The 142,143-nt window shown below is 49.6% G+C and overlaps 5 protein-coding genes, 1 non-coding gene and 2 pseudogenes across 6 annotated transcripts; 4 read left to right on the top strand and 4 right to left on the bottom strand.

Moving 5' to 3' along the window:
• The first annotated feature begins 1,885 nt into the window (after positions 1-1,885).
• On the top strand, positions 1,886-2,827 carry LOC133061210 (olfactory receptor 1I1-like). The gene is given in 1 exon segment (XM_061149196.1): positions 1,886-2,827. A coding segment is annotated over 1 exon segment (942 nt).
• Positions 2,828-9,746: 6,919 nt separating this feature from the next.
• On the top strand, positions 9,747-10,688 carry LOC133061209 (olfactory receptor 1I1-like; annotated as a pseudogene).
• A 13,418-nt stretch (positions 10,689-24,106) lies between these two features.
• SYDE1 (synapse defective Rho GTPase homolog 1) lies at positions 24,107-30,925 on the top strand. The gene is made up of 8 exons (XM_061150020.1): positions 24,107-24,245; positions 25,839-26,174; positions 26,279-26,923; positions 27,090-27,304; positions 27,955-28,081; positions 28,281-28,441; positions 29,006-29,231; positions 29,529-30,925. The coding sequence occupies exons 1-8, from the start codon at positions 24,158-24,160 to the stop codon at positions 29,930-29,932; spliced, it is 2,202 nt and encodes a 733-aa protein (XP_061006003.1). The 5' UTR covers positions 24,107-24,157; the 3' UTR covers positions 29,933-30,925.
• Positions 30,926-30,932: 7 nt separating this feature from the next.
• On the bottom strand, positions 30,933-43,584 carry ILVBL (ilvB acetolactate synthase like). Its single transcript, XM_061150021.1, has 16 exons — positions 43,273-43,584; positions 42,863-43,007; positions 40,916-41,117; positions 40,648-40,775; positions 40,408-40,546; positions 40,212-40,323; positions 36,022-36,121; positions 35,769-35,866; positions 35,517-35,653; positions 34,391-34,525; positions 32,628-32,742; positions 32,369-32,538; positions 32,225-32,295; positions 32,070-32,141; positions 31,783-31,888; positions 30,933-31,651 (listed from the first exon to the last, which is right to left on the bottom strand). Exons 2-16 carry the CDS (start codon positions 42,995-42,997, stop codon positions 31,473-31,475), a joined length of 1,899 nt encoding a protein of 632 aa, XP_061006004.1. The 5' UTR covers positions 42,998-43,007; positions 43,273-43,584; the 3' UTR covers positions 30,933-31,472.
• Positions 43,585-66,616: 23,032 nt separating this feature from the next.
• Positions 66,617-66,691, top strand: TRNAG-CCC (transfer RNA glycine (anticodon CCC)). The gene has a single exon. It is a non-coding gene; the product is annotated as a tRNA-Gly (tRNA).
• A 3,824-nt stretch (positions 66,692-70,515) lies between these two features.
• LOC133061573 (olfactory receptor 10T2-like) lies at positions 70,516-82,284 on the bottom strand. Its single transcript, XM_061149549.1, has 2 exons — positions 82,276-82,284; positions 70,516-71,469 (listed from the first exon to the last, which is right to left on the bottom strand). Exons 1-2 carry the CDS (start codon positions 82,282-82,284, stop codon positions 70,516-70,518), a joined length of 963 nt encoding a protein of 320 aa, XP_061005532.1.
• Positions 82,285-93,055: 10,771 nt separating this feature from the next.
• Positions 93,056-93,860, bottom strand: LOC133061207 (MKI67 FHA domain-interacting nucleolar phosphoprotein-like; annotated as a pseudogene).
• Positions 93,861-96,139: 2,279 nt separating this feature from the next.
• On the bottom strand, positions 96,140-135,482 carry NOTCH3 (notch receptor 3). The gene is made up of 33 exons (XM_061150018.1): positions 135,362-135,482; positions 132,742-132,820; positions 129,182-129,324; positions 128,762-129,100; positions 128,553-128,675; positions 128,241-128,474; positions 127,192-127,347; positions 126,920-127,105; positions 126,211-126,324; positions 125,873-125,986; positions 124,855-125,088; positions 124,627-124,737; positions 123,952-124,144; positions 123,724-123,875; positions 123,386-123,499; positions 122,284-122,439; positions 120,692-120,917; positions 120,105-120,306; positions 119,690-119,843; positions 119,130-119,314; positions 118,443-118,575; positions 118,102-118,359; positions 117,900-118,018; positions 116,865-117,451; positions 114,914-115,246; positions 111,278-111,432; positions 110,979-111,201; positions 109,462-109,546; positions 106,188-106,350; positions 103,892-104,196; positions 103,479-103,626; positions 99,070-99,167; positions 96,140-98,252 (listed from the first exon to the last, which is right to left on the bottom strand). Exons 1-33 carry the CDS (start codon positions 135,480-135,482, stop codon positions 97,197-97,199), a joined length of 6,999 nt encoding a protein of 2,332 aa, XP_061006001.1. The 3' UTR covers positions 96,140-97,196.
• Positions 135,483-142,143: the final 6,661 nt, after the last annotated feature.

Below are 142,143 nucleotides of genomic sequence, written 5' to 3'. Positions count from 1 at the left end.
ATATTTTCATATCAGTTCATGTCAGAGTGTTATTTTACAAACTCACTCTTCTGTCATCATATTAACTCCAGGAACATGCATGTAGGACATTCTGCTTTTTGTCAACTGACACTTGATCATACCTTTCTTGTTGTCATGGAAATGGCTTATCTTTGAATAGCCCAGGCTGCATCTGGGAGTTTTTATTTTGAATAAACTTTCTGAGCGTCTGTTTGACATGATACAACAGTGTATATTTTACTGAGGGTACAAAACTGTTTCAAGGAGCAGTGATGGTTGGTCTAGATCATACGAAAATACAGAATTTCTTGTCCTGCGAAGGTACTGCTGAGACCAAAGGTACTTCCAAAATGCTACTAGCTTTTTGTTTTTAAATATATATTCTGTTTATTTGGCTGTGCCGGGTCTTAGTTGTGTCACACGGGCATGTGAACTCAACTCTTAAGTTGAGGCCTGCAGACCCCTAAGTTGCAGCATGTGGGATCTAGTTCCCTGGTCAGTGATCGAATTGGGCCCCCTGCACTGGGAGCATGATGTCTTAGCCACTGGACTTCCAGGGAAGTCCCCAAAATGCCATTAGCTTTAAAGCTCCAGGTATTCTTTTGTTAGTGTGAAAGCTCTCTATAAAACTTCCACTTTACCAGCATTCTTGGGTTCATTCAAAGTCACTGTTTCCCCTGAAAACATGTGACTACTGTCCCAGTGCACCGAATGCTTGAGGCCAGGGGCCTACTCACTAGCTTGCTGAAACATTTCTGCTCAGTTGAGTCATTTTAAATAATGCCAAACCTGATCATGCTGATTGCAGTTGCTGCTACAAACATATTGTTTAAATAATACTGTAAAAATTAACAAACTATAAGAGAAAGGAGGAAGGAAGGATGGAATAGAAGGAGAGAGGGAAGGAAGGGGAAGGGAGAGAAGGAATAGGAAATGTGGTTTCATGAAATCCAAATTGTATGCTTTGTAAAGACTTAATAACAAAAAGGAATCATTTTAAAAACCTGTCAAAATAGATGTGAGCAAGGTAATGGAAGGCAATTTGGATGTAGAAGTGTAAAAATCTGAAAGGATTCTGTACCCAGATTGTTTTGCAAGGATCGTTAATTCCTTGTTCCACATTCATGAAAAAAAAACAGAACACAGATTTCAGCCTATGTATATGGCTAAGGCAAGGCAGCTGATACAGACCACCACCAATTTCCTCATACTAGAAAAGATCTTGGTCTTCATCAAAAAGTCCAATGAATAAATTTACATACTGGACTCAAGTTAAAATGTAAAAGGTATGTTTGTCCACTTTATGTTTCCACTCTTTTGCTGGAGTTTCCAACACTGGTCCTCATCACAACAAATGAGAAGGGGTCTACCTAGTCATCACCTGGGAGCAGATCATAAAGTGTCCCTAATGAAATTAGAGTTCATTGGATGCTTCAGAAAAGTGCTATTCATCCTTATATCGCTAGTCATGAACCTAAAAGAGATGCTAAAATTATGTCGTATTGATGGAGGAGGAAAGGGAGGAAAGGAAAGAAAGAAAGAAGAAGGGAAAAGAAGAGAAAGAAGATGATCAGGTTTGGATTTGATTTCTCTCAATTTGATCTTCTATGAAGCTTGGCTCCACTGAAGAGAAATGAAGGTGTTAATGAATAATACCTAAATTGTCCCAAAACAACTAAGTCAGACATTTGAGACTATCCATTCTCAGACAAGGATGCTTTTCCTTGGGGAAACAGAAATCCATGGGAGGGAGCTATAAGAATCCTATGGATTTTCACAAAACACACAGGTTTGCAGGGAGCTGAGATGGAACTCCATCTCTGACTCCAAGCTTCATGTCTCTCATCTTCCTCCTTTTCTCCTTTGTGGTAGACAAAAGCTGTCCATGGAACCAGAAAACCGAACAGCAGTCTCAGAATTCCTCCTCCTGGGACTCTCAGAATAGCCAGAGCATCAGATCTTCCTCTTTGGGCTGTTCCTGCCCATGTACCTGGTCATCATCTTTGGAAACCTGCTCATCATCCTGGCCATCATCACATACTCACACCTCCACACACCCATGTATTTCTTCCTCTGTAACCTGTCCCTCATTGACATCTTCTTCTCTTCCACCACCATCCCCAAGATGCTGGTGAACCTCTGGACTCAGAGAAAAGCCATCCCCTTCGCAGCCTGTCTTGCCCAGATGTATGCCTTCCACCTGTTTGGAACCATGGACAGCTTCCTCCTGGCCATGATGGCCATTGATCGGTTCATGGCCATTGTCCACCCTCTGCGCTACTTGGCCATCATGAGTCCCCGTGTGTGTGGGCTGCTGGTGGTGGGGTCATGGCTGATCACCAACCTCCAGTCCATTGTCCACACCAGCCTCATGGCTCAGTTGACCTTCTGCGCTGGCTCTGAAATCCCCCACTTCTTCTGTGACCTCATGCCCCTGCTGAAGCTCTCCTGCTCAGACACACACACCAATGAGCTGGTGATCTTTGCTTTCGGCATCATCATGGGCATCAGCCCTCTCACATGCATCCTCCTCTCTTATATCTGCATTTTCTGGGCGGTCTTCAAGATCCCTTCTGCTCTGGGCAAATGGAAAGCCTTCTCCACTTGTGGCTCACACCTCACTGTGGTGACTCTATTCTATGGCACCATCTTCGCCGTGTACCTGCAGCCAGCATCTCCCACCTCCTCGCAGAAGGACAAGGCAGCTGCCTTGATGTGTGGGGTGGTCATCCCCATGTTGAACCCCTTTATCTACAGCCTAAGGAACAAGAACATGAAGACAGCTCTGAGGAAACTATTCGGCAAAGCAGCTACCTCTCAGTCCTAGTACAGAAAAGTTGTTCAGCGCCTACCATGTTCCAGGACCACTGTTCAGTTCCTGGGACACAAGGATACACCCTGTTTCTGCCCTCAAAACATTCAGTCTGAAGGCTGATAGAGACATGTCAATAAATCATCACAGAGCAACATGGTGATTGTGTCAACAGAGATGAATGAAGTGCTGCAGGAAGGGAAAGATATGTATTTTCCCCATGATCTCTTTCCCCTTAAGATCAAAACAGAGGAGACTTTGAAGTAGCCTTAAACTCTCTGAGGTGTTGAGCTCATAGGATTGCTCCTTGTTGAAGGAAAGATTAGTTGTGCTCAATTTTAATACTGATAAAGACAATGTGTATTAGCCAAGTGTATTACATCACCATGCTTTCTATGACTTGGGGAAGGACTTTGAGAGCATCTGTTGAGATAGCTGACTCGCTATTGGATTCAGCAGCCACTATTCTCAGTCTTACATGGAGTCTAGTGGTTTGACTTTGCAGGAGGACCACTGTCATCAACAGGCCTCCCATGTCCCCCAGATTGGGACTTAGGAGATGATGGCATTTGGATCATGGTGATTGTGATTCAGCAGGCTGACTGGACCCTGGTGCTACAGGTGTTATCAACAACAAGCAGATGGGCAGCCTGGGTTACACAGAGACTTAGAATTAGGGGTTGAATTGTGTACAACAAAAAACATAAGTCAAAATCCTATGGGTACTTCGTACCCAGTACCTCTTTCTCGTTGGTGGTGTTCAGTCACTATTTCATGTCTGACTCTTTGTGACCCCAGGGACTGCAGCACACCAGGCTTGCCTGTCCTTCTCTATCTCCCAGAGATGTCCATTGAGTTGGTGATGCCATCCATCCAACCATCTCATCCTCTGTCGTCCCCTTCTCCCCCTGCCTTCAGTCTTTCCCAGCATCAGGGTCTGTTCCAATGAGTTGGATCTTCATATCAGGTGGCCAAAGTATTGGAGTTTCAGCTTCAGCATCAGCCCTTCCAATGAATATTCCTTCCAAAGGCTTGATCTCCTTTAGGATTGACTGGTTTGATCTCCTTGCGTCCAAGGGATTCTTAAGAGTCTTCTGCTGCACCACAATTTGACAGCATCAATTCTTTAGCACTCAGCCTTATTTACAGTCCAACTGTCACATCCATATATCACTCCTGGGAAAACCATAGCCTTGACTATACAGACATTTGTTGGCAAAGTGATGTCTCTGCTTTTTAATATGCTGCCTAGGTTTGTCACAACTTTTCTTCCAAGGAGCCGTCTTTTAATTTTGTGGCTGCAGTCACCATCCACAGTGATTATGGAGCCCAAGAAAATAAAATCTGCCACTGGTCAGGTCATTAAGTTAAAATGAGGTCATTGGGGGAGGGGGTACTAATGACCTCATGACTGACTATCTTATAAAAAGGTAGAATATGGACACAGTCCCCCAAGGGAGAAGGCCACATGAAGATGAAGGTGGAGATCAAGGTGATGCTTCCACAAGCCAAGGAATGCCAGAGGTTTCCAGCAAACAACCAGAAGCTAAGAGAGAGGCATGGACAGATTCTCCCTCATACTCCCAGAAGGAAGTGTGTGTGTGTGAGTGTGTGTGTGTGTGTGTGTGTGTGTGTGTGTGTAGAGATAGAGATCCTGGGAAGTTACACAGACGTCATTTAGAGGGGTTATCCATTAAGGGGACATGTTAAGAACTGGATAAATGGGGACCTGAATTAATGGACATCATTTCATTTTGTCCTTGCATGGCTACTTTCTTAACCAAGAGTTAGTATTAACACATTTTAAAAGTTAACATTTTTAAGAACTCAAAAAGCCAGTTGGGGAAAAGGTAAAACTAGAGGGATTCCAGGAAATAGAGAGACTACCTAGTGGAACAGAAGTGGGAGTCGTGACCTGGACACCCCAACACCAAAGATTCAAGTCCACCAACAATTTTTTTGATATGGGCAATTTTTAAAATCTTTACTGAATTTGCTACAATATTGCTTCTGTTTCATGTTTTGGTTTTTTGGGCAAAGGCATGTGGGATTGTAGCTCCCTAAACAAGGATTGAACCCTCACCCTCTTCATTACAAGGCGAAATCTTAACCAGTGGACCCCGTGACAGTCCCCAGACAACATTTTGATTCAAGAGTAGAAGGGAGGACTTCCCTGGTGGTCCAGAGGTTGAGACTCCCATCTCCCAGTGCACAGGGCATGGGTCCATCTTGGTCAGAGAACCAAGATCCTGCATGCTGCATGGTGTGGCAAAAAAAAAAAGAGTAGAAGAGAGATTCCCTAATCCTACTCAAGATGTGCTTTGTAGGGACAGTGTGTGCTATATTTAGTGGCTCAGTCGTACCCGACTCTTTGCGACCCCCTGGACTGACCCCCACCAGGCTCCTCTGTTCTTGGGGATTCTCCAGGCAAGAATACTGGAGTGGGTTTCCATGCCCTCCTCCAGGCAATCTTCCCAACCTAGGGATTGAACCCAGGTCTCCCACCTTGCAGGTGGATTCTTTAGTATCTTAGCCGCCAGTGAAGCCCAAGAGTAATGGAGTGGACAGCCTATCCCTTCTCCAGGGGATCTTCCCAAACCAGGAATCGAACCGGGGTCTCCTGCATTGCAGGCAGATTCTTCACCAGCTGAGCTACCAGGGAAGCCCTTGGTAGGGACTACACCAGGTTAACGAAGACTGATCACTTCTCATGACCGACAAGAAGACATTTTAATAAGGACTGAAGCCCCTGTGCCAAGCACAGCACCTGACTTACAGTCAAGATGTGTTTGATACCTTTATTTATCCAACATACAGTTAACTGATTATTTATTAATTTCTAAGAGCTTTCATTGGTGAACTTAACAATACAAATTCCCTGTCTTTGTGGACTTTTCATTAAGGTCAGATGAGTGAAAAGACATGGACTCAAGCATCTGAGCACCCTGGGGAGGGGTATGAACCTCCAGACCACCCTGCATGGGAACTGTCATAGGGCCACAACTACTGAGCCTACACGCTCTGGCGTCCACGTGCTCTGGAAACCACTCATCACAGCTAGAGAAACTCCCGTGCTGCAACAAAGATCTAGCGTGGCTAAAAAAAATACTGTCTAGCAATGAGAGGAGTTTCCTTTCATTAAAGTTTCCTTTTGTTAAAGTTTCATTTCTTACCTAGATAGGCCCCCAGTTCTCAAAACCTGGGAACACATTATTGACAGGAACAGAACTGAGGCCTTTAAAAACAATATCTGTAAAGCGTTGAGCCTTCTCAGGTACCACAGTTTCTTTATGTGTGGGTTTTGCCATAACTCAGAGAGATAGAGATGGAGCTGGTGAGGGGCACCAAGCCTGGAAGTGTTTGGTCTCTCATTGAGCTGAGACTTCTTTCCACTCTCTCACACTCCATTGCTTCTGAGAATGGCCATTCACACACTATGAGTAGTGGTGTTTCAAAGCTAAACTCTGTGCTGTCAACAAGTACTAGGTTAAATTCTTTAATTATGAGTATTTTAGATTCGTATCTTTCTGCTTTCCAAGACAATTTGTCTTTGGAAACGTTTTCAGGGTTACTGACGTGTATGGGTAATCATAGGGCTTCCCTGGTGGCTCAGTGGTAAAGAATTTGCCTGACAATGCAGGAGATGTGGGTTTGATCCCTGGGTCAGGAAGATGCCCTGGAGAAGGAAATGACAACCCACTCCTGTAACTCTTGCCTGGGATATCCCATGGACAGAGGAGCCTGGTGGGCTACAGTCCATGGGGTCGCAAAAGAGTCAGATACAACTTAGCGTCTAAACACCACCACAATGGGTAAACCTAGTATATAGATAAGTCTGTATAAGGAAGGTGGTATGTGACCCCAAGGTGTTTCAAGAACAAAGAAAATATGCTAATACCTGCTGTTAAGAACAGGATCACTGGAGGTGAAGAGGTGGTAAAAGAGGGCTTTAGGAAGGTTAGCACCACAGGGTCTTCCTTGTTAAACTGGACAGGTGTCCAACAGAGACGCAGTTACTTTACAAGGGTTTGAGTTTTTGTAGGGTGATGCTCAGGTCTGTCTAGGGCTTCCCAGGTGGCACTAGTGGTAAAGAACCCGCCTGCCAATGCACAAGACTAAGAGACACGAGTTTGATCCCTGGGTTGGGAAGATCCCCTGGAAGAGGGCATGGCAACCCACTCCAGTATTCTTGCCTGGAGAATCCCAAGGACAGAGGAGCCTGGAGGGCTATGGGCTGGTGGAGTTGCAAAGAGACGGAAGAGACTGAAACAACTCAGTATGCAGTTTTCCCTCAGTTGCATATAATACTGTGAGTCCCTACCTGGCCACACCCTTGCAACTGTGCTTGTTGACAGGAAGTTGCTCTAGGGCAGTGGTTCTCAGCCTGGACTGTACATCACTGCCACCTAGGGGACTGGTGGCTCAGTCTGGGCTGGGAGGGGACACTCTGGAGTGGGGTCTTAGTTCTCTGACCAGCCATGTAACCCATTTCCTCTGCACCGAAAGATGGATTCTTAACCACCAGAGATGTCTCTCAAAAAGAAAATATTAACATTTTACAAGGACCTGGTGAATCATGTCATGTTGAATTTTTTCTATATTGTCTATGTATCATAAGAAGCAAGCATAGTGCCTAGACCCTAACACGTTCTCGATAAATCTTCATTAGCTTAAAGGAAGGATAAACACTACCCACCAGGAAATGGAGACTTGGAGAGGCAAATGCAACCAGCCTTTGGTGGTCTTGTATGAATGCAGTAAAGATCTGCTTTCTCTGGACTTTCAATATGAACCTGCTAATAATAACGGGGACTTTCTAAACAGATGGGGAAGCAAAACTAGGATCAAGCTCATTCTCAACTTAAAATGTGTGAATGGGAACAGTATCAAGCATGCCTACATGTTTGCATTTCTTTAAACCTTGCTCTCTCCTGTTCATTCCTTTCATCCATATTTTCCTATCAGTTCATTTCAGAGTGTTATTTTACTAACTCACTTTTCTTGTCATCATATTAAAATCGGGAATAAGCATGTCGCACATTCTGCTTTCTGTCAGTTAGACATCTAATCACACTTTTCTCATTATCATGGAAACAACTTACCTTTGAATAGTCCAGGCTGGGAGTTTTTATTTTGAATAAACTTTTTGAACAGCTGATTGATAAGATACAACAGTACATATTTTAATGCAAAACTGTTTTTAATGGGCAGTGACAGTTGCTCTAGAATATAAAAAAATATAAAATTTCTTGTCCTGCAAAGCAACTGCTGAGAGCAAATATACTTCCAAAATACCATTAGTTTTAAGGCTCCAGATAGTCTTTTGTAACTATGAAAGCTCCCTTTAAAACTTCCACTTCACCAACTTTCTGGGTTCACCCAAAGTCTCTTTTTCTGCTGAAAATATATTGACTGTTGCCACCGTATGCTGAATGCTTGAGGCCTGGAGACTAATCACTAGCTTGCTGAAACATTTCTGCTCAGATGAATTGAGTCATTTTAAATAATCCTAAACCTGATTATGCTGATTATAGTGGCTGCTGCAAATGTATTGTGTAAATAATATGATGTTATTCCACAAACTACAAGAGAAAAGAGGAAGGAACGAAGGGAAGGAGGCAAGGAGGGAGGGAGGAAATGGGAAATGTGGTCTATGAAAATCAAATTGAATGCTTTGTAGAGTCTTAATAATAAAAAGTAATCACTAAAATATATTGCTGTCAAATTAGTTGTGAGCAAGGTAATTGAGAGCAATTTCCATATAACATTGTAAGACATACTGAGATCTGAAAGGATTCTGCACCTAGATTGGTTAGCAAGGATCATTTCTTGTTCAATGTTCATGAAACCAACTGGAGCATAGACTTCAGCCTACAAGACTGCTAATATGATCCACCATCGATGTAATCATAATTAGAGAAAAGTTCTTGGTCCTCGTCAGGAAGCCCAGTGAATAAATTTACCTGCTGGATTCAAATTAAAATGTGAAAAGTGTGTTTATGCACATTTATGTTCCCACCATTTTGCAAGAGTTTTCAACACTGATCCTCATGGCAAAAAAAAAAAAAAAACAAGAAAGAAAGAAAGAGGGAGTCTGCCTAGTGATCATATTGTTGTTTAGTCGCTCAGTCAAACTCTTTGTGACCCCATGGACTGCAGCGTGCCAGGCTTCCTTGTCCTTCACCATTTCCTGGAGCTTGCTCAAATTCATGTCCATCAAGTCAGTGATGCCATCTGACCATCTCATCCTCTGTCATATGCTTCTCCTCCTATCTTCACTCTTTCCCAGTACCAGGGTCTCTTTCAATGAGTCGGCTCTCCGCATCAGGTGGCCAAAGTATGGCAGCTTCAGCTTCAGCTTCAGTCCTTCCAATGAATATTCAGGGTTGATTTCTTTTAAGATTTAAAATGCCCCTGACAAACTTGAGTTTCATTGGAAGAGCAGAAGAGTATTATTCATCCCATACCAAAAGTCATGAACCCCAAATTGATGCTAAGATTATGTCTCACTGATGGAAGAATGAAAGGGAGGGTGGAAAGGAAAGAAAGATGAGGGGAAAGGAAGAGAAAGAAGAACAGAAGATAATCATATTTGGATTTGATTTCTCCCAATTTTGTTTTCTATGAAACTGCTTCACTGAAGAGAAACAATGGTGTTTATGAACAATATACCCTTGGGACAATTGTCTCAAAACAATATACCTTGAGATAACATGGGTTGTCTCAAAACAACTTAGATCTTTGAGACTGTCTCAAACATGGGTGGCTTTGTCTGGGGAAACAAAATTCCATGGAAGGGAGCTATAGGAATTCCATGAATTTTCACAGAATGTACAGTTCTGTAGGGAGCTGAGACTAGAATTCCACCTCTGACTCCCAACTTTACATCACTTTCCTCTGCCCTTGTTTCTTTCCTAGCAGACACTGGCTATCCATGGAGCTAGAAAACTGAACAGCAGTCTCAGAATTCCTCCTCCTGGGACTCTCAGAATAGCCAGAGCATCAGATCTTCCTCTTTGGGCTGTTCCTGCCCATGTACCTGGTCATCATCTTTGGAAACCCGCTTATCATCCTGGTCATCATCACAGACTCACACCTCCACACATCCATGTATTTCTTCCTCTGTAACCTGTCCCTCATTGACATCTTCTTCTCTTCCACCACCATCCCCAAGATGCTGGTGAACCTCTGGACTCAGAGAAAAGCCATCCCCTTTGCAGCCTGTCTTGCCCAGATGTATGCCTTCCACCTGTTTGGAACCATGGACAGCTTCCTCCTGGCCATGATGGCCATTGATCGGTTCATGGCCATTGTCCACCCTCTGCGCTACTTGGCCATCATGAGTCCCCGTGTGTGTGGGCTGCTGGTGGTGGGGTCATGGCTGATCACCAACCTTCAGTCCATTGTCCACACCTGCCTCATGGCTCAGTTGACCTTCTGTGCTGGCTCTGAAATCCCCCACTTCTTCTGTGACCTCATGCCCCTGCTGAAGCTCTCCTGCTCAGACACACACACCAATGAGCTGGTGATCTTTGCTTTCGGCATCATCATGGGCATCAGCCCTCTCACATGCATCCTCCTCTCTTATATCTGCATTTTCTGGGCGGTCTTCAAGATCCCTTCTGCTCTGGGCAAATGGAAAGCCTTCTCCACTTGCGGCTCACACCTCACTGTGGTGACTCTATTCTATGGCACCACCTTCACTGTGTACCTGCAGCCAGCATCTCCAGCCTCCTCCCAGAAGGACAAGGTGACTGCCTTGATGTGTGGGGTGGTCATCACCATGCCGAACCCCTTTATCTACAGCCAAGGGAATAAGGACATGAAGACAGCTCTGAGGAAACTGGTCAGCAAAGTAGTCCCATCTCAGTCTTAGGGCAGAATAGTTTTTTAGCATCTACCATGTTCCTTGGGCTTCTCTGGTGGCTCAGAAGGTCTGCCTGCAATGCAGGAGACCCAGGTTTGATCTCTGAATCTGAAAGATTCCCTGGAGAAAGGAGTGGGTACCCACTCTAGTATTCTTGCCTGGAGAATCCCATGGACAGAGGAGCCTTGTGGGCTACAGTCCATGGGGTGGCAAAGAATCTGACACAACCAAGCCACTAACACTTTCACTTTCACTATATTCCAGAACCACTGATTAGTGCCTGAGATACAGGAATACATCCCATCTCTGCTCTCAAGGCATTCAGAATCTGGCGGGTGGTGGAGACGTGTCAGTAAACTGTCACAGAGCAACATGGTGATTGTGTCACAAGAGATGAAGAAATGAGTGATACAGAACAGGAAAGACATGGGTTTTTCTCCATGATTTATGTTACCCCTCAAGGGCAGCATAGAGGAGACTTTGAAGTAGACTTAAACTCTCTGAGGTTTTGAGCTTATAGGATTCCTACATGGATAATCCTTATTGAAGGAAAGATTAGCTACGTTCAATTTTAATACTGATAAAGACAATGTACATTAGACAGATATATGGCCATGTTTCCTAATGACTTGGGGGAGGAATCTGAGAGCATCTGTTGGGATTAGCTCACTAGGTGTTCATTCAGAAGTGACCAGTCTCTGTCCCAGAGGGGGCCTAGTGGTCCATAAAGTAGCCCCCTCAGTCCAAGGGCAGAATAGCTGTTCAGCGCCTCCCAATGTTCTGTGACCATTTCTCAGTGCATGGGACACAGGAATATATCCATTGCTGCTCTCAAAACATTCAGAATCTGGAGGGAATAAAGTTATGCAATAAATCATCACAGGCCAACTTGATAATGCATCATAAGAGAGAAATAAAGTGCCATGGGAAGGGAAAGTGAAAGAAAGTAAAGTAAAAGTGTTAGTCGCTCAGTCATGTCTGACTCTTTGCGACCCCACGGACTGTAGCTGGTCAGGCTCCTCAGTCCATGGGATTCTCCAGGCAAGAATACTGGAATGGGTTGCCATCCCCTTCTCCAGGGGATCTTCCCAACCCCAGGATTGAACTCAGGTCTCATGCAATGCAGGCAGATTCTTCACCATCCTATTTTTGCCATGGTTTATATTCTTCCATGAAGACCAGAGTAGCATAGAAGACTCTGAAGTAGGCTGAAATTCTCTGAGGTTTATAGGATTGCTGTGTGGATAATCCTAGTGGGATGAAAGACCAGCTCCTCTCAGTTTAATATTGATAGAACAGTGTGTATTAGCCACGTGTATCATATCACTGTGCTTCGTAAGTGACTTGGGGGAGGACTCTGAGAGCATCTGTTGAGATGAGCTGACTTGCTATCCAACTCAGCAACCACCACTCTCAGACTCACGGGGAACCTAGTGGCTTGACTTTGCACGAGGATCACAGTCTTAAACAGGCCTCTCGTGTCCCCCAGATTGGGACATAGGAGATGCTGGCCTTTGGACCCTAGGGATTGTGATTCAGCAACCTGATACCAGATCCTGGAATCTGGGTTCTTAACAGGCTGCCCAGGTGGTCCTGAAGCAGGCAGTGCGCAGACCACAGTGGGAGCACACTGGCCCTGGACGAGCTTCAGAGTCCACATGTTTCCTGTGATTCCATCACCTGACTCCAAACCGTATATGATTCTATAGGTGCTGCCAGCAACAAGTGGATGCAGCGAGCTAGGATGTACAGAGAGGTCAAGTTAGGGGTTGCGGTGTGTCCTCCAAAGAGATATGTCGCAGTCTAATGCCTCAGTCTAACCCCCAGCACCTCAGAAGGTGACCTGTCCTGAAAATAGGGTCTTTTCCCAGGTAACCAGTTCTAATGAGGTCATCAGGGTCCTAATCCACTGTGACCAGCACCCCTATAAAAAGAGAGAAATTGGACACAGACATGTACCAGGGAGAAGGCCATGTGAAGATGGAGATGATGCTTCTACCAGCCAAGGAATGCCAGAGATTTCAGGAAACCACCGGAAGCTAAGAGAAAGGCATGGAACGGACTTTCCATCACCACCTCCAGAAGAAATAAACCCTGCTGACAACCTTGATGTTGGACTTCTGGCCTTCAGAACTGCTAGAGGATACCCTTCAGTTGTTTAAGCCACACAGTATGTGATACTTTGCTATGAAGCCCCAGCAAACTAGTACAGTTAGTTTAGGAAGAGCTGGCATCGTGCAAAGACCACGCCCAGATATATCCTCTCAAGCGTTGACTACCCTGAGTTCTGGTTAAGGGAGTCTGTGCTACAATTGGAGAAAACCTGTAGGATTCAGATTGCATGAATTCAACTTCTTGGTCTCACTGTGATGACAATGAGGATACCAATAGCTGAGATTTACTGTGCCCTGCACGGGGATCATCCCTTTAAATACACTATCACATTAAATTTTAAACAAAAAGCCTACAAGAGCGATCCCCAACATTTTTGGCACCAGGGACCAGTTTCGTGGAAGACAATTTTTCTATGGACCAGGGTGTTGGCAGGATGGTTTCAGGATGATTCAAGTCCATTACATTCATTGTGCACTTTACTTCTATTATTGTTACATCAGCTCCACCTCAGATCATCAGGCATTAGATCCTGGAGGTTGGGGACCCCTACCTTTATTACAAGGTAGGAAATGTAACTCCTTATTTTACAGATAAGGAAACTAGGCTTGAAAAGTGCAGCTTTCTAATAAGCAGTAGTGAATGTTCAAACAGGGGACCCATTCTACAGCCCCCGGTCTCAACAACACACAATATTGCCTAGAAGTCGATGCCTAAAGCATGGATTTACCAACTGCAGTCCGTGAGCCAAATTCAGCCAACAGCCTGTTTTTGTGTACCCTGCAAGCTAAGAATGGTTTTTACATTTTTAAATGGTTGAAAATTTTTTAAAAGAAGACTACTTCATGACACATTAAAATTATGTAAAATCCTAATTTTAGAGCCCATAAATAAAGTTTTATGGGAACAGAATTGGACCATAAAGAAGGTTGAGGGCCAAAGAATTGATGCTTTTGAACTGTGGTGTTGGAGAAGACTCTTGAGAGCCCCTTGGACTGCAAGATCAAACCAGTCAATTTTAAAGGAAATCAACACTGAATATTCATCGGAAGGACTGATGCTGAAGTTGAAGCTCCAATACTTTGGCCACCTGATGCGAAGAGCCAACTCATCAGAAGAGACCATGATGCTGGGAAAAATTGAGGGCAGAAGGAGAAGGGGGCGACCGAGGATGAGATATTTGGATGGCATCACCGACTCAATGGGCATGAGTTTGAGCAAACTCCAGGAGATAATGAAGGACAGGGAAGCCTGGCATGCTGCAGTCCATGGTGTGACAGAGGGTTGGACATGTCTTGGTGACTGAACAATAACAACAACAAGCAACACTCATTAATTCATCATCTATGACTGTTTTGGGGCCTCCCAGGTGTCACAGCGGTAAAGAATCTGCCTGCTAATGTAGGTCAGGAAGGCCCCCTGGAAAAGGAAATGGCAATCCACTTCAGTATTCTTGCCTGGAAAATTCCATGGCCAGAGGAGGCTGGTGGGCTACAATTTATAGGGTCGCAAAGAGTCTGATGTGACTGAGCACACACACACACAACTCTTTTCAAGCTACAATGAATCCTGTGCAAAATCTAAAATATTTACTATCTGGCCCTTTACAGGGGGATTTTCTGACTTCTTTTTAAATTAATTTTTATCAGAGTAGAGTTGCTTTACAATGTTTCATTAGTTTCTGCTGTATAGCAAAGTGAATCAGCTGTACATACACATTTATCCCCTCTGTTTCAGATTTCCTTCCCATTTAACTGACCTCTTTTCTATAGAAAAAGGAAAGCCTGATTCTCAGTGGTCCATGAATCACAGTCATCATTACTATGGGAAGCTTGACAGAAATGAAGACTCAGACACCATATCAGACCACTTTAGTCATATTTTAACCAACCCAGGGGAGTTATATGAGCCTTAAAATTTGAGGATCACTGGAATAGTTGGGGGTAGAGGATGGCTGTGGAGATCTGGGCCCTAAATATGTCTTCAGGGACATGAGAGATCCAAATCTGGGGAATTTTTTCCACAGGCATTTTCCATTTTCCCCTGCCCTGGACAAGGTCGTGGAGAGGTTCTACCCAAAAGCTTTAAAAGCACTGCAGCTACAGTTTGAGGAAGTGGCCAGCAGGTGGCAATAGTGGAATGTCACAAAATGGATTAAAAACTGCTTTTGGGAAACACAGATCCTGGCTCCTCTAGGAGGGAACAGCATGTGCAACCTTCCTGTGGTGGGACAGAGCCTGGGTTGTTCAGAGATATCATGGAGACTGGTGTGTCCTTAGACCACAGTGAGGACAGAGGAAGTGGGCGGGGGGCTGTGGTCAGACCCCACCAGGGGGAATTGGACTCAGGATGAGGGGACCATCACGGGGTTAAGCAGGAATGCAGGAGGACAGGTGCTTCAGAACAGACCTGTTGCTGAGTCCTACCATGCATTAGTGACGAGCAAGCTTTTTCTGTAAAGGGCCAAAGGGTAAATGAATATCAGCTTTATGGACCACAAGGCCTCTGTCACAATGACTCAGCTCTGATGCTACAACGAGGAAAGCAATATCTCGACAAAAGGGCGGGGCCGAGCACCCATGAAACTTTATTTATAGACACTGAAATTTTAATTTCTATCATTTTACATGTCACAAAATATAGTACTTTTTAAAGGTGTGGTACATATATGAAAGTATGAAAGTCAAAGTTGCTCAGTCTTGTCTGACTCTGCAACCCCATGGACAGTAGCCTTCCAGGCTCTTCTGTCCATGGAATTCTCCAGACAAGAATGCTCGAGTGGTTTGCCATGCCCTTCTCCAGGGAATGATCCTCCTGACCCAGGGATTGAACCCATGTCTCTCACATTGCAGGCAGATTCTTTACCATCCGAGGCACCAGGGAAGCCCAAGAACAATGTAATATGACTCAGCCATTAAGAAGGGTGAAATCATATGGCAGAAACCAACACAACATTGTAAAGCAATTTCCCTCCAACTGAAAACTAAATTTGAAATAAAGAATATAATAATGGCACTTGCAGCAACGTGGATGGACCCAGAGATTGAGTGAATAAGTCAGACAAAGAAGGAGAAATATTGTGTGACATCCCTTATAAGTGGAATCTTAAAAGAAATGATAGAAATGAACTTACAAACCAGAAAGGGACTCAGAGAACGAACTTATGTTTGCCAGTGGGGGCAGGATGGGGGTAAAGAATAGTTAGGGAGTTTGGGATGGACAAGTACACACTGCTATATTTTAAACGGGTAACCAATAAGGACCTACTATACAGTACATGGAACACTGCTCAGCATTATGTGGCACCCTGGCTGGGAGGGGAGTTTGGAAGAGAATGGATACACGCATATGCATGGTTGAGTCCCTTCCTTGTTCACCTGAAACTATTACAACATTGTTTGTTCATCAGCTATCGCCCAATACAAAATAAAACATTTAAAAAATAAGTAAATAAAATGGATAACTAATAAGGACCTACTCTAACTCTGCTCAGTGTTATGTGGCAGCCTGGATGAGAGGGGAATTTGGGGGAGAATGGATACATGCATATGTATGTATGAGTCATTTTGGCTGAGTCATTTTGCTGTCCATCTTAATCACAACATTGTTAATCAGCTATACTCCAACACAAAATAAATAGTTTTATTTAAAATAGTACTTTTTTCCTATTGCATTGAAAAATGTATTGAACTCATCAAATTAATGCAGAAAGATTCTCAACTAATATTTACCTTCTGTGTATTCTGCTCCCCCAAATTATAGTGATAAAATGTAGCATGGAGTGGAGCTTTTGTTTGCTTGTGTTAAAGAAAGTAAAAAAATATTGCAGAAATGCATCTGCTGTTTGGGTTCTAGCAGCTGGCACTCCTCCTCAACCCTGCCCCTCCAACATAGCTGCCTCTCTTAATACGGCTGGCTACCTTGCCACCGTGTAGGTTCTTAACCACTAGGGCCACCTGGGAAGCTCTACCTGCAACAGGTGTTCCCAAATACAGTAACTACCAAAATATCTCGACTACATCTCAAAAGGGGAGGAGAAGGGGAGGACAGAGGATTAGATGGTTGTATGGCATCACTGACTCAATGGACATGAGCTGAGTAAGCACCAGGAGTTGGTGATGGACAGGGAAGCCTGGCATGCTGCAGCCCATGGGGTCGCAAAGAGTCAGACACGACTGAGCGACTGAACTGACATCTCGAAAAGAGGAAGTCAGGAAGAAGTTTCCACCTTCTGTATCAACTGTCTAATCCCTAACTGATTTGCAACCCAGAAAATCCTGCCTAAAATCTGCCATCTAGTGTAGGCTTCCTAAAATTACAAATCACTGGACATGTTAATCCTATGGTCACATCACTAAGTCTTCCCTCACAAACACTAGGCTTGAAAGTCTTAATTACCAAACAAAATTATCAACAGTAGCATGAAATTTGGTCCATGAACTGTAGCCTTTTATTTTCAATCATGGGGCTCAGCAGCTGCTCAAAATTTACTTGTTAACTAAGGAATGAATGTACTGATGGATGGATGAGAGGACTGATGGATGGATGACGCTGGCCAGTTGCTGTTCAATCGCTAAGTCATATCCAACTCTTTGGGACCCAATGGATATAGCAGGGGGCGCCTCTGTCCTTCACTATCTCCCAGAGTTTGCTCAGATTCCTGTCCATTGAGTCGGCCATGCCATCTAACCATCTCATCCTCTGCTGTCCCCTTCTCCTTTTGCCTTCAATCTTTCCCTGCACCAGGGAAAGATTCCTTGGCCAGTATAATAGTACAGTAACATTTCTTTCTCTCCATATGGGATTTTATTGGGTATTTGGATCAGTTTGAGAGATTCAGACACTGTGGATCACAGAGGGGAACTGACTGTCCCAAGGTCACATGCTGAATCGGGTGGGGTGGGGAGGAATTCCAATCCAACCTGTGTGACCCTAAAACCTGATCCCTCTCGCATCATGCTGTTGGACGGCCTCCCAGGCGGATGACTTGGAACAGCTCAAGTCCTGCCCCAAGTGTGGTTCTCAGAGGGCAAAAGTCCTCACCAGATCTGCTGCTGGGAGTGGCTAGAAAGCCACTCCAACAAGACACAAGAACGGACTCAGTAAGACGAGCCCAAGGTCCTGGAAAGGAAGTTCCTACTTCCAAATGTACATTTATCAGGGATCTGTGGAATCATTTCCCTCTCTGTGAATCTGTGTAGTGGGAGGTCTCCCCAAGACCACCCTCAGGTTCAGTAATTCACTAGAAGGACTCACAGAACTCAGCAAAGTTGCTGTATTCATGGTTTATTGCAAAGGATACAAATTAAAATCATCAGGTGGGATGATCTGGGAGATTGGGATTGACACATAAACATTGTTGATACTATATATAAAACATATAACTAATGAGAACCTACTATATAGCCCAGGGAACCCCACTCAGTCCTCTGCGGTGACCTAAGTGGGAAGGAAATCCAAAAAAGAGGGTATATATATATATATGTGTGTGTGTGTGTATATATATATATACACACATATATATATGATTCACTTTGCCATTCAGTAGAAATTAACACAACATTGCAAAGCAACTATACTCCAATAAAAATTAATTTTAAAAAATTAAATGAAAATAATATCAGCAAAGGTAGAAGGCACATGGGGCAGTGTCCAAAAGAGACCAGGCTCTAGCTTCTAGTTGTCCACTCCCTGTGGTGTCATGTAGACAGTGCCTAATTCTCCTAGCTAACATGGGTGAACAACACACGTGGTGTACTGCCAACCAGGGTAGCTCCTTCTGAGTGGCCGTGCCCAGGTTTTCATAGGAGACCAGTGTATTCCTCTGTTCAGGTTGCCCCCTCTACCTCTGGGACAACTAGCACCTATGAAGCCCTGGTGGCCACACCAGCACCCCCAGGCCCTAAAAGCTGGGCACCAGGGCAGCTCTTGGTTTGACTTCAGGTGGCCAATTGTCAAATATGTCCTGGGGCCTGTGCAGACACCTGGTCATCAAGAGAGCCAGCAGACCTGCAGCTAATAATAAAAACAAGGTAGGCTGAGTGCCGAAGGATTGATGCTTTGAACTGTGGTACTGGAGAAGACTCTTGAGCATCCCTTGGATTGCAAGGAGATCAAACCAGTCAATCCTAAAGGAAATCAGTCCTGAATATTCATTGGAAGGACGGATGCTGAAGCTGAAGCTCCAATACTTTGGCCACCTAATGCAAAGAGCTGACTCATGAGAAAAGACCCTTATGCTGGGAAAGATTGAAGGCAGGAGGAGAAGGGGTGACAGAGGACAAGACAGTTAAATGGCATCACCAACTCAATGGACATGAGTTTGAGCAAGCTCCAGGAGGTGGTGAAGGACTGGGAAGCCTGGCGTGCTGCAGTCCATGGGGTGGGGGGGCGGGGTGGGGGGGGCAGGCGGGGGGGCGGCAGTCACAAAGAGTCAGACAGGACTGAGTGACTGAACAAGAACAACCACATAGGCAGGGCTTCCTTGGTGACTCAGTGGTAAAGATCGAACCTGCCAATGCAGGAGACATGGGTTCAGACCTGGAGTTAGAAAGATTCCCTGAAGAGGAAATAGCAACCCATTCCTATAATATTCTTGCCTGGAAAATCCCACGGACAGAGGAGCCTGGCAGGCTACAGTCTATGGGGTTGCAAAGAGTCAGACACAAGAGTCACACACAGCTTAGCAACTAAACAAAAACAACTTCACGGGCAACAGGGGCCCCCCTCTGTCCCTCAGCTTCAGCTCTACAGCTGTCCAGCAGGGCTTTTTCATGGGTCATCGGGAGGCTCTGGCCAACATATGCTGCTCCGTCTGATTGCCTTCCAGGCAATACCACATCCTGCCTCAGGAAGCTACCTCGTGGGAGCTCAACTACCCTCTGCCCCCTCTAGATCCTCAATGCTGCCCCAGTGGACATCTCTGGGCAGCCACTTCTTCCTTGGTACCTCTGAGGACTAACTCCCAGCCAGAGAGACCTGTGCAGGCTGTAGAACTTGCCTTGTCATCCTGGAAGATGAGAGATGCCAGTGAGTCTCCAGTGTGGGAACAACTGCAATGACAACAGGAGGTGGTAGAAACTCCCTGTAATCAGCTCCATCTTTTATTTCCCAGGAAGTGAGGACCCCCAGAGAGGTAGCACACAGGGGACTTAACCCACAGACACATGCCTTGTCCCCAGCACCTCCTACTCCCATAACAGGGGGAGTTATTCTTCCCTTTGGATGGATGAGGAAATTGAGGCCTATAGAGAATGTCTTCATTTGGCATCTCTCTGGAGCTGATCCTGTGATAAGGATTCAAGGACAAGGAGTTTATTTGGAAAGAGATCTAGAAGGACTTCCCTGATGGTACAGTGTGGTTAAGAATCTGCCTGCCAATGCAGGGGACACAGGTTCAATCCCTGGTCCTGGGAGATTTCACAAGAAGCAGGACAAGTAAGCCCACCAGCCACAACGACTGAAGCCCCCATGTCCTAGAGTATGTACTCCACAAGAAGAGAAGCCATGCAATAAGCAGCCCGCACACCACAACTAGAGAGTAACCCCTGCTCGTTGCAACTGGAGAAAGCCTGTGCACAGTAATGAAGACCTAGCACCACCATAGATAAATAAATAGTTTTTTTAATCAAATGCTCAAGGGTTTCCCAGGCAGTGCTAGTGGTAAAGAACCCACCTGCCAGTGCAGGAGACACAAGAGATACAGGTTCGATCCCTGAGTCAGGAAGATCCCCTGGAGGAAGAAATGGCAACCCACTCCAGTATTCTTGCCTGGAGAATCCCATAGACTGAGGAGCCTGGTGGGCTACAGTCCACAGGCTCACAAAGAGTTGGACACAACTGAAGTGACCACACACACACACACACACACACACACACACACAGAAAATGCTGAAAGGGAGGTGGAGAAGCGAGACAGGGAAGGGAAGGGAATCAGTAAAGAGTGCACTGATCTGCAAGTTTCCACTGTGGGTTGCTGGGACTCAATCCCACAAGGACCTCTGAGAGTCAGTGCAGAACACACACTTTAGTCAATCCACCTGAAGAGTGAGGAAGGTAGACTACATATTCATCAGCTTCCACTGTCTGCCACAGAGATGTAGAGCTCCACTCAAACCTGACCTGCCCCCTCTGCCTACATTTCAACAAATCCCTGTATCTGCTGAGGGCTGATTTATTCATCAGGTATCATAAGCATAGTATATCAGCCAATGGTGTGAATATCTGGAGGAAAGAAAATATACAAACATGCACACACAACAAAATCTGAACAGCAACTAGCAAAATTCAGATGAATTATTGTACAAACTTCACGTGTGAAGCTTAGCACTCATAATCATTTCATAATGTACAGTTTGTAGATCATTTGTTTTCACTTATCAACAATTTCTGAGCACTGAGAAAGAATCATAGCCAACTGTGAATTAAATGAGTTACAGGTAACCAAATAAGTGCAACTGGAAACATATAGAAGCTCTGTCATTTACCAAATAATAACAATATTGATGTGACCTGTGAGTGTCCTTTGATCATTTGATGTGATATAGGTGGTAAGAGACACAGGTTTGATCCCTGAGTCAGGAAGATCCCCTGAAGAAGGACCTGGAAACCCACTCCAGTATTCTTGCCTGGAGAACCCCATAGACAGAGAAGCTGGGTGGGCTACACTCCATAGGGTCACACACAGCCAGAAATGACTGAAGCAGCCTATTACACACACACAGTGGAGCCAAGGGCTGCTCTCACTCCTACATCAGGCTCCAGCTCTTCTGAGTTACAGTACCCCAAAGGACCGTAGTCCTGCAGTCCCTTCCTTCAGCTTGTGAAGAGGTATTGTCTTGACTCCCGACCCCTCTCCACTGTCAGCAGTTGCCTCAAATCTGATGATGTGGACCCCACCCCTCTCAACCTCACTTCTCCCAAATACATACAACCAAGAAAACTAACAGAGCCTAAGAGACCTGTGGGACACCATCAAGTATATCAATATATGCCTAACAGGAATCCCAGAAGGAGAGAGGCGACAGGGGCAGAAAGAATAGTTGAAGAAATAATGTCCCCAAAACTTCCCAACATTGAGGAAAGACATGAATATACACATCCAAGAATCTCAATGAACTCCAAGTAGGATAAACACAGAGATCTATATCAAGATATATTATCACCAAACACACACAACGTCCTCTGTCCAAGCCTCTACCACCTGCCATCTGATCTCCCACCTGCACATTCAGCAGTAAATAAGACAGACAAGTATTACCTCGTGCAGCCCCAGTCTGAACAAGGAGACACAAACTAGAACAAGTCACTAGAACTATAGAGTTCAAGCCATGGCAAGTGTTACAAGAAACAAAGGAATTCCTTGGTGGTTAAGACTCTGTGTTTACAATGCAGGAGGCATGGGTTTGATTCCTGGTTGGGGAACTAAGATCCCACATGCCATGTAGTGCAGTCAAAAAAGAAGAAATGAATCACAGTGATGCAATAATGGCTGGACAATGGTAGGTGGTCAGGGAGGTGAGAGCCTCCTCAGGAAATGCCATTGGACCTAAAGGATGAGAAAGAGGCAGCTTCAGAAGAACCAGGGCTTCCTAGCCAGAGGGAAATGCATGTGCAAAGGGCTTGGGGCAGGAACAGTTTGATGTGAAGAAGAGCCGGACAGGAGGTCACAGTGGGTGATGAAGACAACCAAGGATATGAAGTCAGAAGTCTTGCTGGGACTGGATTTTATTTGTGGGAATCTGGATTTTATTTTCGGTGGAGTGAGCAGTTATGGGAAGACTGTTCAGCAGTGGCATGCCATGATCTGATTTTGGGTTTTTAAGTCCACTCTGGGCACTGCATGGAGAATGGAATATAGGAGTAAGATGGTTAAATTTTCCAAAACAGCCACAAAAACATCTCCCATTCCACATTCTCTTGCACAAAGACTGTTACAAGGTCACCGTGACACACCACCCATTGAGGGAGGTAGAGTCTGTGTCCCTTCCTCTTGAATCTGGTGCCAGAGGTAAAACAGTGTGATACTCCAAACTGGATCAGGAAACGTAATATAGCTTTTGCTTTGTTTATTTTTGAAGCCGTGGGTGGCTCTGTAAGAAACCCAACTACCCTGACTACTGACCTGCTAGGAGGAACTCAGTTCACACCAAGAGGCTGGTTGTTCAGTCACTAAGTCATGTCCAACTCTTTCTGACCCATGAACTGCAGCACACCAGGTTCCCCTGTCCTTCACTATCTCCAGGAGTTTGCTCAAATTCATGTCCATAGAGTCAGTGATGTTATCTAACCATCTCATCCTCTGCCACCCTCTTCTCCTTTTGCTTCAGTCTATCTCAGCAACAGGGTCTTTTCCAATGAGTCAGCTCTTTCCATCATGTGGCCAAAGTATTGGAGCTTCAACAGTACTTTCAGTGAATATTCAGGCCTGATTTCCTTTAGGATTGACTGGTTTGGTCTCCTTGATGTCCAAAGGACTCTCAAGAGTCTTCTCTAGCACAATTTGAAAGCCTCATTTCTTCTGTACTCAGCCCTCTTTACGATCCAACTCTCACATCCATACACGACTACTAGAAAAACCATAGGTTTGACTGCACAGACCTTTGTTGGCAAGAGCCTTGTGGAGGTGCCCTAGTCCACAGCTCCTGCGACAGTCCCAGTGCACACCTGGCATCAACTACAAGACCTGTAAGTGAACACGCCTCCAGATGATCCTGGCCTTTCGTTTGTTGAGTCACCCCTAAACCTCGAAATCTTTTCAACAAAAGAGTAGAGACAACCAATGTCAGCTCTGCCCTGCCCCAATCCTTGGCCCACAGCATCTGTGAGCAGCATAACACGGCTGATTTACAACCATTAAGCTTTGGGGTGGTTTGTTAAAAAGCAGCAGTAACTGGAACTGGGGAGAGAGGGGAGCAGAGAACTGGATGAAGGAAGAAGGCAAGACAGTGGCATCCGGGGAAACTAAGGGAAGAGCGGATGTCGTCAAAATAAGCGATGCCAGGGCTTGCATCAGGCTGGAGCAGTGGATGGGAGGAAACAGAAGAGATCAGTGGATTTGTGCAGGATGCCTTTTGGAAGTAAACTCAAGAGAACCTGCTGTATGCGATCACTAATGGAGGAAAGACAAGACAAGGAGACAAGAGCCGGTGACAGGTCCCCGGCCCGGCCCTGGCGATTGACTACAACTCCCAGCATCGCCCGCTCAGGCCGCGGGAAGGGCAAAAAAAAAAAAAAGTTTGGGCCAAGCATTCCCGGAATGCGCTTCCTGCTGGCGCGGGGCGAGGGGCGGGCGGGGAGACCGGGCGGGGCGGGGGGCGGCGCGGCCGGAGCCCGGGGCGCGCACTCAGCCCGGCCCGGGCCCCAGCATGGCCGAGCCGCTGCTCAGGAAGACCTTCTCCCGCCTTCGGGGCCGGGAGAAACTTCCCCGGAAAAAGTCGGACGCGAAGGAGCGCGGTGAGAGAGAGAGAGGGAGGTGGGGAAGAAGGGGCCGCGAACTCCGCCCGGCTCGGAAGAGGGTCCCGGGGCCCCAAGGAGGGACCGCTGAGGGGACAGGGGAAGCCCCGTGGAGCCCCCCTGCGGGTCGGGGTTGGAGGCCGGGGCAGGCAGGGGTCGTGGAAGTAACGGGCCGGGGGGGGAAGGGGGTGCGGACCGTTATGTGCGCTTGACCAGGGATGCCAGCGCTGCGGGCTCCTCGGGAGGCCCGGGAGGGGGCCTCACCCTGACAGGAAATGGGGCCGAGGCTGAGCGCCTGGAGAGTGGAGGGGAGGAGGAGCTGGGAGGCTGAGAAACTGGGGCTTAGTCAGGCCAGGCTGGCGACACCCTGAGCCCTAGAGACCAGGGATGGGAGATGGGGGCGTACACCCTGCCGAGGAGGGAGAGAGGCGGTGCGTCGATCGTGGGGGCCACCTCCCAACCCCCCCTTACCTATTAGCCGTAACTGCAGCTGCACCCACCTTAGGCAGCTGCAGGAAACTGCCGCCTTACATAGATGGGGAAAATGAGGCACGGAGCAGTTTGGGTAATTTATCCAGTGCCAGTGAAGCGACTTAACAACTCTGTGGACCACGCTACTAAATGAGAGCCCAGAGAGACTCGGGGAGTGGAAGTATGAGATGACCAGAGGAGGGAGTCGGCATGGAAGACCTTAAAGAAATGGGAGCTGCGTGGGACGGGAAGTCCCCGAAAGGAAGGGGTTAAAGGAGGGAAGGCAGAGGACTTCGAAGATCTGACCTTCCCCCAGCCGTCTTCCCAGAGATTCGCAGGGTTCCCAGGGCAGAGAAGAGACAGGGGTGCCCACGCACAAACACACACAGGAAACAGCCCGGGATGTCGGGATGTCGGAGAGAGGAGGGTGGGGCAGCGGCCGGGGGGCAGTCTGAAAGCAAAAGCTGTTGGGGTCTGTCCGGCCTAAAACACAGGGTCAACTCCAGGATGGGGGCAAACTTGGAAAGAAAGGCAGCAGGGTGGGGGGTGACATGCTGCGGGTAAAGGAGAACCTGGCAGCCACACACTCGCTGTCATGCCTGCTCTGGTCTTATAAGCAAGCTAGCCGGCATCCACTGTGGGCTGTGTGTGTGCCCGAGATACGAGTGCCTACGAAGTGCTCTCGTGCTGAGATCCCTTGAAGTCTTCCTGAAGAAGGGCCTCAAATCCACGCCCCCCACCCCTCCATATCACAGGACAGTGAGGCTCAGATGACAAGTGGTTTCCCCGAAGCCACCGAGAAGGCACAAGCTCCCCGCCAGCATTAAAGGGAGGCATGGGGACGTCGAGTGGGGAATGCAGGGCCCAGGCCCACAGAAACCCCTCTGGACCTCTGAGGCTGGAGGGCAGACCGACAGAGTCCTATTTGGGACACTAGGGCGTGGAGTTGAGGGCGGGCCGCTGGTAGCGGATGTGATTGCCAGCCTGCAGCCATCCATTCCAAATGAATGTGGGGAGTGTCCAGGCTGAGTGCACCCCATCTCCCATAGGGGAAGAGCCCTGGGCTGGGGCTGCTCTGGGGGCAGTGGGAGGCTGCTCCTCACTCCCCTTGCTCTCTGCCAGGCCGACCAACCCAGCACCCGGAGCCCAATCCTCCAGAGCCCCAGGCCCCGGAAGGACCCCAGGCTGGAGCGGAGGGGCCCCCCAGCCCTGAGGCCTCTCGGAGCCCGGCTCACGGTGCCTACCTGCAGAGCCTGGAGCCCAGCAGCCGCCGCTGGGTGCTGGGCGGGGCGAAGCCACCAGAGGAGGCCACTCTGGGGCCGGGGATGCCTGGCAGTGGGGAGCCGGCCGGTGAGATCTGGTACAACCCCATCCCAGAGGAGGACCCCAGACTCCCAGCACCAGAGCTCCCAGGCCCACAGCCAGACTCAGCTGAGGGAGACAGCCCGGCCTCTCCAGGTGAGCACAAGCCTCCCACCCTGGGGCCTGCAAGGTGACTGCAAGCATAATCACCCCCATCCCAAGCCCAGATTTCTGGACCCTGAGGTCTGCTGTCCCCACAGGCGCAGCCCCTGCCAGCCCCCCGACCAAAGCCTCCCGCACCAAGTCCCCAGGCCCGGCCAGGCGCCTCTCAATGAAGATGAAGAAGCTGCCTGAGCTGCGGCGCCGACTGAGCCTGCGGAGCACCCGGACGAGCCGAGAGCGCGAGCGGGCCGCCCCAGAGGGCTCGGTCATCAGTCGTTACCACCTGGACAGCAGCGTGGGGACCCCCGGGCGGACAGCAGTGGCTGAGGGCGCACGCGGCCCGCGGGCGGGTTACCTCAGTGACGGCGACTCTCCCGAGCGCCCCATGGGGCCTCCATCGCCCACTGCCTTCCGCCCCTATGAGGTGGGCCCCTCCGCCCGGCCGCCCCCGGCTGCGCTCTGGGGGCGCCTCAGCCTGCACCTGTACGGGCTGGGGGGGCTGCGACCAGCGCCAGGGGCCACTCCGCGAGACCTCTGCTGCCTGCTGCAGGTGGATGGGGTGGCCCGGGCCCGAACCGGGCCGCTGCGTGGGGGGCCAGACTTCCTGCGGCTGGACCACACCTTTCACCTGGAACTCGAGGCAGCCCGGCTACTGCGGGCCCTGGTGCTGGCCTGGGATCCCGGTGTCCGGCGGCACCGGCCCTGCGCCCAGGGCACTGTGCTGCTGCCCACGGTTTTCCGAGGTAGGGTGCATGGTCTCAGAGGGGGGTGGGGAGGGCACAGGACTCAGTTCCCAGCTCCCTCCTTCCTCTAGAGTGCCCAGGGTGGGGACGTAGCTTGGCCTGGGGGACAGGGCACAGGAGGCGATGGGGGCAGACCCCACTCAGGAAGTTCCCCTTGTGTCTTTAGGGTGCCAGGCCCAGCAGCTGGCTGTGCGCCTCGAACCCCAAGGGCTGCTGTATGCCAAGCTGACCCTGTCGGAACAACAAGAATCACCCGGCACAACTGAGCCCCGCGTCTTCGGGCTGCCCTTGCCCCTGCTGGTGGAGCGCGAGCAGTCCCCCGGCCAGGTGCCTCTCATTATTCAGAAGTGTGTTGGGCAGATCGAACGCCGAGGGCTGCGGGTAAGTCCCTCACCCCACCCTAGCTTGCCCCCAGACCTCAGAACCACTCTCCAGAACACCCAGGGTATGGCGGCCAGGCCTCCCCCGCTACCCAACCTGGGGAACTCTTAGCTCCAATCCCAGCCTAGACAAGGGCAGGTGCTCCCTACACACCCCCAGATCCTAGCATCTAGCCCAGAATTCATGGGTCCTCTGTACATTTGATAACATAGGATCCCAGCCCTTTTGCAGCTCAGAGTCTGATAGGGGGAAAGACCTGACTAATAAATCACATATATGAAACTGACTGGGATAAGAGTGAAGAAGCTGGGATGGCTTAAAGCAGGACCTGACCTGCTGGCTGGGGTAGTCAGGGAAGGCTTTTCAGAGGAGGTGACAAGTAAGCTGAAAAGGAGTCAAGGTTTCCTGAGTCAAAGGAGGTGGGTGCCAGGACAAGTAATTTGGAGGGTTTACAGGGCTGGGTTGTCCAAGCAGCCAGATGGGGTCCCCCATGACAGGTGTCAGAAGAACAGAAAGGCAGCCAGTAAAGTTTCAGCCAGCTCCCAACCTCTCAGCCCACTGCCACCTGGAGGGCCTCTGGCCCTCACCCCATAGGGCCCACATCAGTCTGTACTCTGACAAAAAAGACACCTCTCTGCTCCTACCCCCAGGTAGTGGGGCTATACCGTCTGTGCGGCTCAGCAGCCGTGAAGAAAGAGCTTCGTGATGCCTTTGAGCGAGACAGTGCAGCTGTCTGCCTCTCCGAGGACCTGTACCCTGATATCAATGTCATCACCGGTCAGCTTGCCCCTTTGCTCTCCTGCCTGCTCCCCAGTCAACCCTCACCTCAAGTCCCTCTGGGACTTTATCCCTCTGTTGGCCTTGTTCTCACCTTCCTGAACCTGTCCTCCTCCTCTTTCCCCGCTCCCAGCCCCCATTGAAGTTCCAGATTCAGAACCCAGGGCTGCCCTAACCAGTGTGGGCCCTATATCCACAGGCATCCTCAAGGATTATCTTCGGGAGCTGCCTACCCCACTCATCACCCAGCCCCTCTATCAGGTGGTGCTGGAGGCCATGGCCCGAGGGCCCCCAAGCAGGGCTCCGTCCAACACTGAGGGCACCCGTGAGCTCCTCAGCTGCCTGCCAGATGTGGAGAGGGTGAGTTGGGCCTCGGGGGTGGGGAGAGTGGGCGGGACAGGGAGTGAACTGACATCAGCAGAATGTTTCTCCCATGCCTGGGCTGGTGATGGCCATGAGTGTGTGGCACCATCACAACCCTAGTGCTGTTAGTATCCCCACTTTACAGATAATGGAAGCCAAGGCCCAGGGCAGTTGAGTGAGTTACCTCAGGTTTCACAGGCAGGATGTATTGAAATTAACAGACTCTGAACAGAGGTCTGTCAACCTACCATAAGGGAGGTTCCTGGCCGTGGGATCCTGCCTCTGTGCCTCAATATCCTCATCTGTAAAATGGGATTACTACCAGCCCTGCCTAACACACAGAGGAGAAGGTTCAAGCCCAAGTTCTGTCATTTCAAAATTGTTACCTTTGGCCTCAGTCTTCCCTCCAGCAAATTAGGATCCTGCTAAGTTCTAGCAGGATCATCTCCCAGCTATGAGACTCTGAATCTCAGTTTCCCTATTCTGAACCGCCTTAGTCTCCCTCGAGTGCGACAGGGAACCGACTTTGCCCACCGCGTACTCTCCCAACCCTCTTCTCAGGCTACATTGACGCTTCTCCTGGACCACCTGCGCCTTGTCTCCTCCTTCCACGCCCACAACCGCATGACTCCGCAGAACCTGGCCGTTTGCTTCGGTCCGGTGCTGCTGCCGGCGCGCCAGGCACCCGCCAGGCCCCGCATCCGCAGCTCTGGCCCGGGTCTCTCGAACGCGGTGGACTTCAAGCGCCATATCGAGGTGCTGCACTACCTGCTGCAAGCCTGGCCAGGTGAGCTGGCCCCCGCCCCCGCGCCGCCGGAGCGAGCCTGGTATCCCAGACGATGCCTTCTCTGGCGGCCAGTTAGAGTCTCGGGCTTCAGGCGAGACACGCCCCCTCGTCAGAGTAATAGCCAGTACCTAGTTGCCTGAGCAACCAGTTCTGGCTCAGCCAGTGAAATCCCGATCCGGTCGAAGGCCTCGCCTTTCGATAGGCCAATCAGGGGCGTGATTACCTAAGCAGCCAATCAGAGCCCTAGGTGCCGCCGCTGGGCGTGACATCATCCAAGCCCTCCCTCTCCCACTGCAGATCGCCCCAGGCCCCCAGAACCTCCGGAGCTCGTCCCGTACCTGCGGCCCAAACGACAGCCGTCGCTGCACTTGCCGCTAGCGAGCCCCGAAGTGGTGACTCGGCCCCGCGACCGGGGCGGTCCCGAAAGCCCCCCGAGCAACCGCTACGCGGGTGACTGGAGCGTTTGCGGGCGGGACTTCCTGCCCTGTGGGCGGGACTTCCTCTCTGGGCCAGACTACGACCACGTGACAGGCAGCGACAGTGACGATGAGGACGACGAGGCTGGCGAGCCGACTGGCGCCACGGATTTCGAGGACGACTTCGAGGCGCCCTTCAACCCGCACCTGAACCTCAAAGACTTTGATGCCCTTATCCTGGACCTGGAGAGAGAGCTCTCCAAGCAGATCAACGTGTGTCTCTGAGCCGGGCGGGGCTGGACCCCAATTACCAAGGCCAGGCTCCTGGTTGCTAAGGCGGTGCCCTAACGACCTAGGGAGGACCAGACCTGTAAGTCAGGCCTAAGTCCTGGTTACTGGGGAGTTGCCTAGCGACCAGCCAATCCGTTGCTGAGAATCATTCCCCATTTCCAGTACTCAGTATTTGGGCACTGGTTGCGACGGCCAGGGATGGGGGACTTTAGGGACCAGCTATTGTGGCCATCTTGAGTACCAAGGGCTTCTCTCCTGGCTGCCAAAAGGCAGTTCTGCTTGCAGGGCCGGCATCTTTTGCTTCCCCTTAGCCAGGGAAACATCAGTTACTGTGAGCATCACCCTGAGATGGTGAGACACCCTCCCAGCCAGTCCTTGCTGCTGCCAACCAAATCAGTATTAGCTTTGAGCACTGCACTCTGCTTCTTCCTCAGTGGGCCCAAGGACTATGAAGAAGTACTGTTTGAGGCAGGGTGTGGGGGGAGCCCCTCTCCTGGGCTCTGGATAGATGGAAGCAGCCTGGGGCTTATAGGAAAACAACTGGTTTCGCCAACCTCTTTTCCAGGGAAAACCCCATAATTGCCTCAAACCAGCAAAGTAGATAGCAAGTCTGGCCCTTCCCCTCCCCAATTCTTCCTCCCCATTCCTGAAGAAATTGAGCACTTATAAGACCTCCCTTTTGGAGGGGCCCCACCTGAAGTGTCAGGCTGGGGGCACTTTGGTACGGAACATATTTATTGCCTCCCTGCGTGTGTGTCTGTGTGTGAGGAGTAACGTGTATGGACATGTCTAGAGTGGGTATGTGGGGCTCTTTCAGGGACCACAGAGGGGGTGAGGGGAAGTTTGCAGTGCCCAGGCACCCTGAAATCCCCAGTAATGGTGCCTCAGTGAGCCCCAGAGTTCCAGTGGGAGAGTAGGGTCCCCTCCTGTCTCCCCCCTGTTTCCCTCACTTCCATCTTTGTGGACAATAAATCAGTATGCACAGGTTCTGGGATGAGTACTTGGGCCCGCATGGACCAGATGTGGTTTATTCAATGTGTGAGACAGCAAGCTGCAATACTTTGGCCACCTGATGCAAAAGGGCCAATTCATTGGAAAAGACCCTGAGGCTGGGAAAGACTGAAGACAAAAGGAGAAGGAGGCAGCAGAGGATGAGATGTTAGAGAGCATCACTGACTCAATAGACATGAATTTGAGCAAACTCTGGGAGACAGTGGAGGGATGGAGGAGCCTGGTGTGCTGCAGTCCATGAAGTCGCCAAGAGATGGACATGACTTACCGACTGAACAACAACAAGTGAGGGGGGGAGAAAGGACACAGTTGAGCTCACAAAAGAAACAGGCCCAAGGACTCCCCAGGGCTGTCAGAGCCTCTCTTGGCTCTGACCCCGTCCAGCCCCTCCCTGTCATCAGGGAAGATTGCAGGGTCACTGGGCCTCGTGGCTTAGGCCCAGGGCAGGCAAGGATGAAACTCCAGACCAGCTAGGCACAGTCCAGGGATGGGAAGAGAGCCAAGAGCACTGCCCCACGAGGCCCTACATGGCGATGGAGCCATCCCGAAAGTCCGTCCTCCCAATGAGGATGTTGACCACAACTGGGTGGCCATCTTGGCACTGCTGCTGGGCGTCACGCAGCACCTTGACCACCTGGTCCTCATTCTCTCGTGAGAGCAGGTGGCCCTGGGCCCCCAGCCCCAGGGCTGCCTTGTGATAATCTAAAACAGAAGGGCAAGTCAGAATGGTGGCAGAAACCTAACCCCACCATGCAGGTGCCCAGGAGAGGAATACACATTCAGCTGACCCTGAAACGGCGTTCCCCCTCCCCGCTCATCCAGGCCCCTCTCACCAGTGTAAGCCAGGCCACAGGCCACATTGCTGCCCAGAGAGGGCACCTGCTCCCGGGAAATCTGGGTCCAGCCAGCATCATTTCCTACCAAGGCCATCACTGGGATCTGCAGGGAGGGAGAGGAGGAGGCCAGGCCACGGCCTTCAGTCCCAAGGCTTGGCCAGCGGCAGGTGAAAGGCAGGGACAGGACCTCTGCCAGATAAGGAGCTCCCTCCCCAGCCCACCCCTGAGGATATCTCCCAGAACCCCAGGCTCTGAGCTTCCCTTGGGTCAGCCCGCCCAGTCACCTTGTGTCTGACGAAGGTGTCAAATTCGATGAGGCTATAGCCAAACGCTCCATCCCCAAACAGGCACCAGACCTGAGGTGGGTACCAAGGATGGTTGGGCTGGCTTACGGCCCAGAAAGCAGCAAGCCTTCCGCCCCCAGCACGCTCTGACTCACCTCAGCATCTGGCCGACACAGTTTGGCCCCAAGTGCAAATCCAGCACCGACCCCCAGAGTCCCGAAGGCCCCTAGGAGAACCAAAAGCAGGTGTAAAGAGGCCCAGAGGAGTGCAAGTTGCCCCAGGTGTAGGTCTGCCCTTACCAGGATCGAGCCAACACAAGGGCCCACGGGGCTGCACCAGGTAGGCGGCTGTGCCCACAAAGTCCCCGCCATCGACCACCAGGATGGAGTTGTCAGGCAGAATGTCCTCCACCAGCTGCAGGACCCGCACTGGGTTAAGATGCTGGGCTACGGGCATCAGTGCCTTCTCCCTGTGACGGGGCAAAGCAGGTCAGCAGAGCAAGCAGCCTGGCCCACCAGGAACCCGTGACCCACCAAGTCCACTCTACCCAGCCCCCACCGAAAGGTCTGCTCCTTCTGTCGGTCGGCTTGCCGAAGCTCCTCTGCCCAGTCTGAGGCCCATGTCTGACCCCGGAGGCCCTCCATCAGCTTCACCACGAAGGAGCCCACATCTCCTGGGGGAGAAAGAGGGCACAGCTGTGGGGAGAAGGCAACCTCCTACCCTTTGAGCACCAGAGGCCCAAAGACAGCAGGAAGCCAACAGGCATCTGAGCAGGAAGCAAGGAAGCAGGCAGGGTTGGGGGGTGGATAGCCTAAGGCAAAATGGGTGAAACACCCCAGAGCCTGCCAGAACCAGGGTTAGGGCGATAGAGGTGAGAGGGAGAGCAAGGCCAAAGTGAGTTAGCAGGGCTTCCCTGGTGCCTCAGTGGTAAAGAATCCATCTACCAGTGCAGGAGACACAAGTTTGATCCCTGGTCCAGGAAGATCTCACATGCCACTGTGCAACTAAGTTCATGCACCACAACTACTGAGCCTGTGCTCTAGAGCCCAGGAGCCAAACCCTAGAGCCTGTACTCCACATCAAGAAGCCACAGCAATGAGAAGACTGAACACTGAAACTAGAGAGTAGCCCCCACTGGCCACAACTAGAGAAAAGCCCATGCAGCAGTGAAGACCCAGTGCAGCCAAAAATAAATAAAATTACAAAGTGAGTTAGAAACTCACATCAGCCTGTCTCCTGCCTCCCCCTTCACACCCTGGGTCACACAGACCTGTCAATTCTGCCTCTGAAACCTGTCACTAAAAACATCTCTATTGTCCAAGCACGTCTCGACAACCCAGGCACACAGGGTATTGGAGGGCAAACAAATAAGCCAATGACAATGTGCCTTTCATCAGCTCCATCTCAGAAAACGATCACACAGAGGCTCAGAGAAGCCGAGTTTCTCCTCCCTGTCCATCCCAACTCCAGGCCTCATGGTTTCTGTCCTGGCCTTAACAGCCCCCTTGCCTCTACCTGGTCCTGTCCAACTTGCTGCCCATCGGCTGCTCCAGTGGATCTTCCCAAACATGAATGCACATGGTGCCATTTCTTTGCTTGACACAAGTTCCCCGTCACCTCCACTGCAGGGCAGAGTCAGCGTCCTTGGAACAATGGGCAAAGCAGGACATGGAAAGGCTATGGAAGAGGACTGAACGGGGGTAGGAGAGCCACGACAGAAAAACTGAGAGACCCCAGGGCAGGTCCTCAGGGCAGCAGGCAACCTGGGAGAGTACAGTCAGGACACGGCATCACATGCACATTCCCGGGCCTTCCCCCTGGTACACGTGCTGTGTAGGCATGTGTATGTGCTCAGTCGGGTCTGAGTCTTTGTGACCTCATGGACTGTAGCCCAAGAGGCTCCTCTGTCCATGAGATTTCCCAGGCAAGAATACTGGAGTGGATTGCCATTTCTTCCTCCAGAGGATCTTCCCAACCCAGGGATCGAACCCTCATCTCTTGAATCTCCTGCATTGGCAAGAGGATTCTTTGTCACTAGCGCCATCTGGGAAGCTCTGGTTTACAGTAAACAATTTTAGAGGTGGTAACAACTGACTTACGAAAGGGAATGACCATTTCATGCACAATAAAAATTTCTAAAAAAAAAAAACCCTACCCTTAGTTCATCCAGAAGCACCTACCAGTCTAAGGGACAAATATGCATCTCCGGCCAACTGGGTGCCCCCTGGGGCAGGATCCAGGCCTCGGTCACCAGCACCCAGCTCACGCCAGGTGCAGCAGAGGCCAGAAGAAAAGGGACACGTACAAAAGGAGGGGCTCACCCTGCACAGCCTCTTGGGGCTTCCAGAAAATGTCTGAGTTGATCAGCATCTCCTTCCGGTCACGGTTGACAACAATGATTTTGCTGCTGCGGCTGAGGACACGGCCATAGGACAGGCGGAAGTCACACACCGTTCCTGGGGTAAGGGGACAGGGTCTCAGCAGACCGAGGGCCAGCTTCCTGGGGGGTGCCCGCCAGCTTACTCAGTCCACTGTGGTAGCCTGAAGACAGAAAGGTCCCCATCCTTCACTTCCTGTGCCAGTGCCACCTGCGATGAGACTCTGCAGGTCCCCACTCTCGGAACCTAGCCTGGCGCCAGGACCTATGGTGCTTTGGCCCTTAAGAATGTGGGAGAAGCCATGGTGTGTGTTCCTAAAGCCTTGTGGCTTCCATCCTTCTCTCTGGTACAACCTTATTCCCCCAGCCCTGCATGTTTCTCATCACCCACCAAGTGAACAAGGCCAGGCTACCTGGCTGGCTGATGAGAAACGTGGAGGAGGAGGTAGGGGGAGAGGGAGAACTCAGTTACCCCAACTGAGGCCATGCTAGCCCAGTCCGGCAGCCAGTCAACCCCCAAGTACACAAACCAGCCCAACCACTGCTTCCCACCTCCCTGACTGCAGACTCAGGGACAAGCCCTGCCAAAATGAGAGAAAAACTGTCAACTAACTCATAGGTGGGTCCTGAGAAATAATAAGCATGTTGTAAGCCACTGAGTTTAGAGTGGTTATTATACAACTATCTATCAGTACATACAACAGTATATACAACAACTATCAGTAGCTAACTGATAAAACTATTATGTGCCTGGCAGGATTCAGAGCACTTTATGTAAGATGATATGTGTAGTCAGTGGACGGGCTGTGTCAATGCTGTATAATGCATACATATGCAAGTGCTGTATACACAGCCCCACAGATGCCCACTCTCTGTGCATGCCCTTCTGTGTAAAGCTGGGTCCCAGCACACGACTGCCACCTGGAGAGAAACTAGGGGTGAGAGGTAGGAGGGTGGGTGATTATGAGAAGAGGTGCCAGCCAGTACCCAACTAGGGGGGCAAGGCCACTCAAGCAGGGAGGTACCTAGAGGGAGGGAAAAGGGAGGGAGGGTAGGAGGACCGGGCCCACCTGCTAGGACGACCACGTCTGCCTTCTTCAGGGCGTCCCTGCGGTTCTGCCGGAAGTGGAGGGGGTGGTTGCGGCCCAGCAGCCCCCGTGCCATCCCCGCCAGGAAGCAAGGGATGCCCAGGGTCTCCACAGCAACCCTGGGGATCCGGGCAGAACAGAAGTGAGTGTGGCCCAGGGCCTGCCCCTCCTCCCAGGGCACCAGGGGAGCAGGCTTGTGACCGTAACAATAAGGGCAGGCCGGAGGCTTCTCACCGAAGCTTGTCTGCAGATGTCGGAGGCAGCAGGGCCTGGCTCCCAATTAGCATGAGGGGCCTCTTGGCCCGACTCAAGATTTCCACACAGCGCTGAACCTGGGGCAAGAGGTGGGGGCTCAAAGAGCAGACCTTGGGTCACCAGGAGGCCCCCAAGATGACAGCCCCGATACGGATTCAAAGAGATGCCACTCAGTATGTGGCGGTGGTTGGGGGTGGGGGGAGTCCCTGGCCAGGGAACAGAGGTAAGTCACCTGCTGGGGGGAGGCCTGGGGAATGTCCAGGGGCAGAGGCCCCTCAGGCTGAGGCTCCCAAGCTCCTGCAAAGAGGTTGGCCAGGGAATTCGCTAAGTACCTGCAAAGAGAAAAGAAAGAGGCCATTACCAGAAGCAATTACCAGGGTTTCAGAGGCTGAAGGAGAAGGGCCCAGAAAGGGACCGGAAAGGCATGAAGGAACACAGGTGGATGAGCAATGGCCCGGGGACACACAGACCCCAGCGGCCGAGTGTCCAGTGGCCTGTTTCCCCTTGGAAGCTTCTGGTGACCACCCCAACCTGACACAGACCTTGAGAAACAAGGGCCACAGGCTGGAGCACCAGAATCAGGGGCCAGAGCCGCCAGGTCAGACAGATGTGGGCTTGGGTTCTGGCTCTGCTGCTTCCTGTGTGACTCTGGTTCAGTGACTTAACTTTTCTGAGCTTCCTCCTCTGTAAGATGTAAAAGGGACCATCTCTCCCAAGGTCCAGTGATCTATCCACTCAGGAAATAAAGCATGTTGCGAAACATTGTCCTGTTGTCTAGGCACTAAGTCGTGTGTGTCCAATTCCTTTGCAACCCCATGGACTGTAGCCCACCAGGCTCCTCTGTCCATGGGATTTCCCAGGCAAGAATACTGGAGTGGGTTGGAATTTCCTTCTCCAAGGGATCTTCCTGACCAGGGATCGAACCCATGTCTCCTGTATTGGCAGGAGGATTCTTTACCACTGAGCCACCAGGGAAGCCCATTAACTCTATTAATGGGAGTTATTTGACAACATCTGTACTCTTGTCTTTCTCTGGCTTCTGACATATCCTTACTCACTGGGTCACAGGGCCCTGACGCTCCACAAGGCTCACTGCAGGGCCCTAGAGACAAAGATTAATCCGGCTCCTTCCTGCCCTCACAAACAAAAACACACAGGTGGACATCAGCTGGATAGAATTAGTCATAGCCTGAAGCTTCTGTTTCTCTTCTGAGGAGGAGTAAAGATGGCAGAAAATGAGAAGAGGAACCATGGGAAACTATATGTGGGAAGAAGGAAAGGCATAAGTCAGCCTCAGGCGGGTAGTTCCCTAATTGTGCTGGAGGAAGGCTGGGAGACACCTTGCCTTATGCCTGATATGACCTTGGACTCAGCTCTATTCTTTTTTTTTTTTTTTTTTAACTTTTAATTTTATATTGGGTATAGCCAACTAACAATGTTGTGATAGTCTCCAGTGGGCAGGAAAGGGACTCGGCCATACATATACATGTGTCCACTCTCTCCCAACTCCTCTCCCATCCAGGCTGCCACATAACATTGAGCAGAGTTCCCTGTACTATACAGTAGGTCCTTGCTGGTTATCCATTTTAAATGTAGCAGTGTGTATGTGCGTGCATGCGTGCTAAGTCACTTCAGTTGTGTCCAACTCTCTGTGATGCTATGGACTGTAGCCCGTCAGGCTCCTCTGTCCATGTTATTCTCCAGACAAGAATACTGGAGTGGGTTGCCATGCCCTTCTCCAGGGGATCTTCCCGACCTCGGGATCTAACACGAGCCTCTTACATCTCCTGCATTGGCAGGCAGGTTCTTTACCACTAGCACCACCTGAGAAACCAGTGTGTACATATCCATCCCAAACTCCCTAACTCTCCCTTTCCCCCATCCTTCCCCACTGGCAACCATAAGTTTGTTCTCTAAGTCTGTGAGTCCCTTTCTATTTCATAAATAAGTTCCTTTGTAAAAAATTAATAATAATAATAATAAGTTCCTTTGTGTCATTTCTTTTTAGATTCCCCATATAAGGGATGTTATATGATATTTCTCCATCTTTATCTCACTTCACTCAGTGTAACAATCTCTAGATCCATCCATGTTGCTGCAAATGGCATTATTTCATTCTTTTTTATGGACTCAGCCCTATTCTTATTTAAGGTAATAATGATTAGTTCTTTTCTACTTCAGCATATGCTTTGCACTATCAAAATAATCTCACTTTATTTTTCACAAAATCTTAGTCTAGAGAGAAAAAGCAATGTTTGTCCACCTTACTGATGAGGAAGCTGACATCAAGCAAGGTTTAATCAGAGTATACACAGGTCAAATCATTGTGCTGTATGCCTTAAACCTACACTGTGCTGTATGTCAATTAGATCTCAGTAAAACTGGAAGGAAAAAAAAAGAGAGGTTTAATCATTTGTTCACAGCTAGCTAGTGGCAGTTCTGGTATTTGAACCCATCTCTCTGGAGAAGGAAATGGCAACCCACTCCAGTATTCTTGCCTGGAAAATCCCATGGACTGAGGATCCTGGTGGGCTACAGTCCATGGGGTCTCAAAGAGTCGGACACGACTGAGTGACTTCACTTCTCTTCACTCTGGACTTTCATTTCACTCCAGCTACGTTACAGATAGAACATAGCTGTGTGGATTAAGCACTGAAGGTTCCTTCAGGCTGAACCCTGGTGCACCATTAACAAACCAGACAACTGCATGCAAGTCATTCAGCTGCCTTGGGTCTCAGTTACCTAATCTGTGAAATGGGCTGAATAATACCTCTGAGTCTTAACTCTAAGGGTTATTATAAAAGCCATGTGAGTTAACCTGCTACACCATGAGCTGGCCTTCCAGGTGCTCCTCACATGTCCAGGGAGCAGGGACCTGTCTGTCCTATTCATGCCCATCCTGGCACCTAGCACACAGTGGCACTCACTAAATATTTGGAGGGGGAGTAGAAGGCAGAGGGGCAAGGACAGGCAAATGGAAGGGACAGAGGGGGAAGAGGAGGAGAATTGATTCTCCTTTCTGTGTCCTGTTTCAGCCAGGTCCACCTCAGTGATGACCAAAAATGATCCCTTTCACATACCTCTGCTCAGTCTATGCCCCTACTTACAACCTTTTTTATAGCCTCTCAATGGAAAGAAGTTCCTCCATGAAACTTGCAGCTCTCCCAGGAAAACCTTCAAGCTTATCCCACGCCAGGCCTGCTGCCCTGATCTCTCCAACACCCATGCTACTCACCACTCAAAAGCCCCATAGGAGGCCCCAGAGTGAACTGTGCCCATGTCGTGGGCCTATAGGGACCCACTGTCCCCTTATCCTGTCCTGCTGCAGGTGCAGACAATCATATGACATCCAGCCACATCTCTGCATTCCACAGCTACCACCTAGATTCCAGGCCACCATCATCTCTCATCCATCCCAGGGACTGCCACACCTCCTCCCTGGCGTCCCAGCTTCCACCTGACCCCAAAGTCCACTCTCTGGCAAGAGCCAGAGGGATCTTTAATAAAAACCCAAACCAGGGCTTCCATGATGGCTCAGTGGTAAAGGATCCACCTGCCAATGCAGGAGACACGGCCTCAATCCCTGGCCTGGGAAGACCCCACATGCTTTAGGACAGCTAAGCTCAGGTGCCACAACTACTGAGCCTGTACTCTACAGCCCAGGAGCTGCAACTACTGAAGCCCACACGCTCTAAAGCCTCTGCTCCGAAACAAGAGAAGCCGCTGCAATGAGAAGCCCAGACTGCAACTAGAGAATAGCCCTGACTGGCCACAACTAGAGAAAAGCCTGTACAGCAATGAAGACCCAGCACAGTCAAATAAATAATAATAAAATAAAATAAAAAACCAAAAACTGGCATGGGTACCCCATGCCAGTGCTTAAGGTCCTGCAATGCTTCTCAATGGCTCTCAAATTAAAAACAAAGCCCCAGGGATTTTCCTGGCAGTCCAGTGGTTAAGACTTTGCCTTTTAATGCAGGGGTACAGGTTCGATCCCTGGTCTGAGGGCTAAGATCCCACATGCCTCAAGACCAAAAAAACACAAAGCAGAAACAACACTGGAACATATTCAAGACCTTTTTATAAAAAAAAAAATCACAGCCATTTATTTAAAAAAACAAAGCTGCAGGTCTGCCCAGGCACTCCTGCTGACTGCTGTCAGCTCAGCCTTTACCCTTCTCCCCTCTGCTCACCTGCTGCCACCACATGGGCCACTTTGCTTTCGCAACCCACAAACTTCATTCCTGCCTCAGGACCTTTGCATATGCTGTCTCCTCTACCTAGGACACTCTCCCCATAGCTGGCTCCTCTCAAACTAATGTGCAAATTAGTGAATGAGTCAAAGAAAGGATGGGTGCTGGCAGGGATCTGCAGGAGAAGCCAGGGAATATGGGAGGGAGTGGTAGGAGCCGGGCTACTTACCAGTGGACCGCTCGACCCACGAGGCCCTTGGGTGGCTTAGCTGGCATCATCTCCTTCTGAACCATGAAGTAGGGGTACAGCACATCTATAGGCAGCTCCACAAACACCGGGCCTGCATGGAGACAAGGAGAACGCTCTGCTATGCCTCCCAGGTCTCAGGGCAGGATCACTGCCCAGACCCCGCCCCACCACCTACCGGGGGTGCCTGACTGTGCAGCAGCCATCGCGGCCCTCAGGGTGGGGACGATATCCCGCACTCTCCGCACAGAAGCACAAAACTTGCAGAGAGGCCGGAACAGGGACATCTGATCAACTGCCTGGAGTGCACCCCGATTCTAGTAGAGACAGAAAGAAGTCCAAGAAGTCAACACATGAGCACTTCTGGGCTCCCTGGGGTCCCTGCCACCTGCCCCCCACCCCCACCAGGACAGGGCACCTGCAGCAGGGTGCTGGCAGCCCCACCCAGGAGCAGGACTGGGGACTGGGCTATCTGGGCATTCTTCACCGCAGTCACTGTGTTGGTGAGGCCAGGGCCTGCCGTCACTGCTGCCACACCCACCGTCCCTGGAACACAAACCCTATCACAGCTGGGTCCACTCTCCCGGCCATGTTCCTCCCCCCGCAAAATAAAAACCCTGCCCGCTCAAAGACATCCCAGTCTTCCCAGTCTCACCAGCCCCCAGCCCTCCCCGTTCTGCCCTCACCGGTCAGGCGGGCTACAGCATCGGCGGCAAAGACAGCTGTGACTTCATGGCGGGTGTCCACCACGCGGATGCCCAACTTCTCACAGGCCACCAGCAGTGGTGAAATGTGCCCACCGACCAGCGTGAAAAGGAAGCGCACACCGTGGGCCTTCAGCACGGCTGCCACATTCTCCCCACCATGCCGGATGCTTGCCGTGTCCACCTGGCCCAGGAGAGGGAAGGAGTGAGATTGTCAAGGACCAAGGTGCAGGCACCAGGGCAGGTGGGAAGAGGAATTACCCCCCTCCCCCAGGAAGGAGGGGAGGGCAAGGTGGGAAGGCAGGGGAAGCTTGGTGTTGCTTTGCTGTTGTTTAGTCACTAGATCGTGTCTGACTTTTGCGACCCACATGGATTGTAGCCCGCCAGGCCCTTCTCTCCATGGGATTTCCCAGGCAGTAAACACTGGAATGGGTTAACTTCCTTCTCCAGGGGATCTTCCTGACCCAGGGATTGAACCTGCATCTCCTGCATTGGCAGGCAGATTCTTTACCACTGAGCAACACCAGGCATCTTATCAGAGCCTCCCGACAATATATCCTTTTACAACTACAGAGACCAAGACTCCTGAACAAGATTCAAAGTCCCATAGAATCAGTGCTCTCAAGGCACCTGTGGCGCAAGCAAGAAGAGAGGTTAGGGAAGGTGGATCCACAGAACCCAAGGGAGCTTGGCCAGAAGCCACCAGCTGGGACTCCAGAACAGCCTGCCCTCCGGTATCAGGGCCCCACCACAGGAGACTCCTGACTCCAGTCTCTCAGGCCCCTCCCACTCACCAAACCAGGCCCGGCTCAAAGGCTGCCAACCACCAAGTGCCTAGCACGGGAGCAGCCTGCGACAGCAGCCTGGGATTTCCCAGCCTCAGCTTCCACACAGCCCCATACACCAGAGGCCTTTGTCACTGTTGTGGTTGTTTAGTCACTCAGTCATGCTGACTCTTTTGCAGCCCCAGGACTGCAGCCTGCCAGGCTCCTCTGTCCACAGGATCTCCCAGGCAAGAATACTGGAGTGGGTGGCCATTTCCTTCTCCAGGGGATCTTCCCCACCCAGGGATCAAATCCACATCTCCTGCATTGGCAAGCAGGTTCCTTACCACTGCACCACCTGGGAAGCCCGGCCTTTGCCTTAAATCTTTACAAATCCACAAGGCTAGTAGCGTTGCTACTAGCTCGAAGTTAGGAGGGAGACTTCCCTGGTGGTCTAGTGGTTAAGACTTCGCCTTCCAATGCAGAGAGTGTGGGTTCAATCCCTGGTCAGGGAGCTAAGATCCCACATGCCTGGTAGCCAAAAAACCAAAACATAAAACAGAATCAACAGTACTTAAAAAAAAAAAAAAGACAGGGAGAGGGTCTGGGAAAGGGTGAATTTCTGTCAGGAGCAAAGTAGTTCAGAGCCAGGTCTGTGGGGTCACTTCTTCCCCAAACAGGTCACCTAAGGCAAGCCATTACATACCCTCTATGAGCCTCGGTTTCCGCTTGTGGAAAATGAAGACAAACTGTTGGGTACTTGGGAAAATTGCTCTAAACCGTTGAGCAGAGCAGACAGCTACCCTCACGAAACTGTCACCGCCAGCCACATCCTCTGGAGCCTGTCCTCAGCACTCTGACTCAACGTTAGGGAGCATCGCTCAGTGAAAAGGACTGGGGGGGTCCCTAAGGAAGGAGGTAGGTGGGGTGTGGAGTGCCTAGCAGCTGTAGTTTCCCCGTGGCCTCTTCCTAGAGGCAAAGTCCAGGGTCCCGGAAGCAGTTCCACAATATCAACAGGATCCTAGAATTTTCCCATCAGTCAGTCGCTCTGCATTAATCGGAGCCTCACTCTCCCAGCCTGTGAAATGGCTTAGCTGGAAACGGTGCTAACTGAAGTCCACTCCTCTGACTGCCCCCAGCCCGCCACCCCTGTATGCCCCCGAACCTTGTGCATCAACTGATAGAAGAGCCCCAGGCGGTGAGCGGCGCCCAGCAAGGCGGCCACTAGCGTCCCGAAGCCCAGGAGCAGGAAAGAGGGGAAGAAGCCCCCAGCTGGGGCGGCAGCCGCCGCGGTCTCCATGAGCTGACACCTAAGGAAGAAAGGGCAGTGCTAGGACTTGGAAGCGATAATTAAGTGATCCAGAAGGCACACCCCCCTCTCCTGGCCCAGATCCCGGCCACGCCCCTTGTCGCGCGCACCGATACTATCACGCCCCTTACACCTCCAGGCTCCTGACCAGGCCACGCCCCTAGCAACGCTAACCCAACCCCCCGCCCCTTAAAATTCCACGACCACCTAAATTAGGCCGCCACAGGTCAATGCGGCGACAAAGTCGCCAATTATTTCCCACTTACCTATTTCTCAATGGGTCGGCGGGAAGCCCCGCGTCTCTTTGACATCAAGGACCAGAATCTTCGTCCTAGCGGTGAGCCCACCCCACGACTACACCCCCAAGTCAGCGTGCATGACCCTCTACTGAAGCCGGGCCCCTCCCCTCCAACGAGCGCCTGGACTCCAATCTGACTCCCGACTGCAGGCCACGAGTCAAGGTCAGGCCGTATCAGGATGCTCCTCCTACCCCCGTGGCACTTGAACCTTCATCCAAAGGAAATGGCGCTGGCTCCCAAGAAATTCGGCGCCCTGCGTGTCACGTGACCAGGCGCAAGACTTGAAAGGGCTGGGCCAAGTACCTGTGTCCTTGCCCTTTTGGCCACTTGGATCCAGGGCGCCCCTCCGCGCGTGCGCGGAGCCCTAGCCACGCTCCGGGTCACAGGCCCCTCCTCTAAGGGCTCTGTCTCTACTGGCCGCCTCTTGCACAGGCTCCGCCCTCCCTCGCTTCTCATTGGCTTGCGCTGTAAGCCTCACACACGCGCACCCACCCCTTTTTTTTTTTTACAAGAAGCCACGCCCCTCTACGACTTTCAGTAGCCGGGAATCTGGAGGATCCGCCCTCCACGGGTCTCCCCTTGGCCCGAAGTTGCTGGCTTGCAGATTCCCGGCCTTCCGAGCCCAAAGCGCTTTCCACAGCAGGCATGCTGTACCTCCCTTCAAGTTGGCCCAGCACGATCACAGATCCCTTGCCCAGTGTCACCATCCGTGATCCCACCCCACCGCAGTTCTGCAAAGGCAGAGGCCAGCCCTCTCTCCCCTAGGCCCGCCTTGTTTCCCTTATCCTCGTAGGCCCTCCCCTCTTCCTGCAGGCTTGGAGTTTTTCTGCTTCCAGTGGAGGAGAGGGGACGCTCTACGAATGGTCCCCGTTCCAGCCCGCGTTTCGCCACTTTGCAGCCTTCTGGAAAACAATCTCCCCATCAGTAAAGGGGAAGTAATTATGGTCCCCAACGCTCTGCTTCTCTCCAAGACAAACCCTGCCTTTTTTACACTGGCTCCCATCCAGAGTCAACTGGGATTGCCCTCTGAGAATTCTACCCCGTCGTTCATATTCTGTAGAATCATTCTGTTGCAGAAACCAGTACTCGAGAAACCAAGCACCACAACTCAGAGAGTTGGAGAACTCAGGTTTATTACGCCAGCGGGCCCAGAGGAGTTAACACTCCAAACTCTGCGCCCCAAACAAAGGGGTTATAAAGTTTTTATACACAAACAGGCATGATTAAGCAGGTTTGCTGAGGTTGGGCGATTGCAACGAGCAGGACAAGGGTGAAATAAACTCCAGTTCCTAGTACTGTGAATCCCCACTTTCTGAGACCTATGTGATCCAGACTTTGCAAGGAGCAAGCTGAGTTACAGAGACAGGAGGTTATGTAAAATTTTAACTTTTCCTCTTCAATTCCACCCATTAAAACAAAACTTCCATCGGCCCCACATTCTCCACGTGTTACTGTCCATTTGCTTCTTTTTTTTAGCAAAGTCCACCTATCCTTGCTGTCTCCATGAGTTCTTCTATTCTCTTTGTTTTATAAGAACATACATTGAATAATCCCCTGGAGAAGGAAATGCCAACCCACTCCAAGTATTCTTGCCTGGAGAATCCCAGGAACAGAGAAGCTTTAATTTTTAGTAATTATTAATAGGTACATTCTTTTTAAATTTTTATTTATTTATTCTTGGCTGCACTGGGTATTCTTTGCTGCACAGGGGTTTTCTCTAGCTGTAGGTGAAAGGTTGTTGCTGAAGAATGAAACACACCGGAAAGAATTCAATCCGGGGCCAGAGATGAGGCTTGATCACTCAGAGCTTTTGTGTAATAAAGTTTTATTAAAGTATAAAAGAGATAGAGAAAGCTTCTGACAGAGACATCAGAAGGGGGCGGAAAACTACTCCCCTGCTAGTCTTTAGCTGGATGTTATACAGCTACTAGCAGTCTGCTAATTAAGGAAAAGAATGTCTCAAAACAGAGAATGGCACCAGGTGAGTCATCCAGGGCCATAGAACGATTGACCTGAATCTTAAAGCAGATTACCATATAAAGTTTCTTTAACATAGATTAGGAAAACAATGTATGAGTGTAACATACTATTTGTCAAGTTGGTTCTGAGCCTAAATCTGAGCCTTTAGGCAGAACTGACTAAAAGATAGAATCTAGGGTAAATGCATAGTACATTAACACAGCTTAGGACAAATATTTCCATAAGAAAAATGCATTGGATGAAATGGATGAAACTGGAGTCCATTATAGAGTGAAGTAAGCCAGAAAGATAAAGACCAATACAGTATACTAATGCATATATATGGAATTTAAAAAGATGGTAATGATAACCCTATATGCAAAACAGAAAAAGAGACACAGATGTACAGAACAGGCTTTTAGACTCTGGGAGAGGGCAAGGGTGGGATGTTCTGAGAGAATAGCATTGAAACAAGTATACTATCAAGGGTGAAAGAGATCACCAGCCCAGGTTGGATGCATGAGACAAGTGCTCAGGGCTGGTGCACTGGGAAGACCCAGAGGGATGGGATGGAGAGGGAGGCGGGAGGGGGGATCAGGAAGGGGAACACATGTAAATCCATGGTTGATTCATGTCAATGTATGGCAAAAACTGATACAATATATAAAAATAAAATAAAAAAGAAAAATGCATTGGTTAGCTCAAGATTTGAGAAAAGTTAAGTTCAGGTGAAACCAGGTGTCATTATGGCAACACAGAATTATAAGAGAAACCTCTTTTTAAATTTGTATAGAGAAGGGGAAAAAATATGACACTAGTTGGTTTCCTCCTGCTGCTTAAGAGAGAGGTAAAAAATGTTTGATGCTTGCAGCCTATTTCCTCCCTTTGGAGACCCCTTGCCTTCCTGCCTGTTACCCTGTCATAGGGAGCAGGGACTTCTCTCTAGTTGTGGTGTGTGGACTTCTCATTGCAGTGGCTTCTCTTTTTGCAGAACTCAGGCTCAGTAGTGGCACACAGGCTTAGCTGCCCCAGGGCATGCGGAGTCTTCCTGGACCCAGGGATCAAACCTGTTTCCCCTGCATTGGCAAGTGGATTCTTAACCACTGGACTAGCAGGAAGTCCCTTCTATTCCCTCTGGAACCTACTCCAAACAGGCTCTTACCTGCCACTCTATGAGAGCTATTCAGTGTTATTCCAAGACTCCAAACCAGTCCCTCCCGCTGTCTCTCACCTACCAGCTCAGCCTGACTCTTCTTGAGGATGAAAGTGAAAGTCGCTCAGTCGTGTCTGACTCTTTTCGACCCCATGGACTATACAGTCCATGGAATTCTCCTGGCCAGAATACTGGAGTGGGTAGCCGTTCCCTTCTCCAGGGGATCTTCCCAACCCAGAGATTGAACCGGGGTCTCCTGCATTGCAGGTGGATCCTTACCAGCTGAGCTACCGGGGAATTAACAGGATAAAATGCAAACTTCCTAGAAGGGCCTTCTAGGCCCAGTTAAACTTGCAGAGCCAGGATATACAATGGAAAAAAGACAACCTCTTTAACAAGTGGTGCTGGGAAAGCTGGTCAACCACTTGTAAAAGAATGAAACTAGAACACTTTCTAACACCATACACAAAAATAAACTCAAAATGGATTAAAGATCTAAATGTAAGACCAGAAACTATAAAACTCCTAGAGGAGAACAGAGGCAAAACACTCTCCGACATAAATCACAGCAAGATCCTCTATGACCCACCTCCCAGAATATTGGAAATAAAAGCAAAACTAAACAAATGGGACCTAATGAAACTTAAAAGCTTTTGCACTACAAAGGAAACTATAAGTAAGGTGAAAAGACAGCCCTCAGATTGGGAGAAAATAATAGCAAATGAAGAAACAGACAAAGGATTAATCTCAAAAATATACAAGCAACTCCTGCAGCTCAATTCCAGAAAAATAAATGACCCAATCAAAAAATGGGCCAAAGAACTAAACAGACATTTCTCCAAAGAAGACATACAGATGGCTAACAAACACATGAAAAGATGCTCAACATCACTCATTATTAGAGAAATGCAAATCAAAACCACAATGAGGTACCATTACACGCCAGTCAGGATGGCTGCTATCCAAAAGTCTACAAGCAATAAATGCTGGAGAGGGTGTGGAGAAAAGGGAACCCTCTTACACTGTTGGTGGGAATGCAAACTAGTACAGCCGCTATGGAAAACAGTGTGGAGATTTCTTAAAAAACTGGAAATAGAACTGCCATATGACCCAGCAATCCCACTTCTGGGCATACACACTGAGGAAACCAGATCTGAAAGAGACACGTGCACCCCAATGTTCATTGCAGCACTGTTTATAATAGCCAGGACATGGAAGCAACCTCGATGCCCATCAGCAGATGAATGGATAAGGAAGCTGTGGTACATATACACCATGGAATATTACTCAGCCATTAAAAAGAATTCATTTGAACCAGTCCTAATGAGATGGATGAAGCTGGAGATGGATGAAGTAAGCCAGAAAGACAAAGAACATTACAGCATACTAACACATATATATGGAATTTAGAAAGATGGTAACGATAACCCTATATGCAAAACAGAAAAAGAGACACAGAAATACAGAACAGACTTTTGAACTCTGTGGGAGAAGGCGAGGGTGGGATGTTTCGAGAGGAATCGGGTGGAGAGGGAGGTGGGAGCGGGGATTGGGATGGGGAAGACGTGTAAATCCATGGCTGATTCATATCAATGTATGACAAAACCCACTGAAATGTTGTGAAGTAATTAGCCTCCAACTAATAAAAAAATTTTTAAAAAAATAAATAAATAAAAAATAAACTTGCAGAGCCAATAATGAAATAGTGATTACCTTATGTCAAGCACTTACCACATGCAAGGGACTGTTCCATGTCCTTTTTTAACTGTATGATTCCATGTATTTTATTTTTTAAATGTGATTCTTTTACTATTATTAATATTTGACTTTGTCCGGTTGTTTCCTGCCCTTTTGACATATTAACTCATTTATTCCTCACAACAGCCCTGGAAGGGAGATGTGTTAGCAATATCTCCATTTTATAGATGCTGCACCTGAAGCACAGAAAGGTTAAGGTGAAGGAGGAAACAGACAGAACAGGCTCCATCTTGAAAGCAGGACTCCATCTTGGGCCAGACTGTGGACTTTGAGCTATATGCCCAGTATCTACGGAAACGACATACCAACTGGAAAACCAGACCCCCTAGATGGAAGAGCCCCAGGGTTCGTACCTAGACTCTCCGTCACCTAAAAGAATACCCTGTCAGGGGAGTGTAATCTCCTCGGTTCTGTGTGGTCTCAACAAAAATTTGAAGTGAGGGACGTTAAAGCCCTCGGCGTGTCACAGCTGCGTGTCACGTGTCACAGCTGCGTGTCACAGGGTCCTGCTGCTGTAGCTGTTGTAACTTAATTCTGATATCTGATGCACATTGGGACAGGAATTTGTCCTTTAAAATCACCTGTCCTTCGTAAGAGTCTAAGTCCAAGTTGGTAAACTTTTGGAGGGCCTCTTTTAGCCTTTCCAGAAAGGCAGTGGGGTTCTCATTGGACTCCTGAGTTATTGCTGAGACCCGGGCATAGCTGATTACTTTTTGCTGGGCTGCTTTCAGTCCTGCCTTTATACAGATTAGAAAATGATCTCTTTCCCAGATGTACTCAGGGTCATTATAATTCCAGTTAGGATCGGAGGAGGGGACTGCAGTTTCCCCTACTGGGTATCTATCGCTTGACATGTGAAGCCCTGTTGCATACCTCCAGGCTTCCTTTAAGACCCTCGTATGTTCAGGGTCAGATAAAGTTTGACTAAATATGACCATGATGTCCTTCCATGTCAAGTCAAAGGCCAAGGTAATATGTTGGAACATATCTATGTATTTGCCTGGGTCATCTGTATAGCTTCCCAGGTCTTGTTTGATCTGTCTTAGTTCTAAGAGGGAGAAGGGTTTATGGACGTGGGTTGGTCCGAATTCTCCTCCAGTTTCAACTAAGAAACATACTCAAGCTGGCTTTTGTGGAGGGGGTGCTCCCGGATATGGGGGCATGCTTGGATACAAGGAAGAAGCACCAGGCAACTCGGGAACTGTGGGAGGTGAGCCTTCACGGGAGGGTTCCTTCTCTTGGTTGCCTGTGCCTAACACCATTTGCCTAGTGGGCTCCCTTTTAGGGCGTACAACAATCCCATACTTAAGACAGAGTTCCTTCATATCTCTCAGTCTGAAGAAAATTTGGACATAGGGGATCTCTGTCCATTTCCCTGTCTTTTGCAGAATAATTCTAATTGCAGGATGGTATTGTAATTTAAAGTCCCATCCTCAGGCCAGTGTTCCTCGTCCCCCAGTGGATACCGTGGCCACGCAGTGGCACAAAAGAATTTTAAACGACTCCTCCTCAGAGCTAGAGGATCGAACAGCTTACAGTTGTCAAGGATGCATCTCAAAGGCGTCTGCCGGGAAGTGGATTGGTTATTTCCCATCTGAAAAACAGTCATGTTAGGGAGGAAAAGGAAAAGAAAAAAACTAACAGGCTTTTTGAAGCTTATCTTACCCAGTACTGTGGCAACCTGAGAGCCAGGCGTCGGGTCTGGATGCAGATCTCCAGGCAGGCTGAGGTGTGACAGCCTCCTAGAAATCGAATCCCCGGGCAGGTCGAGGCGTGACGGCCTCCTGAGAATTGAGCCCCTGGGCAGGTCGAGGCGTGACGACCTCCTGGGACCCTTGGGACTAGAGGATCCCCGAAAGGCTGAGGCGTGACAACCTTTCGAGGACCAGATCCCTAGGCAGGTCAAGGCGTGATGACCTTCTGGGACCCCCGGGCTGGAGTTTGGGCGTCCCCAAGGTCTCCAGTGTGACCAGTGCTGGGTAGAATTAAGGGGTTGTAACTCATTGCTAGTTTGTCCACTGTGGATGGGAAGATACCATGATGTAAGCTCATCCTACCTAGTACTGTCGCAACCTGAGAGCCAGGCATCCCCGGGTCAGGATGCAGATCTCCAGGCAGACTGAGGCGTGACAGCCTCCTAGAGATCGAATCCCCGGGCAGGTCGAGGCGTGACGGCCTCCCGAGAATTGAGCCCCTGGGCAGGTCGAGGTGTGACGACCTCCTGGGACCCTTGGGACTAGCGGATCCCCGAAAGGCTGAGGCGTGACAGTCTTTTGAGGACCAGATCCCTAGGCAGGTCAAGGCGTGATGACCTCCTGGGACCCCCGGACTAGAGTTTGGGCGTCCCCAAGATCTCCAGTGTGACCAATGCTAGGCAGGACTAAGGTTGGATATTCCCTCCCAAGGCCAGCTATTTTCTGGTTATCCCTCTAGTAGATTGTAGAGGCAACATTGTGGGCCCGGATGGGGCTGAGGAAAGGAGCATGAAACAGGAAGAAGGGGGGGGGGGGGGGGGCAGAGCACAACCTTTGGAAGAATGACACAGCACCAGAGCATAACGTAAACCGATTAAAGTCAATTGGGTCCAATCGAACAAACTTTAATCCCCCATATGAATTCGCCCCGCTGGCAAAATTTAGTTAGGCCACATTCCAAGGCCGGTACCCTGTAGAATAGGCGCTTCTCTCTGAATCTTAGCAAATCCACCTCCCACTTACCGCTTTGTCTCGCACTGAATTTTTGCAATAAGACCTCAGAGCCTACACCGGGCATCCTGGGTTTTGGTCGGGCTCAAGTCCCGGAAGAGCTGAAGGAAAAGAGGAAAAAGCAGTGGGAAAAACGTGCCAAGGAATCCCCTTCATAGCCTACTAGAAAATTTGATAGATATCTGACAGGTGCTCACAGTATTTATTGGCCTGATTCTTGGAACAGAGAGGAGTAGGGACAGAAGAACTCCCACCGGCTTGGGTAACAGCTACTGGGGCTCAGCAGAGAGTGCCCTTGGGACATACTGAAGAATAGCCTCTCCAGAGTCCCTCTGGCGCCCACTGCCGCCTGCCTGTTGGCTGGGGGTTAAAGGAAACGAGAAACGAGAGATTGTAATTGTTAGGCATGTCTTTCCAGCCATAGGAGCGAGGACCTCCTACCTTAACCGGAGGTCTTCTGGAATCTGAGGCTGAGCCGTGTGGGCTTTCTGCTGAGTTCGTTTCTTGCTGCCCCGGCTTCCAGCACGACGGGCCTTCCCCTGCGCTGGGTTTTCTTCGCTTTCCGCTTCTACCGAAGCTTCGCCAAGGAGCTTCGCCGAGTTGGGCTCCTGCTGCGCTTGGCCTCTTCCGCGTGGAGGTTGTTTCAGTCAGGTTTCATCCGAGTCACGGCACCATAGATGTCACGCGAGTGTATGTTCCTCGGTTCTTTGTCTCGTCACAACAAAAATTTGGAGTGACGGACATTAAAGCCCCTTGGCGGGTCACAGCTCTCGGAGGACAGACCGTGTTATAGCTCTCAGGTCTCGAACGGGCCCCGTGTTACAGCTCTTAAATAAATCAGTGTTACAGCTCAGTGTTACAGCGCTATCTATTTAGATAATAGCCGGAAAATCCATCTTTGAAGGCGTGAGGGCACGTCGATCCAGAGACGCAAAGAGAAGATCGCACCATCGCGTGGGAGAGAGAGGGAGCAAAAATAAAAAGGAAAGAAGAGGGCTTTGGCTCCTCTTTTTATATGTTTCTCTGTCCCTGGGCCTGTCTTATGTAAATTGGGCTTAGGCAGGAGCGTTGTTTGTTTTACCTGAGGTTCTCACTCCGGTCCTCGGACCGTCCCTTGTTCTATTTTTGCGGGCTTTCCCTTCCAGGTCTTTTAGCCACCACCATTTTGGGCTCTTTTTCCCTATTCTAACTACCTAACATTACTGTTGTTGGGCTTTCTATTAATTTTTGGAAATGATAATATATAGTAATGAGGCCTCTCTGGAAAAGTCCAAGTCTTTTTGGAAATGCTTAAGATTGCTCTGGCTCAGGACACGACCATAAACATCAAGTCGTAAAAGAAAAGGCCACAGGTATAGTTTGGCTGTTTGCTTAAAAGATTATAATGTTCTAGAATAGAAAAGAGTAGAGGTGTTTAGATTTAGAAGTAGATGTACTGCTTTAGTTTACTTGCTCCTTGGTTGAAAGGGTTTTCACTATTGCTATTTCCTTGCTGCTATTTGTTCATTGTTTCCCTTTCTGTAAACAACATGGGATATTATGGGTATTTTTGTAAAATTAGAAAATGGGGTATATAGGATTTTAATAGAAGATTTATATTAACCAGTTTTACTGCCATTATCTTACTATTAATAGAGGTGTTTTGCTGCTTTAGAAGTTTTTTTGCTGTTTAATAGTTAATCATTGTAAATTGAGATTTTAAATCACCTAGTGCTGTATTTTGCATCTGGTCTGGTGAGTTTTATTTCATTCACTAGTACCCTTTTCTTTTTCTCTAAGATTCTTTTCTCTATACTGAGAATTTCATCAGTTAGAGGCAAGTATAAGGCATTTTCCACCCATGGATCTCACATCTCTATTGTTTCCTTGTTCTATGTAAATTGAGATTTTGTGGTTTCAGGTAAAGAAAAATATCAGGTTTTTCTCATGGTACTATTTTCAGAAATGTCAAACATGTTACTGTGACCCTTCCCATGTATTGTTTTATTGTCCAAAGAATTTACACTATACCTGAGACTTGTGGAACATTGTTTTTGTTAGAGTGAGAATGTTAGGCCATTGAGGCAAGAAGATTATGTACGGGACACTTAAGTATAAACTCTGTAATCGGAAACGTTCTAGATGAATGCTTAGGGGGAAGACATGGGGAAAAAAAATATTGAGGGAAGCACAAACCAATATCTGATGTAATATGTGGTGACTTAAGGGGGAGGTAATATTCATTCTATAAAAACTGAGCTATCCTAAAAATTTAAAAAAGCTACCTCTTCTACGCAATGTCTGTGTGTGTCTGTCTGTCTGTCTTCTTCGTCACCGACGCCACTCATCCCTTGGGTATTCCTGGTCCTGCCTGGGCTGGACCACGGCACTAGGAGACTTGTTTGGACACTCTTTGGCCCAATGCCCCGCCTGTCTACAGATTAGGCATTTGCTTCATACCTTGTCCTTCAAGGACTCGGGGTTTGCCACAGGGCTTCCCTGGAGGGCGGCCAGCATCTGGGCATGCCTTGTCTCTTTCCTTCTCTCCCTCTCCTGGGCCTTGGCCTCCTTCTCCTGTTCTCTGTTATAAAAGGTATTGGTGGCTGTCTGGACCATCTCACCTAAAGAGGAAGCAGGGTTCTGTTGCTGTAGCTGTTGTAGCTTTATTCTGATATCTGATGCACATTGGGACAGGAATTTGTCCTTTAAAATCACCTGTCCCTCATAAGAGTCTAAGTCCAGATTGGTAAACTTTTGGAGGGCCTCTTTTAGTCTTTCCAGAAAGGCAATGGGGTTTCATTGGGCTCCTGAGTTATTGCTGAGACTGGGCACAGTCCCACAGCTAATAGGCTTCCTTCTATTTCCATGGGTGGACTCCCTTAAGGAAATCTTTCCAAAGCTTATCTTACCCAGTACTGTTACAACCTGAGAGCTAGGTGTCCCCGGGTCAGGGTGCAGATCCCCAGGCAGGCTGAGGCATGACAGCCTCCTGGAGATTGAATCCCTGGGCAGGTCAAGGCAGGTTGGCCTCCCGAGAATTGGGTCCCTGGGCAGATCAAGACATGACAACCTCCTGGGACCCCCGGACTGGCGGATCCCCAAGCAGATTGAAGCGTGACAACATTTTGAGAACAAGATCCCTAGGCAGGTCAAGGCAGGTTGAGCTCCTGGAACCCCCAGGCTGGAGTTGGGTGTCCCCAAGGTCTCCAGCATGACCAGTGCTGGGTAGGATTAAGGGGTTGTAATTTTAACTCATGGCCAGTTTTTTTTTACCACAGATGGGAATGGATATCACGATGTAAAGCAATTCAAGCCTATACCCTGAGACTGGGAAACAGTGAAACAGTCATAAGCTTTATCCTCTTACTGCTCTAAGGGATTTAAGTCATTGATTTCTTCCCCTAATCCTCCATTAGAGCAGGTTAGGGTGTCTCCCCTGGTAAGCACTGTTGACATAGACTCACTTTAGGTAATAACAGAAGTAATGACAAAAGAGTGGGTTATCTGGCCCTATTAGTTGGAGAAGGCAATGGCAACCCACTCCAATACACTTGCCTGGAGAAACCCAGGGACAGAGGAGCCTGGTGGGCTGCCATCTATGGGGTTGCACAGAGTCGGACACGACTGAAGCAACTTAGCAGCAGCAGCAGGGGCATTAAGGTGTTTTAATAATAGACTGGGTGGAGCAAGGGGGCAGGGTCCTGATTGTAGGAGTTAGTAATTGGCTTAAGAACAAATTTATTAAGAGGCAACAGACCAGATGTTCCATAAAAGTGGAGTGGAGATTGATCCAGGGGTATGTTCTCCCTTTAGGAGAAGGGTGGTAAGGGTTTGGGCCCAAACAGCCTGCAGGGCTAACTCCCAAAGTGGAAAACATTATCCCTGGAAGCCCAGTTGCCCTTGAAGGGATGCCAGCAGATGGACTTCTAACAGGCACTGTGTGCCTGTCGCCCACCCTAGCGGGTTCACTGAGAGATGCTGGTATTGCACATGTTGTAGGAAACATGGAAGATGAAGGGCTGAATATCTAGAGGGGTTGGATATTATACAGTACTTCCCTCCCATGGGCCAGATATTTTCTGGTTGTCCCTCCGGAAGATTGTAGAGGCAACATTGTGGGCCTGGACGGGGCTCAGGAAAAGAGCATGAAACAAGAGGGAAGGGGGCAGGGCACAACTTTTGAAAGAATGACATAGCGCAAGGGCATAACATAAACGAATTAAAATCAATTGGGTCCAAGATACCAAGTCAAATTCAAGTAAACTTTAATGCCCAATCTGTAAGCCAAATGACACACCCAGAGGCAGCAGGACAGCTCCAAGTCACTGTCAAAAGACAGAGGAGTGGGTGGTTCCCCAATGGTTGGCTTGATCCCCCCATTCATTAGCATATGAATTCACCCTGCTCGCAAAACCTAGCCAGGCCCCATTCCATAGCCAGAGTCCTCTGCAATGGCCCACACCCTGAGGAGTGTGCTTATCTCTGAATCCTAACAAATCCATCTCTTATCTATAGCTTTGTCTCTCACTGAATTTTCGCAATGAGACATCAGAGCCTGAGCTTCATTAGGTCCTGAAGCCAGGCTTCCTGGGTTTCAGCCATGCTCGAGTCCCAGGAGAGAGAGCTGAAGGGCAGGAGGAAAAAGCAGTGGGAAAAACATGCCAAGGAATCCCCTTCATAGCCTGCCGGAAAATCTGCTAAATACCTGACCTGTGCTCACAATTTTCATTGGCCTGATCCTTGGCACAAAGAAGATTAAGGAAAGAAGAACCCCCACCGGCTTGGGTAACAGCTACTGAGGCTCAACCTTTGGGACATACCGAAGAGTAGCCTTTCCAGAATCCCTCAATTGCGCCCACTGCCGCCCACCTGTTTGAGGGAGGAAACAAGAAATGACAGATTGTAAAGGAATTAAGATTTTGTTAGGCATATGTTCCACCAGCCATAGGAGCGAGGACCTCCTTAACTGGAGGTCTTCTGAAATCTGAGGCTGAGCCGCGTGATCTTTCTCCTGAGTTCGTTTTTCGCTGTCCCGGTTTCTAGCACGATGGGCCTCTTGTCACTTCCCCTGCGCTGGGTTTTCTTCGCATTCCGCTTCTACAGCGGGAGCTTTTGCTAAGTTGGGTTCCTGCTGTGCCTAGCCTCCTCTTTGTGGGGGCTGCGCAGAGGTTGTTTCAGCCAGGTTAAACCGGAGTCACGGCACCATAGATGTCAGAGGAGTGTGATGTCCTCGGTTCTGTTTCGTCTCAACAAAAAGTTGAAGTGACGGACATTAAAGCCCGCGGCGTGTCACAGCTCTCAGACAGACCATGTTATAGCTCTTGGGTCTCGAACAGACTGTGTTATAGCTCTTGGACAGATCAGTATTACAGCTCTGCGTTACAGCTCAGTTTTATTTAGAAAGTAACAGGAACATACATCCTCGAGACGTGAGAGCATACCGACCCAAAGACGCGAAGAGAAGAGAGAGAGAATGAGCACGTGCGTTGAGGGGGCAGGGGCTGGGGGAGAGACCCCCCCGGCCCTTTGGCTCCTCTTTTTATGTTTTTTTCCTCCCCACTGGGCCTGCCCTATGTAAGTTGGGCTAGCCAGGAATGTTGTTTGTTCTACCTGAGGTCCTCACTCCGGTCTTGAGACCTTCCTTTGTTCTATTTTCACGGGCTTTTCCCTTCTTTGTCTTTTAGCCACCGCCATTCTGGATTTTTCTGTATTCTAACTACCTAACACTAATTATCTGCATAACCGAATAGAATCATAAATTCTATTATGCTTGTTGGGGTATGATCACAGGTCTATTGATAATTGTCCACTGTTAACTACCTAGGCTTAAGGCATACAAATCACGGGTTTAAGGCATATGAATCACGGGTTAACTTTGGTTGTATCTTTCTTTTCTTTTGTTCAGACTGGTTTCAGAAAATTTGGGGAGGTTGGTTTGAGCATGTACACTTAGGGTATATAAGGTTTTCTCAAAAAGGTGGGGTCCTTGGAGACTCTGCCTTGGGCCCGTAGGTGTAATAAAGTGCACTCCACCATCTGCATTGTCCTTCTGAGTGAGTTTGTTTCCCAGAACGCGTGACGACAACATTTGGTGCATTGTCCGGGAAACGCCTCACTTTGAGGAGACAAGTCCCATTTGGAACTACTCTGAGGCCTTAAGACTTGAATCTTCTAGAGGGGGGAAGGTGCCTAGCCCTTCTGGAAGGATTCTACTTCTCAACACCCAGACCTTTCATGTTAGTAGGTAGTGAACGGCAGCAGGGGAACTGAGCGCGCAGGTGAGGAGCAACCCACCCGGCAGGGTGAAAGAGGGGGCCTGATCACCCCCCTGGGAGGGACTAGAAGGGGCACGGGCCCACAGGAGCCTGGAATAGGCAGGTGGTAGCGATTGCTTGATACACAGGTTGACGAGCGTGTTAGGGCTTAGGAAGGAAATTTGTGAAGGTCATTTAGGAGGTGGTGTCCACACCATCTTGGGGAAAATCATTACCAAGCAATCACCAGGGGATTGTTAGGAGAAGAAACTTGGTCTTTGTGTGCTCATATTCTGCCCTCGTCAAGGAGGTTTCCCATCTGCTGTGAAATTCTTGACCCCCTCAGAATTGTCAGGCTAGAAGGAGGGGGATACATAAATGAGTATGAATTGGCTTTTCTCAGGAAAAGCCAAAACGACCTGGGACATGGGATATTTAACCCATCTGTGTTTTCATCCGCACCCAGTCAAGCCCACCAAGCCAGAACAGACTTTAAAAGTTAAGGGAGAAACAGTCTTGGGCTACGTGGTGGTCTGGTTCGGCCGTGCTGACCAACAGGTGAAGACACGCCGATCCCCCTTCTCCCTCTGATATATGGCAGGTAAGGCTCTTCTCTTCTCACCCCAATTAGGAAGGAGGCAGAATGGCAATTTAAGTGTTTCATTGAGTGGAAATATCAGAAGTACATAGGATACCGAGAACTTCAGAACCAAAAGGAAAAGTAGAAGGTCCAAGAAGGTAAGCAAGATGGGGGGAAGTGAATCTAAGGCAACTGTACTGGAGTGCATGGTTAAAAATTTAAAGAAGGGATATGGAGGAAACTATGAGGTGAAGATGATGCCTAACCGCCTCCACATATTCTGTGAAGTCTAATGGCCCCCCATAGGAGTAGGATGGCCACCAGAGGACACCATGAACTTAAAAATTAGTGGAAGCAGTCTATACAGTAGTCACAGGAGAGCCAGGACACCTGAGTCAATATCCATATATTGACTCATGGCTAGGGTTAGCTCAAGCCCCTCCTACTTGGACAAGGTTCTGTATCCAGAAGGGAAAGGGAAAAATATTAATGGCACAAAAATTGACTGATGATAAAAAAAAAAAAAAATCCTACAGGATTTGGATGGGGATGACCTGCCCCCTCCTCTGTACTGGATGATGACACGCCCACCACCCAGTGACCGACCAGGACCAGAGGCCACCTTAATGCCCGATCCAGGGTCAGGTGAAGTTCCTGCAGCAGCCGCTGCTCCTCTGTCAACTCTCCTGGAGATAGTAGAGCCGCCATTTTGGCAAGCTCCGGTCCCAGCAACGGTGACCTCTGGCCAACGCCCCCATGATTCCACCTCAGCCGGACCTCCTAGATTGTATCCACCTCTCCCGGTGAGTACTGATGGGAAGGGAAAAGAAAACACAGGAATTAGACAGAGGCTACGCTCCACCAAGGAACAGGGGGAAAGAACCCCACTACAGATGCCCCTCAGAGAGCTACAACAGCCTCTGGCTCAGGACGCATGTGGGCACTACCATCCCCCGCTGTAGCCTATTATTACCAGCTATTTTCCTCTATGGATATATTAAACTGGCAGAGACACACTCCACTGTACTCGGGGGAGCCACAGCCATGATTAGGCTAATGGAGACTATTTTTCAAACCCACCGCCCTACATAGGATGACATAATCCAACTACTAGTCTCCCTTTGCAGCACTGAGGAAAAACACAGGATCCTAACTGAGGCCAGAAAATGGTTCAGAGAAATGGCACCTGAGGGTACTGCAAACCCGCAGCGGTGGGCAGAACTAGCCACCCCAGATGAGAGGCCCAATTGGGACTGTAACACAGAGGAAGGGAGCGGCCACCTGAAGAGATATCAGGTGGCTGTTTTACAAAGTCTCAAAGGGGGGCCCGAAAACCTATGGGTATGGCAAAACCCTCCAAAGTGATTCAAAGGGAAAGTGAATCACCCTCTGAGTTCGATGAAAGACTGTGAAGCCTATATACTTTATACACCAATAGCTCCAGAGGCTGCTGGGTCTCTGATAGTGATAAATGCAGCCTTTGTGTCTCAAACCTATCCCGAAAATGTCAGATGGGGGGACACCAAGTGACTCATGAATTTTTATACATCCCTGAATGCCCAGTACCTTTGTTGGGAAGAGACTTGCTGTCTAAATTGGGGGCACAAGGGACCTTTCCCCCAACGAAAGACCCTGCGAATGGGCTCAACCACCTATTTACTCTTCCTCTTGGTAACCCTCAAGATGAATGGAGGTTGCACGATCTCCCAGAAGGGAAACCGGACAGTCTAAACAGTCAAGAGCGTTAACTCAACAATTCCCTGAGGTCTGGGTAGAAGACAACCTCCCCCACCCCCCAACAACCAGGCTTGCAAAACAAGTCTCACTGGTAATAGAACTCAAACCCAGTACAATTACATCAGGACACGCCTTGGGCCTGCCAGACTCTGAGAAGTTGTTTACTCTTTACGTGACTGAAAAGGACAAGGTGGCTGAGAGTGTTGTCCCAGACAATGGGGACATGGGACAGACCTGTGGCTTATCTCCTGAAACGGCTGGACAACGTTGCTACTGGGTGGCCGGGATGCTTACGGGCAGGGGTAGTTGCTCCAGTTGCCTTACTGGTTCAGGAGGCAACCAAGCTGACTTTGGGCCAAGATTTGATGGCAAAAGTCCTGCATGAGGTCAACACTCTCCTGCAAGGGAGAATAAACGGCTGTCGACATCCCGGATTACTCAATACCAGGAACTGTTATGTGAGAACCCCATGTTACTATTGAGCCTTGTCAGGCCCTGAATCTGGCCACTCTCCTTCCTGTGGGAGAAGGTGGGCCCTCACATGATTGCAAGGAAATATGCCAGCAGACCTGACTTGAGAGACCAGCCAATCCCTGATCCAGATTTGATCCTGTACACCAATGGCACCAGCCTGGTGAAACAAGGACAACGACTGTCAGGATGTGCAGTAGTCACGGAAGAAACCATCATTGAGGTTAGCTCTCTGCCATCACAATGGTCTGCTCAACGGGCCGAACTATATGCTCTAATCTGGGCCTTCCAGCTGTCAAAAGGTAAGAAGACAAACATTTACACAGACTCCAGGTATGCTTTTGCCACACTACATCTACACAGGGATCTGTATAAGGAGAGAGACCTTTTGACAGCTAGTGAAAAAGATATTAAAAATAAGGAAGAAATTCTGACCCTATTAGATGCTGTCTGGGAACCAGAAAAGATTGCAGTCATACACTGCTGAGGACATCAATAAGAGGATACCCCTCGGGCTCAGGGAAACAGACTGGCAGATTAGACCACTAAACAAGCAGCCAAGGGCTATGGGGTGACAAGTGACAATATTAAAACTCTCATATTGGTGGAGCTGCCCGAGCTAATGCTGGACTCTCCAAAATACACTGAAGCCCAAAACCAACTAGCCAAAGCAGAAGGGGCCATCAAGACTGAAAAGGGATGGTGGGAATTGCCAAGTGGCAAATTATTGGTGCCGGAGGAGCTGGTGCCCACTCTGGTAAGCCAAACACACCAAGAGACCCACCTAGGACATGATAAACTGGAAGAGCTAATTCAAAAATATTTCTTGGTTCCCTGCCTCTCTTCCCTATGTAGGACAGAATCTCAGAACTGCACTGCCTGCTCACAGGTCAATGCTGCCTCTCGGCACAGACAGAAACCTCTGAGGATTCAGCTAAAAGGCACCCTGCCCTTTGAACACCTGGAAGTGGACTTCACTGAAATGAAACCTCACAGACCCTACCATTACCTGCTGGTCAAGCTATGTATGTTCTCGGGATGGGTAGAAGCTTTTCCTACCCAGACTGAAAGCGCATCAGAAGTAGCCCAATGCCTGCTTAGAGAGATAGTTCCTAGATTTGGATTTCCTACCAGCATCGTATCAGACAATGGCCCGGCTTTCGTAGCTGATTTAGTACAAGTAAGCAAAACTCTTAGTGGAAACTACATACAGCATATGGGCCCCAGAGTTCTGGGATGGTGGAAGGAACCAACTGGACGCTTAAAAAGACACTCTCCAAGTGGACCATACAGAGTGACTGCTCCTGGGTGGACTTTCATCTGACGGCTCTGCTCAGACTCAGGATGACCCCACAGTCCCATAGCTATTCTCCGTATGAAACCGTGTATGGGAGGCCCCACTCATAATAAAACAAGTGTCAACAAATTTGCCTCAGGTAAGGGGAGATGAGATTTCACAGCAGATGGAACAACTAGGTGAGGTAATAAATCAGGTAACTAGGTTTGTACAAGAAAGGGTGCCGTTCCCCCTTGCGGAACAGATTCACAAAGGGTGCCTGGGGATCAGGTCAAGGACTGGAAACACGACTCCTTGGCCCCGCATCGGAAGCGCCCATACACTGTTGTTCTAACCACCCCTACGGCAGTTAAAGTCGCAGGTGTCACTCCCAGGATCCACTACATGAGGATGAAGAGAGCAGACCCAGAAAACGCTGAGTGGACTGCACAGAGGGACCCCACTGACCCTCGAGAGACCAAGATCATCCTTAAGAAGAAGAAGGAAAAGAAGATCCCGGATGAGCCCCTTCAGAATGAAGCGGCACAATCAACTCCTGCTGCTTGGCCTCATCAACGTGATTTTGAATTTAACTTCCATTTCATCTGAGGACAATGTTTTCATCTCATGGGCACATTCCTACGTGGACTTCCACAACACCTCCAACTGCTAGGTATGTGGGGCTATGCCTCTGTGGTGGATGGACTTCCTTGGTGGGTGTCACCACTCCACTAAGATTTTAAACCATTCCGCTCTTTTCTGGGACAACAAAAAGAGACGTTCCTTTCTCTTGTCAATCATAATCTCTCCCTGCTCTCTTGGTGTAAGCCAGAGCTCCAGTCAATAGACTCGGGTCATGGGGTTACATTTGATGTAAACACCAGTTTCACTGAAGTAACAAAAGCCTATACCTCATATTTAAAGAACAAAAAGGAAAAAAGCTCCCTGACCAGCAAACGAGAATAGGCCTCTAGGTATGTTGAACAATTCTACCAAGTCTAGGATAATTATTTCTGGATGACCCCAGAAAAGAGTCAATTAATTGCTCCCACCACTATATGCTGGGAACAAAAAGAACAAAGGGTAGGGTTTGGTGACTATCCATTAGACTCAAAAGAACTAAAATATATGGGGTATCTATCCCCCGAACAATGTAAACAAACATTTGAGGTCACTTACCACCCTAACCAGTCCATCCATTGGCTAGGCTCTGATTCGAAATATAACCATGGAATCCACTGGGTGGATTCCAATGGAACCCAATGGCTTTGTGGGCCTAACCTTTGACCTTGGTTACCAACCGGCTGGGTAGGCCACTGTACACTGGGATTCGCTTTTGTCCATGGCAGCATAAAGCCTAACCTACAACATGTCCCAGTAAATCTACCTTATTTGCGTGCTAGGCGGACAAGGTCTGTGTTTCAATGGTATGAGTATATTGCTGCCTTATTCATACCTTCTGTAGGGACAACAGATATTAGATTAAAGTAGAAGCCTTGGCTAATTTCACAAAACAGGCCCTCCTAGATGATGCTAAAGCCATCCAAGCCTTAAATGAAGAACAAATTCAAATGAGAAAAATGGTAATTCAAAATAGAATGGCTTTGGACATGCTCACAGCTGCTCAAGGAGGGACCTGTGCTATAATTAAGGTTGAATGTTGTGTATATCTTCCTGATTTATCTGGCAATGTATCAGTTGCTTTAGATGACATGAAAAACCAGGTAAAAGCAATATCAAATGAAAACATTCCTTTCTGGACTTCAGTCCTATCTTGGATGAAGGGTGATTGGTGGAAAAATAACTATGTTTACCATTGTTATAGTTGCCTTGATAGTTCTGCTTTGTGGACCCTGCATTTTACAATGTATTATGAACTTTGTAACCCAAAGGTTGGTGTCGTTCTCCCAGATTGGTGGTCAGAGAGCCAGGGTGCAATATATCCTTATGAGTGATGCTCATACTATGAGATAAGAACATCAAGAGGAGGGAATGAAGGAGGAAGCAGAACAGGTTCCATCTTGAAAGCAGGACTCCATCTTGGGCTGGACTGTGGACTTTGAGCTCTATGACCAGTACCTATGGAAATGACATACCAGCTGGAAAACCAGAGCCTCCACCACCATGGAAAAGCCCCAGGGCTCATACCTAGACTCTCCATCACCTAACAGAATACCCTAACAATCTGTGTAACCAAATAGAATCATAAATTCTATTATGCTTATTGGGGTATGACCACAGGCCTATTGATAACTGTCCACCATTAACTACCTAGGCTTAAGGCATACAAATCATGGGTTAACTTTGATTGTGTCTTTCTTTTCCTTTGTTCAGACTAGTTTCGGAGAATTTGGGGAGGTGGGTTTGAGCATGTACACTTAGAGTATATAAGGTTTTCACAAAAATGAGTTGGGGTCCTTGGCTAAGAGGAGACTCTGCCTTGGGCCTACTGGTGTCATAAACTGCACTCCACCATCTATCTGCATCATCCTTCTGAGTGAGGTTGTTTCCCGGAACACCTGGCTACAACAAAGGAACTCACTCCAGATTGCACAGCTTCTAAGTGACAGAGGCAGAATGTGAACTCAAGCAGCGCTGCCTGGGACTCCAGACTGGGAGCACCTCCAAAATGGGCACTGTGCTTCAACCACATGGCTCCTTCATGCCTATCCCAGGGTGTAGTGTTAGGGGCCCACCCAGATGCCTCTGTGCTTCTGTTGAATTTTATCCTAAGTAAGTTGCAAAACCAGAAAGGAATTTTTTTTTTTTTTTGGCCTCACCACGTGGCATGTGGTGGTTAAAGATCCATCTGCAAACACTGAGGACACAGGTTATCCCTGGTCCCAGAAGATCTCACATGCCAAGCGGCAACTAAGCCCGTGGGCCCCAACTACTGAGCCTCTACTCTAGAGCCCACTCACTGCAACTCCTAAAGCCCCAGACACTCTAGAGCCCATGGTCTGCAGCAAGAGAAGCCACTGCAATGAGAAGGCCTGCGTGTTGCAACTAGAGAGAAGCCTGCACACAGCAAAGAAGACTCAGAACAGCCAAAAGCAAATAAATAAACTTATCTTTTCAAAGAAAAGAATAAGAAGGAGCCCAAGCCATCAGGCTCCTTCTAAACTGTGATTCAAGGCCCCAGTCCTTGCTCCCATCTCCTGGAACCAAAGACAGCGCCACCTGGGCTGGCAGTCATCCTCACCAGGTACAAGCACAACTGTGAGTCGTGCATAGCACGCTGTGTTTGTTGAGTTTGTAGCCCTCTGGGGGGTGGTTAGGGAAAGCCAGGCTATTTGTCATAGTTGTTGCTTCTTCCCACTATCATTAAAGAGAGAGGTGGACTTTCCCAGTGGCTAAGATGGTAAAGTCCATCCTAAAGGAGATCAGTCCTGAGTATTCATTGGAAAGACTGATGTTGAAGTTGAAACCCCAATACTTTGGCTACCTAATGCGAAGAAGTGACTCATTTGAAAAGACCCTGATGTTGGGAAAGATTGAAGGCAGGTGGAGAAGGGGATGACAGAGGATGAGATGGTTGGATGGCATCACCGACTCGATGGGCATGAGTTTGAGTAAACTCTGGGAGTTGGTGATGGATAGGGAGTCCTGCCGTGCTGCAGTCCATGGGGTTGCAAAGAGTCAGACACAACTGAGCGACTGAACTGAACTGAAGATGGTGAAGAATCCACCAGTAATGCAGGAGATGAGGGTTTGATCCCTGGATTGGAACAATTCCCTGGAGGAGGAAATGGCAAGCCTCTCCAGTGTTCTTGCCTGGAGAATCCCATGGACAGAGTAACCTGGCCGGCTATAGTCCATGGGGTTGCAAAGAGTCAGACACAGATGAGCAACTGAGCATGCATGCATGTTCTGAGGCATGTAGAGGTATAACATGAAGGTATTCTCTCTCCATGCAGACTACAGTTTAAATTGGCCGATTCTGGCGAATTGGGGGCTCACAGGGAAGCAGCGAATCAAAGAGCCCTGAGGAGGCAGTTATAGCAAGAAACTAACCATTTCTCCACATCCTTGAGAGAATGCCAAGGTCTAACTGATCTCAGGTGACCTCAAGCCAGCAGCAGCTTGAAGCAGGGTTTCAGTTCCTAGCCACAGATTAAGTTTGGGCTGCAAAGGTGAGAGTGCTGAATCTCAGCCACTAGACCAGTGGTCAGTGACACAGGCCCTGGCCCTTTGACTTTACACAAAAGAAATCTCACAAAGACAGGAAGTAGTGAAACAAGTGAAGTGTTTATTAGTAAGAAAAAGAATACAGTACGTGTGAGTAGACACACGGGCAGACTCAGAAAAAGACTCAGGTGGTTTGAATCACTTTTGTGAGGCATTTCTTTCACCGATGTGCCTGGTTCTGAGTCCGTATTTGATGTATCTCAGGTCCTCACACATGCCCACAAGCATTTCTTAGCCGAGATGGATTCCAGCAAAGAGGCCTATGGGTAGACTTTTGACCACCAAGGAGTCTTCTAGTCAAGAAGTTCTCCTTGACTTCAAGAGTGAGAAATATGTGGTCTTGGGACATCTCTGGTGGTCCAATAGCTAAGACTCCATGCTTCCAATACAGGGTGCCCAGGTTTGATTCCTAGTCAGGGGACTAGATCCCACATGCCACAGTGAAGGTAGAGGAAGATTCCACATGCCACAACTAAGACCCAGTGTGGCCAAACAAATAAATTAATTGTTTTTTAAAAAAAGAAAAAAATGTTTAGTCTTTTATGTGGGCAGGGCCCAGCCTCCTCTGTCAGTGGTTCTGCCATTGATATTTCGAAGTTTCTGTTCACAAGGAATGAACTCAAGCCACTTACTCTGGGGTACCCCACTGGCCTCATGCCTCACAACTAAGCACAGAAGCCAGGAAATAAATGAAGGCAGCGTTCGGGTTTAAGAACTACAGCAGATGGGTGAACCTCGAGGACATGATGCTCAGTGAAATAACTGTCACAGAAAGGCAAATACTACGGTATCATTCCAGTTCTATGAGCCATTTAGAGTAGTCAGATTCATAAAGAAAAGGTAGTAGAATGTTGGTTGCCAAGAGCTGGGGCAGGGGGCTAAGAAGGAATGAGGTGTTAGTGTTTCATGGAGACAGAGTTTCAGGTTTATGACATGAGGACCTCTGGAGATGGATGGTGGGGATGGTGGCAAAACATTCTAAATGCATTTAATACCACTGAGCTACCCAGATGGGACTAGTGGTAAAGAACCCACTTGCCAATGCAGGAAATGTAAGAGATATAGGTTTGATCTCTGGGCTGGGGAGATCCTCTGAAGGAGGGCAGGGCAACCCACTCCAGTATTCTTGCCTGGAGAATCCTTTGGACAGAGAAGCCTGGCAGACTACAGTCCATAAGGTTGCAAAGAGTTGAACACAACTGAAGCAACTTAGCACATACCATACATTTAAAACTAGTTAAGATGTAGACTTCCCTGGTGGTCCAGTGGCTAAGACTCTGCACTCCCAATGCAGAGGGGGCCCAGGTTCAATCCCTGATCAGGGAACTAGATCCCGCATATGTGTGTGCAGGCATGCTCAGTTGTGTTTAACTCTTTGCAACCCCATGGATTGTAGCCTGCCAGTCTCCTTTGTCCATGGAATTTTTCAGGCAGGAATACAAGAGTAGGTTGCCTATACTTAGAAAACTATAAAACACTGATGAAAGAAATCAAAGAGGACACAAACAGATGGAGAAACATACCGTGTTCATGGATTGGAAGAATCAATATTGTCAAAATGGCTATTCTATCCAAAGCAATCTATAGATTCAATGCAATCCCTATCAAGTTACCAACGGTATTTTTCACAGAACTAGACCAAAGAATTTCACAATTTGTATGGAAATACAAAAAACCTCGAATAGCCAAAGTAATCTTGAGAAAGAAGAATGGAACTGGAGGAATCAACCTGCCTGACTTCAGACTCTACTACAAAGCCACAGTCATCAAGACAGTATGGTACTGGCACAAAGACAGAAATATAGATCAATGGAACAGAATAGAAAGCCCAGAGATAAATCCACGGACCTATGGACACCTTATCTTTGACAAAGGAGGCAAGGATATACAATGGAAAAAAGACAACCTCTTTAACAAGTGGTGCTGGGAAAACTGGTCAACCACTTGTAAAAGAATGAAACTAGAACACTTTCTAACACCATACACAAAAATAAACTCAAAATGGATTAAAGATCTAAATGTAAGACCAGAAACTATAAAACTCCTAGAGGAGAACATAGGCAAAACACTCTCCGACATAAATCACAGCAAGATCCTCTATGACCCACCTCCCAGAATATTGGAAAGAAAAGCAAAACTAAACAAATGGGACCTAATGAAACTTAAAAGCTTTTGCACTACAAAGGAAACTATAAGTAAGGTGAAAAGACAGCCCTCAGATTGGGAGAAAATAATAGCAAATGAAGAAACAGACAAAGGATTAATCTCAAAAATATACAAGCAACTCCTGCAGCTCAATTCCAGAAAAATAAATGACCCAATCAAAAAATGGGCCAAAGAACTAAACAGACATTTCTCCAAAGAAGACATACAGATGGCTAACAAACACATGAAAAGATGCTCAACATCACTCATTATTAGAGAAATGCAAATCAAAACCACAATGAGGCACCATTACACGCCAGTCAGGATGGCTGCTATCCAAAAGTCTACAAGCAATAAATGCTGGAGAGGGTGTGGAGAAAAGGGAACCCTCTTACACTGTTGGTGGGAATGCAAACTAGTACAGCCGCTATGGAGAACAGTGTGGAGATTTCTTAAAAAACTGGAAATAGAACTGCCATATGACCCAGCAATCCCACTTCTGGGCATACACACTGAGGAAACCAGATCTGAAAGAGACACGTGCACCCCAATGTTCATCGCAGCACTGTTTATAATAGCCAGGACATGGAAGCAACCTAGATGCCCATCAGCAGATGAACGGATAAGGAAGCTGTGGTACATATACACCATGGAATATTACTCAGCCGTTAAAAAGAATTCATTTGAACCAGTCCTAATGAGATGGATGAAACTGGAGCCCCTTATACAGAGTGAAGTAAGCCAGAAAGATAAAGAACATTACAGCATACTAACACATATATATGGAATTTAGAAAGATGATAACGATAACCCTATATGCAAAACAGAAAAAGAGGCACAGAAATACAGAACAGACTTTTGAACTCTGTGGGAGAATGTGAGGGTGGGATATTTCAAAAGAACAGCATGTATACTATCTATGGTGAAACAGATCACCAGCCCAGGTGGGATGCATGAGACAAGTGCTCGGACCTGGTGCACTGGGAAGACCCAGAGGAATCCGGTGGAGAGGGAGGTGGGAGGGGGGATCGGGATGGGGAATACGTGTAAATCTATGGCTGATTAAAGTTTAAAAAAATAAAAAAAAAAAAAGAGTAGGTTGCCATTTCCTACTCCAGGGGATCTTCCCTACCCAGAGATCAAACCAGTGTCTCCTACATTGGCAGGTAGATTCTTTACCAGCTACACCACCTGGGAAGTTCCCGCCTGCTGCAGCTAAAAAAGATCGTGCATGCTGCAACTAAAGATCTCACATGCCAGGACTAAGACCTGATGCAGGCAAATAAATAAACAATTTTTAAATAAATAAATAAGGGTAGTTAAGATGGTCAGTTTTATGTTGTAAGTATTTTCGCCGCAGTCTGAAAAATGAAAAGAAAAAACAAAAAGAGCTGTGTCAGGGGAAATCTTTGTTATTACTTGCACATGGAGCTGCCTGGAGATAAAAGGACCAGACACCTACTACATTTTTGAGAGAAATTATGAACTTGGCCTTCAAAGGATCATGACTCTCTGGTACACATAAATCAATACCCTGCGGAGTTTCCTGGCAGTCCTAGGACTTGGGGTTTTCACTGTGGGCCCCAGGAACTAAGATCCTGCAAGCCTTGAGGTGAGGCCAAAAAAAGAAAACAATGCCCCAGGGTTATGCCATGAGTCCCCTAAAACCATCCCAGTAGGAAATGCAATGAGAAAGCTTCAGAAGTAGTGATAGGGAACAGAGGTCTGCAAGGAACCTCCCAGAGAACAGAGCCAAGGACCAGGGACAAAGACCTTACTCACAGCAATGCGGGAGTCTTCACATATTTGAATTGCTAAATTCAGTGACTTCTGTGTGTTTCCCATGCTTCCACTGAGGTTTTGGGCTCACTGTGTCTTTAACATTTATTTTGCAAGTAGATTGGAAGTTTTTATCTTTTTTTTCAAGTCTGTGAGTCACCAGGCACAAGAAACCTGTCCAGAGTTCAAAGGACAGTTGGAACAGGATGCTGTGAACAGATGATTCATTAAGCTATGACCTCAGAGAGGATGCTCTGCGTCTGAGGAGTGTGTGCTCGTTGTATGACGCTGAGCAGAGTGGCACTTCTGCCACTTATGGACATTTGCAGAACTTCTCCCAGTTCTGCCTGGCTAAGAAAATGCCTTCAGATCTTTCAGCACCAAGATATTTACAAGACAAAGAAACCCTCCTCTTGTTAATACTGCCTGCCTCTCATATCACAACTTTTTAAATTGTAATTGAAGATGAAGGGGAAAGACAGCTTTTTATGGAGTTTCTGCTGGGTCCCAGGCACTGTTTGTGAACTGCCTCACCTAGACTATTTCATTTCAGGTTATGGGAGTAACCTGTTTTCCAGTCTGGGGAGTTGAGTGGCGGAGAAACTGAGTATCTGGTGGGGCACATGTTCATGAAAAAGCTAGAGGGGAAATGTAGAGAGAGTGTTTTGTGTTTTTTATCTTATTTATTTATTTTTTTGGTGGTACCAGGTCTTTAGTTGCAGCATGCAGAATTGTTGTTGTTTTTGTTTTTGGTTTTTTTGCTTAGTCACTCTTAGCGATGCCATGGACTGCAGCACACCAAGCTTCCCTGTCCTCCACCATCTCCCAGAGCTTGCTGAAACTCATGTCCCTTGAGTTGGTGATGCCATCCAACCATCTCACCCTCTGTTGTCCCCTTCTCCTCCTGTATTCAATCTTTCCTAGCATCAGGGTCTTTTCCAATGAGTCAGCTATTTGCATCAAGTTCTCAAAGTACTGAAGCTTCAGCTTCAGTATCAGTCCTTCCAATGAATATTCAGGGTTGATTTCCTTTAGGATGGACTGGTTTGATCTTCTTGCTGTCCAAGGGACTCTCAAGAGTCTTCTCCAGCACCACAGCTCAAAATGAACTCTTGGTTGATGTAATGTGCGATCTAGTTCCCTGACCAGGGATGGAACCCGGGCGCTCTGAATAGGGAGTGCTTGTGTCTTAGCCACTGGGTCACCAGAAAAGTCCCAGGGAGAGCTTATTTTAAAATTACGCGGCTTCGGGCCAGGATCCTCCTCAGAGCCACCCTCACCTCCTTATTGCGCAAAGTGTATACCACCGGGTTCAGTAGCGGCGTCACCACCGTGTAGAACACAGCCACCAGGCGGTCCTGGCCCGGGCTTCCTCCAGACTCGGGCCTCAGGTAGATGATGGAGGCGCAGCCAAAATGCACGACGACCACGGTGAGGTGGGCGGCGCAGGTGGAGAAGGCTTTGCTCCGGCCAGCGGCCGAGGGGATCCTCAGGAGGGCGGCCACGATGAAGGCGTAGGAGAGGAGGATGAGGAGGAAGGAGATTAACACCACGAGAACACTCAGGAAGAAGATGGCCAGCGCTTTGCTGGCACTCTCCGCGCAACTGAGCTTCAGGACCGGGGCGATGTCGCAGAAGAAGTGCTCCACCCGGTTGCTGCGGCAGAAGCGCGAGGAGAAGATCAGGCTAGTCTCGATCGAGGCCACCGAGAAACCGGAGCAGAAAACCAGGGCTCCCAGACCGAGGCAAACCGTGGGTCTCATGATCACCGGATAGCGCAGAGGATGGCAGATGGCCACGTAGCGGTCGTAACCCATTAGAGTCAGGAGGAAGCAGTGACTGCATCCCAGGCCCAGGAAGAAGAACATCTGAGCCCGACAGCCAGAGATGGAGATGGCCTGGTTCTCCATCCACAGACGAGCCAGCATGTTGGGGATGGTGACCAGCGTGTAGCAGGTCTCGGAGAGGGACAGCACCGCCAGGAAGCGGTACATGGGAGTGTGCAGGGTCCGGTCGGCATGGATGACGGTGATGATGGTGACGTTGCCGCTGAGGGTAACCAGGTACGTGAGGAAGAACACTGCAAAGAGGGTGGTCCTCAGGTCTGGGAGGTTGGAGAAACCCACCAGCAAAAATTCTGTCACCAGCCAGGTGGCATTTTCCTGCTGCTTCTCAGGAACCTGAGAGGAGAAGGCAGAGGCAATGGAGAAGGACAGTTCAGTAAGGCTCTGCTAAACATCATGTGGCAGTAAGAAAGGATAATCATCCCTGTTTTACACAAAAAAAAAAAAAGGAAAGAGGGACAGAAATGAGGCAATTGTGGGACTTCCCTGGTAGTCCAGTAGTTAAGAATCCGCCTTGCAATGTAGGGGACACAGTTGTCATCGCTGGTTGGGAAAATAAGATCCCACATGCTGGGCAGCAGCTAAGCCCATGAGTGGTGCGAGGCAACTTCTGAGCCCCAGAACTCTGGAGTCCCAGCCACACAACTGGAGAGCTGGCAGACAGCAACTACTGAGCCCCCACACAGCAATGAAGATTCCGCGTGCTGCAACTAAGATCCAATGCAGCCAAATAAATAAATAGTAAACATAAATAAACAAGAAATGAGGTCATGGTTTTCCTAATATCACACGGCTAGCAGCTCTGCAATAGACAAGAAAATCACAGATATGGAAATAACTTGGGTGCTCATTAACGGATGAATGAAAAAGGAAGATTGGTACATATACACGTCAGAATATGATTCAGAGATGAGAAAGAAGGAAATATTCCCCCATTTGACAATATGAATGGACTTTGAGGACATAATGCTAAGTGTGATATCAGATAGAGCAAGAAAAACACTGTATGACCTCACTTATTTGTAGAATATAAAAGTCAAACTTAAAAAAAAAAAAAAATATATATATATATATATAAAAGGGTGGGAGTTAGGGATAAATAGTAAAATCGTCATTACCAGGGGTTGGATGGGGAATTGGAGAGATGATGTTTAAGTATACAAACTTGTAACTATCAGGAAATAAGTCCTAGAGATCTAATGCATAGCACAGTGAATATAGACCATTGTGTATATAAACATCAAAGTTGCTAAGAGATTAGATCTTTTTTTTTTTTTTTTGAGACTATATCTTAATTGTTGTTTAGTTGAGAAGTTGTGTCTCACTCTTTTGTGACCTTTTGGACGGTAGCCTACCAGGCTTCTCTGTCCCTGCGATTTCCCAGGCAAGAATACTGTAGCGGGTTTCCATTTCCTTCTCCAGGGAAACTTCCCAACCCAGGGGTTGAACCCAGGTCTCCTGCATTGTCAGGGAAGCTCAGATCTTAATTATTCCCACCATAAAAAAGAAACGATAATTCTGTGACATGATAAGAGATGCTGCTATGGCTACAATGGTGCATCCATGCTAAGTCGCTTCAGTAATGTTCGACTCTTTGCAACCCTGTGGACTGCAGCACTGCAGGCTACTCAGTCCATGGGATTCTTCAGGCAAGAATACTGGAGAGTTTTACCACTTCCTTCTCCAGGGCATCTTCCCAACTTTGAACCCACATCTCTCACATCTCCTGCATTGGCAGGCGGGTTCTTTACCACTAGCACCACCTAGGAAGCCTGGCTACAAGAGTAATCATATTTACAATCCACCTTAAACTTACACAATCAAATATATTTCAATTAAAAAAAGAAAAGAGGGACGTCCCTGAGTGTCCAGTGATTAAGACATCATGTTTCCACTGCAGCACAGATTTGATCCCTCATCAGAGAATTAGATCCCGCATGCCCCACACGGCCAAAAACAAGGCGGGGGGGATTATTTTTAACAAAATAAAGCAAAAAAAATGTCCTTAATTAAAAAAAATTTTTTTTAAGAAAATCACAAGAACCTTATAAGGAGTAAATTACAATATTTGGGGCAGGGAGAGGGGGTAAGAACTTCAGGGCGTTAGTCTGAATTCCACTAGAAACAGATCCTGAGGAAAGGATTCAAAAGCAAGTAATTTATCTGCAACGTCATCTCCAAATACATGGGAGGTGGAGTGGTGAAGGGAGACAGACCATAAGAAGTGTATTATCGACACAGATGTACAGAACAGACTTTTGGACTCTGTGGGAGAAGGCGAGGGTGGGATGTTTCGAGAGAACAGCATCGAAACATGTATATTATCTATAGTGAAACAGATCACCAGCCCAGGTTGGATGCATGAGACAAGTGCTCGGGCCTGGTGCACTGGGAAGACCCAGAGGAATAGGGTGGAGAGGGAGGTGGGAGGGGGGATCGGGATGGGGAATACATGTAAATCCATGGCTGATTCATGTCAATGTATGACAAAACCCACTACAATATTGTAATTAGCCTCCAACTAATAAAAATAAATGGAAAAAAAAAAGTGTATTATCAAGATGTTGACTGAAATGAAAACACACAACAGGAGAGCTGTTAGGTTCAGTTTTATTTGGGGACTTACTAAGCACTGAAGCTTGAGAGAGGGCTGCCCTGGTGGCTCAGACAGTAAAGAATCTGCCTGCAATGCGGGAGACCCAGGTTCGACCCCTGAGTGGGTAAGATCCCCTGCAAAAGGGAATGGCTACCCACTCCAGTATTCTTGCCAGGAGAATTCCATGAACAAAAGAGCCTGGCAGGCTATAGCCCATGGAGTCGCAAAGAGTCAGACATGACTGAGTGACTAACGCTTCAAAGCTTGGGAGACAGCCTCTCAGAGAGCTCTGAGCAACTGCTTGGAAGTGGGGTGAGGGTTGTGGGTGGGAGGGAGTGTGCAGGGGAGTCAGATTTTGGAGAAGTGGGAAATGCAATCAAGCATGCACCTCAGTAGAAGGTTGCTGCTAGTCACAAGGAGCAGATATTTTATTGATTTTAGTGCTTTTCTAACTTTGGGAAGATGTAAGAAACTCTGTTGTTCAGTCACTAAGTTGTATCCGACTCTGTGACCCCATGGACTGCAGCACACCAAGCTCCCCTGTCCTTCACCATCTCCCAGAGTTTGTTCAAGTTCATGTCCATTGAGTCGGTGATGCAAGAAATTGGGCTCATGAAAATCTCTCCCGAAAATCTAATTATCTGATGGGCTGTTCTGCCAGTTTTCCCAGAGCACTAAGAATTTCATTCCTGATCCCCACACTGAACTCCTTTCAGGGTGTGTTGAAGATCAGTGACTGCAGTGGTCTGTGACTCAATCCTTGTACAGCCAGGTGGCCAGTGACTTTCTTCAGGAGCATTACTACAATTTAATCCCACCTGGAGGTCCTTGAGGGGTGGTGAGAGAACTGCGCTGTTTATCCATCAATGCCCAATCATCTTACTCAAGAGGTTCTACCAGGAAGCATTAATCTCCGGGACTCCCACACCTGCCACACGTACAGGGAATTCAGTCTGACAGGTAAGACAGGAAATTGTGGCCAAGGGGATGTGGGCTAGGAATTTACAGAATCCTCTACTATCTGTGTGAAAAGGATACCCAAGAAAGGCAAAGCCTGTAACATTGATATCTGAAATGATCAAAGTAATACTTCTAAAAAATTTGACACCCCAGGCTATATAATGTCTTCCACGGTCCCTCAGCACTTTTGCCTTCCTCCATAAAAATTGCTTTTGAGGGGAGGGTGGGGTTGGCCAAGCCTTGAGGCTTGTGGGATCCTAGTTTCTCAACCAGGATTAAACCTGAGACCCTCAGCAGTAAAAGCACCAAGTTCTAACCACTGGACTACCAGGGAACTCCTGAAAATTATTTTTTAAAAGGGGGAGGAATTCCCTGGCTGCCCAATGATTAGGACTGCTTGATTCCATTGCAAAAGACACAGGTTCAATCCCTAGGTTAAGAACTAAGATTCTGCAAGCCATGAGACATGGCCCAAGAAAAAAATTGTCTTTTATTTTTATGCAAATTTTATTTCTAATTTTTATTTAAATAAAATTTCATTTGTCAAATGAAATAAAGCCAATCTTTTAATTTATGTCAATTTTATAAAACTTCAAAATTTTTACAATTTTAGGACTGTATTGATGTAAAGATGAATATAATTCTCACCATAAGAGCGTATTTATTTCTTCTGATCTTAGAAATTTACACAATTTCATGGGCCACCTATCAGTATTTCGGATCCAGGCCTTGTGCTGATAAATACTTCTGTGTTAATTAAATGGAAAATAATTCTGAAATTATTGACTTTCTTTTTTTTTTTGCTGTGCTTCACAGCATTCAGGATCTTAGTTCCTGTACCAGAGATCAAACCCATGTCCCCTGTTGTGGAAGTACAGAGTCCTAACCACTAAATCACCAGATTCCTGTAAAATTTTTGAGCATTTTAATTCAAATAATGAAGTATTAGTAAAAATCCTGGGATTTCCCTCGTGGTCCAGTGGTTAAGAATTTGCCTGCCAACGCAGGGAACACAGGTTCGATCCCTAGTCCAGAAGGATTCCACATGCCATGAGGCAGCTAAGCCCGTGCACTACAACTACTGAAGCCTGCATGCCCTAGAGCCTGTTCTCTGAAACAAGAGAAGCGACCACCAAGGGAAGCCCACACACTGCAGCTGGAGAGTAGCCCTTGCTCCATGCAACCAGAAAAAGCAGCAATGAAAAAAACTCAGCACTGCCATAAATAAATAGAAAAAAAATTAATTACTGGATTGGTGATAGTTTTATTATTTTATAATCAATTAACTTACAAGCCCAGAAAATGCATATAATCTATATTGGAATGTTTCTGAGTATTTTGCACTCATTTGGAGAATAGTCCTAATGTAATCTTTCCCTGCTTATCAAGAGTTAATTCGTCTGGAGGGAAGCACATTTCCAAAACAACTCAAGAGACTCCCAAGACTGGGGGTACTGGAGAGATGGGGGCTGATTTATGCGCCCTCTAGTGGCATTTGGGGTAATCTGCAAGCCAGTGACCCTCGAAGTGAAGTGAAGAGAAAGTTGCTCGGTCGTGTCCGACTCTGCGACATGGACTTTCACCCGCCAGGCTCCTCTGTCCATGGAATTCTCCAGGCAAGAATACTAGAGTGGGTTGCCATTTCAATGACTCTTAGAAGAGAAGAAATAGCTGCGCCGCTGAAATCACTTATCTGCAGCAATTGGTCAAGAGAAATTGAGAATGATTCTTTAAATGTTTTAGAAGTTTGTTGAAATTTTAATTTGTGAAAAATACACTTTAAATTTTAGTTCTAAAGATATATAAGTAGCGAAAAGCAACAAAAATGTGCTTGATCGCCTCATAAAAAAAAGACTATTCAGGACCATCGGAGAACTTAATAGGTGCAAAAGACAGTGAGGAATGGTTGCCCGTTTTTCATGAAGAAAGGAAAACCAGGAAGCAGGCAGTCATGTTGATCAAGCACAGGGGTGCGAACGTTTTCTGCAAAGGACCAGAGAGTGAATAGTTTAGCCCATTTGGGTTGTGCAATCTCTGTTATGACTGCTGAACTCTGTCCATCTAGTGTGAAAGCAGCCATGGACAATGTACACACGAGTGTCCCTGAACGTTTCAATAAAACTTTATTTACAAAAACAGGCAGGCGGCCAGATTTGGCCCTCTGACTATAGTTTGCTGGATTTCCCAGGTGGCACAGTGGTAAAGAAACCACCTGCTGCAGACACAGCAGATAGGGATTCGATCCCTGGTCAGGAAGATCCCCTAGAGTAGGAAATGGCAACCCACTCCAGTATTCTTCCCTGGAAAATTCCCTGGACAAAGGAGTCTGGTAGGCTACAGTCCACAGGGTTGCAAAGAGTCGGACATGACTGAGCACTCAAGGACACGTGCACACTATAGTTTGCCAACTCCTGATCCAGCACAAACAAAACTAAAAGAATATTCCACTTAGGAAAATTCCAATGAGGTCCTTTGAGGAATTCACACTATGAAAAAAAAAAAAAAAAAAGCAAAGCCTGACTTGAAATCTTCAAAAACTAAAGCAAAATGAAATTCCAACTTAAGAATCTCAGACTCCACTTAAGAAATCTAGATCTAGGGGACTTCCCTGGCAGTCTAGCCTCTGCCAATTCAGGGGCTCCGGTTCAATCCCTTGATCTGGGGAATAAGATCCCACATGCTGTGCTGTGCAGGGATGGGGAATCAGAAGGAATCTAGATCTATGAAAAGGTACACTGGACAGAGATACCCAGAGCATGTGTCTGCAAAAGGATCCTTTATTGCAAACTAAACTAAATCAGAAAGAACATCAGGGCCCTTATATAGTGAGACTTATAGAAATTCGATTACCTGGAAGACTTCACAGAGAAAAAAGTAATTGGATTATGACCACTGAAAAAGTGTAATTTCTGAATATCACAAAACATTGTTAAATTAAAACAAATGTATAGGCAAATAACAAACTAGAAGAGGTTGTGACTCTAAAAAATCTTCAGTTCCTCTTTTGCAGAGCAAATCATAAACAAAAAGACAACCTATAGAATGGGAGAAAATATTTGCAACGATGAAACTGACAAGAGCTTTATTTCCAAAATACACAAACAGCTCATACAGCTCAATTTCAAGAAAAACAAACGATCCACTCAAAAAATGGGCAGAAGACCTAAACAGCATTTTTTTAATTTATCAAATTGGCAAAGATTGAAGAAGAAAATGAGAGGTGGGTGCTCTCACAATAACGAGTGTGAGTAAAACTAGGCCCTTGACCTCTTTGCATTGTTGGTTGTAGGAGAATACAATTTGTTTATATATCTGAAATCTTATTTTGGTTCTATAATTCTCCTTCTAAATATTTTCTCAGAAATAAATTATCTGGGGAATTTCCCTGGTGGTCCAGTGGTTAAGAATCGCCTGCCAGTACAGTGGACTTGGGTTCCATCCCTAGTCCGGGAAGATCCCACATGCCACAGAGCAACTAAGCCCATGTTCCTCAACTACTGGAGCCCAGGTGGCCTAGAGTCTGCACATGGCACCTAGAGAGTAGCCCCCACTTGCCACAACTAGAGAAAAACCTGTGCACAGCAATGAAGACCCAGCAGAGCCCCCAAATAAATAAACAAACATATAATTTAAATAAAAGAAAAAATTATATGGGACTTCCCTGGTGGTCCAGTGGGTAAAACTCCTCACTTCCAAGGCAGGGGGCCCAGGTTCTGTTCCTGGTCAGACAACTAGATGCCTCAACTAAGGATTCCACAATTCCACAACAAAGATCAAAGATCCCACGTGCTGCAACTAAGACCCAGCACAGCCAAATAAATGAATATTTCTTAAAAAAAGAAATTCTCTGACTTTCAGGTACAAGGATGTTCATAGTAGCGTTATTTAAAGTTTAAAAAAAGAGAAAGAAAAACCTAAGTGTTTAATAAAATGCCTTTACAAATCATTAAGGGGGGAAAGAGCTAAAACTTTAATAGACGAGAAGATGGATCATCATTAAAGTCACGTCTTTGAGAATAATTGATGACAAGAGAAGAATCTTCATGTATGTGTTTGCTGAGAAACAGGAAACAAAACAGTTGGATCTCAATTGACTTACTACACACGCGTGTGTTTTCCCTTCTTTTTTGTATGTCCCAATTTTTCTGCATCAAGTGGGGATTTTTGTAAATAGAAGAAATAAAAATTTTTAGAGGGATTCTTTTTCCTCTGGGTAAGTATTTTTATTGTTCTTAAAGAAGTTTAATCAATCTGGTTCAGAAAAAAAAGGAGCTAAGGGTAGAGATAAAGAGGTTCCCTTTGAAACCCAAAGCTCAGATAGCAAGGAATCTGCCTGCAATGCAGGAAGCCTGGGTTCTATCCCTAGGTCAGGAAGATCCCCTGGAGAAGGGAATGGCAACCCACTCCAGTATTCTTGGCTGAAGAATTCCATGGACAGAGGAGCCTGGCGAGATACAGTCTTTGGGGTCACAAAGAGTTGGACACGATTGAGCAACTAACACACAGGGATAGAGATAAAGAGGTTCCCTTTGGAACTCAAAATATGCTAACACCATTTGTGGTGAACATTTTCAATATACGATCTGAGGAGAAAACGTCTAGTAAAAACTGCAAATAAGTAGGTGACTTGGCTCCCTAGCAAACCATGTATATTCAGTCCCTCAGTCATGTCCTACTTTTTGTGACCCTGTGGACTATAGCCCACCAGGCTCCTCTGTCCATGGAATGTTCCAGGCAAGAATACTGGAGTGGGTTGCCATTTCCTCCTCCAGGGGATCTTCCTGACCCAGGGATCAAATCCTTGTCTGTTGCATCAAATCTGAGTCTCTTGTGTCTCCTGCATTGACAGGCAGATTCTTTATCCTGGGCAAGCCATGAGGTGGACCTTTTTGGAAGATCATAGGAAGTATGTGTGGGCATCTAAGGGCATTAGACAAATGTTCCAGAGTGAGGTGATGCTTTTTAGAGAGAGAAGTTAAGACCAGGTTGATGGACTCCCTGCTGTAATTGTCCTATAGGAAGGGGTCTTTCATGGTATTAACACACGCTTTCTCCAGGAACATCAGCTTTTCTTGGGCCTCATAAAGAGGGCAACTGGGAAGGAAACATCCCTCAATACACACTCAGTGTAGAAGTCTCCTCTAGCTAAATTAGCCAGCCTCTACATGCATGCCTCCAGTGATGGGGAGGTCACTACCTGACCAAAATTCCCATTACATAAAGCACAAATCTTGTGCTCAAGACAGTAATGTACTAAGACAACAAGATTGAGCTCTGGAATCAGACAGGGCTGGATTTGAATGCAGGCACCTTCACTAACTAGGAGCAGTGTGAGCCTGGGTAGCTGGCTTTCTCCCTCTGAGCATCATCTGTCATAGTGAAAATTGATCCTCTGAGATCACAGATAATAATAAGATTCTCTGACCAATGTTAAGAATCCTTTGGTCTCAGGCTCCTGGCAAGGATAGCTAGGATTACTATTCTTGGCTTTGCACTGCTGGGGAAGCAGAACATAGACGGGATCACTGTTTAGAGTAGTGGTACCAAGATTTGAAGCCAGGAGTCTGTCTCCGGAGGCTGTCCTTTAAGGGCTGCTGTGAGTTTTGCAGGCTCACCTTCCATGCTATACACATTCATGGAGCAACAGTTCTCTGCCAGGCATTGCTCTCAGCATGGAGGACATAGCAGGGAACTAGACAGAGATCCCAGCTTGGGAGGAGCAAAAGGCTCTAGGGAAGTGAATCAGGAAATAAGCAACAAACTTGATGACTAAATACGTGAGATTCTATACTGGAAGTTAGTGCTACAGAAAAAGAGAAAGCAGAAAATTTAGGGGGTAATTGAGAGGTCTGAAGAGGCTGCAATTTTACATAAGACAGTCAGAAAAGGGCTTGTTGATAGAACTACCATGAAAGTGAAAATGAAAGTGTCAGTCGCTCGGTTGTGTCCAACTCTTTGTGACCCCATGGACTGTAGCTACCAGGCTTCTCTGTCCACGGAATTCTCCAGGCAATACTGAAGTGGGTTGCCATTCCCTTCTCCAGGGGGTCTTTCCAACCCAGGGATCTAACCCAGGTCTCCTACATTGCAGGCAGATTCTTTACTGTCTGAGCTGCCTTGGAAGCCCATGTGCTGTGCTGTGCTTAATCGCTCATACTTGCTCAGTCTTATCTGACTCTTTCCGACCCCAGGGACGATAGCCCACCAGATTCCTCTGTCCATGGGGACTCTCCACGAAGGAATACTGGAGTGGGTTGCCATGCCCCTATCCGGGGGATCTTCCTAACCCAGGGACCCAACCCAGATCTCCTGCATTGCAGACAGATTCTTTACTGTCTGCACCTCTGGACATATACCCAGAGAAAACCATAATTCCAAACGCTACATGCACCTCAGTGTTTATTGCTGCACTGTCTACATTAGCCAAGACATGGAGGCAGCCTGGATGTCCATCCACAGAGGAGTGGATGGGAAGATGTGGCACATATATACAATGGAATATTACTTGGCCATGAAAAGGGGGAAAGAAATTGTGCCATCTGCAGACATGTGGATGGACCTACAGACGGTCATACAGAGCGAAATGTCAGAAAGAAAAACATTGTACATTAACATATATGTGGAATCTAGAAAAATTGTATAGATGAACCTATTTGCAAAGCAGAAATGGAGACACAGATGAGGAGAACAAGTTTATGGACAGTAGGTGGGGAAGGAGAGATGGGTTGAGTTGGGAGATTGGGATTGACATGTAAACACTACCATGTATAAAATGGGCTTTCCAGGTGGCACTAGTGGTAAAGAACCCTCTCACCAATGCAGGAGACACAGGTTGGATCCTGGGTTGGGAAGATCCCCTGGAGGAGGGCATGGCAACCCACTCCAGTATTCTTGCCTGGAGAATCCCATGGACAGAGGAACTTGGCAGGCTACAGTCCATAGGGTCACAAAGGGTCGGACTTGACTGAAGTGACCTGGCACGCATGTATAAAATAGGCAAATGAGAGCCTGCTGTATAGCATAGAGAACTCGACTCAGTGCTCTGTGGTGACCTAAATGGGGAGGAAATCTAAAAAAGGGGGATATATGCATACCTATGGCTGTTCACATTGTTGTACACTAGGAACTAAATCACCATGGTAAAGAAACTATTAAAAAGAAGGTGAAAGAAAAGAACTTGTTTATGTTCAATGTTCAGTTGCTCTGGAATGTTTTTCTCCTCTTTGTTTTCAGATCTCACCTTGAGGGTTAGGGATGGGCCAGAGTGGCTTGTCCCAGCTTGGCAGCGACCGCAGTCTTTGCTCTTGCTTCCCTCAGAACTGGGCAGATGCCACCTCCATGGTGAGGATGGAGAGGTGCCTGCCAGCTGTCCGCATGACCCCACCCGGCTCAGCCTGTGTCCTCCCTGGCATTCCCTGAGATAAACAGAGTCCCCTCTGCTCCTGGCTGGACTGGTCCCTCCCTGCCCGCCTGATACAGCTTTGCCAGCCCCTTCACCCTCCTCTTTCTCCCACACCCTCATCTAACCTGCCAGGAAATTCTGCGGGCTCCACCTGCACCTCTGTCCAGGATCGGCCACTTCTCACCACCTCCATGGCCCACACTCATCATCCGTCAGTGGGACGAGCTCAGCCACCTCGTCCTGGATCTCCTGGCTCTCACCCCTGTCCCGCACATTCTGGTCTCCCACAGCTGCCAGAGGGCACCCGGGAACCCCTCAGTCAGGTCATGTCTCTCCTCTGCTGAGAATCCCCCGCAGTTCCCACGGCACTTGGTGTAAAAGTCAGGGTCCTCACTGTGACTCACAAGACACGCTCAGTTATTGCCTTGCCCTCACCTCCTTCCTCCCTTTCAACCTCTCCCCCTACCTCCCTGTTTCTCCTGCAGTTACTGTTCTAAGCACAGAGCAGGCTTTGCGTGGGATGTTGCCTCTACCCCATGCATTTTCTTGACTGATTTCCTAGTTTCTTTCAAGGGTGGATTTGGGATCTTTGCCAAGCCGAAACAAGCAAGCCACCCGGGTCTACTCTTACTTCTTTCTGGAAGACCTGCAATTTCTGTGGTGGCATGGTGGATAAGAATCTGCCTGCCAATGCAGGGAACACGGGTTCAACTCCTCTTCCTGGAAGATCCCATATGCTGTGGAGCAGCTAAGCCCAGGAGCCGCAACTACTGAGTCTGAGTGTTGCAAGTACTGAAGCCCTTGCAACTAGAGCCTGTGCTCCACAACAGTGAGAAGTCCAAGCACCACAACAAAGAGTAGCCCCCACTTGCTGCAATAAGAGAGAGAGCCTGCGTAACACATCGAAGACCCAGCAGAGCCGTAAACAAATAATTTTTTTTTTTAAAGGCAGAGTCCCTGAACATAGCTGCAACTTAACCCTGCAACAGCTGAGAAGCTGTGACTTTGAATTTGCCTCAACATGTCCAAAGTCTGTTTTCCAATTATATCAAGTGAGAGTGCCTGGCCAAAAGGAGGTCAGGTTACAGGGCTAGACATTGTCTTATTTGCCTACCTGGAACCCGTGGCAGTTGCACCCATGGACAGATCTCCAAGCGAGTTGCTTGTTTCATGGGAAAGTGGGGACCCAGAAAGTTCTGAGCTTAGGACTCCACAGGAGGTTCAGATGGTAAGGAACCCACCTGCCAGTGCAGGAGACAAAGGTTCAGTCCCTGGGTCGGGAAGATCCCATGGAGAAGGAAATGGCAACCCACTCCAGTATTCTTGCCTGGAAAGTCCCATGGACAGAGGAGCCTGGAGGGCTACAGTCCATGGGGTCAAAAAGAGCCAGACACGACTTAGTGATGAAAAAACAACAAAACAACAAAGTCCTGAGCTCAGGGGCATGCCCATGCCACCCCTATGGTGAGGGTGAGAGCCGAGGAACACAGAGGACTGAGATCTGGACTCTTTCCTTTTCTACCAGGAAGCCTCCTCAATACTGGAACTGCTCCCCCGTCACCACTGAGCCCTCACCACTCAATGACCCTCTATGAGTGTGTGTGCATTTGTGCCCATGAAGCTTCTGTATTTGTGTGTGTGCGTGTGCATGCCTGCCACTTGCAGGGCACATGTGTGTGCATTTTGCACCCTTAGTGCATGCGTTAGCCCCACCCTCCTTCTGCTGTCTGCTTACATGCCCATGCATGCCCGCCAGGGTTGTGGTGTGGCTTCTCCAGCCAGGCAGGGGCCCTGAATCCACACTCACCATGGCCAAGGGAGGCTCCTGCGGTGCCTGCCAACATCACTCTCTGCTTACTGCCTGAGAGAGGAGGGGCTGAGGGCCAGGGTCCTGTTATACAGGGGGTCCCTGGAGATGCTGTCCCGGGCGGGTCTCCAAATACTAACGAGCCCCCCAGGGCTCAGGCTGGAAACACCCTGCAGGGCTTTTCCCTCCTGGAAACTGGAGACCTCAGGGTCTGCTTCCCCAGCCCACAGGATCTAACTGCAAAAACAAGTGGGAAAAGGACTTAACGACACTTTGTTTTTTTGGGTGGTGGCCCCAAATGCACACCTCACTCCATCCATTCTCCCCAGTGACCCTCAGGGCCCAGCAGGTGCTGGACAAGGCTGCTGCCCCAAGGAAGGTGTGCCGTCTATACCCCGCTCTCAAAGGGGGAAGGAAGAAGTGCATCATTTTGATGTTATTCTGTTGCTCATGTGTGTCTGACTCTTTGCAACCCTACGGACTGCAGCACACCAGGCTTCTCTGTCTGTCACCAACTCCCGCAGTTTGCTCCAACTCATGTCCATTGAGTCAGTGATGCCATCCAACCATCTCATCCTCAACGTCCCCTTCTCCTCCTGTCTTCAATTTTCTCAGCATCAGGGTCTTTTCCAATGAGTTGGCTCTTTGTATCAGGTGGCCAAAATACTGGAGCTTCAGCTTCAGCATCAGTCCTTCCAGTGAATATTCAGGTTTGATTTCCTTTAAGATTGACTGGTTTGATCTCCTTGATCAAATAGAAGACTCTCAAGAGTCTTCTCCGGTACCACAGTTTGAAGGTATCAGTTTTTCGGCTCTGAGCATTTTTTATTGTCCAGCTCTCACATCTGTACATGACTGCTGGAAAAACCAAAGCTGTGACTATACAGACTCTTGTCAGCAAAGTACAGGAGAAAAGCAGAGAGATAGCTCCAGAAGGAACGAAGAGGCTGAGCCAAAGTGGAAACAACGCCCAGTTATGGATGTGTCTGATGGTGAAAGTAAAGTCCAAAGCTGTAAAGAACAATATTGCATAGGAACCTGGAATATTAGGTCCATGAATCAAGGTAAATTGGAAGTGATCAAACAGGAGATGGCAAGAGTGAACATCAACATTTTAGGTGTCAGTGATGTCCAGCACTTTTGAGACCCCATGGACTCTAGCCATCCAGGATCCCTCTTGTCCCCAGGCAAGAATACTGAAGTGGGTTTCTATTTCCTTCTCCAGGGGATCTTCCCAACCCAGTGATCAAACCTGCATCTGCTACATTGGCAGGCAGATTCTTTACTGCTGAGCCACCTGGAAAACCTTTGGCCAATATCTCTCACATTATTTTCCCCTCCATCAATTCCTGGTAACCACCACTCTCCTCTGTTTATGAGTTCAGCTTTCTTAGATTCCCCACATAAGTGAGATCATGCAGTATTTGTCTTTTGATGTCTGATTTATTTCACTTAGCACAAATGACCTCAAGGTCCATTTCTGTTGCTACAAATGGCAAGGTTTCCTTCTTTCTCATAACTGAATAATATTTAAATATGTATATATACCATATTATATATAATATATACATATATATAGCATTATAAATATTTCTTCTTTGTGTATTCATCCAGTGCCAGATACTTAGGCTGTTTCCATGTCTTGGCTATTATGAACACAGCTGCAATGAACATGGACGTCCAAGCTGAGCAATTTAACTTCACGAGTTAAATTTCTCAACTGTACCTGAGTACAATCTCATGATTTTTCATACCCACCCACTGTACACCTACAAGCCCTGTCATAGTTGAAGTTCCCCCAGAAGCAGACACTGAGACAAGGATTTGAGTGTAGGTAAGAAACACCTGGAGTAACAGGCAAATTTGGCCTTGGAGTAGGGAATGAAACAGGGCAAAGGCTAATAGAGTTTTGCCAAGAGAACGCACTGGTCATAGCAAACACCCTCTTCCAACAACACAAGAGAAGACTCTATGCATGGACATCACCAGATGGTCAACACTGAAATCAGACTGATTATATTCTTTGCAGCCAAAGATGGAGAAGCTCTATACAGTCAGCAAAAACAAGACCGGGAGCTGACTGTGGCTCAGATCATGAACTCCTTATTGCCAAATTCGGACTTAAACTGAAGAAAGTGGGGAAAACCACTAGACCATTCAGGTATGACATAAATCAAATCCCTTATGACTATACAGTGGAAGTGAGAAATAGATTTAAGGGACTAGACCTGATAGACAGAGTGCCTGATAAACTATGGACGGAGGTTCATGACACTGTACAGGAGACAGGGATCAAGACCATTCCCGTGGAAAAGAAATGCAAAAAGGCAAAATGGTTGCCTGAGGAGGCTTTACAAATAGCTATGAAAAGAAGAGAAGCAAACAGCAAAGGAGAAAAGGGAAGATATTCCCATTTGAATGGAGAGTTCCAAAGAATAGCCAGGAGAGATAAGAAAGCCTTCCTCAGCTATCAATGCAAAGAAATAGAGGAAAGCAACAGAATGGGAAACACTAGAGATCTCTTCAAGAAAATTAGAGATACCAAGGGAAATTTTCTTGCAAAGATGGGCACAATAAAGGACAGAAATGGTAGGGACCTAACAGAAGCAGAAAATATTAAGAAGAGGTGGCAAGAATACACAGAAGAACTGTACAAAAAAGATCTTCACAACCCAGATAATCATGATGGTGTGATCACTCACCTAGAGCCAGACACCCTGGAATGTGAAGTCAAGTGGGCCTTAGAAAGCATCACTACGAACAAAGCTAGTGGAGGTGACGGAATTCCAGTTGAGCTATTTCAAATCCTGAAAGATGATGCTGTGAAAGTGCTGCACTCAATATGCCAGCAAATTTGGAAAACTCACCAGTGACCACAGGACTGGAAAAGGTCAGTTTTCATTCCAATCCCAAAGAAAGGCAATGCCGAAGAATGTTCAAACTAACACACAATTGCACTCATCTCACACGCTAGTAAAGTAATGCTCAAAATTCTCCAAGCCAGACTTCAGCAATGTGTGAACTGAGAAGTTCCAGATGTTCAAGCTGGTTTTAGAAAAGGCAGAGATCAAATTGCCAACATCCACTGGATCATCGAAAAAGCAAGAGAGTTCCAGAAAAACATCTATTTCTGCTTTATTGACTATGCCAAAGTCTTTGACTGTGTGGATCACAATAAACCATGGAAAATTCTGAAAGAGATGGGAACACCAGACCACCTGACCTGCCTGTTTGAAACCTGTATGCAGGTCAGGAAGCAACAGTTAGAACTGGACATGGAAAAAAAAAAAAAAGAACTGGACATGGAACAACAGACTGGTTCCAAATAGGAAAAGGAGTATGTCAAGGCTGCATATTGTCACCCTGCTTATTTAACTTATATACAGAGTACATCATGAGAAATGCTGGGCTGGATGAAGCACAAGTGGGAGTCAAGATTGCTGGGAGAAATATCAATAACCTCAGATATGCAGATGACACCACCCTTATGGCAGAAAGTGAAGAGGAACTGAAAAGCCTCTTGATGAAAGTGAAAGAGGAGAGTGAAAAAATTGGCTTAAAGCTCAACATTCAGAAAACTAAGATCATGGCATCCGGTCCCATCACTTCATGGCAAATAGATGGGGAAACAGTGGAAACAGTGGCTGACTTTATTTTTCTGGGCTCCAAAATCACTGCAGATGGTGATTGCAGCTGTAAAATTAAAAGACACTTACTCCTTGGAAGGAAAGTTATGACCAACTTAGACAGCATATCAAAAGGTAGAGACATTACTTTGTCAATAAAGGTCCGTCTAGTCAAGGCTATGGTTTTTCCAATGGTCATGTATGGATGTGAGAGTTGGACTGTGAAGAAAGCTGAGCACCGAAAAATTGATGCTTTTGAACAGTGGTGTTGGAGAAGACTCTTGAGAGTCCCTTGGACTGCAAGGAGATCCAACCAGTCCATCCTAAAGGAGATCAGTCCTGGGTGTTCATTGGAAGGACTGATGTTAAAGTTGAAACTCCAGTATTTTGGCCACCTGATGTGAAGAGCTGACTCATTTGAAAAGACCTTGATGCTGGGAAAGATTGAAGGCAGGATGAGAAGAGGACGACAGAGGATGAGATGGCTGGATGGCATCACCGATTCGATGGACATGGGTTTGGGTAAACTCCAGAGGCCTGGCGTGGTGCGGTTCATGGGGTCACAAAAAGTCAGACACAACTGAATGACTGAACTAACTGAACTGACGAGTTGTTTTGTTATTTTCTTACTGTTGATTTTTGGAAGTTCTCTATATGTTCTAGATAAAAATCTTTTGTCAGATATTTTCAAATGTCTTAACTTTTCACTCTTCTAACTGTATCCTTCACAACGCAGAAATTTCTAATTTTAATAAAGCCCGGTCAAAACACTTTTTCTTTTATGGATTGTGCTTTCTTTTTTCCTTTATGTATTGCTAGGAATTCCTTGCCTTATTGTATGAGACTTGACCTCAATACAATATTGAATAGATGTGGTGAAAGGAGACATCCTGGTCTTATTTTACATTTTAGAGGGAAAACTTTAAATCTTTCACCATTAAATAATGTGTTAGCTGTAGGTTTGGGGTAGAAGTATATCAAGTTGTTCAGTTCAGTCGCTCAGTCATGTCTGACTTTTTCCGACCCCATGAACCGCAGCACGTCAGGCCTCCTTGTCCATCACCAGCTCCTGGAGTTCACCCAAACCCATGTCCATCGAATCGGTGATGCCATCCAGCCATCTCATCCTCTGTCGTCCTCTTCTCATCCTGCCTTCAATCTTTCCCAGCATCAAGGTCTTTTCAAATGAGTCAGCTCTTCACATCAGGTGGCCAAAATACTGGAGTTTCAACTTTAACATCAGTCCTTCCAATGAACACCCAGGACTGATCTCCTTTAGGATGGACTGGTTGGATCTCCTTGCAGTCTAAGGGACTCTCAAGAGTCTTCTCCAACACCACTGTTCAAAAGCATCAATTTTTCGGTGCTCAGCTTTCTTCACAGTCCAACTCTCACATCCATACATGACCACTGGAAAAACCATAGCCTTGACTAGACGGACCTTTATTGACAAAGTAATGTCTCTACCTTTTGATATGCTGTCTAAGTTGGTCATAACTTTCCTTCCAAGGAGTAAGTGTCTTTTAATTTTACAGCTGCAATCACCATCTGCAGTGATTTTGGAGCCCAGAAAAATAAAGTCAGCCACTGTTTCCACTGTTTCCCCATCTATTTGCCATGAAGTGATGGGACCGGATGCCATGATCTTAGTTTTCTGAATGTTGAGCTTTAAGCCAATTTTTTCACTCTCCTCTTTCACTTTCATCAAGAGGCTTTTCAGTTCCTCTTCACTTTCTGCCATAAGGGTGGTGTCATCTGCATATCTGAGGTTATTGATATTTCTCCCAGCAATCTTGATTCCAGCTTAAAAATGGGTAAAACAGGGTAAAAAATGGTCCAGTGGTTAAGAATCCACCTTGTAATGCAGAGGACACTGGTTTGATCTCTAATCCAGGAAAATCCCACATGCCATGAGGCGACTAAGCCTGCATTCCCTATAGCCTGTGCTCCACATAAGAGAAACAACCACTGTGAGAAGCCTCACACCACAACTAGAGTGTAGTCCCTGCTCACTACAACTAGAGAAAGCCCACACGCAGCCAAAGAAGGACCCAGTGCAGCCAAAAATAAAATAAATTATTTTTTTTTAATGGACAAAACACACAGGACAAACATTTCACCAAAAAGGATATACAGATGGCAAATAAACGAAAATACAGTCAAATCATTAGCCATTAGGGAAATGCATTTAAAAACCTCAATTGGATACATTTGTGCATCTAGTAACATGGCAAAAAATAAAAATAAAACAACAGCAACAACAAAACTTGACAATACCAAGTACCAGTGAGGATGCAGAACTGGAAGCTTCAGACATTGTTGGAAATGCAAAATTGCATGTAGCCTCTTGAAAACCATGCGAAAGTTTCTTATAAAGTTAAACATCTTTACCATCTGAGCTAATAATTCCACTTCTACGTATTTTTCTTAGGAAATGAAAACATACATCCGTACAAAAACCTATCCATGAAATGTTTATGACAGCCATATTTAAAGCTGCCAGAAACTGGTCACAATGCAGATGTCCTTCAATAAGTAAATGGTTAAACAAACTGTGATATATCCTTATAGTGGAATACTACTCAGAAATGAAAAATAGAAACTACTGAAACATGGAAAAAAAGCTATAACAAACCTAGACAGTGTATTAAAAAGCAGAGACATCACTTTGCCAATAAAGGTCCCTACAGTCAAGCTATGGTTTTTCCAGTAGTCATGTATGGATGTGAGAGTTGGACCTGAAAGAAGGCTAAACACCGAAGAACTGATACTTCTGAACTGTGGAGTTGGAGAAGACTCTTGAGAGTCCCTTGGACAGCAAGGAGATCAAACCAGTCAATTCTAAAGGAAATCAACCCTGAATACTCATTGGAAGAACTGATGCTGAAGCTGAAGTTCCAATACTTGGCCACCTGATGCAAAGAGCGAACTCACTGGAAAAGACCCTGACACTGGAAAGATTGAGGGCAGGAGGAGAAAGGGGCAACAGAGGATGAGATGGTTGGATGGCATCACTGACTCGATGGACATGAGTTTGAGCAAACTCCAGGAAACAGTGAAAGACAGGGAGGCCTGGCATGCTGCAGTCCATGGGGTTCTCAAGGAGTCAGACAAAACTGAGTGACTGAACAACAACTGAAACATGAATCAAAGGAGGTGGAGTGACTGTTTGGTAGTTGTTTCCACAGAATTCCTGCTTTCACAAAACTGATAACCCTTAAATTTACCCCACCCCCCAGTTCCAGAGCAGAGACTGATTGCTTTAAGAAATCAGCACATTCTTTTTTTCTTTTTGGTGGTAAAGCTGAATTAGCTGATGCACATATCAAAGGCATCAAAAACCTAAAGATTGTTGAAAGGCAAAACCCAACAATTTTATTTCCAGATAGCAAGTTGCCCTTGCATACAAAAAAACAAAGAAGAAGTTTATTTGGTGGTCACTGCATGAATCTTGAAACCAAATTCCAGATTGATGATACTGATAAAAGATGATAGTTATTAATTAATCCACGTTCACTTCAATTCAGCTCAGTTGCTCAGTTGTGTTTGACTCTTTGTGTCCCCATGGACTACAGCATGCCAGGCTTCCCTGTCCTTTACCAACTCCCAGACCTTACTCAAACTCATGTCTATCGAGTCGGTGATGTCATCCAACCATCTCATCCTCTGTCGTCCCCTTCTCCTCCCACCTTCAATCTTTCCCAGCATCAGGGTCTTTTCAAAAGAGTCAATTCTTCACATCAGGTGGCCGAAGTATTGGAGTTTCACCTTCAACATCAGTTCTTCCAATGAATATTAAGGACTGATCTCCTTTAGGATGGACTGGTTTGATCTCCTTGCAGTCCGGGGAACTCTCAAGAGTCTTTTCCAACACCACAGTTCAAAAGCATCAGTTCTTCGGTGCTCAACTTTCTTTATAGTCCAACGCTCACATCCATACATGACTACTGGAAAAACCATAGCCTTGACTAGACGGACCTTTGTTGGCAAAGTAATGTCTCTGCTTTATAATATGCTGTCTAGGTTGGTCATAGCTTTTCTTCCAAGGAGCAAGCGTTTTTTAATTTCATGGCTGCAATCACTATCTGAAGTGATTTTGGAGCCCCAAAAAATAAAGTCTCTCACTGTTTCCATTGTTTCCCCATCTGTTTGGCATGAAGTGATGGGACCGGATGCCATGATCTTAGTTTTTGAATGTCGAATTTTAAGCCAACTTCTTCACTCTCCTCTTTCACTTTCATCAAGAGGCTCTTTAGATCTTCTTCACTTTCTGCTATAAGGGTGGTATCACCTGCGTATCTGAGGTTATTGATATTTCTCCCAGCAATCTTGATTCCAGCTTGTGCTTCATCCAGCCCAGCATTTCACATGATGTACTCTGCATATAAGTTAAATAAGCAGGGTGACAATAAACAGTCTTGACGTACTCCTTTTCCTATTTGGAACCAGTCTGTTGGTCCATGTCCAGTTCTAAATGTTGCTTCTTGCCCTGCATACAGATTTCTCAGGAGGCAGGTAAGGTGGTCTGGTATTCCCATCTCTTTCAGAATTTTCCATGGTTTATTGTGATCCACACAGTCAAAGGCTTTGACATAGTCAATAAAGCAGAAGTAGATGTTTTTCTGGAGCTCTCTTGCTTTTTCCATGATCCAGTGGGTGTTGGCAATTTGATCTCTGGTTCCTCTGCCTTTTCTAAATCTAGCTTTAGCATCTGGAAGTTCATGGTTCACATACTGTTGAAGCCTGGCTTGTTGAGCATTCCTTTGCTAGCGTGTGAGATGAGTGCAGTTGTGCAGTAGTTTGAACGTTCTTTGGCATTGACTTTCTTTGGGATTGGATTGAAAACTGACCTTTTCCAGTCCTGTGGCCACTCGTGAGTTTTCCAAATTTGCAGGCATATTGAGTGCAGCACTTTAACAGCACCATCTTTTAGGATTTGAAATAGCTCAATTGGAATTCCATCCAGTTATCCATGCTAGCCCCCTGCAAACTAATTTACCTTGGTAAAAATGATCATATATACATAAATGAGTCTCTATTAGTACTGACACCTCCTTCTCACTCCCCATAGAATTTAAGTTCTAGTTTCAGCCACCTTATGGGTTAAATGTGCTTGGTCTAACAGACAACCATTTAGATGTTGTCAAGCAAGATTTTCTTTATTTGATGGTAACAACAGAGGCTACTGTTTAGTACTTAAACCAGCAGTTAATAGTGACCTTCTATCCAGTCAGAGTAACTAAAAGCAGCTGTGAAAACTGCAAGGAAAACTAGAGACAGGACAAGAGGCAGCGAAAGCCTGACTGCTGTAAACTGGTACACACCCCTGCATTTCAGCAAGCGAAGGGAAGTCAAAGTCACTGACTGCTCTCCTCACTGACTTGAATTGACAGTTTCTTCTCCAACCATCTTGTTATTGGTTGCATTCCACTGTATCTCATTAAATATAAAGAATCAGTCTCCACAGTAAAATCATCTTTTCAGAAGAACTATACACAATACATTCAAAATCACTGTTTTTTTTTTTTTCTTCATCTTTTTTTCCTTGAACTTGTAGGTGGTTGAGTCTCTTGTGTTTCTTCTTTTTCACCAGATATGGGCTGTTTGAAAACTATTTCATTATCTTTATCATCATCGTTCATTTTAGCCACTTCAGACTTTTGTTTCTCCAAAAATGTTGGTGTACAAATTGGTGTGGGACCCTAGCTATCCACAGCCTTCTCAGGAGTGTTAGGAGTGACTGAAGCTGCTGTCTTCTTCTTATATAAAACCTTTCTGGAATTTTGAGGACCAGTGTTTGAAGCATTTTCCTCATTTTTATGTAAGACCTTAACCAATGAGGGGAAACTATAATCAATTCTCTTTTTAGCCAGTCTCCTCCTGAGTAATTTTTCCTCCTTTTTAAACCACTCCTCCATCCATAGCTTTTAAAGAAGCGACCGATTCTGATTGTACCATTTCACTGCTGGATATGATGGCCTTTTAAATGGTATATGCCACTCTCTAAAAAGTTTTTCATGTACCTTTTCAGGTGGTATAAAAGGACACTTCAAGAGTCTTTTACCAAAAAGGTAGCTGTTCATTGTTTCAGCAGCTATTTTGGCAACATCTTCAGACTCAAACTCCACAAAGCCATAGCCTTTGCTATTTCCAGTCTTTTTTACTCCTGGACAGTCTGAATTTTGTAACAGTGCCAAACTGGAAGAAATATACTCGGATTTGGGTTTCATAAAGTGATGGTGGTAAGCAAACCTGAGCCACCTCCTTTTTAAATTTGGCATCCTCCTGCGGGTTTAGGGACAAGAGTGGCTGAGCTGGGTCATCGAAGGCTGCCATTCCAATTTGTACGCAGATGAGAAATCAACATATTCTATATCCCACTGCCATAGTGATTGGCTAGTACAGTGGTGCTCAAAAGCAATTTTTCATTGCTTGGCAATTGGCAACATCTGGAAGCATTTTTGGTTATCACACTGGAGGAGTGCATGCTGCTGGTATCTAGTGGGTGGAGGCCAGGGATGCTGTTAAACATCCTACAATGCACAGGACAGCCTTCCACAGCAAAGAGTGATTTGGCCCTAAATGCCAATGGTACCAACATTGAGGAACCCTAGGCTAGAGGATAAATATGTGACCCAAGTGAAGTCAGTACAAAATTAACACCAAGACTAGAAGCTTCTCAACTCTCTGGAATGTACAAGATGGTCTATGATCCTTACACTTATTTTGTTAACACAGAGAAGGAAGATCAGAGCTGTGGAAGTGGGAAGAGAAGCCAGGTTGAGTACCACGTGGAGCCTGGGGATGAAACTGATACCCAGGGAAAAATCTGTAGAGATGAGTACCTCATCAAATCTCCCCTGAAGCAGATCCTTTTCAGCTATATGAACTGACTGGTTTTTGTTCATTTTAGCTAGCTGGATAGACTTTTGTGTTACCTGCAACCAAGAGTGCGCCAGTTGACAGGGGGAACCAATGAACATTAAAGTTCCCCTTTCCTGGAGGATCCCAGTATAAACACAGCCTTGTCTTGTGCATAGTTAACTGCAAGACATAAAAACCCATTCAAGGTGGAGTACTTATTAAACGATGAACCAGTCTCTCCAAACCCCAAGGAAGCATGAAGTATAGTTGAGATCCGTGCAAAATCAGACTTAGGCACTTAGAAGGCAATTAATAAATACCCACTGATGGCAAAGCTATGGTTTTTGCGGTAGTCATGTATGAATGTGAGAGTTGGACTATAAAGAAGGCTGAGTGCCAAAGAATTCATGCTTTCAAATTGCGGAGCTGGAGAAGACTTTTGAGAATCCCTCAGACAGCAAGGAGATCAAACAAGTTAATCCTAAAGGAAATCAACCCTGAATATTCACTGGAAGGACTGATGCTGAAGTTAAAACTCCAATCCTTTGACCACTTGATTCGAAGAGCTGACTCATTGAAAAAGACCCTGATGCTGGCAAAGATGGAGGACTGGAGGAGAAAGGGGTGACAGAGGATGAGATGGTTGGATGGTCTCACCATTTCGACAGACATGAGTTTGAGCAAGCTCCAGGAGACAGTGAAGAACAGGGAAACCTGGCATGCTACAGTCCATGGGGTCACAAAGAGTCAGACACGACTTGGCGACTGAACAACGAACAACATTGATGTCAATGGAATATATGTTCAATTAACTGGAATTTCCATTTGGAAATGAAGTACTCCCTCCAACATCCTGGAACCATTTGAGTGCTCATCTCTAATTCTCCCATAGCATCTGATCCTCCCAAAGAAGACTGCATAGCTCCAGTCTTCTGCTGTTTTCTCATCAGTACCCAGCACCCCAAATTGCCCATCAATATTTTTCCATCTCTCTTGGCCTTAGTAGCTCCACCAAATGATACCTTTCTTGGCACCCTCATTTTAAAAACATTCTCAAGCAAGAATCTGATTGGCTCGACTTTAGTCAGGTGGCCACCCCTAGTCCAATCAATGGAGTCATCCATCAAAAGAGGAAGCAAAAGTAGTCAGCAAGTGAGCCAGATGGTTTGGCCCCAAGATGAGAGCGCAAGTTAACAAACAGGGTTCTTGGCCACCTTCATCAATAGAATTGATCAGAGGCCAGATAAGAACTTCAGGCAAGGTTTTATTGGGACCCCTGTTGCAGCAGCGGGGAGTGAGAACAAACAACAGGTTCCCTTTACTTGCTCATTTCCCAATAGCAGAGAGGGGCGAGCTGGTTCCTTATATGGGGTAAGTGGGGGCGGGGGGTCCAGGGCTTGAGCTGGAGGGGTGGCTTCGGTGGTACCCAGCCCTCAGGTGGTATTGTGTGCAGGAGGCATGCACAGTACCCTGTTCTTGCTCCCAGCTCTTCAGAAGCAGCAGTTGGGGTTTTCTGGTCTTTTTGTATCATTGTCCATAATTGCCCCCTGTATACATACATGCCTGCAGGTATTTTTAGTCCCTTATAGTTTCTTTGTATTTTGTTGCTCCAGGAGAGGTTTGTCTAGGTGCAAGCACTGCAGGAAAGGGTCCCAGGTCCCGTGTCTCAGCCTGTCTCAAAGTTAATGCTGAAGAGACCAAAACCCCACACTACCACCACCCCTCCTTACCTAGACACACAACAATGACACTGGTGTTAACTATTCCTTTATTAGGTGGTGAGGGAACAGGGGGCTGTACAATGCAAGGCCTGGGGACTTAGCTACACAGGGATTGTGACCAGAAGCTATATTACAAAAATAGCCTACAAATACTTCTATTTTGCCCTGGGGCTGGGCCAGGGGGGTACCAGAAAGAAGAGGTGCCAGGCAGGCAGCTCCTTCTCTTCCTGCAGGCCCATTGTTTACAGGGAGACAAAGTAGAATGCACACATCTCCCCTGGTCCTCATATTCCCACCAGCCACCCCACCCTCCCAGTTCCCAAAGGAAGAAGGCCCACACCCTAGGATGGGGGTGGGGGGACTGTGGGCGGGCTCTCTGGGCCAGAGGGCAAAGCTCTAGAATAAGTTCCATCTGGAATGCAGTGAAGTGAGGGAGGTGGAGCAGGGAGGAGGCTCCCAAGTCTCACCCAACCCCTAGCCCCGGAGGGTGCGCCCAAGGGTGCCTACTTGGTACACACCAGGGTTGTGTACTTGGTACACAGGAGCCCGGTCATGCCTGTGTACTTGGTACACAGAATCCAGCTTGGCCGAATGGGCCCACAGACTCAGCCCCACGGGGGCACTGGGGGGGTTCGCAGGGGGGCAGAGAGCATCTCCATATATATATTTTGTAAAAAATAATAATAATAATAAGTTTGTTTAAATGAATTTGTTTCTATACAAAATGTAAAAAAAAATAATAATAATCCACTTGTGTCAGAGCAGGAGGAGTGAGAGAAGCGGGCCAGAGAAGGCAAGAAAAGGGGGGAAGAGAGAATGGGGGTAGGGGGGTATTGGCCACAGGATGAGGGGGGAGGCAGGAGGATGTCCTAGACTCACCACAGGACCCAAGGGTGAGGGTCAGCCTGCACCCCTTATAAATAAAGGAAGACTGAAACCCTAGGCTGGTGACCTATCTTGGTCACACTGCAAGGAGAGTGGGGTGCAGGAGAAAACAAGAGACAGAATGAAATGGACTAAAAGGGGAGACAGAGGAATCATGATGGGGTGCCCTTCAGCCTCCCCAAATCCAGAAACTGGGGAGCCCTCAGGCCAACACTTGCCTCTTGGGGGTGACTTCAGGCTGGGGCCCTAGCTGGGTCTGGGCCTGAGCAAGAGCGCCAGGGACCGACAGGGGGAGCGGCTGGGCCGACAGCGACCCAGCAGCTGTGGCCGTGGCCCCGGTGGCAGTGGCCGGGCTGGGCGTGGAGTCAGACCAGTCCGAGAGTGAGGGCGGGGAGGGGCTGGCCCAGTGCTCGGGGGACTCGGGGGATGGGGTTAAGTAAGGGTGCTCGCTGGGGACCCGCAGGAAGCGGGCCTTGGGGGGGCTGGCGTGGGCCCCAGCCACTGCAGGGAACTCCTCGCCGCGTCCTGGGGCGGCCAGGTAGGGCGGGGGCCGCTCCTGGGGGGACACGGGATTCCCGGGGTTCAGCAGCTGGGGTCCTGGGGCCAGCGGCAGCAGGAAGGAGGGGCCTGGAGGGGCGGGTGGGGGCAGCCGGGCCCAGTCGAGGGGTACGGCCACGGGGTTCAACAAGCCCAGGCTGAGCACGCAGCCCCCAGGGGGCTGGCGCCCTAGACCTGCCCGGCCCGCGCCACCCAGCTGCGCCAGAGACACGGCCGTGGCCGTGGCGGCCGCGTAGGGCCCCTCGAGTGGGAAGCCGCCAGGGGACGCGGGGGGCCCGCCAAAGGCCCGCGGGGAGTCCAGCGAGTCCACGGGCGAGAGCGTGACCGAGCTGTCGGCCAAGGGCCCCGGGCAGGCCAGCGTCAGCTTCTTGCCCCGCCCCCGGGTGCCCTGCGGCCCCAGCCCCGCCTTCCCTGGGGGCCTCCGGCTCTTCTTGGCCCCGGCCTGCGCCACCTTGAGGCCGGGGAGGAAGGCCCCGGGCGGGCAGAGCAAGGGCCCCAGGCCGTGCGGGCCAGGCGGGCTGCGGGGCCCGCTGGGCTGGTCCAGCAAGCGCACGATGTCCTGGTGCAGCCTCTCCTGGGCCACGTCCCGGGGCAGCCTGTCCAGGTGGTCTGTGATCTCCCGGTTGGCAAAGTGGTCCAGCAGCAGCTTGGCCGCCTCGAAGCTGCCCTCCCGGGCGGCCAGGAACAATGGAGTCTCTTCCTGTGGGGGCCCGGGAACCCAAAAGATGTCAGGGTCACGAGTCAGGTTAAGTCCTGCCTAACATCACAGAGGCCTCTAGTCTCTGAGGGAAACAGAGCTAAGAGTTCATACTCTGCAGCCAGACAGACCTTGATTGGAATCTCAGTTCTGCCTGGGGGAAAAACTGGGCAAGTTCTTTCCTTAAAGCCCTGTTCATCCAGCACCTATTAAGAAACTTCAGGGCCCAAAGCCAGGGTGAGGTGAGTGAGGCACTCACCTTAGGCACAGAATTTAAGAGGTGGCGAAAAATTCTGTTATCAAAATAAATGGTATATAATGCAGTTTTTACAGTTAAGATTAATGCAAAAAAAAAAAAAAATCCGTAACAAATATAGCATGGAAAATTTAGATAAATATGGAATCTACCCCTGCATTCTTTTGAACCTCATTTTTCCATTTGTGAAATGAGAGTAATACCACCTTGCAAGGGTTTTCAAACAATAGTCATAATAGCTATCTTTTGTTGCGGATCCGCTAAGCACTTTACAAAAGGATTAGCTCACTGAATCCTTGGAAGAGGCGATGAGGTGGGTACTGTTGCTTCTCCAGTTTCAAAAATGTGAACAGAAGTGCAGAAGAGTTAAGTATCTTGCCCAAGGTCACCAGCAACTGCCATCCAGTTCCTCCTCTGATCCACTATTGGAACCTCGCGGGCCCGGATCCCACACCGGAACGCTGGCTACAGGCAGGGTGAGTGTCCCCACCAGCCTCCCCCAGTTTCCTCTCTACCTGTGGCGGCTGTGCCAAGGCTGAAGGCGATCCAAAGGCTGGGGCTCACCTTGCTATCCTGCATGTCCTTGTTGGCTCCGTTTTTGAGCAGAGCCAAGGTGGCCTCCACGTTGTTGACAGCTGCAGCCCAGTGTAAGGCCGATTTTCCTATGGGAAGTGAGGAGAGGTCAAGGTCAGGACCCGGCCCACTAGCTGCCCCTCCCCCACAGGGGGGAACAGGAAGTGTCTAGAATATGGGCTGGGATGGGGGGGAGGGGAGGGGAGGCTTACCAGAGTATCTGAGTACCTGTGTTTGGGTCCATGTGTGCACTTTCCATATTTGGTGTAACTTTCCATATTTGGGGCATATTATGTGGGCCTCACTAAGTTGTACATAGAGCTGTGCTTTCCAATGCAACAGCCAGTCACATGTGGTTCTTTAGTTTATATAAATTACAGGAAAAAAAAAAAGGAGTTCCCTGGTAGCCTAGTGTTTAGGATTCCAAGCTTTCATTGCTATGGCCCAGGTCCAATCCCTGGTCAGGGAACTGAGATCCCATAAGCTTCACAGCATGGCAAAAAATAAATTAATTAATTAAATTGGTGTCAAGACAGTTTAATGGGGAAAGGATAACTTTCTCAACAGATCGTGCTGGGGGGCTTTCCTGGTGGTTCTGCAGTGGAGAATTTGCTTCTCAATGCAGGGGACACAGATTTGATCCCTGATCTGGGAGGATCCCACATGCCTTGGAGCAACTAAGCCTGTGTGCCACAACTATTGGGCCTGTGGTCTAGAGCCCAGGAGCAGCAACTACTGATGCCCTTGAGCCTAGAGCCCATGCTTTGCAACAAGAGAAGCCACCACAGGGAGACGCCCACACCCTTCAACTAGAGAGGAGCCCCCAGTCACTGCAACTAGAGAAAACCCACACACAGCAACGAAGACCCAGCACAGCCAAAAATAAATAAAATTATTTCTTTAAATGGTGCTGGTACAACTGGATCTCCACATGCAAAAGAACAAAGTTGGACCCCTACCTCACACCATATACAAAAAATAATTCAAAGTGAATCCAATACCTAAATGTAAGAGCTCAAACTATAAAACATTTAGAAAGAAACACAGGAGTAAATTTTCACAAGACCTTGAATTAGGCAAAAGATTCTTAGATATGACACCCAAAACACAAGCAACAATAACAACAAAAATAGATAAACTGGACATAATCAAGATAAAAAAAACTTTTGTGCTTATAAGGACATCATCTAGAAAGTAAAAAAGAAAACCTATAGGGAAATTCCCTGGCAGTCCAATGGTTAAGACTCCAAGCTTCCACTGTAGGGGGTGGAGGTTAGATTCCTGGTAGGGGAACTAAGGGCTTGCCTGATGGCTCAATGGGTAAAGAATCTGCCTGCAATGCAGGAGACACAGGAGACTCAGGTTCAGTCCCTGGGTTGGGAAGATGCCTTGCAGAAGGGAATGGCAACCCACTCCAGGATTCCTGTCTGGAGAATTCCATGGACAGAGGAGCCTGGTAAGCTACAGTCCATGAGGTGGAAAGAGTCAGACATGACTGAGTGACTAACACACACAAGGACATCACCTAGAAAGTAAAAAGAAAACCTACAAGAACTTCCCTGGTGGTCCAATAGTTAAGACTCCAAGTTTCCACTGCACGGAGTTGGGGGTTTGATTCCGGGTTGGGAAACTAAGATCCCATATGCCGTGGGGTGCAGTCCCCACCGAAAGAAAACCTACAAATATAATAAACCTACTGTATGTTTGATAAGAGACCTACCTAGAATATATGAAGAACTCTTATAACTCAATCATAAAAAGACAAATAACCCAATTTAAAAATGGGCAAAGAATCTGAATAGACATTTCTCCAAAGGTATACAAATGGCTAATAAATTTAGAAAAATGCTCAACATCATTAGCCATCAAGGAAATGCAAATCAAACCACATTGAGATACTAAATCGCATCCACTAGGGAGACAGTACAAAAAGACAGAGAAAAACAAGTTGTCAGTCGGGATGTGGTGATATCGGAACCTTTTTTATACACTGTTGGTAAGAATGAAAAATAGGGCAGCCACTGTGGAAAACAGTCTGGCAGTTCCTCAAAAAGTTAAAAAGAGTTATCACGTGACCTAGCAATTCTGCCCCTAGGGATACATCCCAGAGAAATAAAACCATGTCCACACAAAAACTGATACATGAATTCCATAGCAGCATTATTCATAATAGCCAAAAAGCAGAAACAACCCAAATGTCCATCAGTGGATGAATGCATAAACAAGATGTGGTGCATCCACATAATAGAGCATTGTTTAGTCATTAAAAACAAAAAAGGGGGCTTTTCTGTGTGTTCTAGTGGTCAAGAACCCAGTGGTTAAGAACCCTGCCACACAGGGGACATGGGTTCAGTCTCTGGTCTGGGAGGATCCTCCTGCATATGGTGGAGCAACGAAGCCTGCGCAGCACATCTACTGAGCCTGTGCTCGAGAGCCCGGGAGCTGCAACTACTGAAGGCCCTGAGCCCTGCTGCCCGTGCGCCACAGCAAGAGAAGCCCATGCACTGCAACTAGAGAGTAGCCCCCACTTACCACAACTACAGAAAGCCAGCAGCGGAGACCCAGAACAGCCAAAAATAAGTAATTCGAAAAAAAAAAAGAGGGAGTTCCCTGGTGACCTAGTGGTTAGGATTCTGGGCTCTCACTGCTATGGCTGGGGATCATTCCCTGTCAGAGAATTGAGACCCGCAAACCTTATAGTAAGGCCAGAAAACAAACAAAAAGTAATACTGGCACATGCTATCATGTATATACCTGCTATCTGCAGGCTCATGAACCTAGAAAACATCACGCTAAGTGAAAGGAGCCAACCAAGAAAGATCACATATTATGTGATTCCATTTATATAAAGTAGAATACACAAATCTTTATAGAGAGACAATACATTGGCAATTGTCTAAGGGCCACGGAAAATGAGGGGGTGTGGAGGGGTGATGGCTAAGAGGCAAAGGCTTCTTTTTCAGATGATGAAAACATTCTAAAATTTATTGTGACAAAAATAAAATTAAATTTATTGTGATGGTATTTACACAACTTTGTGGTTATACTAGGGGGCTCCCCAGGCAGCGCTAGTGGTAAAGAACCCAGCTGCCAATGCAAGAGACATAAGAGATGTGGGTTGGGAAGGTCCCCGTGGAGGAGAACAGGGCAACCCACTTCGGTATTCTTGCCTGGAGGATCCCAAGGACAGAGGAGCCTGGCAGGCTACAGTCCATGGGGTCACAAAGTGTTGGACATGGCTGAAGCCAACTTAGCACACACACAGGTGGTTATACAAAAAAAAAAAAAATCACTGGATTTTACACTTGAATGAATTGCATGGTATGTGAATTATATGTCAATTCAGCTATTTTTTTTTTAAGGCAAAGCAAAGGTTAAAATATTCAATGAAATAAAAGACTCAGTTCTTTGTTCGCCCCAGCCACATTTCAAGTGCTCAGTAATCACCATGCGTTGCCAATAGCTACCATATCAGATAGCACAGACCAAGAGTATTTCATCATCACAGTTCTACTGGCCAGTGCCCTTCTAGAACCATATTTCTCAAGCAGGGGTGATTTTCCTCTCCGGGGCATTTGGCAATGTCTGGAGATATTTTTGGTTGTCACATCTTGGAGGTGGAGTGCTACTGGGATCTAGTAGGTCAAGACCAAGAACACTACACTGCACAGGGTGGCCCCCACGGCAAAGGATGATCCAATCCCCCAATGTCAGTGTTGCTGAGATTGAGAACACCCGGCTCCAAAGATGTTTCTGAGAGTCCAAGTGTGTCTGTGGTCATGTGAGGTTCTCTAGACACAAGGCAGGTTGCTGTTGGGCAAGCAAGCCACCTCCAAGCAAGAAGTGATCCCCACCTACAGACTGGCTGATTTGCAAACTTTACACCAGTAGTCCAGCAGGTGACACCAGTGTACACTCGTCTAACAAAGCAGATGGAAAGATGGAAAGAACAGCATGCTTGCCTGCTTCGTCCTTCAGTCGTGTCCCACTCTTTGTGAAACCACGGACTGTAGCCCACCAAGCTCCTCTGTCCATGGAATTTTCCAGGCAAGAATACTGCAGTGGGTTGCCATTTCCTACTCCAGGGGATCTTCTTGACCCAGGGATCGAACCCATGTCTCCTGTGTCTCCTGCATCGTCAGGCAAATTCTTTACCACTGAGCCACCTGGGAAGCCCCATGGGGAAAGGCACCTTTTTCTAAATCACTGCAGCACAATATAGGCTAATGGGTGTCATTTTTTAAAAAATAAATGTATGAGAGTGTAAGTCCATGTTGAAACCCTGTTATGAGTGCATGGGTTTCACTGACCGGGTCTCAGTGTGGGTGTGAGTTCACACCAAGTTAGGGTCCCGGTGACACTGTCTCAGCCCACACCCACAGCTACCCTCCACAGCTTACCGAGCTCATCCACAGCATTGACATCAGCGTGGCTGGCGATGAGCTCTTCCACCATGCCCTCCACCGCCAGGCGGGCTGCCAGGATCAGTGCCGTGGAGCCGTCTGCCATGCGAGCATCCAGGTCTGTAGAGCGGTTCCGGATGAGAATCTAAGGGAGATGGGGGTGCAGCAGGGGGAGTCATGGCAAGAACAAGGGAACAAGAAGCACCCCCAAGCCCTCTGAGGACCCCAACCAATGCCTCCCATGGAACTGATGCGTTCAGGGAGCAGCTACTTGACAGTAACTCTACACTCATATATCCCCATTTCACAAATGAGAAAGGTGAGCTCTGACAGGCAGAACCAGGGCTCAAACCCAAGTCTGTCTGATGTGTGTCCTAGCTCTGAAGTCCCAAGAGGCAAGCCGATCTCACCTGGAAGACGCCCTGGGCATCGGCAGTGACAGCTGTGTGCAGGGGGGTGCGGCCAGAGTGATCCTGGGCATTGGTGTCTGCCCCAGCATCCAGCAGCCGCTTGGCCGCGTCAGCCCGGGCATAGCGGGCAGCCAGGTGCAGGGCCGTCTCGCCAGTACGGTCGGTCCGAGCCCCAAGCTGTGCCCCCTGGCAGATCAGGTCTGAGATGATGCTGGCTGATGTGTCTTCTGCCTCGTCCTCCTCGGTTGGGATTGGCTCCAGGGCTCCCCCGCAGAAGGAGGCCAGCATTAGAGGGGTGAAGCCATCTGTAGGGACCAGGAGTGTGTCAGAAAGGAGGCGGACACAGGGCCTTCCCAGGGAATACGACACTGCATTAGGAGAAAGTGCACTGCATTAGGAGGAAGTGGGATGTGTGGAAGTACAAGATCGAGGGGCCAATCCTCCCATCACACACACGCACACTCACACCTGGCACACGCATTTGTGCCAGGTACCCCGAAGCCAACCCAGGATGAGGCTTCACAGGCATTTGGTTTGTGACAGGAGGCCTCCTAGGCAGTAGGGCACACAGAACAAGGGAGAAAGTCAAGCAAGTCGACGATGACCACATTCCTGGAGAGTTATTTCAGCCTGAGTTATTTCACTTTGTCAGCAAAGGTCCATCTAGTCAAAGCGATGGTTTTTCCAGGAGTCATGTACAGATGGGAGAGTTGGACCATAAAGAAGGCTGAGCACCCAAGAATCGATGCTTTCGAATCATGGTGCTAGAGCAAGGAGATCAAACCAGTCCATCCTAAAGGAAATCAACCCTGAATATTCAGTGGAAGGACTGTTGCTGAAGCTGAAGCCCCAATACTTTGGCCACCTGATGCAAAGAGCTGATTCACTGGAAAAGACCATCATGTTGGGAAAGATTGAGGGCAGGAGGAGAAGTGGGCAACAGAGAATGAGATGGTTGGATGGCATCATTGACTCAATGGACATGAATGTGAGCCAACTCCAGGAGACAGTGAAGGACAGGGAAGCCCGGTGTGCTGCCATCCACAGGGTCGGGAAGAGTCAGACACGACTTAAAGTCTGAACAACATTTCAGCCCGATCCCAAAGGGGGACTCTGAAAGCTGAGTTGTACCCAGAGTTGTAATCCACCTTGAGACAAAGGAGCTGAGCCTTTCATATATCTGCATCCACTGCTTAGGAGCTGCACCAAGGGACACAAAATACCAAGTACCTGGGGGCCTAATGGGAGTCCAAAGAGTGCCACAGGTGTGAGTCATTTGGAGCAAAAGCAAAACAGAGCTGCAGGAGGCATATTATAAAATGTGGCAAAGACAGACCCAAGAGGATTCAGACACCATGGTCTGCTCTATTCTGCAAGAGCATTTGCTCTTGTTTTCCTTAGGAAGCCACTAGCACCCCATTCTCCATTCTCAAGCCCTAGGTAAAGGCAAATCCCCCACGCAGGGACAGGCATATAGCCCAGGCCTGTCAATCTGCATGTTCCAGACCCCAGGCCACACTGATTGGCCCACACACGGGGCACGTGACCTTAGACCATCCAATCAGAACTCATCCTGGGAGGACTTCCCTGGTGGCCGAGTGACTAAGAATCTGCTGGCCAAGGCAGGGGACCCGGGTTGGATCCCTAATCTGGGAAGATCCCACATGCTGCAGAGCAACTAAGCCCGTGTGCCACAATTCCTGAGCCTGGGTACCCTAGAGGCGTGCTCCGCAACACGAGAAGCCTCGGCAACGAGAAGCCCCTGCACCGCAACTAGAGAAGACCGGTAAGCAGCAACAAAGAGCCCACACACCGCAAAAAAGACCCAGTGCAGCCAAAAATTTTTTAAAAATAAATCAATAGCTTTCATTGGCCAAAGATACAATAGTTTGAGCATCAACAAGAATGTGTGCATTAAATTTAAACATAACAGCTACATTTAAAAAAAAAAAAAAAAAACACCTCATCCTGGGACTTTTGCTGTCACAGATGAGAAAAAGGTTTTGTAATGCCTGCAGGAGAAAGACGGCCTGGACTGGAACCAAAAGCTGACAAGTCCAGGATCCAAATGTGCCTGAGCTTCTGTTTACAAGAGCCAGTAAATAAATCCCTTGTTTTACTTAAGTTAGCTTGAGTTGGGCTATTATCACTTACGACCAAGAGTCCTGACTAACACACACACCCACAGACAGACAGCCAGACACACCCAGCTGTCCCCAGAGCACAGACTCAGATGGAACCTCTGATGAGCAGGATGGATCAAGGGCATTCTGGAGGCAGGGGTGCCATCACTGACCTGGACCACGCACGTTGACATCCATGCCATCCGCATCTGCATCGCCCTGCGGTGGTGTCAAGGCCATGGCTGGTGCCACGCGGATGTCGGCGGCAACCAGGTGGTGTTGAGTCCACTGGCGGCAATCCACAGCGTCCTCAGTCCCCACACCAGGCTCCTCCACCTGGAGGCACAAGGACCCAGGTTCTCACAAGGAATTGGGAGACACAGAGGGACCATCTGGGCATTCTCACAGATTTCTCTCACAGAGATGCGCACACAGCGGGTGCCAAGAAGCCATTAACGTCATGCTTGATAGGGACTTCCCAGGTGGTTCAGTGGTAATGAATCCGCCTGCCAGTGCAGGAGACACAGGTTCGCTCCCTGGGTCAGGAAGATCCCCTGGAGGAGGAATGGCAATCCCCTCCAGTTCTTGCCTGGAAAATCCCATGGATAGAGGGATCTAGCGGACTACTGGAGAGGGCAATGGCACCTCACTCTAGTACTCTTGCCTGAAAATCCCATGGACAGAGGAGCCTGGTAGGCTGCAGTCCACGGGGTCACTAAGGGTCGGACGCGACTGGGCGACTTCACTTTCACTTTTCACTTCCATGCATTAGAGAAGGCAATGGCAACCCACTCCAGTGTTCTTGCCTGGAGAATCCCAGGGACGGGGGAGCCTGTGGACTGCCGTCTATGGGGTAGCACAGAGTTGGACACGACTGAAGCGACTTAGCAGCAGCAGCAGCAGCGGGCTACAGTCCATGGGGGTTGAAAAGAGTCGGACATGACTGAGTGACTGAGCACACACAGCAGGACTAAACAGAGCCTGATCAAATCAGATCTGAACTTAAGGACCCAGGTGGGGAGTTTAATTTCATAAACGGGGAGAGCCAGGTGATGGACAGCTAACAGGAAAAGGTCCTGGAGGATGGGACACCCTTCAATGTGGATTTAGTGTCTGACACTGTCCCTTAGTAGGCTTGTAACCCTAGAATTCTGAGCTTCTCATTGGTAAAATCAAGATGATGCAGTCAGGGACTTTCCTGGTGGCCCAGTAGTTAAGGATCCACCTGCCAATGCAGGGGACATGGGTTTGATCCCTGGTCCGGGAAGATTCATTATGCCTCGGAGTAAATAAGCCTGGGCACCACAATGACTGAGCCCTCGCCCTGGAGCCCATGCTCTGTAACAAGAGAAGTCACCGCAATCAGCAGCCTGCCCATTGTAACTAGAGAGAAGCCCTAGTCTCCACAACTAGAGAAAACCCACTCAAAGCAACAAAGATCCAGCATGGCCAAGGATTAACTCATTAACTAACTTTAAAAAAAAAAAGAGAGATGATGCAATAATTCCACAATACCCACATAAACATTCTGCACCATATACTTAACACCCACTTTTGGAAGAGAAAGTAAGGGGAGAAAAGCCTGAGGCAAGCAGATTTCTTTAGCTGTCATTTGCAATAGAAGTATCCATTTTAACAAACATTAAAACACAGACAGGGGGAGAAGGGGATGACAGAGGATGAGATGGTAGGATGGCATCACCAACTTGATGGACATGAGTTTGAGCAAACTCCAGGGGTTGGTGATGGACAGGGAAGCCTGGCGTACTACATACAGTCCATGGGCTCACAACAGTTGGACACAACTGATTGAACTGAACTGAAAACACAGGAAAAGGGAGGAGACTCCCTGGTGGTCCAGTGGTTGGGACTCTGCACTTTCATTACAGAGGGCCACAGTACAATCCCTGGTCAAGGGACTAAGAATCCATAGGCCACCCAGTGTGGCCAAGAAATACATAGGTAGGGCAGAGGCAGCTAAGCATGGAAGTATATATCAATAGCTGCTTTATAGCATCCTCACAAAGATGAAATAAGAGGCTTTGTGTACATCCCAGACATTCAGCAAGCTTCAAAGTATGCTAGCAGGAACCTGTTATGAATTGTGCTACCCCCAAATCATATGACATCACAAAGGTTCATCTAGTCAAAGTAATGGTTTTTCCAGGAGTCATGTACGGATGTGAGAGTAGGACTATAAAGAAAGCTGAGCACCAAAGAACTGATGCTTTTGAACTGTGGTGTTGGAGAAGACTCTTGAGAGTCCCTTGGACTGCAAGAAGATCAAACCAGTCAGTCCTTAAGGAAATCAACCCTGAATATTCATCAGAAGGACTGGTGCTGAAGCTGAAGCTCCAATACTTTGGCCACCTGATTCAAAGAGCTGACTCATTAGAAAAGACCCTGATGCTGAGAAAGATTGAAGACAGGAGAAGGGGGCAACAGAGGATGAGATGGTTGGATGGCATTACCAACTCAACGGACATGAGTTTGAGCAAACTCAGTGAGATGGTGAAGGACAGGGAAACCTGGCATGCTACAGTCCATGGGGTCACAAAGAGTCAGACACGACTTAGCGACTGAACAACAACAAAAATCATATGATGAAGGCCTAATCCCCCAACATGACTATATTTAGAGACAGAGCTTTTAAGGAAGTAATTAAGGTTAAATAAGATCATAGGGGTGGAGCCCTAATCCAATAGGACCAGTGGAAGAGGAAGAGACACCAGAGTTCTCCCTCATTCTCAGCACACAAAGAGGAAAGGTCATGTGAGGACACAGTGAGAAGACACATTCTCAAGATAAGAAGAGCCAATCCTGCCAGCACACTGATCCTGGACTTACAGCCTCCAGTGTATATCTGCGCCTGCTAAGTCGACTCAGTCGTGTCAGACTCTGTGCGACCCTATGGACTGTAGCCCACCAGGCTCCTTTGTCCATTCGATTCTCCAGGAGAGAATACTGGAGTGGGTTGCCATGCCCTCCTCCAGGGGATCTTCCTGACCCAGGGACTGGACTCACATCTCCTGCCTCTCCTGCACTAGCAGCCAGGTTCTTTATACCATCAGCGCCTCCTGGGAAGCCCCAGCCTCCAGAGGTGTGAGAAAATAAGTGTCTTGTTTGAGCCACTCAGTCTGCAGTATTTCATTATGGCAATGCTCGCTGACAAAGACAGGGCCCATGGTGTGGCCCCTGGACAGGAAAAGACTAGCTGGGGGTGTTCTCAGGCAGGGCACGCTGGACTAAGGTGGCCGCATCAGAGAGAATACAGAGTCACTCTCTGGGGTAGGGGATCCCCTCTGGAAAGATGCCAGGAGCAGGATGGGGTGGTTGCCATGACTGTTCTCCAGAACCAGGGACAGCGGGGATTCCCCTGGCTCTCCCACTGACCACTGGACCCCCACCCAGGACCCTGAGGGCAGGGGTCACAGGAGGGAACACAACCTTCAGTCGCTTGGCCTCCGGGCACTCTGTGTCCATCCAGTCGGTGGCCACCTCCCCCATCAGACTCTCACCCTTGGCCATGTTCCTGTGGGGACAGTGGGGAGGGGTGAGGGACAACGGGGTCAGCAGGGGCAGGGCCCACAGGGTCAAGAGACAGGGTCTAAGGACCGGATGCAGGATGTGGTCAGGGTTGCAGGGGATACTGTCAGGGGTTGTGATGGGTGACAGTCAGGTGGAACTGGGGAAGGGACAGGAGTCAGCGGTCAGAGCAGTTGTCTGTGGGACAGGTAAGGGTCACAGGCATACGGCATGGGTTACGGCAGATGACATCATAGTCATGGAAGACAGAGTTATCCTCATAGCAGCTGAGAGATGTAGCCAGGAATGAAGAGGTTGTGGAGAGGCAGCAGAGGGCACAGGGTCACAGGAGAGGTAAATTCAGGGATTAGGACAGGGTATGGCTGGAGTCTTGAGGGGCTGGTCAGGGAGGTGGAGGTCATGGCCAAGGCCAGGACTGAGGATCCTGGGGAATGAGCACTGAGTTGGGGTGGAAAGGCGAGAAAGGTGAGAAGTCAGGTCAAGAGTCAGGGCAGGTTATTCTTGAGGCTTTCAATGGCTAAGTCAAAGATCTCTCGGTAAATGTCACAGTGCACTTGCAAATATGTGGGTTATTTTAAAATTTCTTTTGATATTGATTTCTAACATGATTCCACAGTGATAAGAGAACAGACTCGATATGATTTCAATACCTTTAGACCATGACATTTTTGCACCTTGTTTTATGACCCTGGGTATGGGCCAGTATCTCCTGGTTTATAGTCTATGGGAACTTGAAGGTTTTGTTCCCTGCTGTTGTGTGAAAATTGTATAATCTTAATTATGTTGAATTGGCTCATACTGCTTTTCAGGTCTACCATATCCTTCTGCTTTTCTGTCTATTCATTCTGTTAATTTTTTGAGTTTGATATTGAAACTCCAATGAAAAATCTTAATTTATCTACTTAAAAAATAATTGTAACATACAGTAGAACTATATGTAACTTTCTTCTGTATTTTCCAAGTCTCCTATAAATGTGCTATCATACTTTCATAAATTAAAAATTAAAACAAAAAAAAAAGTCAGGGTAGGTTAGAGCCAGAGGTGGTGCTGGGGCTCATAGAGGATAGGATCAGGGGGTCCAGTGAGGGGCTGGGGTGCAGACAGGGCTCATGAGGGAACACATTCTGAGTATCAGGGTGAAGTCTGGGAGGCTGGGATGGGGGGAGGGGGTAGTCACAGTAGGATTTGAGTCAGGGAACTGGGCCATACGAAAGGGGATCGAAGGCCACAAATCAGGGGTGATCCCTTAGGGATTACGGAGTCATTGGTCAAGGAGACAAACACTGATGTCCAGGCTGGAGTCTGAAGTTAGGGTCAGGTAGGGGTCAGAGGGCAGAGTCAGGTGAAGGTGGGCTCAAGGGCTCATCAGACCCCGCCACAGTCAGGGACGGGGTGAGGGATCGCGTGGGGTCCTCACTTCATGCCCAGCGCGTCTTGGCCCACGGGTTCCCGCCGGCCCTTGTGTCCCGCGGCCGCGTCCTTGTGCAGCGCGAAGCCCTCGGGGAACCAGAGGGTGCTGTGCTCACGCTTGCGGCGGGCCACCATGACGCCGAGGACCAGGAGGACCAACAGGAAGATGCCGCTGGCCGCCAGCAGCGGTAACAGCGGCACGCTTGGTTCCGGCAGCTCCACCGGCTCCCCTGCGGGCAGGAAGCAGGGGGTCTTTACCAGGGGCCCGGGCCCACCCTCATCCCCTGACCCCGGGCCGGGCCTCACCCCGCGCCGCCCGCAGTGGGTAGGGGAAGTCAAGGCGCTCCACCGCCGACAACGCTCCCAAATAGTCCGCCGCGCTCTGAGCGTCAGGGAAACAGTGGTCATTCTCGGGCGACTGCAGGCACAGCCGGTTGTCAATCTCCAGCATCACTACAGAGCTGCGGAGACACGGCGGAGGGGCGGGAGGCTCAGCAGGCGCTGCTACAAGCCCCGCCCCAGGCCCCGCCCACCGCCCCACGCCGCGCTCAGAAGAGCCTCTACTCACCAGGTCCCCACTAACTCCCGTCTGGCATCCAACCCCACCACATCCCCTCAAACTACCTTTTTTTAAATCCACTTACTATATATTTGGTGATATTAAGGATGTTTATTTTTTTTACCTGTGGTCATGGTATTACAGTGTTTTTAAGAAGAGAGCTTATTTTTTTTTAGAGAAGCATAATGAAATGTCTACGTATGAAGTGACACGCTATCTAGGAATTATTTTGACATAGCATGGTAACTAGGACAAATCGAAGGACTAGATATGAAACAGGAATGGCCTATGGGGGAATGCCCTCATAATCCAATGGCTAAGACTCCTAGCACCAAGTGCAGGGGGCCTGGGTTCAGTTCCTGGTCAGGGCACTAGATCCCACATGCCACAACTAAAGACCCTACAAAGAAGATCAAAGATCCCGTGAGCCACAACTAAGACCCAGCGAAGCCAAATATATATATATATATATATATATATATATAAAGAATGGCCACATGTGCTCATTGTCAATGCTTTGTCCTAGGTACCTAGATGTGCACAACCCTGATCTGTTTTTGCATATGCTTAAAGTTCTTTGCCAATTCCCAAGCCAGTCTTGCTGTGGCCACCAGTGTCCTCTAAGTCATGAATCCAATGGCCATTGTTTTCCCATCAAAATCTCCTTTCTCAGGCTGGTGCATCTACCTCCTGCCTGCTATGAGCACTGGCTTCTACAGTTGACAGCTGTCCCTTCCCCCAGAAAACTAGCCTCAGCAAAGTGGGGAGCCCTTCCCTTGGGAGGTGACACCACTTAGGGAAGCCCTAGGCCAGGGACCGACTGATGTGTATAAAAGCTGGCCCTTCTGTCTCAAGGCGGGACCAACCTTACCCTCCAGAGCTCTCCAAGGGATCAGGCTGCGGCCCGATCCTGGCTGAGGCTCCCTCCTGCCTCAGTTCCTGCTCCTGTCCCATCCTGCCTCCCGATCAACCCAGAACACCCTTTCAATACATTGCCTATATCTGAATCTCCATCTCAGGCTCTGCTTCCAGGATCCCAACCCTCCAAACGTTTTCCTTCTTCAGGATACCCAGTACCCCAAGCCCTGGGTCCCCTTCTGTCTCTGCTCCTTCCGCTTCTCTTTTCTGAGCTAATTTCTTTCAACCAATCTTTAGGGCTCAGGGTCCCCATTTCATCCTTCTGTTCCCCACATGTCTCCCTACTTCTCCAAGTCCCTCTATGGCTACAATGATTGCCAAACTCGTTGGTCTCACTCTTCAGACCCTAGCTGCCTCCTTAGGGTCTCCCCGAGACCCCCAGTTCCCTCCAGACTCTACAAGTCACAAAGTGACCCAGAATTTCCACCTGATGTCTTAATCTTTTTTACAAGAGATTTTTAAAATAATTTTACTTGTTTATTTATTTTTGGCTGTGCGGAGTCTTCATTGCTCCACAAACTTTTCTCTAGTTCTGGAGAGCAGGGGCTACGCTCGTTGCAGTGTGCGGGCTTCTCACTGCGCTGACTTCTCTTGCTGCAGGGCACTGGCTCTAGGGGACGTGGGCTCAGCAGTTGCGGTTCCTGGGCTCTAGAGCACAAGCTCGGCAGCTGTGGTACACGAGCTGAGTCCCTCCACCGCTGGTGGAAGCTTCCCAACATAGGGATCGAACCGATGTCTCTTTGCATTGGCAAGTAGATTCTTTACCACTAAGCTGCCAGGGAAGCCTTGTGTCTTCCTCTTGATGAGAACACTTCCAGCAACTCAGTCACCCAGCCAAGGACTGGCACACCACCCATCCACCCATCTCCTTCATCCCAGTCAGAGGTCCTGCTCCTCACCTCTAACTTCCAGCCCTCCTCTCTGTGTCAGGGTCCTACCCTGTTCAGAAGCCACATCTCCCTCTGGTTCCTCCACCAGGTCACCAGCAGGAGAGTTTTATATTTTCCATTTATATTAATTTTGAACAGTTTGATACTGAAACTCCAACTAAAAATCATAATTTATCTATTTAAAAATGATCATAATATACACATTCGTGTTAAGTGGCTTCATTCATGTCCAACTCTTTGCCACCCCAATGAACTATAGCCCCAGGCTCCTCTGTCCATGGAATTCTCCAGGCAAGAATACCGGAGTGGGTTGATATGCCCTTCTATAGGGGATCTTCCTGACCCAGGGATCAAACCCACGTCTCTTACATCTCCTGCATTGGCAAGAGGGTTCTTTACCACTAGCACCAACTGGAAAGCCCATAATATATAATGGAACTACATGTAACTTTGTTTTTTATCTTTACAAGTCTCCTATATGCTTCCCTTGTGACTCAGCTGGTAAAGAATCCGCCTGCAATGCAGGAGACCTGGGTTCAATCCCTGCGTTGGGAAGATCCCCTGGAGAAGGGGAAAGCTACCCACTCCAGTATTCTGGCCTGGAGAATTCCATGGACTGTATAGTCCATGGGGTCGCAAAAAGCCAGACATGACTGAGCGACTTTTTACTTCACTATAAATTTTATAAGTTAAAAAATAAATTAAAACAAAAAAGAGGGCAAGTTAGAGCCAGAGGTGGTATTGGAGTTCATAGAGCATAGGATCGGGGGTTCAGTGAGAGGCTGGGGTGCAGACACGGATCAGGAGGGGGGCTCTTCTTCTGCTCCCCAACGGACCATTGCCCATGTCTGGAGGCATTTCTGGTTGTCACATCTGGGAGGGGGGAGATCTATTGCCTGCATCCATTGAGTAAAGGCCAGGGAAGATGCCAAACATACTACAGTGTACAAGACAGAACAGCCCCTCACAGTAAAGAATGATCTGGCCCCAAATGTCAATGGTGCTGAGGTTGAGATGTGTGTATTATATGTATTATATAACACTGTATGTACTACCAAGAAGGCACTCCCACATGTTGGGCATTTCCTAAGCAGTGAAATCAATGAAAACATAACTGGACTAAAGGCCTAACCCAGAGCCTGAAACCTATTAGGTGCTTTCTCAGATATTTCCGGAGTAAAGCCAAGTTCAGCCACAGAGTTTGAGAGTTTGAAGGGAACTTAAAAATAGCTAGGATAGGGGTTCCCAGATGTTAAGGGAAGTAAAACGCACAAGGGGTTTGGCTTCCCTGGTAGCTCAGCTGGTAAAGAATCTGCCTGCAATGTGGGAGACCTGGGTTCCATCCCTGGGTTGGGAAGATCCCCTGGAGGAGGGCATGGCAATCCACTCCAGTATTCTTGCCTGGAAAATCCCCATGGACAGAGGAGCCTGGTGGGCTACAGTCCATGGGATCGCAAAGAGTCAGACACGACTGAGAGGCACAGCACAGCAAAGGCACAAGGCCTTGTGAATGGTGCCCCTTCCCTAGCATCTGCGTGCGCCCCCCACGGCTCCCCGGGGGGTGGAGTCACTCACCCGATCACCTCGGGGGCCAGCTCCCGCCGGTTCCGGGACTCAGCGCCAGGCCCGGGCCGATGGTAAGGGAAGACCATGGCCTGACCGTTCTCGTCCAGACGGAAGCGCAGCGAGGTGCGCAGGATGCCGCTGAGCCGCTGCAGGAAGTCGGCGCTGGAGCGCAGCAGCTCCTCCGGCGGCAGCAGCACTGTGAGCACCAGGACGCCGCGGGCCAGCAGCGCCGGCACCTCACCCGCACAGTCCAGGCCGTCCCAGCCGCACTCCTCCGTGTTGCAGCCCTGGTCGCAGCGGCCGTCAGCGAAGTGGTCGGCGCAGTACTTCTCATACACTGGGCTGGGGGCGAAGGAGGGCGGGGTCAAGGGAGCCTCCCCCCAACCCCTAACCCCACACGCCCCGACCTTGCCCCCCGCTGCACGAATACACCACAAAGCACCCAAGACTCCTCAAGGAGCAGAGAACTGGAATATATCCACATGCTTGTGGAATGTATCAGGCTTTCTGCAAAACCAGGCAGTTGCTTTGCAATTATTAATAAGTCAATAACTATTGACAACTGCGTCCTAGGTGCTGAGCGCAGCGGTAGGCACTAAGGATATGGGTGAGGTGAAAACGTTAGTCACTCAGTCGTGTCTGACTCTTTGAGACCCCATGGATGGTGGTCCGCCAGGCTCCTCTGTCCATGGAATTCTCCAGGCAGGAATACGGAAGTGAGTAGCCTTTCCCTTTTCCAGGGGATCTTTCCGACCCAGGGATCAAATCCAGGTCTCCTGCATTGCAGGCAGATTCTTTACCGACTGAGCTACCAGGGAAGTCCACTAAGGATATGGCCCCAACACAAAACCTAACCCACTTGAAACTGTCATTACAATGGGCAGAGGCATATATTAAAAATGATGAATGAGCAGAACATACGGTATTTTGATTACACACCAATAAAGGCTAAACGTAAACATACACACACACGAATTAAATGCTAAGGGAAAAAATTAAGCAGAGGAAGTGCTGTGGGTGGCCAGCAAGGAGTTCACGGAGAGACTTGTGCTTGAGCAAAGACTTGAAGGAGATGAGGGAGGAGCCATGTGACTTCCTGAAGGACAAGCCAGAGCAAAGGCCCTGAGATGGGCCCAAGCCGGGGAATCTAAAGACTGAAGAAAGGCCAGGATGGCTGGAGCAGAATGAGACAGGGGGAGACAGAAGGACACGCAGAGGGTCAGACAGGACAGAGAATATGGATGGATAGAGAGAATGTATGAGACAGACAGGCAGGCCTCATGAACAGACAGAGAAGGTCAGAAGAGGGGCAGGGAAAGACCAGCAGGGCCATGGACAGATGAATGGGCATACAGAAGGGCAAAAACATGCATGGATTGACATAAGGACAGAAGGGGCATGTGAATGAACAGGTGGGGCACAAAGGTGCGCAGATGGGCAGATGGGGCACACAGAGGGACAGACTGGCATAGAGACAGACAGATGGACAGATGGGGTCCAAGGATAGACAAGCAGGGGTGCAGACAGACAGCTGGGTGCATAGAGGGACAAAACGAATTCACGGATGGACATAAAGGCCAACAAACAGTGTATAACGAGGGACAGATGGGGTGCAGAGGCAGACAGAAAAACAGAAAAGGCTAATGGATGGACAAACAGACTGCCACATTGATAGGCAGGGAACAAAGATGTACAGCCAGGGCACAAGAATGGGAAGACACACAGACATAAATGGCACATGGATGGCTAGGTGACGGGCACAGACAGACAAACTGCACGCGGATGGGCAGACAAGGGACACCAGGAAACAGACGGGGCAAACGAAGGCACAGCCCAACAGACAGACTGAGGACGGACTGACAGATCAAGGCAAACGGATGGACAGACAAGAGAAGCAGGGCCCACGGGTGGTCAGGTGTGGCACATGGACAGACAAGATCCCGGCTGAGGACGGACTCACTTGCAGGTGCGCTCGCGGCCGCCGGCGCGGCAGTCGAAGTTGTCGTAGAGGCAGGCGGGCGAGCTGCAGGCGGGGTCGCAGCGGCTGTTGTTGAACAGGAGCCAGCACTGCAGCGCCGCGCACTGCCGCCAGGGGTCGCTCACGCTCAGCGAGCAGTCGCCTCCGTCCCAGCCGCAGCCGGGGCTGTTGCACTCGCGGTCGCAGTTCTTGTCACCGCTCTTGGCCTCGCAGGCGGCTCTCGGGCACGCCGGCTCCTCCGGGACCTCGGGCATCGCCACGGATACCTCGGGCATCGTCGCGGGCACCTCGCAGCGCGGCCCGGCCCAGCCTGGCGCGCAAGCGCAGCGGAAGAAGGGCGCGAGCGGCTCCGGGCGGCAGGAGCCCCCGTGGAGGCAGGGAGAGGTCGCGCAACTGGCGTTGGCGGCCCCGGGGGGCGACCCCCGGGAACCCCTGCAGGCGGGACCCGACAGCCCCGGGGGGCAGGCGCAGCGCGGTCCACGGACCGTCTGCTGACACGGGACACCCATTGGGCACTGCAGCTCCCGGCAGGAGCGTGCCACCCGCTCGCAACGCGGGCCCCAGAACGGCTGTGGGTTGGGTGGGGGGAGAGGAAAAAAAGCGCGGGGACAGGGGATGGAGGGAGAGAGAGAAGGGGAGGAGAAAGTAGGGAAGGTAAGAGAAATGGAAAGGTGGAGAAGCGGATTGAGGGTTGAAGGGGGAGAGGGAAGGGAAATATCGAGGATCAGAACTTGGGAAAGGTTGTGCCTCTGATCGCCCCAGGTCTGGCCCAACCTCTCCTAGCTCCCACTGCCAGCCCCACCTTACAGGTAAGCCCAAGCGTTCCCAAGAGGCCGCAACCCCAAATTCCGGAGAGACACACACACAACCTCCAGGTAATTTCAACATTTCCCAGAAATCCTCTTCCACTTCTTGTCCCCTAAAGCGTCACCCTCCCATGAGGCCATGCCCCCTAACCCCTGCCCCACCGGCTTCCAGAGACCCCGCTACCACGGGCCACCCCCACCTACCACCTACCGGGATGCAGTGGCAAGAGAAAAGCAGCACACCCCCAGGGCCGGGGCTGGGACGGCACTGGCCTCCGTGCTGACAAGGCTGAGACTCACAGGGAGACAAGATAGTCTGACAGCGGGGACCTTGGCAAGCAGGAGGACGCGGATCAGCTGCCTGTGGGAAACACAGGCAGGATCCCAGGCCAGCCCCCTCTTCCCGTGCTCACCTGTGAAGCCAGGGTGACACAGGCAGCGGAAGCCCCCACCTGGGTCCTGCAGGCAGTCCCGGGTATGCGCCGCGTGGCAGGCACCTGGGCGACACTCATTGATGTCCCCCTCACAGCGCAGGCCAGTGTATCCTGGGGGGCAGGTGCAGCGGAACCCACCCACCAGGTCCACGCAGGTACCATTGTGCAGGCACCGAGGCCCCAGGTCGAGGGCTGGGCCTGGGCCACAGTCATCCTCATTAATCTCGCAGAGCACGCCTGGAGGGTGGGGGATAGGGAACATCAGGAGGGCTCAGAAACGGAGCCTCCCCGCCTGTCCCCCACCCCTGGTCCTGGCCTACCCAGCGTTCCTGGGGGACAGGAGCAGAGATAGTGGGCCACGAGGTCAATGCAGATGCCCCTATGCTGGCAGGGCTGGGAGGCACACTCGTCTATATCATCCTCACAACTGTCACCAGTGTAGCCGGCTGGACACTGCAGTGGGGGCGAGACAGGGACCTCCTCAGCCCAGAGGGACGCATACGCTCCCCATGGAGATACAGAGAATCACAGGGCCAAGGGGCACACGCAGGCATCCCATGCACGGACACATGCTCAGTGAGCAGAAACACACACCCAGTGCATGGAAACACCCGGACACATAGGGCTATGGATAACACTCAGTGCAAAGAAACATACATACAAATGTATAGGCAGTCACACAGGAGAAATACACAGATACACCCAAGCCACACATGGCCAGAGACGCACACTCAGACATTGGCACATGTGTGCCATTCATACCCATAGAGACACCATGCACAGAGACACATACGTCCAAGAAATAACAAAAGACAGAGGCAGAGCCAGACGCAGACACCCTGAGATCTACCCAGAGTGACACCACAGAGACACCCAGAGTCACAAAAGCAAAAACCCAGACATGCCTAGAGAGGGACACTGCACCAGGCTCTAGACACACAGAAATGTGTAGCCAGACTCACCCAGGAGTGAGCAGCCCTCCGTCTCCTCCCCTGGGTGCTCCTTACCTCGCACACATAACCGCCCATGTAGCCTCGGCAGGTGCCCCCATGCTGGCAGGGCTGAGCCAAGCAGGGGTCCATCTCCTGCTCACAGTGGCTGCCGGTGTGGCCCTCTGGGCACACACAGTAGTGGGAGCTGTCCTTGTCCACACACTGCCCACCCGCCTGACACAGCTGCTCCGTGGGCACCCCTGAGCAGAGGAGAGCAGCATCAGGCAGACTCCCTCCTCCCTGCCCCCGTCATACACAGCACACCCAGCATCCCCACTAGCCTCGGTCACCAAGGCGTCACACACATTCCACTGGGTTCCCACACATCCCCTCACACTGACACATACACACACGCGCGCGCGTGCGCACTTTCAAAGCTCACATCAGCTAGGTCACACAAGGCATCGCAGACATCCCAGTCGTTTCACGGTGATAGACACACACACCACCGTGTCCTGGCCATATCCACACGCACTCACACACCCTACCACGTCCATAAGCTCTGATGCGCTCTCATTCAGCTCACCCTAGCAGGAAGTATGTGCGCACACACCCAATCACACACCCCCCCTCACCGATTTGGGCTGCAGCCTCTCTGCAGGGCAGGCTCCGGATGTCACATAGGCGGCCGCTCCACCCCGGGGGGCAAAGGCAGTAGAAAGAGGACCCTGTCCGGGCACAGCGACCCCCATTCTGACAGGGCGAGCGGCTGCACCAGTCCACCAGCGTCTATCGAGGAAGGCCGGAGTGTCCACACTCGGGGACCCCTAGAAACCCTGCCCAGCTTCTCCTCCAAGGTCCTGAGCAGGCTCCAGAACGCCTCTCCAGATTTCTCCCCCAGGATCCCTGACAGGCCCCTCACCGCAATCCCTGTGCCAACTCCTCCCCAGGATCCAGGCTGCCTCCTCAACCAACCAAGGTACCCACACGGCCCCTCCCCCAGAACATCCCTCTAGACTCCGCCCCCAAGGCTCCAGTGACCCCGCCCACCTGGCACTGAGCGCCGGTGAAGCCCCCTGGGCAGGCGCAGCGGAAGCCGGGGTGGGCGGCAGTGCAGACGCCCCCGTGCATGCAGGGCCGCGAGAGGCAAGGGTCCGTCTCATGCTGGCAGTGTGCGCCAGTGTAGCCCGCGCGGCACAGGCAGGTGAAGGAGTTCACACCATCCACGCAGGTCCCTCCATTGAAGCAGGAGCTGGAGGGAAAGGCGGGGCGCGTCAGGCCCCGCCCTTCACAGGCCCCGCCCCGCTCCTGGGCTCCCTCGGGCGGAAGTGTGACAAGACGCCAGGGAGAAGCTGAGGTCCCCCGAAGGCCCCGCCCTGTCGTGTCCCTTAACCCCAGTACCCCAGGTGCTTCAGGGCTCTGTGGAGGCCCCACCCTGGCCTGGCCTTGCTCCCGCAGGGACCAGGGTACCTAAGGTGACCTCCCAACAGATGTCCTGCCCCTTCCCGGACACGTTCCCATCAGGCATCAGAGTCCTGAAGTGGGTGTCCAGCCGAGGACTCCTTGTCCTCGGCTCCTCGGGTCCCACGCCCCATCCGATGCCAGGGTCCCTGCCCCCCAGGAGCGGCCCCACCCACCTGGGACTGCAGTCGGGGATGTCCTGCTCGCAGCGGAAGCCGCCATAACCGGGCGGGCAAGTGCAGGTGAAGGAGGCCACGTGGTCTGTGCAGGTGCCTGAGCCGCAGGGGCTGCTCAGACATTCGTCCACGTCTCGGGCGCAGCGGGGGCCAGCAAAGCCAGGGAGGCAGGAGCAGGAAAAGGAGCCCACTCCGTCCTGACATGAGCCACCATTCAGGCAGGGGTCTATGGTCAGAAGGGAGGAGGTCTGGTCACGCACCTCACCCCCTGACCTGGCCATGCCTTGCGTAGAGGGAAATCGGGAGAAAACCAGGCTTCACTGGGAGGAGCACACTTAGCCAGGGGAACCAAACCCTGTCCTCTCTGAAGCCTCATCCCCTCCCTTATCTGATGGAAACCTCCTCTATGTGGAAGGGAGGAAAGGTTTGAGAAGCTCCCAAAAGGTCCCTTTGAGCTGCCAGGTGCTAGTTGCCTGCGTGCGTGCTATGTCGCTTCAAACATATCTGAATCTGTTTGACTCTATGGACTGTAGCCCGCCAAGCTCCTCTGTCCACGGGATTCTCTGGGCAAGAATACTGGAGTGGGTTGTCATGCCCCCCTTCAGAGGATCACCCCCACCCAGGGATCGAACCCTCATCTCTTATGTCTCCTGCATTGGCAGGTGGGTTCTTTACCACTAGCACCACCTGGGAAATCCCAAGTACTGGTTGTATCTGCTTAATTCCTGAGTTTGGCACAGGAGGTCTCCTCCAGGCCTGGGCTAGCCAGTATGGTGGTCACTGACTACATATGGCTCTTGAGCACCTGACATGTGGTTGGTCCAATTTGAGATGTACTGTAAGCATAAAATAGACACCAGATAGCAGATCATGAAGATTCCATATGAAAAAAGAAAAAATAATGTAAAATACCTCAATAATTTTATATTGATTACATGTTGAAATGATAATGTTTTTATGTATTAGGTTGAATAAAATATATTATTAAATTTAATATCACCTGTTGTCATTTTGTTTGCTTTTTAATGTGGCTATTAGAAAATAATTAATTCAAGGACTTCCCTGGGGGTCCAGAGGTTAAAACTACCTGCTCCCAATCAAGGCAGGGGGCCTGGGTTTGATCCCTGGTAAGGGAACAAGATCCCCCATGCTGCAACTAAGATCCAGTGCAACGAAATAAATTTTTTTTAATTAATTCAAAAATTTAAAAAGATTTTTAAAAAATCAACTAAAAAAAATTAATTCATATGTGACTTGCATTATTTGTCTATTGAACAGTGCTCCTGGTGACTCACTAAGGGGCCTATTATCTCATACTTTACATACAATTTTAACTTGCTTGCTGCCAGAGGCAGTTTACAGGCTTCAGAGTCAAACAGACCTGTGCTCCTATCCTAGCTCATCTCTCTACTTGCTGTATGACCTTGGGCAAGTCACTTAACCTCTGTGGGACCTCAGTTTTCATGAAGAAATGGAGAAAGTAAGACAACTGTGAAGATGAAATCAAAGTACAGTGCTAGGCTTACTGTAGCAACTTGATGAACATGTTCCCTAGGTCAGAGCCCTCCCTCCAAGAGCTCCCTTGAACTCACTGGGGTCACAGTCATCGATGTCCTGATCACAGGAAGGGCCACTGTAGCCCTCATGGCAGGTACAGCTGAAACTCCCTGCCAGGTTGGTGCAGGTACCATGGGGACCACAGGGTGAGGGGCTGGCACACTCATCCACATCCTGCTGACATCGTGGGCCTGGGGGTGGGGAGCAAAATAACATCCAGGATTAGCAGATGCAGGGTAGGGTCCGGGAGTACCTAGTGCTCAGGAGGAATCTTAAGACTGACATAGATGAAGGCAAGAACAGTTTGCCTCTGGGCGTTTTGCACATACTGTTCTAGCACGCCCCTCTCCTTATTTCAGCGGGTGGAGAATGTGATTCTGTGATTGAGGCCTGCTCCTCCAGGCTCTCCCCAAACTCTCATCCTGAATTCTAGATTCTCAAGCCCTTATCAAACCAAAACCAGTCACTCCTAAAGGAAATCAACCCTGAATATTCATTGGAGGGACTGAAGCTGAAGCCGAATCTCCAATACTTTGGCCACTTGATGCTAAGAGCCAACTCATTGGAAAAGACCCTGATGCTGGGAAAGATTGAGGGCAGGAGGAGAAGGGGACAACAGAGGGTGAGATGGGAGGTTGTATGGCATCACAGACTCAATCAACGTGAATTTGAGCAAACTCCGGGAGATGGTGAAGGACAAGGAAGCCTGGCGCGGTGCCCTCCATGGGGTCAAAAGAGTCAGAGATGACTTAGCAACTAAACAATGAACAACACAGCCCATATCCGTTCCTCTTCTCCTGAACTGACTACACAGGCTGCAAGTGTCTCTGTCTAGCTCTGTTCCTTCCCAGAAGGAAGCTCCCTTAAAAGGCAGAACCAGGTGCAGTGGCTAAGACTCTGTGCTTCCAAAGCAGGAGGCCTGGGTTCAATCCCTGGTCAGGAAACTAGATCCCACATGCTGCAACTAAGACCCAGTACAGTCAAATAAATAATAAGTAAACAATTTACTAAAAAAAAAAAATTTTTTTTAAAGGCAGAGCTGGGGGGGGGCCGGTACTCCTTCTCTGGGTCCTCAGCATCACCCAGTATGGAGCAAGTTGCAGAGGAGGTGAAGGACAGAAGAAGCAGCTGGTGTACCTTGCCAACCAGGGGTGCAGGAGCAGACAGCCAGCTGGCCAGGAGCAGACTCACAGTAGCCCCCATGCTCACAGGGATTCGGGGTGCAGGGGGACAGCAGCTCACACTGATGGCCTGTAGTGGGCAGGCAGAGTAAGATAGTCTTGAGAGATTCCTTGATCTCATCTCCCCACAAGGTCCCCACCTTGATACCCACCCTCCCAAGCTCCTGTGTAAGAGTGTGAAAGGAAAAGAAAAAAAGGGGCAAATGCAGAGAAAGAAGAGAGAATGAAGCAGAAAGAAAATAAGAAGGAAGAAGGAAGGAAGAGGCCCTGGGGAGGAAAGGTGGAGACACGCACCCTGGATACCAGGGGGACAGGTGCAGCGGAAGCCCATTCCATCACTGGTGCAGGTGCCGCCTGCCCGGCAGGGACGGGATTCACAGGCATCTCGAGTGAGGCTCTGACTGCACTGAGGGCCACTCCAGCCAGGTTCACACACACAGCGGAACCTGGTGAGGGAGGCAGTCAGGGCTGGCAGGAGGGTAGAGAAGCTGCGGGGGTCAGGGAGCTGGGGAGAGACCTCACCCTCCAGGCGCATCGTGGCAGATGCCATGACTGCAGGGTTCCTGGGCGCAAGGATGGCTTGGGGGAAGGCAGAGCGGGGGCAGGGAGCCAGGTGGGCAGAGGCATCGGAAGCCATTTTCACCATCCACGCAGGAGGCTCCCTCGCCGCAGGGGTTGGACGCACACTCGTTGATCTCCACGTTGCAGAGGGGCCCTGGGGAGCAGGCAGGCAACCTCGTCCCAGGACAAGGATAGCGGAGCCAACCAGGGAAGGGCAACCTTGCACCATTTAGCACAGTCACACCCTTGAGCAAGGACCATCTCATCTGCTTCGTAACACATCAGCTCTTGTGCAAATTAGGACAGCCACCTCCGTAACCCAGAGATACCTCGCCCCAGATCACCCTTGCCCCCAAACTTATATGAAGTCACTTTCATTTCCGCCAAGGATTGCCTTGGCCCCACTCAGAAACACCTCAACCTCTGAGTCTGAACACCTTCATGGACATACCAGGATAATCTTGAGCCAACATGGGGACACATGCCAATGAAAGAAAGCAAAATTCTCAGGGCAAAGCATGGACAATCCCTAAGGACAAGCACGTGCAAACAGAGGGGCAAAACCTGGCCAGGAAAAATAGGTGATTTCACCCTCACTCTATAAAGACCCTGTTTCCAGGGCAGCCACTTGCCCACCTGTGAATCCAGGCTGGCAGACACAATCATAGCGGTTGATGCCGTCCCGGCAGACTCCAAAGGTGCAGGGGTTGCTAGCACAATCATCAGTGTTCACCTCGCAGTTCACACCTGGGGAAGGGGAACACGACTGGGATTGCCACCACCGTGACCTGCCAGAAACACCATTCCTGAACCCTCTGTGTCCCATATGTACTATTCCTGTCCCAGACCAGCCCTTGGCCCCACCTGTGGTGCCAGGAGGGCAGCGGCAGAGGTATTTGTCCACCAGGTCTAGGCATTTGCCTCCGTGTCGGCAGGGCTGGCTTCGGCATTCATCCACCTGGCTTTCACAGCGCATGCCGGTGTAGCCCGGGGCACAGGCGCACGAGAAACTGGCGATGCCGTCCACACAGCGCCCGTGGTGGCAAGGGTCTGGCGAGCAGTCATCCACGTTGCGCTCACACACTGTGCCCTCGAAGCCTGCGGTGGACAGAGGGTCAGGCTCCACCCACTGGCCAACCCATAGCCATGGCCTCTGCCCAATACTAACTCAGCTCTCCCTCAGGCCTGGCCCATTGAGCCAATAGGAGGCAGGCTCAGTTCAGGCTCCGCCCCTGGCTGGCCACCAGAGGCCATCCAGCGGCAAGCTCCGAGACTTGTCCCTGGCCAGGACCCTACCAGTTAGACCACACCCCTAGCGAGACCCTGCTTCCAATCCTTACACCATCTGCCCTGATTTGCCTCTCCCTCCACTGGAGATGTGGACACATGGGAGGTTCCTGGGCTTCCCAGGTGGTTCAGTGGGTAAAGAATCCGCCTGCAATGCAGGAGAGATGAGTTCGATCCCTGGGTGGGGAAGGTCCCCTGGAGGAGGGCATGGCAACCCATTCCAGTATTCTTGCCTGTAGAATCCCATGGACAGAGAAGCCTGTTGGGCTACACAGTCCATTGGCTTGCAAAGAATGGACACAACTGAAGTGACGGAGCAGAAAAGTACGGGAGGTCCCTGGGGATGGAGGGGTTTGGACGGGGTCCCTCCAATCCAGTGCACATCTATCCTACCAGAGCCTTTGGGCCCACCCCCTAGCCTTATCTCTGCTTATGTCCACGATTGGCTCCTCCTCCTGGCTCTTTCAGTGGTCCTGCTCCGGGCCTGCCTTGGGGCAGCTCTGTCCCCAACTTTCCCCCAAGCGTATTATTGGCCCTTTCCCACCACTAGCCCCGCCTCCAGATTCCTGCCGTCTTGTCATTGGCCTGCCCTCACCCTCTGCGCAGCGGCACTCGTAGCCATCTGGCTGGTCCACGCACTTGGCTCCGTTCCGGCAGGGTGTGCTGGCGCACTCATCCACATCCAGCTGACACATGGCCCCACTGAAGCCTGGAGCGGGGAGTGTGAGATAAACAGAGGGACCCAGGTAGGGCCAGAGCTGTCACCCCTCACCAGTGCTGCCTGCGTTGGGTGGAAAGCCCATTTACTTGTAAATTAACTTCATAAGGTGGTATCTGCTATATAGGAACCCACTAACATGATGTTATAAGCTCCCATCCTGGAGTCTTTGCCCCAGAAGGTCTTTCTCAGGCTCCCTGGCCCAGAGTCCTCACCCGAGGGGCACGTGCAGCTGAAGCCATTGACTCTGTCCTTGCAGACCCCACCGTTCACACACGGGCTGCTCTGACACTCATCCATGTCCACCTCACAATAGGTGCCGGTGAAACCTGGAGGGGTGGAGGGAGGGGGGTCACAGCAATGAGGGTTTAGCTTCTGGTCTGAAGGGAGAGCAAGGGGGGACATACCCCGCTTCCCCTGAGCCTTGGCCCTGACCCCAACCCATCCCTAGATTCAGTTTTCAGACTCAGGCTAGATCTTCATTCAGCGTGGCCCCAAATGGTTCAAGGCTTGAGACTCCATGTGGGCATGTCTTCAGACCACCTCCTTCCTTCTTCAAATTATGCCTCTTCCCCAGCTCCCAGCCAAGGGCCCACCATAGCCTTGTGCCCAGCCTCAATCTCACCCCAGCATCAGTGCATCTCTGTCCACAGTCTCCACTGTGACCCCTACTCCAGACCCTGGTCCTGCCCTCATGTCATTCCCATCCCACAGTGCGTCCAGACTCCACTCCCAGCCCATCTGAGGTTCTCCTGACTCCACCGGACCACGCCCCCAGACTCTGCTCTGGCTCTGCCTCCCCCTCATCCCAGGCTTCAGTCTCTCACCCTTCCAGTTCTGTCTGCTCTGGGCCCCTCTGCCTGAAGGCTTTTCTCACCCTGCCTCCCAGACTCAGGCCCCACCCCAGCCACGCCCACCACACACCTGCCATGCAGATGCAGGTAAACTGGCCTATGCGGTCCAGACACGTGGCCTGGTTGCGGCAGGGTCCTGACAGGCATTCATTGACATCGGTCTCACAGCGCGGGCCAGTGTAGCCACGGCCGCACTGGCATAGGAATGAGCCCTGTGTGTTCACACACCGGCCCAGGTGCTCACAAGGGTTGGCACCTGCAAGGTGGAGTCACAGTGTGGGTGGGGGAGACTGAGGAGCAGCCTCTCCCCTCCTTCCCTGCCCTCAGACTGCGCCCCCTCACCAATGGAACACTCGTCCACGTCCTGGTCGCAAGCTCCGCCTGTGAAACCCGGTGGACAGGTACAGATGGCCCGGCCATTGACCGGGTTCGTGTCACAGATAGCATCCTCGTGACAGGGGTTGCTGACACAAGCATCGTCCAGATGACACAAAAGCCCTGGGAAAGAGTAAGTGGAGGTCAAGGGCAGACCATCCCCCGGCTCTGCCCAAAGGTCCCACATCCCTGAACATTGTAGTGTTTTGTTTTGTCGTTTGTTTTTATTAACCAGCAGTGTATTTAGTGGGCTTCCCAAGTGGCACTAGTGGTAAAGAATCTGCCTGCCGATGCAGGAGACATAAGAGGTGCAGGTTCAATCCCTGGGTTGGGAAGATCCCCTGGAGGAGGACATGGCAACCCACTCCAGTATTCTTGCCTGGAGAATCCCATGGACAGAGGAGCCTGGCAGTGCTGCATTTCATAAGCAACTTAGCATACACATACATATTTAGTAGCTATTCTCCCCCAATCATTTATTTAAAATTTAAACATACAGAAAAGTTTATTCATATACCCATCACCTAGATTCAACTATTGTAACTTTATTTTTTCTGAACCATTTGAAAATAAGTTGGAAACATCCGCATATTGTTTTTAAAATCTACTGACTCTTTTTATGATTCTAAGAGGGTCCTAGCATTAAGTTTTTGCCTCTGCAGTACCCTCTGCCTGACATACCCTGCCCTCCACTCCAAGTCCCCCTCCCAAACATCTTCTCTGATCTTTGCCCCTCCCAAAAGTCCCCTCTCCTTCTGATTCACAGTTTAGCTCTCCATTCCCGTGACTTCTTCCCTGGACTGTCTGCCCTCCCAGGCCTCTCCCAGGCTTATCCTTCACCCTAAACCCAGCTTCTAGCATAAGCATTAAGCATAAGCTTAATTAATTAAGAACAATATGTTTAATTATGCTTCTAGCATAGCGTAAGTCTGACTCAAGTCAGACTCCATCCTTGGCCCCACTCAAGAGCCATCAGTGGCTCCCTGCTGCCTTCAGGGGAAAAAACAGTCACTCACCAGTTTTGCCCATGGGGCAGGCACAGTAAAAAGAGGCCACACGGTCGTGGCAAGTGGCCCCGTGGAAGCACACAGCCGTGGCACAGTCATCAATGTTCTGACTGCAGCTCTCACCCGTCCAGCCATTGACACATACACAACTGTGGCCACCCAGTGTGTTGAAGCAGGTGCCCCCGTTGTGGCAAGCGTTGGGCTGCAGCTGACACTCGTCCACGTCCTCCGTACAGAACTGGCCTGTGGCACACAGACGCATCAGTCCGCTTACCTGGCGCGTGCCCGTCCAGGGCCCCCCCCTCAGGTCCCACCACTCACCTGTCCACTCCGGAGGGCACTGGCAGTTGTAGGTGTTGACACCATCCACGCACGTCCCCCCGTTTAGACACCGGTGCCCTGGACAGTCGTCCACATTCACTTCACAGTTCTGGCCCTCGAACCCTAGCGTGGAGCGCAAGGATGGTCACTGCCAGGCGGGCCGGCCGTCCCGCCGCCTCTGCTGCCTCCCCCGGGTACAGCTCCCTCACCAGGAAGGCAGGCGCAGTCATAGGTAAGGTCGCCACTCTGCCTGCAGGTGCCCCCGTTGCGGCACAGGGAGGGAGCGCAGGGCGCCGCAGCGCTCTCACACAGGGGCCCGGTGTAGCCACCTGGGCACTGGCAGCGGAAGGAGCCGGGCGTGTTGAGGCAGGTGCCACCGTGGCGGCAGGGCCCGCCCACCCGGCACTCGTCCACGTCGCTCCGGCAGCTGCGGCCCTGGAAGCCGGGTGGGCAGGAGCACAGGTAGCGGCCATCGGAGCCCACGGAGCAGCGGGCGCCATGGGCACAAGGGCTGCTGAGGCAGGGGTCTGGCAGGGAGCAGTCGGGGCCTGCCGGGAACCAGGAAGGGTGAGCCCAGGCCGACCACACCCTTGCCTTCCTTCGGCTCCCTTCCAGACCCCCCCCTTTACCTCGGAAGCCGCGGGGACAGCGGCAGGTGAACCGGGCGGTCCCCGCCACCACCGAGCTCTGGCAGACACCACGGCCAGCACAGGGGCCGGAATGGCAGGGGTCTTCCAGCTGACATCGTTCACCCACCCAGCCTGGGGGGCACCTGCGGACAGACACGACCTGGTGGGGAAAGTCATGGCAGAACAGCCCAAGACACAAGAGAGACACACCAGACAGACCAGAAGCACACAGGTAAACAAACACACACACTCCTTCATCCACGCAACAGTTTCCCTGAGCATACCTACTATGTTCTTAGCAATGGGAATACAGCGTGCATGCTGTCACTTCCATCATGGCCAACTCTTTGCAACCCCATGGACTGGCTGGCTCCTCCATCTCTGGGATTCTCCAGGCAAGAATACTGGAGTGGGTCGCCATGCCCTCCTCCAAGGGATCTTCCCAACCCAGAAATTGAACCTGCATATCTCTTAAGTCTCCTGTATCGGCAAGTGGGTTCTTTACCACTAGTGCCATCTGAGAAACCCAAGGAATACAGCAGCAAACACAATTAAAGTGGTCCCTACCCTCTTGATGTCCATAGCCGGGTCTGGGAAAGAGAAGATATACAAATAATGAATGAATAAGCAACGTGCGGGGGGGGGGGGGGGGGGGGGGGCGGGGCGGTGGGCCGGCGGCGGGTAGTTCAGGCCATGGGGATCATGAAGGATGCAGTTGGGCAGGGTGGTGGCCCCAGAAAAATTATGTCCATGACCAAGAACCTGTGACTGTGACCTTATTTGGAAAAAGAAATGTAATTAATGATGTAATTAAATAGAAGATGTCTAGATGAGACCATCCTGATTATCCAAGCTGGCCCTAAACTGAGTGACAACTGTCCTTACAAGAGAAAGGCAAAGACTTCTGGCCTCCAAAACTGCGAGAATAAATTTCTGTTGTTTTAAACCACCCAAGTTTGTGGTCATTTGTTCCACAGCCACAAGAAACTAAAAACACAGGATAAGGAGGACAGAGGGATGGGGGTGGGGGAAAGGCAACTATGTTTTCACAAAGTGAGGGAAAAAAGAAGACTGTGTGGGAGAAGAAAGTGAGGGAGGGGGCCACAGGCCTGTGTGGGGAAGACTAGAAGAAATGGCAAATGCAAAAGGTCTCAGGTTCCAGAAGACAACCACCCAGGCGCACACAGACGGGCAGAACCCCCAAAGGTACCAGACGAGAGGGACACACTAACACGATGCGCTGGGCTGGCAAATACTCAAGACCCCAACCCACAGCCTCATTCACCAGTACGGACTAACTCTCACATGCCAGACAGGAGGACTTCCACAAAGCCTCAATTCCTTTCCTGGGGCACAGAGACCCCTTCCTCCCGTTGCGGGGAGGAGGTGGCCACCAACGCTGGCGCCCCCTGTTGGGGGAAGGTCCTTCAGCCTCCAGCCCCCTCCAAACGCACCAAGGCCACCTTGAGGGTGAGGGTACAGACGGGCGCTGGTCTTAAGACTAGAAACCTCCAGAGTGGGGTCAGAGGGCGGGACTTGGACCGGCCCCCGACGCTACCCGCCCCTCGCCTGGGTTCCTCCCTGTGGCCTGTCCCGGTCGCTTGGGGCTAAACTTAAGTAGCTGACTCAGTCCTTAGCGTCACCCACAAGATTCCCCCCACCCCAGCCCCCAGCGAAACAAGTCGGGGCACGAGCGGGTGCAGAGGGAGAACCCAGTTCCCAAGCCCCCTCCCCAAAGATCCGCAGGGCAAGGACCGCCGCCAAGACTGCGCGCCGGGAGGGGCGTGCTGCGCTGGGCGCCGAGCACTGCGAATTCTTCCTCCCCCAACCACGCGCGCGCGCGCGCGCACGGCAGGCAGGGCGTGGCCGCGCGGCCCTCTCCCGGCGCCCCCGGCGGGTTCCCACGCTCTGTGCCCCGCGCCCCTGCCGACCGGTCGGGCTGGTTCTCCGCTGCCCGCGCCCCGCCCAATCGCCTGGGCTTCACCGGAGACCGATGGGGGCGGGAGAGTGCGGGGGCGGGGGGGGGGGGGGGGCGGTGCGGGGAGCATGGACTCGGTTGGGGGACTGGCTGGGGAAGAGGTGATGACTAGGAGATAGAGACTAGGGTTTGAGAGACTTTGAGAGTTGGAGGATCCATGGAGAGGCGACAGACTGCGGGATCCGCGAAAGGAATTTGAAGGAGACTAGGGATGAGGGGGGTGCGTGGGGAGACGTTCCCACGGACCACCTCTGGAGACTAAGCCCGGCGCTCCGCTCCGGGCGATCCGGGCTCCGGGCGGCCGCGCGGGCCGGTGATTCACCTGTCGGGGGGGCGGGGCAGCCGGGGGCGTATTCACCTGTCGGCAGCTTTCCAGGCGCGGGGTCCCAGAGCGCAGGCGCCCGTTCCCGCGACTCCGCCTCCCAAGTGAGAAGCGCCAGGTGAGGTCACACTTTCCCCCCTATTCCCACCATCCCAACCCGAGGAACCCGCTCTACCAGGCTGAGACACCCCCCCCCCCCCATCGAGGTGAGTCAAAGTGCGTGTGCAACTTCAAAGGGTCTCTGAAGTCACCCCAGACCCACCCAGCTTGGGCTGGACACACAAGTTGCTGAATAAATGGATGCATTTAATGAATCGACCAATGGCTACTGGGTGACCTGCTATTATTAATGATGATATTATAAAAGGAACCAAGCATTTTCCCATAACCTCAGAGGTTCCTCCTTTTGGCACCTATTTTCCACGTCTCTACTATTAATAAAAATACCATTTATTGAGCACTTACTGTATGCCCGACACTATGCTGATTTCACTCTTAATCTTTACAATCAACTCCATAAAGGAGGGAACTGTTATTGCCCCATTTTCCGGATGCAAAAATGAGGCTCAGAGAGCTCAAAGCACTTGCTCAAGGTTATCCCAGAGCCCAGAATTCAAATTGATCTCTGTCTGCCTCTGCTCAGCTATTTCCCAGGCCCTGCCCTGCTTTCCCAACCCTCTGCCTTTCCTTGTACTTTCCAACAACTGCATTTGGGGGGGACTTTGGTCACAAGTCAGGCAGAAGGACTATATTTTACAGATCAATGAGGTTCAGAGAGGGGAAGTGACTCACTCAAGTTCACACAGAAAGTAAGTGGCAAAGCAGGGCTCCTGTGGCCCCACCACTAAATCTTGAGATGTGGGAAGGTGCAGATGCTATCCCCACTACTGCCAAACCACTGTTACTAGTCCCTGAAAATCTGTTGATTGAATAACCATCTGTCCCTCAGGGGATTTACACAAGACCACAGGCAGCAGAGAATTCGGTGTAGTTGGCATTAGTGGGCCCATTTTCTAGACTAGGACACTGAGGCTTAAAAAGTCAGGCCATCAGCAACATGATGTGGGATTTGAACCCCAGCCAGGCAGACTCCAGAGCCTATACTTCTAGCTCTGCTCCATCCAGTGGGGAAACAAGAGGTTGCCCAAGCCACACACTTGAAGGACGTGGTGGAAGCATCTATGGTGAACAGAGGTAGGGGGAGAAGACAGACCGCCTCCCCACACAGGGCCCACTGATGGCTCAGAGCCAGGCACTCACAGGCAGGCAGCCTCCCGGGAGGGCAGCTGGGTGCAGCGACCTCCGTTCACACACGGGCTTCCGTCCAGGCAGGGGGGAGCTGGGTGGGGGTGAAGGAAGGTGGGGGTGTCAGGCAGGCGCCCAGGAACCCCAGCCTGGATTGAGACTCCGTCCTTTCCTCCCTCGGGCAACAGCTGCACCAGGCTGGGGGCGTCTCTGCGAGGGCAGGGAGCCCCCCCATTCACAGTTCCCACGGCCCCCCGCCCCGGCCCCAGCTGTTGGGGCTGCAGCTGTCACTGCCAACTCGGGCCCTGGGAACCACAAGGCAGGGGCAGGCAGGAGGAGGGGCCGACTTGTGCCAGATGTGGGGGCTCAGAAGCTGCCAGAATGGGGGGCAGGAAGTGGGGGTGCTGCGAGGGTTGAAGGGAGGTCTGGGACTATGTGCCTAGATCCCGGGGTTGTGGAGGGGGCAGGGGTGGGGAGTCCTGGGGCCCCGGGCTTCCTTCTGCTGATGTTGGGCATCTACTCCAACTGGGCAGGCCTGCGTGCTAGTTCTGGGGAGAGATGCCAGGGCATGAACGAACACTGTGCGCAGCCAGCAATTGGGCGTTACAGGGACGGGGTCTGTGTTGAGGGAGGAGCAGCTGGCACAGGCTGACCTGCCCAGCATCCTCACCCCTAAGGGCTGTGTCTCTCTGCGGTGTGGCACAGTCTAACTGTCCTGTCGGATGGGTCAGGGCTGGGGCGGGATGTGAGTTAGTGGGGCACTGTGTGACCGCTTGTGCATGTGTGCCTGTGTGTACAAGCAGGAGACAGAAAGAGGGAGAGGAAGAAGATGAGAAAAACAGACAGACATAAAAGAAGGAAACTAGACGCAGGCAGACACAGAGAGGAGATCAAGAAGGACAGAGACAGAGTTTAAAAAAAGACAAAGAGAGACCAAGATAAACTGGACATGTGAGTGCATTAAATATGGCTTCTGTCCCTTCCTCAAGGCACAAGCAGCCAGGACACTATCACCCAGACAGGAGCCCAGGGCTGTTTGTGAACTCATGCTGGGGGCCACATGACATGAGCCGTGGGCCTTGCTGAGCGGTGGGCCCTGTGGGCCATGTGTGTGTCTGCATGGCCTGCATGGACGTAGAGATGTTTGTAGGCTGAAACTTGTGTGTCCGTGTATGTGAAGTATGTATCTGGGTATATAGCTATTGTGTCTGTGTGTGACTTGTATGTGCATGGGTGTGTCTGGGTATGGGCTGGATGTGCTCGTATACCTGCATGTGTCAGCTGGGTGTAGGCATGTCCTTGCCTCTGTCTATATGCATCTGAGTGTGTGCAGTGAGTGTGAGGCCTTGGGCTGGTGGTGCAGGTTATGTGTGAACATGTGTGATCGTATGAGCACGTGTGAGCTGTGAATGTCTGTGTCTTGTGTGAGCTGGTTGTGCACATGTGCGGGGTGTACTCTGTGTGTGCACGCACATACAAATCTGCATCTCCACATGTGTGGCCCAAGATTGTGTGTCCTGTGAGTGTATGACAGGCCATGTGGGGGCGGCTGCTCCTGCCCACTCCTGCCCCATCTGCCCGCCCCGGGCTGGGCTGGCTGGGGAGGCCTGTTTCCTCCCTAACCCTCCCCGGGCTGAGCCCCACAGCAGCGTCCAGAGACCCAGGGCCAGGGCCACTGGGCTTGCGTCCCTCCCCTGCCGGCCAGGCCTCCCTTGGCTGGGGGTGCGCCCCAGCAGCCCCGGTCCGGCCCCGCTGCCGTCCCGCTTTGTCTGGCAAAGAAAGCGCGAGGCTGCCGGGGGGAGGGGGTGTCTAGACGGCGCGGCCATTGTCCCAGGAGGGGGAGGGGAAGAGTGGGGAGAGGGAGGGGCGGGGGGCTCCCCGGGCCGGCTGGGGAGGGGGTCGGGCTGCTGGGAGGGGGCGCTGGAGCGGGAGAGGAGCACGTGGGCTCGCGCCCCCTGCCCTCCCCTCCCTTCCCCAGTAGGGGACAGGGTCCCGGGACGCCGTCCTGTCCAAGCAGCGGGGGAGGGAGCGGGGCCGCGGGCGGGGGAAGGGGCGCGGGCGCCTCTATGGCTCCAGCTCTGGCTCCGGTTCCGGGTCTTGCCGCGCTCCGGCCTGGGAAGTTTTCTCCGAGTTCAGAGCTCCGAGAACTTCGCGCCCCCTCCGGCCCCCCGCCCTGCCAGACCTGCCCCGGCTGTGTGCATGGGGAGGGGGAGCTTTTATGCGAGGGGTCCCCGACCTGGGGGTACTTGGCTTCCAATCGTGACCTTCCCAGGGCTCTCGACGGGCATGGTTGGTGAGAGAGCCCCAGATTCTTGGCTACCCACCCCACTCCCCCGTTAATCTTGATCCGCTCACCTCCAGCTCCCAGTCCCGGGCTCCAGGGTCCCTTCATTCCCAGCCCACATCTCTCCCGGGCCCCAGTTCCTGCGGTCTCTGGGGTCCTGCCTCGCCCCCACTCTCAATTCGGAGTCCCTGCCCCCGGCTCCTGCGCTCGCTGCCCCAGCGCTCTGGTCCCTGATTCCCAGGGACCGCCCCCACACCCACCAAGTCCCAGACTCGGGGAGGCCTTGCACTCCATTCTTCCCCTTCCCCCACCCACTCACCCCATCCCGCCCTCAGGGTCCCGGCCCCTCACCTGCAGCCCCCGGCCCCGCTAGCAGCAGCAATAAGGGCAGCGTCCGCACGGACGGCAGGGGTGGCGGCGGCGACATCGGGCGACGGCGGCGGGGGCGGCGGCCCCGGGGCCCCGGCCCCATGGCGGCCGGCCGCGACCCTCCCTCCTCCCACCTCTCTCCTCCCTTCTCCCTCCTTCCCTGGGCTCCGGGCGCGTCCGGGGCCAGCCTCCGCGCAGCCAACTTCGCTGAAGTGAGACGGCCGGGCCGCCCCGCCCCCAACCCTGGGCGGCTCGCCCCGCCCCAGGGCCGGCCCAGAGCTCCCCCGCCCCCGGCCCGGCCTCCTGGGGTCCCTGCCCACCCTCCACCCACACAGCCTGGGACCCGAAGACCCTCTCGGAAACTCAGGCCAGCGGGCCCAACCCACGGTGTCAGACACACCCAACTTCCTGAACATCTCCAGCTCCCTAAAACACATCCAGAGCCCGAGACACACACGGAGCCGGGCACAAACAGACACTCCCCTACCCCCACCCCCCGACACCCCGAAACTGAAACCAGGCACGTTCTGCAAGGCTCATGAATACATAGCCAGGATGCACAAATGCAGAGGCGTGCACAGAGCTTCCTGGGGGACTTAAAATCTGAAATATTCACAACTCTAAACTCAGGCCCTCTCAGACCCTCTCAGACCTAGAGCCTTGGGCGATTTTTGCAGCCTCGAACCTCAGGCACAGGCCAGGAGTTTCAAGTGTGCTACCAAACACCCACACCCCGTCTTACTCTCAGTGCTTCTTGAAAGTAACCCCTTCCTCCTCAATATCCAAAGGTCCACCCCACCCCATAGCCTACACAGCTTTGTTGCTCAGCCAATCTTGCTCAGTTTCATCCAACTGCCTTTTCCAAAATCAGTCATGCTGAAAAGCAACCACCCTGCAGTGAGCTCTGTCCCTGTGGCAAGAATGGGGACTCCAGAAAGGCCCCAAGACCAGCCTAGAGAAGCCCCCAATCTGGGGAAGAAAAAAACAGACTCCACCACCGTGGACTTAGGGTTGGGCCAGAGGGAGGGACAGAGCAGAGAAGCTGGTGAGGGTTCTGCTTCGGGGAAGCGGGTTACTTATTCATTCATTCATTTATTCAACAAGTAGATATAAAGCTCAAGCTCTATGTCTGGTGTTGTTTCAGCGGCTTCATCTCCCCTGCCCTCTCCCAGAGAGAGCTTCCCTGAGAAGGGTTCAGTGGGGGCTCAGCCCAGAACTGGAAGAAAGACATTTCAGGAGAGGGACAGGTCTGCAAACAGAGGAGGGGGCCAAGTCAAGTAGGGAAGGAGGGGAGAGTGGGCAGGTCAGGGGTCGCCCTGGCCCTGAGGAGGAGGAGAAAGAGGCCAGGTCGACCTTGTAGGTGTTTAGCGCGGTGATGAGGCTATAGTGAGGAGGAATGGGTTGGGGGTGATGCGCTGAAACCCAGGAGTCTGAGGTTCACCCATGAGACAGCTGAGCACTGAGGCTAAGCATGGGGGTATCAGGGTGGGAGACAGTCACCTGGGCACCCCAGAGATCTTTGAGCAATTTTAAAACTTCATTTAGAAATAATTTAAGATGCAATTTCCATAGACCCTTTACCCAGCTTCACCAACTTGGCCCACACTTTGCCAAATTTACTTTATAATTATTGTTATTGTTCAGTCACTAAGTCATGTCCGACTCTTTGCGACCCCCTGGAGTGCAGCACAACAGGCTCCCCTGTCCTTCACTGTCTCCTGGAGTTTGCTCAGACTCATGTCCATTGAGTCTGCGATGCCATCCAACCATCTCATCCTCTGTCACTCCCTTCTCCTTCTGCAAACTTCAGTCTTTCCCAGCATCAGGGTCTTTTCCAAAGTATTGAAAAAGAGTTGGCTCCTCGCATCAGGTGGCCAAAGTATTGGAGCTTCAGCATCCTAGCATCCATCTTTCCAATGAATATTCAGGGTTGATTTCCTTTCGGATTGACTGGTTTGATCTCCTTGCTGTCCAAGGGACTCTCAAGAATCTTCTCCAGCACCAAAATTGGAAAGCAGTGCTCAGCCTTCTTTATGGTCCAACTCTCACATCTGTACATGACTACTGGAAAAACCATAGTTTTGAAGAAATTATATATAATTTTAAATTATATATAATATGTAATATATTATATAATATATGTATTTGAGAGCAGGGCTTCCCAGATGGGTGGTAAAGAACCCACCTGCCAAGTGCAGGAGACATAAGAGATGCAGTTTCATCCCTGGGTCAGGAAGATCCCCTGGACAAGGGCATAGCAACCCACTCCAGTCTTCTTGCCTGGAGAATCCCATGGACAGAGGAGCCTGGTGGGCTACAGTCCATGGGGTCACAAATGTCAGACACAACTGAAGCGACTTAGCATGTACATGTATTTGAAAGCAAGATGTAGATATGATGTTCCTTTGCCCCCAAAATCATCACTGTGTGTTTCCTAAGATTGAGGGCATTCTCTTATACATACATACACGACAGTTTTCACCATACGGACAGTTTTTGGTTTCCCCAGTAATATCCTCTATAGCATGTTTCTTTGCTGGTCCAGGATCTAATCTCTGACCATGTATTCCATTTAATGGTTATGTTTCTTCATGTCCTTTAATCTGTATCAGTTCCTTAGCCTTTCTTTGTCTGTCATGATATTGATATTTTTGGATAGTCAAGGCCATTTGTTTCACAGAACATCCCTTAGTGAACTGGGCTGCAGTTTCCTCGTGACCAGGTACAGGCTCTGTATCTTTGGCAAGAACTGCGGAAGCGATGCTGGTACTCTTCCATGGGTTGTATCAAGGAGGTACCTGATATGGGTCCCCAACACTGATCTTGTTAGAGTTTGATCGCTTGAATGAAGCTGGTCCAGTTTCTCTACTGTAAATGTACCATTCTCTTCCCATCCCCTCTTGTAATGAGTAAATATCAATATCATGTGCGGAGATATATTGAGACTGTGTGACTATCCTGATGCCTGTCAAGCTTTCACCACTGTTTGGGGCATTTATTGGTGATTGCCTCTGATGATTTTTTTAAAAATTGAGATACAATTTCCTTACATAAAATTATTACCATTTTAAAGTGTACAGTTCAGTGGCATTTAGTGCAACCACCACCTCTACCTAGTCTTATCACACTCTCATCAACCCTAAAGAAAACTTTGTCCCCAGCAGTCACTCCTCATCTGTCCCTGGCAGCCATTAATGTGTTTCCGTCTCCATGGATTTACCTTGTTCTGGACGTTTCACATCTATGGAATCAAACAATGTGTGGTCTTTTATGTCTGACTTTTTTCACTGGGTATGTTTTAGAGGTTCATCCATATTGTAGCATGTGTCAGTTCTTCATTCCTTTTTATGGCTGAGTAACATCCCGTTGGAGACGTTAAGAAATGCGGGTTCCATCCCTGGGTTGGGAAGGGCCCCTGAAGGGAATGGCAACCCACTCCAGTATTCCTGCCTGGAGAGTCCCATGGACGGAGGAGCCTGGTGGACTATGGTCCGAAGGGTTGTGAAGAGTCGGACACAACTGAAGCGACTTAGCACGCAGGCACAACACCCCACTGAATGGCTACACCGCGTTTTACTGAACCGTTCATCTGTTTACCTGGGATGATTTTTATAATTATTTATTTTTGGCTGCGCTGAGTTTTCATTGCTGCATGAGGGCTCTCTTTAGTTGTAGCAAGCAGGGGCTACTCTTCGTTGCGGTGTGCGGGCTTCTCCTTGTGGTGGCTTCTCTTGTTGCAGAGCATGTCCTCTAGGTGCCTGGGCTTCAGTAATTGCAGCACATGGGCTCAGTAGTTGCAGCTCTTGGGCCTAGTTGCTCCGTGGCATGTGGAATTTTCCCAGACCTGGGATCAAATGTATGTCCCCTGCCTTGGCAGGTGGGCTCCTATCCACTGTACCACTGTGGAAGTCCCCTTGGATGATATTAAAATACTGGAAGAGGAAGAGGTGGAGAAGTACCATTAGAGAGAAAGAAGAATGAAAAGCCAGGGGTGAAAGTTGAACAACTGACCAGGGTCCAACACAGGAGATGATCCTCAGCCCTGCTGAGGGTGGCAGAGAGTTGAGCACCAGGGGACAGGAACTGAGGGTATCCCAGCCTCTCAACTTATGAGTGCAACCTCCATCTGGGAGGGGAGCTATTCACCCATCTTACTGGGTCAGCCCTCATGGGGGTGGGTCTCTGCCCATCTTATGATGATTTGCTGGAGGCTTTCTAGAGGAAGAGCTGAGATTTGAACCCAGTGACTCCAGGCCACATGGAATGAGAGGGAGGGGTTGGGAGTGGGGGTGGGGACTGGGCAGAGAAAAAGACAAAAGTTGCATAATCAGAAGGGGCACAGCTGACTCACCGTGAGGGTGCTGAGTCAAGGGGCCCATGGGGATGGGGGAAGGCTCAGCTTAAGTCCTTCTCATACTCGTCACCCCAGGAGGAAATCCCGGCCCCTCAGCCCTGCTTTCAGAGCCTTCAGACGCTCCCCAGTCCCTCCTATTCCCTTCATCATCACACTGAGTCACCCAGCAGGCTCTGCACTCTCACGGCCTCTGCTCAGGTTCTTCTTTCTGCCTGGACATCCGGCTAGTTAGAAGGACCCTTTTGCTTCCTCCCCACACAGGAACTCACAGCAGATGTGTTTTTTTAAAAATGCATTTCCTGGGGCCTCCCTGATGGTCCAGTGGTTAAGAATCTGCCTTGCAATTCAGGGGACACCAGTTTGCTCTCTGGTCCCAGAAGATTCTACATGCCACAGGGCAGCTAAGCCCATGTGCCGCAACTATTAAAGCTCTAGAGTCTGTGCTCCGAAACAAGAGAAGTCACCACAATGAGAAGTCTGTGCATCATGATGGAGTAGTTCCCACTCGCTGCAACCAGAGGAAGCCAAGACACAGTGATGAAGACCCAGCACAGCCAAAAATAAAGATAAATAAATGTATTTCCTGGGAGTTCCCTGGTGGCCTAGGGCTTAGAATCCCAGGCTTTCACTTCTGTGGTCCTGGGTTCAGTCCCTGGTTAAGGAACTGAGATCCTACAAGCTGCACGGTGCAGCCAAAGTACATAAATAAATAAAATTTTTAAAATGCATTTCCTTCTAGCTATAGGGAATCCTGTACTGTTACCTGCACGTGCCATGGCTTTGCGCGCGCAGGTCCCTCCTTCTAGCGTGCCTATCCACCTCCACTCCTATACCTGGTAAATTCCTATTCTTTAAGACTTAAGCTCCAGGAAGTCCTCTCTGCTCCCCACCCCTGGCTCTCCTAGCACCCTCTCACCCTACCACTTGGCCTTGTCCACAAGGGGCTGGGGGTGTCTGTATCCTGCTTTTTCTCCCCTCTCCTATAATGGGGGCTCACCAGTGGCCAGACATCACACAGCATGAGGTGGGCACTGAGGGGGCAACATGGGAGGGAACTGGCTGAAGGAGTTGGCAGGTTCAGTCCAAAGGAGCCACCACTAGGGGCCCAGACGACTCTCTTCAGTAACTTCTAGGGATCTGGGGGTCCTGAAAAGGGTCAAGTGGCCCAGGGGACAAAGGTAGAGACTTCAGGAGTGGGGTTAGTGCCTCCCCTGATCCCTCTGAGAAAGGATTTTCTGCTGGAATAGATGCTCTAATTGGTGCTGAGCTCCCCATCACAAGGAGCAACCAAGAACCTGGACACACATTTTGCTAGGCAGGAAGTCCAAAGTCCGCTACTCTGTTGATCCAATGGCCCCTGGTCTGCGGCAGACAGAGACAGAGAGGAAGCAGTAATGATGAAAACACAGGCTGAGTACAGAACAAGGGGAGTGAGGACAAGAAGAAGATACATTTGCAGAGCCCCTACTGTGCACCCGTCTCTTTTTTCCCCTCCAATTATGAATTTACTTTCTTTTTGGCCGCGCTTATGCACGCAGGCTTTCTCTAGTTGAGGTGCTCAGGCTTCTCGTTGTGGTGGCGTCTCTCGCTGTGGAGCACGGGCTTTACAGCGTGCAGGCTTCAGCAGTTTCAGCACACAGGCTCAGTAATGGCGGCTCATGGACTCTAGAGCTCAGGGTCAGTCGTGGGGCACAGGCTTAGCTGCCCTGCGGCATGTGGGATCTTTCCAGACCAGGGACCGAACCAGCATCGCCTGCCTTGCAAGGAGGATTCTTAACCACTGAGCCACCAGGGAAGCCCTGTCCGTCCCTTTCTGAAGCCCCCAAATTCTGAGGACACCCACTCGGCAAGGCAGAAAGTGAGCGTCCCCGCTCCAGTCTTCAGCTGCCCTCCAGTCACAGTGGCAGGAATGGCCCAAGGTGTCCAGATCCTTGGGGGTCAGGACAGTCAGAGCAATTATTCCCATGGCTTTGCAGCAGGCAGACACCCAGTTCCCAACACGGTGGGGGTAGGGGTGGGTTTGCGCCATCTCCCCTCTCCCTTGCCCCTGCTGGTTGCCTTGGCCAGGGACTGCATTTCTCCTCCATGAGCTCAGTCCCCAGGGATGCAGGGCCTGGGGCCAGGCCAAGACACAGCTGCTGGGCCCAGGCCCGCTGACCGGGAACCTGAGAATGTGCCCTTCGCTTATCCTCTTGGGACCACAGTCCTGTCCCCTGCACATGAAAACTGGGGCTGGGCCCTTACACCCAGGCCATGGGAGCCCAACAAGAACCAGCAGGAGCGAGGGCCGCTGGGTTATGGGGCCTGGGCATTGTGGGGGAGGGATGGACCCCAGGGGTTGTGGGCTGCAGACCCGGCCGGCGATCCTGACTACTGCCTCCCTGGAGCGCTCTCATGCTCAAACCCTTCT

This window comes from Dama dama, chromosome 9 (assembly GCF_033118175.1).
Source record: "Dama dama isolate Ldn47 chromosome 9, ASM3311817v1, whole genome shotgun sequence".
Lineage (NCBI taxonomy): Eukaryota > Metazoa > Chordata > Mammalia > Artiodactyla > Cervidae > Dama > Dama dama.
Note: the sequence above shows the minus strand (reverse complement) of the source record. Positions and strands in the feature narration are given on the sequence as shown.

Coding starts and splice junctions, on each gene's coding strand:
- SYDE1 (XM_061150020.1), top strand. CDS start 24,158: ATGGCCGAGCCGCTGCTCAGGAAGACCTTCTCCCGCCTTCGGGGCCGG. Junction 26,924..27,089: donor GCTGCCCACGGTTTTCCGAG/GTAGGGTGCATG, acceptor TTGTGTCTTTAG/GGTGCCAGGCCCAGCAGCTG. Junction 28,442..29,005: donor GCCTGCCAGATGTGGAGAGG/GTGAGTTGGGCC, acceptor CCCTCTTCTCAG/GCTACATTGACGCTTCTCCT.
- ILVBL (XM_061150021.1), bottom strand. CDS start 42,997: ATGGAGACCGCGGCGGCTGCCGCCCCAGCTGGGGGCTTCTTCCCCTCT. Junction 40,324..40,407: donor TGCACAGTCAGGCACCCCCG/GTAGGTGGTGGG, acceptor GTCTCCATGCAG/GCCCGGTGTTTGTGGAGCTG. Junction 32,743..34,390: donor GCCCCAAGAGGCTGTGCAGG/GTGAGCCCCTCC, acceptor TTTCTCCCCCAG/GAGATGTGGGCTCCTTCGTG.
- NOTCH3 (XM_061150018.1), bottom strand. CDS start 135,482: ATGGGGCCGGGGCCCCGGGGCCGCCGCCCCCGCCGCCGTCGCCCGATG. Junction 120,918..122,283: donor CATCGATGACTGTGACCCCA/GTGAGTTCAAGG, acceptor TTCTGACCATAG/ACCCCTGCCTGAATGGTGGC. Junction 109,547..110,978: donor CAAGACGCGCTGGGCATGAA/GTGAGGACCCCA, acceptor CTGTCCCCACAG/GAACATGGCCAAGGGTGAGA.